At 56.6% G+C, this 138,370-nt stretch overlaps 3 protein-coding genes across 7 annotated transcripts; all 3 read right to left on the bottom strand.

Moving 5' to 3' along the window:
• Positions 1-22,491: 22,491 nt before the first annotated feature.
• On the bottom strand, positions 22,492-23,661 carry Utf1 (undifferentiated embryonic cell transcription factor 1). The gene is made up of 2 exons (XM_046448733.2): positions 23,109-23,661; positions 22,492-23,026 (listed from the first exon to the last, which is right to left on the bottom strand). The coding sequence occupies exons 1-2, from the start codon at positions 23,659-23,661 to the stop codon at positions 22,542-22,544; spliced, it is 1,038 nt and encodes a 345-aa protein (XP_046304689.1). The 3' UTR covers positions 22,492-22,541.
• A 3,991-nt stretch (positions 23,662-27,652) lies between these two features.
• Kndc1 (kinase non-catalytic C-lobe domain containing 1) lies at positions 27,653-75,964 on the bottom strand. 5 transcript variants are annotated; one of them, XM_058580771.1, is made up of 31 exons: positions 75,772-75,867; positions 72,320-72,515; positions 68,881-69,079; positions 68,135-68,193; positions 61,631-61,777; positions 61,104-61,221; positions 59,354-60,084; positions 56,690-56,966; positions 55,786-55,857; positions 55,653-55,714; positions 52,427-52,585; positions 51,840-51,917; positions 51,424-51,541; positions 50,791-50,950; positions 50,052-50,716; positions 49,633-49,777; positions 49,219-49,304; positions 47,975-48,384; positions 43,595-43,688; positions 43,426-43,523; positions 43,101-43,321; positions 41,049-41,162; positions 40,456-40,603; positions 40,187-40,366; positions 39,403-39,609; positions 38,667-38,749; positions 38,352-38,502; positions 31,833-31,955; positions 31,694-31,753; positions 30,887-31,044; positions 27,653-29,249 (listed from the first exon to the last, which is right to left on the bottom strand). In XM_058580771.1, exons 3-31 carry the CDS (start codon positions 68,984-68,986, stop codon positions 29,018-29,020), a joined length of 5,262 nt encoding a protein of 1,753 aa, XP_058436754.1. In that variant the 5' UTR covers positions 68,987-69,079; positions 72,320-72,515; positions 75,772-75,867; the 3' UTR covers positions 27,653-29,017. The 5 variants fall into 5 exon arrangements, with proteins under 5 accessions (XP_058436754.1, XP_046304833.1, XP_046304832.1 ...); XM_046448877.2 differs by lacking the exon at positions 72,320-72,515 and having other exon boundaries at positions 50,791-50,905; positions 75,772-75,964; XM_046448876.2 differs by lacking the exon at positions 72,320-72,515 and having other exon boundaries at positions 75,772-75,963.
• Positions 75,965-85,299: 9,335 nt separating this feature from the next.
• On the bottom strand, positions 85,300-135,286 carry Adgra1 (adhesion G protein-coupled receptor A1). Its single transcript, XM_046448857.2, has 7 exons — positions 134,863-135,286; positions 133,905-134,114; positions 126,655-126,782; positions 124,875-124,998; positions 121,276-121,421; positions 89,148-89,246; positions 85,300-88,391 (listed from the first exon to the last, which is right to left on the bottom strand). The coding sequence occupies exons 2-7, from the start codon at positions 133,905-133,907 to the stop codon at positions 87,191-87,193; spliced, it is 1,701 nt and encodes a 566-aa protein (XP_046304813.1). The 5' UTR covers positions 133,908-134,114; positions 134,863-135,286; the 3' UTR covers positions 85,300-87,190.
• Positions 135,287-138,370: the final 3,084 nt, after the last annotated feature.

Genomic DNA, 138,370 nt, shown 5'->3' with positions numbered 1-138,370 from the left:
CAGTAGCGGGTCACTCACACAGACTCAGACACAGTTGGGCTTGAGGTGAGAGCATGGACTGCCTGTGGACATTTGTCATGTGAACCCAACTGTCCCCTAGCTCTGGCCAGCACTGACCAAGCACCTAATTCCTCACCTGCAGGAGCTGAGCTACTCGGCCTGGGCAGGGGTGCTGTGTGTCTACGTGTACCTCTTTGTCTGTGTCACACACACTCTGGCTCTACAGGTCAGGCTGAGAGGGTCTGGGATCAGAGGCCCACACAGACAGGCCCAGGAACCCACTGAGGAGCCTGGGCCTTGTTCCCCAGCTGCCTCTCCCTGCCCCAGGTCCTGGGAAGACGACACTGGACGGCTCACATGCCCCCCAAGGGCAGGGACTTTCTGGGGTTCTCCTTGTGCAGAGGGGAGCTTGCCCTGCCTGAGGGCCCTTTGTCTGGGGAGCAGCACCTGTCTGTGAGGGTCCTGCTGGGCAGCCTGGGGTCTTTTGTCCACTGTCTCTGTGGTGCCTTCCCCATGCTGGCCCTGTGTTCTTGCCCCCAACGCTGCAGAGCCCTGTCTTGCAACCCCCAGGAGCTCTGGGGGGAGAGCCTGTGGCCCCAGGAAGGCTCTTTGTGCCTCACACTTGGGACAGAGGTCTGTGCCTCACTTGACCCTGAGAACAGAGGCCACCAGAGGCCCAGATGGGGTGGCCTTCCCAGGGGCAGAGGTCTGGGGCTCAGTGCCCGGAAGAGTGAAGGCAGCCATGGCATGCTGGTTGAGTCTGAGGTCCTCACAGCCCAGTGTCCAGCAGAGCCGGCTGAGGTGCTGCTGTCCCCGAGCTGGGCAGCCCTCGAGGGGGAGATACCCCCCTTCCTGGATGAGCGATTCTCCCCCGTGTGCATGTTCTGGGCCCCTGACGCAAGCAGAAGCAACATCGTGAGATAAGTGTTGAGGGGCAGCCTGCCAGGGCTGGCCTCATCCCAGATCCTGAGCCAGCAGCCCCAGCTCCGGGGCCTAGCAGCCCACCCGCCCACCCGCCTGCTCAGAGCAGGTCTTTGTGCCCCAGCCTTGCAGGTGCGGGGGTGGGACGGGGTCCTTGGCACAGAGCAGCTCTCTGACCACATGGGACAGCTGCTGGCCAAGGTCTTCGCTGCGCATAAATGGGGCTCTGGGACCGTGCAGCAGCAGGGCGCCACCGCACAGCAGAGGAGTCCTCCGCCCTTCTCCCTGGCCACCAAGGATCCAGCAACCGGGAGTCTGGACCAGGTAAGGCTCGGGCTGCCTCTGAGGACGCAGCCGGCGGACGGGGCACTCCTCACAGCACAGGGTGGCAGGCCTTGGTCAGCAGCTCCTCGCTGCTGGCTTCGCAGGAACCCTCCCGGTGGACGGCCCTCCCAGGGTGAAGAGCCACCTTGGCAGAAGCCGGAAGCTCTCGCCGTTCCTTTTTCCTATGCATATACTTCTTTGAGGATCTGGCCTAAAGAGGTATAGGGCATGGGAAAATGGGGCGGCGAGTCCTCACCAGCTGGCACCGGACACCTGCATCCTGCCAGCCCCGACCTCCTTTCTACCGGGTCCAGCCGACTTTGCTGCCCTCCTCCTGGGGACAGGCGGGCGGCCTGCCAGGGCAAGGGCAGCAACGGTGGGCTTTGCTGTGTGCCCTGCACCCTGCTGGCCTGGGTTCCCGGCTGCCTGGTGGGGCAAGGCCATCTGGCTCGGGACCTAGGGCGGGGTGGGCACCCAGGACTCATTCTCTGGTAACTTCTCTACAGGTGGGAAAGCACAAGGAGTGACCTTTCTTTGCACACAGGTGGATGACTGTGGGTCTGACACTGGAGGAGACGAAGTGCCAGCCAGGGGTGTGTCGTGGTGCTGGGTGCAGATTTTGCTGCTTCCCGACACCTTTATGATATTTTGAAAGAACGGGCATGCCTTGATTTTTCTCATCAGATGTCAGTAAGACTGGGGCTGGGGGTGTGGCTTGGCAGGGGAGCTCTTGATCGGCATGAGTGGGCCCTGGGTTCCATCCCCAGCATCCAAACACAAAGCACGCAAGCGGAAACGTCAGTAAAGCGGATTTCACTGGAACTCATCAGTGTGGCCAACTAACAAAAAAATAAAAGTCCAGAGAGAGCAGTTGTGTTGTGCTGTTTTCCTCCATCCTCACCAGTTCTCGCCCATGCACTGTCCCCAGGGACCCTGACTAAGAACAAAATGGTTCTCAGGGGACTGGCAGGGCTTTGAGGCCAGATGTGGGCCTGGTGCCCTCTCTGAAGCCCAGAGCCTGGGATGCTGTGGTGGGCGGGAGAGGCCAGGGCAGAGTCTCCTGAGCCTGGCCTTAACTCCCCTGGATCCGGGGTGAACAGTGACGTCCACTGCTGCTCTCAAGGGATCTCTCCCTCCAGCCAGGCCCAGAGTCTGGGCTCCTGTCTTGGACGGCTGCTGGGTCTTCATAAGCCCAACAAAAGGCAATTAGCCTGGGGGTGGAGCCCTCATCAGCGGCAGCCTGCCCTGGGCTGGGCCGCACCTTGTCCTTAATCTCACCTGACGTCATAGCTGGTCCCTCCGTCCTCGGGTGCAGATGGTGTGGGGAGGGGAAAGATCAGCCCATAGGCAGACGGGGTTTCTGGGTAGAAGGTGCTGGGCCATGCTGACAGCCCCCAAGAGGCTCTCCCTGCACAAGTGGTCACCAGTCATCATATTGCCCCCAGAAGGGGCTCTGCTGATGAGCCTCAGACCCCCTCAGCCCTACAGTTGTCTCCACAGGACCCTTGCAAGTGAATTGTCCCCAGGGGCCCAGTGGATGCTTGAGGAGTATGGGAAGCAGCACCCCCTCCCATGGTGGGGAACAGGGTATGGGGAGCCGGGAGCTGCTGCGGCTTCCTGTGGAGGGGGCAGGGCCTGCAGCTGGGGGGAGGGCCCCAGGAGCCTGGCTTCCCCGGCCCAGTTCCACTCTGTGTCAAGGCTGGAGATGCCCCTCGCCATGATGGTACCTCCCCTCCCTGCCAGAGCTCAGGCTTAGGCACCCCAGGGCTCAGGATGGCCTTGGCCGTGGAAGAAGCTGGTCCAAGCAGTCCTTCCCAGCACCTTCCTCAGATACTTTGAGGAGAAAATTTGGAAGAACAGGGACAATACCACCCAGAATGTCACCACCCCGATCCAGCAGTGAACACCCTGCAGGGTCTGCTTTATCCCACTCCATTTTGAATGCTTTGAATGTCAGCTTGGGATCACGCAGGCTCTGAGACAGCTGTGTTCCCGACCTGGGGGTGGGGTGGGCGCCCACCCAGTACTGAAGAGAGCCACTTTATCCTCCGGCCCTCACTGGCCCTGCTGCCCCTTCCTGCTCTGCCCTGCTCTGCTGCCCTCAATCCTTCAGGCATTGTCTGCCATCTGCAGGCCCTGTACCCATGTCCCTTGTTTCTGTTCCCCAGAGACTGGCCTGTGGGGTGGGAGGCGAGGTCCCGATGCCAGGACAAGGGTATGAGGACATCAGTTGGCTGGGCGGAGCCAGGAAGGGGAGTGTCGCTAGGGGGCAGAATTGCGACGTATGCAGTCGAGGGGAGAAATAAAGAATGTCCATGCACTTCTGCCCCTTTTAATGCTTTATTCACTCAAATTACTCAATACAATTTCACTCTATGGGTTCTTAATCAAGAAAACGACAATCCTTAATGGTAGGCACTGCAATAGACATTATTAATTCACAGCAAACAATTCTGGATTAATTTTAAGCACTGCAAAACACACTTAATCATGACAGGCTAATGACAGACATTTCCTCTGTATGCTAAATTCAAAAGTCTTAAGCCTTAGGCTTTATATCCAGCAGATGCACACTCACTTAGACTGTGGTGGCCAGAGCTGGAACCAAGGCAGGCCTTTCCTGGCTTGGAGTGGATGACCGGTTGAGGAAAGGTCATAGGGAGAAGTTGCGGCTCTCACCAAGGTCCAGAGGAGGAGGTAGAGTTTGAGAGTGGTGAGGATCACGCAGAGGCTCAGGAACAATGACAAGTGATGGGAAGTCAGGTCCTCATCAGGCTCTCCAGCTCGAGTGCACCCTTGTTGTGGCTGGCTGAATCCCTGTTCATCAGCTCTATTATTTATACTAAGTTTGGAGGCTTTTGACTCTGCTGCAATCCTTATCAGCTACCACCAGATTTCTCAGTGACATCATTTACCCTGGGGTCAGAAACATCTAGTCTGGTGGTTTCCACCTTGATCTTCTCTTCCTTTCACCCTTTCCCTCTTAGCAGGTGAGGCCAGCCTGCCAGGGGCTTCACTCTGTTTATCAGGGTGAGGGGAAGTAACTTGTCTGAGGTCATGCTGGAGGGCTGTGTGGGTGTGCCTGGTGAGACTGCAGGTTTCAAGCTGGAATTTTTAAAATGGAGTTGCTTAGCCTCAGGCCTAAGGCCATCCTTACAGTTCAACCCCTTGATTCACAGTGTCCATCCTCAGGGGGTGCCTGAGCTGGGCGCTGCAATCAATGTGTTTTGCAGTGCTTAGAATTAATATAGAATCAATACAGAGGCATCACCCATTCTGCCGGCCAAAGACAGGACTCCACATATGTTCAAAAGTCACTTCTCATTGTGGTTTGTTGTATTGTTCCATAACCACCAATAGTGACCATAGTCCAATTACATCTGGTTGAGACCAAAGTGGTTGCAATGTACCCAGAGATTTAATTATAATATAATTAAAATCAGGTGGTATGATAGGATTGAGACATTTATAAGTTTGTCTTGTATGTAAGTCCCAATGGACTAATTCTGTTACATTGTCCCAGTTGATTCTAATAGTCACTATAAGATTGTCAAATGCTCTGAATCTAAATATTGACTAAAATTCAAGAATGAAGGTGTTCCTCTGGTCGTACATACATAGGCATTGCAATCCCAACTTCCATCTCTCTGTATTCATAATAATACAAGCTTCCGTCTTGGAAAACAGAGCCTGGCTTTTCCTGAATCCACCCTGGTTCTACCCATTCCTTTAGATCAAAATCCTTATGGAGCTCTCTGAGATCTGGGTCAATGTATTGCCCTAAGTTTGCACATGAACATATTGTACAGAAGGGAAAGAATCCTTAAAGGATTGGATTCTAATATCATTTTTTCTGGTTCGTTCTCATATTATGTCCTTTTTAAACGTGTCTGTAAGATGTGGAAATCGACCTGGTGTGGTGATATTGCAGCCTGTATAGGTATTATGCCCTGTATCATTTCTTCTGGATAATATGCTTTATTCATAAAAAGTACATATCTGAAAGAGTTGCAATTTGGGATCTTGTATCTAATGAGAAGGGACGAGTCTTGTTATCAGTTGGATCAGGGAGCAGCAGGACAGCTAAATTGTGGGTAAGATCATAAAAGGAATAAAGCTCAAGTTTAAGCTTTTGTGGAGCAACGTCAGCACTGGCAAATCTATCACGTGCTAATATCACTATATCATCTATCTTTTCTATATTCTGGCAAGATTCTATATTAAAGTGGGAGTCATGAAAATTAAAAATGAATAGATCGGTTATTTGACTTTTAAAAGCATCCCAAACAGTGGTAGTTTATATGGATATATCCACCCCATTGCTCTGGAGCACACACCAAAAACTACAGTGTTGTATATGAGATACAATGACACGACCTTTCTTTACATTTTTCATTACAACATCTGTCAAATCCTGATAAATGGTCTCGCTTCTCTTAAATCCTAAATATCTTAATTTTCTAGTGACTCTGTTATGAATTATCTGCCACAGCAACTCAACTGAGGTGTGTCTATATAGTACTTCAAATCTGTAGCACACAGCAAAGTCTTAAACCAAAATTTAAGATTACTTACAACAATTTTGCAAGAATCATAAGGTTTGTCACAATCGATTTAAGTCAAAATGTCAACATCAAGCAGAAGGCGGAAGCGATTTTCAATCAATGTCACAAAATGATATTCTGAGCTCCACAATCTGTTTCTCAGGAAGTCCAGGTAGGTGTTAACACAGATAAGTGAGTCCAGTGGTATCCAAGTGAGCTGTAAAGTGCAGATAATGATCATATATGTTTTGTCCACTTCTCCATAATCAGAGTTGATTGTAGAGTGGTCACACAGCCATCTAATATTACCTACATGTGTTTTAAGTTCTTCTTGTCTGGTTTTAATTTCTTTATTCCATTTAGCACGCATCCTGAAATTTTTAAGGCTATCATGAATATGAGTATCAGCAGTGTATAATGGACAATTTCTTTTCTGTCCTGGAACCAATTTGGGATGTGCCAGCATTCGGTGTCAAACTTGAGGAGCCTATAGAATGAATCTGCCCAAGAACATCGTCTATTGACTACATTATGTTTGTATGCTAAAGAATCTGTTTCCATCACATGTACCATCTGTGAGACAATGTGTTGTTAAGATGTGCTATATCCAGTGTTACTTGGGCATCCTGTTTTTGTAGCTGTTCCATATTATGTTCAATCTGGTTTGGAAGTTGCTTCATACGTTCCAATTGTATGTCTGTTTTATCCTCATCTTCATCAAATACCACATTAGTCTGTAATGTGTGTTTCACCTGTATCTGTTGATTTGGGAATGCTGTTGTAGTTTTACCTGATTTAGTGTGTAATGTCAACTTCCATGTGTTGGATACCATATGGCATCCTGCTTCATGGGTTGTTTTACATTCATCAAAACATATATTGGTGTCAGGATGTTCAGAGTAATAATAGTAATAATCCTCACTATGGGAGGTGCTGTCAGATGTGTCTTGTGTAGTTGGCATTGTTTGTGTTGTAGGGCATATGTGTTTACATGGATAAGTTGTACTAAAGGTGTTAGGTGAACAGACTGCAAAAAGATTATTTCCTTATGGTATCACTTCTTCCTGTGGGTCAGTTATAGTGACCTTAGAATTATGTAACTCATGATGGTTTATATGTCCTAAGTATAGGTAAGTCAGTGTGCCAATTGGTATCACTGACTCTTCTGATAAGATTGTTTCATTTAGGATAATGCCTGATCTTACTGGTTTTATGAAAGTGTTTCCTATTTTCTTGCATAGTGTGCATCCATGATATGCTGTGTATGTGTCTGTGAACAGAATTTTTAGTAAAGATAATTGACAAAGTGTTTCAGTGCGGTATGTGTCTCTACTGGGATCTAGTATAATTTTTTGTGAGTTTGTTTGTTCACCTTGTCCTGTATTCAGCAAATGTTGTAAGTCTGCTCTGGCCTGGTTTTGTAACAGTTCCAAGTATGTACATTCATATTTGGATGCTATTATATTCATTTTCTTATCCATTTTATGTATAAAAGCATCATAATATTCCTTTTGGGCTGTTAGTGTCTGAATTATAGTGTGCCTCTGTAGTTCAGCTTGATGTATGATTTCTGTGATTGTATATAAAGATTTAGAAATCATTTTGAGTCCATGAATTTCTTTGTCTCTAGTGTGTTCCAGGGCTGTAATTCTAACATCCAAGTCCTCTATATGTTTTGCATTAACAATTTCTCCTAATGCTAGTCCAGGTATAGCTATCCATTCTAAAATCTCCCTTGCTCTCCTAATGTGTTGTCTCTGTATTGTGGTAATGTGCCATGTTGTTTTCTGAGGGCATCTCCTATATAGCTCCTTAGCATATATTGCTGTGTCAATAGTTAATGTGTCCTCTGACTTATGGGATTTACAATTAGTTATAGAGGAATTTTTATATTTGGTATTACATAAGATGCTCTGGTGATTGTGGTTAGTCTTGGACTTTCTCTATATAATTTTACTCCTGATGGGTAATGTGCTGTAAATAGTTTATGTGTGGAATTAATACTTCCTCTATCAATTATACATGGTTGGAGGTAGTCCTTAATGTAACATCTTTCAAAGGACATAGGTAATACAAATACATGTTTCTGTTCTTGCCATGATCTTTTGGTAATTAAAGATCTGTTAAGTAGAGGTGTATGAGCCACAAAATCATATTGAATTAATTCCCATGGCTTGTTCCTGTGGTAGTAGCATATAGAAATGGTATGGCATATAAGTATAATCTACTCTATATTGTGCTACCCTATCAAAATTCATGCCTTCTGATTTCCACCATGATAAAGGCCTTTTATCTGCTGCTTTTATCTTATACCTGGGTAGAAGTAGGTATATTCATTTTTGCATTTACCCCACTGTAGCGATCCCATTAGTATGTCTGGTGTTACATAATCATCTATCCACACAGCTCCACTTATGTTAAGTTTATGGTCTGATCCTTTGTCTAGGTATGGTATTATGCGTGGTTGGTTGTCTGTTTTTATGTCTAAGGGAATTTCAAAGTCTAATGTGTTGTCCATGTGTATTGCAGCTATTTGGTCACACATAAAGAATACAGATAATCTAGATGTGCATTTATTGACATCTATACTATGGGATGTATTCATAAGTCTTTTTACTTTCATTAGTTCTTGTAGAGATATGACCAACATTTTGCTATATGTCTGGGTTTCTGTTTTGTGGGGGGCTATATGGTGTTATGAATGATACATTAGAAAGTGCTGTATAGTCAAAGAATGCTACTAGACTCTTTTCTAGAAGCATGGAATGTGGCTTAGGTGAGTCCCAATGTGTACCATTGTGTGTCCATGTGTCTGTCCAATTCCATGAAACATGATAAGTGTTCTCCTGTTGTATAGTTTATTAAGTTGAATTTTATACATGCTGATTCTAATGTATAGTTTTCCTTCTTATCTTTGCAAAGATATGATTTATTAGCATAATGTGTGAAATTATTGAAATGTGTAAATGTGGTATCTTGTGCTATTTTTCTTAAGAAATTATATTTTGGGGGCTGGGGATGTGGCTCAAGCCGTAGTGCGCTCGTCTGGCATGCGTGCGGCCCAGGTTCGATCCTCAGCACCACATACAAACAAAGATGTTGTGTCCACCAAAAACTAAAAAATAAATATTAAAAATTCTCTCTTTCTTTAAAAAAAAAGATTTTAAAAAAAGAAAGAAATTATATTTGGTGTCTAAAGCTTGAAGTACATCTCCAAAGTTGTTTGTTTTTATGTTCCTATACATAGTTAAATTCTTATGATTGTAGTTAAACCAAGAATATTCTAAGAATGCTTGTGAGGTTTCTCTTGTGTAAGGCTGTACATCAGGGGTGTCTGAGAGTAGAAACTGTGCAGTGTACCCATCAATGAAAATTGTTTTTAAGCAAAGGTAATCCCAATGTAGGCATTCCTGTTTTGGAGGTGGCCAAGTTTGTTTCACCAGTTTGTAAGGCTGAGGTATGGGATCTGTAATAATTATAGGAAATTTATATGTTTGTGTACCTAATGCTAATATGTCTAACCATGTCTCAGCTGTTGGAAATGAGTCATTATCTATCATAAAATCTGATGTCCCATGTACTAAGTCAAATCCACCATAGTATGGGAGATCAGGGAAATCCATTACACACCATACTGTGGTGTCTTCATTACAATTCCCTGTAATGAAGTTCCTACATCCTCAGGACATGTGAACATAGATGCTGATTGATGGTAAGGATGGAATTTTGCCTCAGGATAATATGGTTGATTATGAATTGGTTTGTGTAGGAGGTTCTTGGGGATTGTCCCCATTGAGGTATGTGTATGTTAAGATGCATTGCTCATTAGTGATCTCTAGGCATGAGGTTTGTGGGGACATAGGTGAAAAGAAGAGTGATAGGAATTTAAATTCTGTAGCCCTTTTGCATGGAAATATAGGTTCTTGTGTATTCATATATGTATGCTGCCTGTGTTCCATTAGGTCTGAATCCTGTGAGTGATTTTTCTGTGGATTTAAGTGAAGTGAAGTAGAAGAGGTTAATGGCCTCCAGGGAAGTCAGGTTTCTATTATATTCAATGTACGCACATCTTAAAGGGTTTTGTCCCAAATATTAGTATTATCTAAGTCAGTTAAATCTCTGTGGCCAATGGTGGTAATGCTTTGGTGGCCTTATAGTATTCATCACAACTAAGTTATTGATATGTATCTGTTCTACAATGAGCATGTTTTGAGAAAAAGGCTTTAGTTATGAGTGTCAGATTGTGTCTTTCCCTGTCTACTATTCTGTTAGCCTCAATGTATTTGTTTTCTATAAGCCATATGTCATCAATATCAACACTCTGTATTGGCAATGTAGGGTTAGGCTGTGATGTCTGTGCTGTCAAAAATGTTATTGATAGAAGCAATATTTGATGCATCAGTACATACATTGTCACTGTCTGAGTGTCACATCCGTCCGCCTGTCCAGGTGTTACCTGGACAGAGTGGAAGGAGGTTATTAGTATATGTCTTTTATTTGGGTGAGTTTTAACTCTCCTTTCCCTGATGTTGGCCACACAGTATTTTCTGTGCCTCATGCTGTGATTTCTCCTGGTGTAGTGCTAGCATCTTTCCTATCTGTCCTGATTATTTTATATGGTAATAATATGGGGTTATCTTGTGTGTTGAAAGTGAGGGGAATATCTTGTCTAGCTATAACTTCCTCAACTGGGGAAAGTCTGTTTCTCCTAGGTCTATTGTTTAAATTCATTGTAGCCTCTTGTAGGGCTTTCTTTTTTTTTTTTTAATTTTTAATATTTATTTTTCAGTTTTTGGTGGACACAACATCTTTGTTTGTATGTGGTGCTGAGGATCGAACCTGGGCCGCACGCATGCCAGGCGAGCGCGCTACCGCTTGAGCCACATCCCCAGCCCTTGTAGGGCTTTCTGTAAGGGTTCACCTTTGTGAGAAAGCAGTTCATTTTTAAGTGATCCATTCCATCTCTCTAGATTCCCTGCTGCTTTGGATTGTTGGCCAGATGAAAATTTCATTGCATATCAAGAGTTGTTATTAGATGTTTGAGCAATTTTCCTGTGAAGGGGTGCCCTGATCAGGTTCTATGATAGTGGGTTTGCCATAAGCTGCTATCCAACCTAGGAGACGTACTATAGTGAGGTGTTGTGCTAGTTTGTTAGCTGCAAGGTCATCCCAATACCTGTACATGTGTCCACCAATGTGGCAACATTCTTATTGTGGAAATCCTTAAGAGGTCCTATGAAGTCAATTTGTATTCTGTAGTTAAAGACTTTATATTCTAAATTTGGTTGGGGAATTTTATGTAGATTAAATCTCAATTTCTTTTTTTTTAATTTAATTTTTTTTATTGTTTTAGTTTTCGGCGGACACAACATCTTTGTTTTTTTTTTTTTTATAGATAACTCAATTTACCAGAATTTATTTATTTTTTTAATCTTTTTTTTTTTTTAAAGAGAGAGGGAGAGAGAGAGAGAATTTTAATATTTATTTTTTAGTATTTGGCGGACACAACATCTTTGTTTGTATGTGGTGCTGAGGATCGAACCTGGGCCGCACGCATGCCAGGCGAGCGCGCTACCGCTTGAGCCACATCCCCAGCCCTAAATCTCAATTTCATCTTTGGGCATGTGGTGCACCTGAGTAAAGCAGTGCTGATGGCATTCCATGCCACATCTAAGTACTCCTATGTGACCTAATTGCTCATGTAACTTTATGATATCATGTTCAGTAATGTTTATTATTGTGTTATCAAGTTTGATGTTTTTCCTTGTTCCTTTAAATTTAAGTTTAAAAAGATCTTTGGTGGGTTGCAATTCCCAATTCCTTTGTAGCTTGATTGTGACTATTTTTGATAATTTATCTACTGTGTTATTAAGTGTACTGGTGCCTGTGTCCCTGTTTGTAGTGCATCTACATGTGTAACTTTTATGTTAAGTTTTGTACTGGCTTCATAGAGTTCTTTCCATGTACCTCTTGACCAAAAGGTTTCCCATTGACATGAAGTCTGAAGAAGCCCGTTTCCCTGACCAGAGCGCTCTGCCATTTGCAACATACCATGGATCTGTATAAATACACAGTTCTTTACATTTTGTTAACAAGGCCTCTCTAATGACTAATGCAACTGCTATAAGTTCTGCATGTTGTGCTGATTTGTATTCTCCTTGCTCTGTTAAGATCTTGCCTGTCTTACGGTTATATGCTGCTGCTTTCCACTCAGTAACTCCTTTCACTACTGGGCATGATCCATCTGTAAACCATGCATTTTGTATATTTCCATTGTATTCAGGTCCCCATGTGCCTACATTTTTCAGTGTGGGTTGTATTGGGATACCAGGCACTGGTACAAATGGTAGCTTTGCTACTTCTTCTGTGATTTTATATGTGCCTACTTTTTGATCCTCCTCTTGTAGAAATTGCTGTAGGTACCATTGCCATATCAGGACTTTCTCTTCCCATCCAAAATTTTGTGTCTCTTTAGGGGTGAGTTTACACCAGTCTTTAAGCGAAATAGGAGTTCTTAATATAATGTGATCATTGGTCATGGTTTTAGCTTGTTTAAGTGCCTCAAAGGCAACCCATGCCAATTTTTCAAATAATGAATATCTATTGGATGCATATGTGGCTCAGTGGCCAAGTGCCTGAGTTCAATCCCTGGTACCCAAAATAAATAAATAAAAAATTTAAAAAGGTTGGCATATAGCTCAGTGATAGAGTACTACTGGGTTCAATCTCCAGTACTTCAAACAAACAAACAAACAAAAAAAGACTGCAGTTTAGCATGGGTACATTTTACCAAGGCCCTATCTCAAAATAGAAAAAAATTTAAAAAGAACTGGAGGCGTGGTTCAATGTGGATGCTTGCCTAGCACGTGTTTCAACCCCAGCACTGCAAGAACATACACACACACACACACACCAGGAGCCCGGGAATGAATGGGTTGAGGTTGAACCTGGAACTCAGCCTGGATGGGAGAGGTGGGGTGGGGACACAGTGATGGTGGGGCCAGGAGGAAGGAAAATCTCTTGCATGGATGTTGGTGTGCAGGCCTTCCTTGCCCCTGACCCTTTTCAGCCCTTTCTGGGAAGGCCTCCTGAAGGGCTTACCAGCAACTGGTTCTGGCAGAGACTGGTCTGAGGAATGATCTTCCTGGATGCCAGACACCTGGCCTGGGCCAGGAAGTCTGGCCCAGGAGACTTCAGCGGGCCTGGAGGTGACACTGGGCATGGAGCAACTGCTCTGGGAGAGTCAGTCCACTGAAGCAAAGCTAGGGGAGAGCTTGCAACTCCCAGGCAGAGTGGAGGAAGGCACTGTCAAGGGTAGGAGCCACCCACAGGGTTCCAGAGAGAGTAGTACAGCCCTGATGGCCAAATGGAGGAATGACTCTGATTTGGCAGGGGTTGAATTTATAAGCTCAGGGAGAGGAGGTGGGATAGGGGGCTGCAAATCCACAAATAAGTTGCACCTAATTGCCTTCAATTCCCAGCACAAAGGAGGCGGTTCATACCCCCAGACTCCAGGATGTCTTGGAGCAGGGGTGGAAGTGTGGCATGGGGCCCAGTCACATGCTTTCATCTCCCCTGCACAACCCTGGCCCAGGCTGCTGGAACCTGAGGACTGTCCCCTCCCACCCCAGTGGTGCAACCTCCTGAGGTTAATTCTGGAGCAAGCCCCCTCCCCACTCCATGCCAGTGCCTGGCCTAGAGGTGATAGGTGTGAACACCTGGAAAGTTGTTTGGCAAGAGGGGTGCACTGGCTGTGGAGCATATCCAGGCTGTCCAGCAGGGCAGATATTTAACGGAAGGCCACTAGACAAGATACACCGCGGGGTCCAGGGAACTCTTTAACGTTGGCCCCTCTGTGCACTTTGTCGCCCTTTGGGCAGCTTCTGTCCTGCCTGGCTGCCGGCTCAAGGCGTGAACAGCCCTACCTCATCTTCCAAGCAGAAAAGAAAAGGGACCACCAACCTGTGTCGCTGAAATTGTGGCTGGAGCCCGAGCTCCAGCTTATCCTGCGCTGGCCTTCGGTACTGTCACCCTGAACCCAAGCCTATGCACTGTGAGTCTGCGTCTAGGGCTCTGCGCTGGTCTGCCGTGATGGCGGAAGTGCTGGCGGGACCAAGTTCGCAGGCCAGCGAGCGCTGGGCGGTTACAGGTCCACAACCAAGGCAGGGCGGAGTCGCAGAGACCTCGGCCTCGAAGACCAGGTCCAATCCGAAACTCTGACTCCGGGGTGCCGGCGCCAGCCGCACCTGACCTGGCCTAGGATTAACGCTCTGACCCGCCCCCGGGCCTCTGCGGAGAAGCGGAAGGGCACCCGGAGGGGCGAGCCCACTGGACCCGCAGCCCAGCGGGGGACTGACCTGCAGCAGGCCAAGGGTCGGCGCTGGGACTGCACCACCGCTGACCTGCCTTCCTCAACCGGAGACCAGACCTTAGCGGTCCCGTTCCTGCCGCGTGAGGCTGGCGAGGGGCGCTCGCTGAGGATCTTTGGCCGTGGCCTCTGGGAGAAGGACCGCCAGCCATCCCGCTTCATCTCTAGAGGCTGTGCCACTTCCTAGAGCTCTCGGTTCTCCTGGAAAGGGGATTCGAGTCACTACTGTATGACCCCGAGACGCTTCCAGGATGCAGGTTGTCCTGGGCAGAGGGCGCACGGAGAGTCCCTCAGAAGTGTACGGTATCTGCTCCAAGGATGCTCCATGTGTGGAATTCCTACCCACCGCGACACTAGGGAATGTCCTGTTCCCTGGAAAGAGGCCCCGAGGGCGAAGCTGTCCCAGGGGGTGGTTGTTCACTAGGGCAAATGTAAGCCCCCCCCACCCCTCCACACACACAGCTGCTCAGCCGGGAAAAGGTCAAAGGCCCTTAAGTAAATTAAGATACTTGTGGAAATTATTGCGTTTTGCGCTCCAGAGCCTTAATTATGAATTGTAAATCACTAACTCCCTCACTTTGAAACATAAATGTATTTTTTTTTTTTCTCTTTCTTGCGGGGGTGACTGAACCTAGGGGCTCTTTACCACTGGGCTACATCCCCAGCCCTTTATTTTGAAACAGGGTCTAAATTCCCCAGGCTGACCTAGAATTTGGGATCCTCAGATTCAGCCTCCGGAGTAGCCGGGATTACAGGCACGCACCATCGCGCGACTCATTTCTTTTTCTAATCTCTTGGTGGGCTCTTTGCCCTGCATGCTGCCCCTCCCCCCCACCCCCCGCCCAGTCCCAGCTCTGCGACTCCATCTGCATCCGGCGCTCACCCTAGCCTCCACTCAGCAGGGGCACAAGTCCCGCCCCCCAATTCCTTGTGGCTGCCAGGGGTGGTCCCCTCGCTTCCCCTAGCGGTCAGCTACTTCCAGCTGAGACAGCTCTTGAGAACAGGCCCTCTGCACCCCGGGGGCTGCTGAAGCCCATGACTGTAGTCCCGGACACCCCGCCTCAGCTTCTTACTTGGCTGCTAGGAGTACCTTTCCGGTTCTGGGATCCGTGCCCACCTCCGCCCCTACCACCTGCGGCTAGGCGCGGATCTCCAGGCCCAGATGGCAGCCCGGCCCCTCTGGGAATGGCTCCCCGCACACCCACCTGCCCGGGGCTGGGCGCTGTAGAAGCCAGCAGCGAAAGGCATTAGCCCATGTTCCCAAATCCACTGCAGGACTTGGGGGGCCCGGCAGCACCTGTTCTCCCCATGAGCCAAAGCCAAACTCCCCAGAAACAGGGCAGACCGGGTTCTGAGCTTGCGCTCTCAGACCAGCATCTCCTGTCAGCACCTCCAAGACCTGTCCAAGGAACTCTGTTCTCGCCTGCAAACTCCTAGGAGAAAAGGACAGTTTCGGGGGGGCTGGGGTTGTGGCTCAGTGCTAGAGCGCTTGCCTGGCATGTGTGAGGCACTGGGTTCAATTCTCAGCACCGCAAATAAAATAAAGGTCCATTGACAACTAAAAAAAAAAAAATTAAAAAGAAAAGAAAAGGACAGTTTCGTGGCTCTGCCTCCTTCAATCGTTGTGACTGGATCTGCTCACCGATTGCCGGCTCCTCTGCCGTCGAAGCCCCTCCCTTCTCTCTGGCTGCTAGTACAGACCAGTATGGGAAGAGACTCCTGTGGGTGGGATTCCGTGGGGGCAGAGCCCCTAGTGCTCATGTGGGGAGGGGCTGCCTTATGTCTCCTCATTTCTTGGGGCCTGCTGCACCCCTTCTGGGAGGTTCAGGGACTGTTCTGCCTCCACCCTGCCTACTGCCCAGCAGGGGTTCTGGTGGGACTGTGTAATGAATTCCATCTGGACTCTCACTGGGATCCTTGAGAGTTGTGGTAGGCAAGAGGGAGGCAGAAGCCAGGTAGGCAGTCAGCTGGCCACCTCTGGCCACACTCTCTGCATGGACTAGGAATAAAACCCAGGTCTGGTAGGGTGTTGGCCCAGAGAAGTCAAGCCTGATGGGTTCCTACTGAGGATACCATGATAGTCTACAGGGTCTTCCCAGGACACATGGACACCTGCTTGGAAGTGCCCAGGGAGCTTTGGCTGGGATTCCCAGGCCTGGAGGGGTCCCAGGCATGTTGCCCACCCCCATTCCACTGAAGGCCAGTGCTACAGAGTCCAGGCACTGGGGTGAGTGGAGCCACCCTCCCCTCACAGTACACATCACCTTCCCTTTGCTTTAATCAGCCCTGTAGTGCTTCTGACATCCAATTCCAGGCCTCATGGGTGGCAGCATGAGACTTTTTGTCCTACAGTTGGGTGGGCCTTATACAGGTGCAGTCCACAGTGAGATGAGGGTCTATGGCTAGCCCTTCCCCAGAGAGGGGTGGCAAGAGCAGGTGCTGAAGGGAGTCTGGTTAGAGTGGGCTTGGGAGCTGATGCTCTGCTCGAGACTGGGGAGTGAAGGAGACCCAGCCTGGGACCTGTGGTGAGAGGAATGGGCTTTTTCAAGTGAACACATTTAGGCTTAGGTGACAGATAACACCAGAGTAACAGAACTAAACATGCAGGCTGCAGATTCAGGCAGAGGTGGTGTTTTTAATTAAACAAAATCAAGGACAGAATTCAGTCCCATGGTTGCACTGGACTTGTTGTCCTACTGGCCAGTGGAGTTCTAGAACATTCCATGTTTCCAGAGTGTACTGCTCAGCACTATGCAGATGGCAAAGGATATGCTAGCTGCTGTGGAAACCCCACAGCACATCCAGACATTGGGGAATGTAGGAAAGACTGCCACTCTGTAAGGAGCGGGCCAGGCTCTACCTGAGGATGGTGGCAGAGGTGACAGCAGGAGCCAGCACAGGCAGCCATGCACAGGAGGGGTCTACTGAGAGGGCACAGGAGGCCCTGAAGCTCTGGAGCACATTCTGGATGGGTTATGGGGTGGGGCGTGGCATTGGAGGTGACTCTGCAATCAGGAATCCAACTTTAGGTGCACCAGGCCTCTGGTAGGGACAGGAATGCGGGGGGATTGATTCTGCCCCGCAACCTCTCTGGACAGGACAGATGAGAACAGAGGCCTCAGAAAACTCGGGGAGGAGCAGGTGCTAGTGGCTCATTCTAGGTAGGCAGGAAACTGACAGGCCCCATGGCACCAGTGGAAAATCTACCAGAAGGAATAGCATGTGGCAGACCTGCTGCAGACAGGTCCAACCTGGCAATCTCCAGCTGCCCACAGTGGGGGAAGGAGGGCTGCTTCTGAGGCCTGGGAGGGATTAGAGTAAGTGCAAGAGCCTGGCAGGTGAGGGAAAGTGATGCCCTGCCTTGGTGGTGCCATTTTCTGTTAAAAACTGAAAGAGCAGCGAGCGAGGACCTCTCTAGAGATCAGGTGGAATGGGTACTGGAAAGACCAGCTGGTGATGAGATGGGAGCCCCCAGTGGGCATTGTGGCCAGTGATGTCAGACTGGCTGAATGGCCACAGAATGCTGAAGTGAGCAGTGAAGACTCCCAAGTCACAGAAAGGGTGAGCACAGGTTTTCCAGAACCTCAAGGATAAGTTCTTCACAGACACCATTATTAAGAGTGAGAAAAGTGAGGTTAAGCAGGGCATGATGGTGCATACTTGTAATCCCAGTGGCTCTGGAGGCTGAGGCAGGAGTTCAAAGCCAGCCTCAGCAAGTCAAGGTGCTAAGCAACTCAGTGAGAGCCTGTCTCTCAACAAAATACAAAAATAGGGCTGGGGATGTGGCTCAGTGGTAAAGCACCCTCGGGTTCAATTCCTGGTGCCAAAAAAAAAAAAAAAAGTTAGTTTAGGGAAGTTTGCAGATGGGGGGGGGCGCGTCCAAAGAACAGACAGCATCATGTTTGGTGATGGGATGCTGTACGAAGGATGTCCCTGGGGGAACTGTTGCCAAAAACTCAGTCCTTGTCCCAGATGCCAACCCATTAACAAGGACATGGTTTTGAGAAAAAGGAAAAAGTCTTATTGCTTTGCTAGCAAAGGAGAAACACAGGGGACTCCTGTCCCAGAGGTTGTGATTCTGCCCAACAGCAGGAGCAGGGGGCTTTTAAAGAAGTGGCTCAAAGGCTACATTCCATATGTTCTCTGTTGGAGTTGTAATTAACTTGTTAATTTGGGAGATGGTAATTTCTGAGATCTTCTGATACCATCCCCAAAGACTGGATGACCTTGTTTCTGTGGTGGGTGTGTGCTCAGGGTAATCCTACTTCCCTTGAGATTGGGGAGGAGAAGAGATTAGGGAGGAGCAGGGAGAGAGGAAGAGAAAGAAACCTGTCCATTTTAAAAATCAGTTGCAGTGGCAGAGCAGTAAGGGTTATATTCAAAGCATAAAGTGGACACTGTTATGCAGCGAGCATAGAGCAGACAATGACTTGGACAGATCAAGATCAGGAAGATAGGCAACTGTGAACCTGAAGTTGTAAAGCAAGTTCACTTGTTTTATTGAGATGCTGGGGATGGAACCCAGGCACTCATGCATGTTGTGCAAGTGCTCTACCACTGAGCTACACCCCAGCCCTGTTAACTAGTTTTGCTGGTTAGAAGCTTAACAAGTAAGGGATATGGTTCAATGGTAGAGCACTTGTTTAGCATGCACAGGTCCTGGCTCCATCCCCAATGCCTCAAAAGAAAAAGAGTATAGGCTTCTTCTGATAAATTCAGTTAACTATTTACAGCCAATATTTTGAATTGCTAGGAAGAGCTGAACTCACAGGAGCTCAGGTGGCACAAACCATGAATATTTGCACCCCCACCCCCACCCCGGGGCAGCATTAAGGGATTCTGAGTAGGAAATCAAGGCCAAGACCAGGGCCCCAGGAGAGGCGGGGGCTAGATGCAAGCTCACTCCTGCTCTGAGCAGAGGCTGTGGCTGGACAGCACGTTAGGGCCCTAACAGTCCTGGAGCTGCTGGGTGACAGTGACAGGGGCCAGGCACTGTGGCTAAGGTTCCAGGGAAGAGGGCGGGCCACAGAGGATGCCTCACCGGCCACAGCTGACCTGGAGGGGGTTATTGAGCTCAGCAGGGAGTTTAACGGGTTCCCCAGAACTTCTCTCAGGAACATCTCTCAGGAGGAGCCTGTCCCCATACAGGTGATAGTCTGGCTGCCAGTTAACCTGAAAATGAAAAGATTTACTTGGTTGGTAGGTGGGAAGCACGGAAGAGGAGGTCATCCTGGGTGGGAGCAGGGCTCAGCACCAGGTCAGGGTGGAATATGAATGAAGGCCATGACTGACAGCTGGGTGGTAGGCACCACTGTTGGGAAAGGTTTTCTCTCCATTCCGTGTGCTGTGAAAGGCATGAACGGGATGCAGTTCAGAGGTAGACTGGGCTCAATCTCAGTCCTGCAAAATTAAAATAATTTTTTAAAAAGAGGCTGGGCATGATTCACAATAGCCCAGTTGTAGAGCTGGTCCAGTTGCCTGTCAATAGTTGAATAGAATAAGACGATGTGGAATATTTACACAGTGGAGTTTTACTCAGCCATAATGAAGGAGTTATGGCATTTGCCAGTAAATGGATGGAACTGGAGAACACCATGCGAAGTGAAGTGAGCCAGACTCAGAAAGTCAAGGCTGTGTTTTCGTCATATGTGGAAGCTAGCACAAAGAAAGGTAAGAAAGGAGGGATGGTAAGATACCACAAAGACAGGGAAGATCAGTGGAGTAGAAGACTGGAGGGCAGGGAAGGGATGGGAAAGGGGAGGAAATGCGGATACATTTAGCAAAATCATGTCATGTGCACACAGAAATATACCATGGGGAATTTCACCTTTATATATGTGTGGAAAGCACCCATCAAAATAAATGAACAAATGAGGAAAAGGAAGATCAGCAGCATAGAGGAAGGAGACTAGGGGGAGGGAGGAGACAGGGAAGGGGGCAGCAGGGACTGAAATCAAATACCACGCATGTATGATTTCATCAAAATGAACCCAATGTATACCTATAATGCTCTAATTAAATTTTTAAAATGGGGGGCTGGCGGTGCCTCAGTACCCCAAGCCCTGAATACTACTGTGCAATGGGGGTGGGTGCAGTTCATAAATCACAGATCTGTGCCACCTGGGTCCTTCGTGACACAAAATTCATAAATAAGATGAAAGGGCAAACCTCATGTCCACTGGGAGCATAATAATAATAGTAGTGGTAATAATAATAAAACACCCAGCAAGTAAGAGTGTTGTGGATGAAGAAAACCAGGAGCCCTCGAGCACAGCTGGTATGAACCTAAAAAGAAGCAGCTCCTGTGGAGTATGTCCTCCCAAACAGAGGATTCCTGTATGAGCCAGTAATGCCACCTCCCAGCACCCTGGGAAGAACTAAAATCCGGGTCTCTAGGAGACGTGTGCACCCGTGTTCATTTCTCACAGCGGCGAGGTGGAAGGAAGGGACTCCCAGTGCACACCACCGAATGGGTAGGCCTGCAGGAAAAGAGCCAGCACAGAAGAAATGTGGTGGGTGGGGAATACTTGGTCAGGAAGATGTTCTGATACGGTACTGCTGCACGAGGTGGCTGTGTACCTGGCTGAACCACACCTCGACAAGGTCAGGAGGTGATTCAGAGGTCACATATTATTAAAACAGGTTTGGATCTGCTGGCCAAAGGGGCACTGGCAAGCCACAAGGGCACCAACCTGAGGAGTGGCCCTTGGGGACCCTTTTAGAGCCAGTTGTGGGCTGAGGCTGGGGATGCCCCACCACTCACCAGGGCAGATCAGGATGCCTGGCACAAGATGAGTTTGAGATGGTCCTCTCCAGTAGGCAGGGTGAAGACGCAGCAGCTTTGGGCAACATAGGCAGGTTTAAAGTCTAAGGAAACTAGCCAAGGAACTTAGGGGAGCCACAAGCTTGGCCCTTTCAACTCCCTCTGCCTCTAGAGCACACAGCCAAAACACGCTCCTCCCCAGATGAGAAGAGGGCCAGTGCAGGAGTGTCCATTTACTATAAGCAGCAGGGAGGCAGGGGGCATCTCTCTGGTCCTCAAGGACCTCAGCTCAGAGAAACTGATCTCTTACAGGCTGAGGGTGGCAGAGGATCCATCCTTAGAATGTGGGTGTATTTGCTGGGAAATACAGAAATCTTTTTCTTTTTCTACCCTTGGATACTGGGGATTGAGCCCAGGGCACTCCACCAGAGCTGTATCCCATGCTTTGTTAAAAAGTTATTTTCTATCCCAGTCTTGTCTTAACTTTTGAGACAGGATTCTGCCAAGTCTGAGGCCCCCAGGCAGGGGGCCTGTAGTGTCTCCAGTGGTGTCTCTGACTTCCCAGGGGGTATGCACTTGTACGGGTTGTTTGCAAGCTTGGCTCATCCAAAAGGCTTTGGGGGCTTGCAACTCTCAAAACAGAATGGGGGCACATGGCACATGTCTTAGATGAGGTGACATCCAAGTCAGCTCCGGACTGGTTCTCAGAGTTCCAGGACCTATTTGGTGTCTCCCCAGAGGATGTGGGGGAGGGGCTGTGGCCCTGCTACCCACTGGGCAAACCCCTCAGCTGTGTGGCCCGGATGGGCTCCCATACTTGTAAAATGGGGCCATTGTCTCGCTTAAGCACACATTGTCATGCTAGTGAAGGGCCTCAGGCTACATCCTTGCCTCTGGCCACCCGCCCTCCCCCACCCTGACTCTCCAGTGCAAGGAGGGCTCAGGAACTGCAGTTGCGAAAAAACTTCTGGGTAGTTTTGCTTCGAACCTCTGCTACCCAAGAGTTTAGACCCCAGCCCAGCCACCTCCCCAGGGACAAGATAAGGGCCTTCACAGGAGCTGCGCTCTAAGATCGTCTTTATGAGGAGCGTCCGACTGAGCGCAGCCCAGAGGCTCCAGACTGGCCCAGGCTAAGGCAGGACTTCGGGACGCTCCACCCACTCAGCGCTCGGCGGACCCGGCGCGGTCACCTTCTTACCCCTCCCCCTCCGGCCTTTCAGCCCTTCCGCAGAGGGCCGATTCTCGTCGCTGGTCCCTGCCACCGGAGATTCTGGTGGGCAAGGTCCGGTGTGGACTTGAGAGCGCTGGGTGGTAACCGGGACCCGTAACAAGATACCCGGTGTCCTCCCCGAGGAGACTGCGGTCCCACAAGTGCTCAAGGTCCCAGCACTCCCCAGAGTGTCAGCAAAACATCAGGAGCAAGCTGGAGCCCCTCCCTGGATCCCAAGGCATTTTAACGTTGCCCTGACCTTTGCAGCCCCTAACCACTCATTCACAGGATCAGGTCAAAAACAATCTTTTTATTGAACGCACCTAGGTTTGGGTGGGGGTAAGGGCTGTAGGAAGGGGTCTAGGCAGACGGGGGCTCTGCCCTGAAGAGGGAGGCTGGCCCGGCCGGGCCTCACTCTCGCGGGTCCCTCAGGACGCCCCGCTCTGCGGCTGCACTGCCCAAGATGAAACCCACGGCCAGGGACACCGTCTGGTCGAAGGAGCCACGCAGCTGCTCCACGTGCTGGTTCAGGGTCAGCAGCTGGTCGCGCAACGGTCCCAGGACAGCCACGATGTCGCCCAGGTGCGTCAGGGTCTGCAGCAGCGCGGCGTTCAGCGACGGGGGCGCAGCCTGTGGGGGCGCAACTTGTGGGGGCGCGCGGTCCTCGGGGCTGCCAGGCGGCTCGTCCGGGTCCTCGGGGGCGGGATCCGGCGGCGGTGGGGAGCCCCGAGCGTGGCCGCGTTCGGGGGAGACTGTGCGGAGAGCCGTCTGGGCGGGGGCCGGTGGGGAGCCCGGTGCGCGGCAGGCGTCCGCAGACTTCGGCACGGACGGGCTGAACCTGAGCGCGCAGACGGCGTCCACGTCTGGATCCCGGGCGGCCGGCTGCGGCGAGGCGCCTGAGGAGCGGAGCGCGTGGTGGGTCAGGGACACCGGCGCGTCGCTTCCTCCCCCTCCCCCAGCCTTTCCTCCCGCACATACCTGGGTCGTCTGGGGCGGGCGCAGCGGCGGCCGGGCGGCGGCCGCGCTGGGGGCGTCCGGGTCCAGAGGGGCGGCGGCGGACCCGCCTGCGCCCGTTGTCGCCCAGCAGCCCCATGAGCTCGCGGATCTGTGCGTCGAAGGGCCCGGGCGGCTGGCCCTGTGCGTCGCGGAGCTTGTCCTTGAGGAACTTGTACCGCCGGCGGCACTGCGCTGGCGTGCGCCGCACCTGCTGGCGGGCCAGCGCGGCGGACACGCGGCGATAGGTGGGCAGCGCCTGGCGGCGGTCCAGCAGCAGCGAGCGCCACACGGCCGGCTGCAGCAGCGTGCCCAGCAGCAGCTCAGTCTCCCGGGCGCTCCAGGGCGTGCGCTGTGCCGATCCCGGGGACACGGGCGACTGGGGCGACTCGGGCTCCGCCAGCGCGCCTAGCGTGGTGGGACCCACAGGTGGGGTCCCGGGGCCGTCCCCGGTCGGCCGCAGGTCAGCGTCGGGACTGTCTGGCGACGGCGGCCCCGGAGGCGCGAGCGGTGGCGGCCGCCGGGGACGGAGCAGCATCCCGGAGCCGGGCCGGGGCGCGCGGTTCCGGGGTCGGGGCCTTACCGTAGAGGCGCCCGAGCCGCCCACACGCGCTCTGAGGACCCTGCGCCGCCCTCCGCGTTGGTGCCGGGTCTACGCGACCCTCCCACCGCTGGGCGCCCCGCCCCCGGCTGCCCCGCCCATCAGGCCCGCCGAGTTCTGCTTGGCTTGTCCGTGCGTCTTGGTTTACTTGACTTTACTTATGGACGCCTAGGCCGACAAGTTCACAGAGCAGAGCTCAGCCTCTGTCCGACGTGTAAGAAATTGCAAAAACAATAGGGATCTTAGTGATCTTGTTTTTAAATCCATGTATTGAGGTACAGTATAATACAGAAATACATGTAAGGTCTCAGGGGTCATTTTATTTTTACGCATGTGCCATGCCCTTTAATCACCGCCCATATCCAGCGGTGGAACACTTCCAGCCACAAAAATGGTCGCGCCTGCTTTTCCGACCTCAGTGTTTTTTCCAAATAGTGCTTATCCTGACTCTACTACTCCCACCCCTCTCCCCAGTGTAGTTGTGTGTTTTGGCAAATGCACATCAGGCCTGTTCATTGTACTAATCCAGGCATCAATGGGGTGTTCACCTTGAAGCCAGGCTGCTTCCCTAAGGTAGATAGAGCTTGATCTGATAGAGCATCAGCCCGCTCTTGGGCCTAAAGTCATTCACACACGCTACAGAAAGGGACCATCTTTGGCCTGGTAAAGTGTATTTGTAGCTGTCAATATAGGTAACATAAAGTACTGGGCATTTCCTCTTTGAGACTAGAACCAAGACAAGAATGCCCAACATCACTTTCATCCAACCTTATTCTAGAAGTTCTAGCCAGTGCAGTAAGACAAGAAAAAGAAATAAGATTTATAAAACTGGAAAACAAGCAATAAGATACTCATTCTTTGCAGATGGGAAGACTGTGTACATTGGAACTAAAAAATAATCTCCAGGTCCCCAATGGCAAATGGTGAGAAGATACCATCATTTGTCATTAGAGACCTAGCAAACCGACCCCCCCCCCCCCACCCAAGCCAGACACTGATCACACCCAGTGATGGTGAGGAAGAATGGGTGCTCTCACCAGAGTTGGTGGGGATGCAGAACCGCAGCTACCATTTTTTTTTTTTGATATGAGAGACTGTACCACTTAGTTAGGTCCTTAGCCCTTTTTGTTTTTTTATTTTGAGATAGGGTTTGTGTTGGGAGGCTGCAGAATTGCAGCATATGCAGTCGAGGGGAGAAATAAAGAATGTCCACGCACTTCTGCCCCTTTCAATGGTTTATTCACTCAAATCACTCACTACAGTTTCACTCTATAGGTTCTTAATCAAGAAAACGACAATCCTTAATGCTAGGTACTGCAATAGACATAATCAATTCACAGCAAACAATTCTAGATTAACTCTAAGCACTGCAAAACCTACTTAATCATGATAAGCTAACAACAGACATTTCCTCTGCATGCTAAGTTCAAAAGTCTTAAGCCTTAGGCTTTAAGTCCAGCAGATGCACACTCACTCAGACCACGGTGATCAGGGGTGATCAGGTCCGGAACCAAGGCAGGCCTTTCCTGGCGTGGAGTGGATGACCGGTTGAGGAGGGGGTCATAGGGAGAAGTTGCAGCTCTCACCAAGGTCCAGAGGAGGCGGTAGAGTTTGAGAGCAGTGATCATCACGCAGAGGATCAGGAAAGATGACAATTGATGGGGTGTCAGGTGCTCATCAGGGTCTCCAGCTCGAGTGCATCCTTGTTTTGGCTGGCTGAATTCCTGTCTTTTATACTAAATTTGGGGGCTTTTGACCCCCCTTTCAATCCTTATCAGCTACCACTGGATTTCTGAGTGACATCATTTACCCTGGGGTAGAAACATCTGGTCTGGTGGTCTCCACCCAGATTTTCTCCCCTTCCCTCTTATTAGGCGAGGACAGCCTCCCAGGGGTGAGGGGAAGTAACTTGTTTGAGGTCATGCTGGAGGAATCTGTGGGTGTGCCTAATGAGACTGCAGGTTAAACTGGAGTTTTTAAAATGGAGTAGCTTAGGCTCAGGCTATGGTCATCCAAACAGTTTGCTAAGTTTCTGAGGATCCTCCTGCCTCAGCCTGGTTTACATACAATAGCTACTTTTGGGACAGTCTGGTGGATTCTTGTAAAACTAAAGTATTCTCTCCCGAGGATCCATCAGGCGCGCCCATGGTATTTATCTAGAGAAGCCGAAACCAGACGTCTCCCTAGAACCTGCACAAGGACGTTTATGGACCACAAGGCAGCCCATATCTTGTCCTGTGGGGGAGTAGGATTGGGGATCAGTGGGGTGGATGCTCACTTCCCTAAACATTCCTTTGGAAAGCTGCTGTGTGGGAGCATGATCTGTCCTAAGCTGGGGACCCCAAGTGTGCTTCTCTGTGAGGCAGTCGGGGTCTAGGGAGGTGGGGGCACTGAGCGAGGTGAGGAGTGGCAGGCAGAGGGTGGCTCAAGCCCAGTACCTCCATGAGAGTCATGCTGCCTCTGCAGCCATGAGGTGCTTCCCTGGTGTCCCTGGACTGTGAGAACCCTCAGACAGGAGACCAAGTCTCTAAGAAGGGAGCTGACTAGCTCTACGTCCTGCATGACATTTGGTCATCTGTGGTGTGATGTAATGAGCCACCTTTTCATTAGCTGGTGACTCTGGTCCGGGGCTTGGGTGAGGACCAGGGACTGCTTGCCTGTATCTCTTATGCCTGAGGCAGGTGAGGGCAGCCTCTGGCTGGCCACATGAACCTGGTTTGTCCGGGGCAGTACTACTTTTTCTTTCTTTGATAATTTCTTATTGTTTGTTTGTAGTGCTGGGAATTGAACCCAGGGCTTTATGTGTGCTAGGCAAGCATTCTACCAACTGAGCTATATCTCCCACCCGGGGACAGTATTTCTGGGCTACAGCTTGCTATTTTTGAGGTTCTCAGGCCTTCTCCAGGTGCCCTGTGCTGGTGCCTGGTGGCTCCTAGACGGGGCCCCTGGGGCATGTCTGTCTGTGTAGGCCACCATGTGGCTTCTTGGGCTTGCCACTGGCATGGTGGCCTCAGGGTCCTTGAACCTCCTGTGTGTTGGTGGTGTCCTCTGCTGCCGTGTGCAGGGCAGGCTCCAGTCGGCTAGGAGAGGCACACTCCTGCAGGCTGTACTGGCCCTGGGTTCTCCAGGGTCTAAGTTCACAGACTTGCTGCTCTGATGGGAGACCTTCCTGAGCAGTGTCTTCCAGCCTTGCAGGAGGGGAAGGGGTGGCACACAGGGCTAGGGCTTCAGTGACGTAGGGTGGGTGAGGCCTGGACCACTCACCTGGAATAGCTGCCACATTACTGTCCCATTGTCTTTTTGGCAGATAGCCAGGCAGATAGCAGCATTGTTCATTACAGGAACTTCCTCAGAGCCTCAGTACTTCCATAAAAACACCCAGAGTTCACACTCGAAACTCAGAAGAGCCTTAAGCTCCTCCTTTGGGGTGTCACCAGTCCTAACCGATCACGTGGGCATGAGAGCCCCCACAACAGTGCCCTACCTCACCCCATTCTGAGCCAGGGCCGAAGTCCTGGTGAGGCCTTGCTGGGTGAGCAAGGGATCCACTGTCTCACCTGTGGGCTGTGGGCCACGTTTGGGCTGCCGGGGGAACTGGCTGGGGTGAGCAGGGCACATGGCAGAACGGCCCGAGATGTGGACCTGTTTCCCAGGGTCCACAGTCCTCACTCAGCTTCGCTCCTGCAGCAGGAGGTAGGTTTGCTTTCACATTCCTGGGAATTTAAGGCACTTGGCTTCTGGTAGCACCTAAGTTAGGGTAAGTCTGCCGACCCGGGCCCTCTGGGTGTCACTGAGTGTGCAAGTGTGACCATGTGACGGTGCTGTGGCCTGGCAGTTTGGTTCCAGGCCTGGGCCAGGCACATCTGCTACTGCACATACCTCGCCTTACCCTCGGTGGGGTATGGCTTTGGAATGAGCCACACAGCAATGGCTTGGTAGAAATGACTTTATTCAGAAATCTGTACCGCGTGACATCAGGGTGCCATGCAAACAGTGCTGAAGCCGGAAGCCCGCTGCTTCCCCAGAGACAGTTGGGCTGCTGCTGCGCTGGGCACAGACAAAATCTGAAGACGGCGCTCATCAGCAGGACACCAGGGTCCTCACAGTGAGTCCCTCACACACGCGGAAGCAGGGCTTGGTCCCAGTGGGTTCATGTGGGGAAAACCTCAGCATTGACAGTACAGCACGCAGCTGCCCCTGAAACGTCACTAGTGGCTCACTGGGGCCACCTCCTCTAACACACAGTCTTGGGTCTCACAGCAGGAGGCTCCTGGGATGGCCCATGTGTCTAGCAGGTGAGTCTCCCTGACCCACTGCACTCCACAGGTTCCCAGGCCCCCCGGCTAGAGGGGCTCTCCACTCGCTGAGCCAGTGCTCAATACAGACTGTCTAGACCACAAATTCAGGGAAGGGCTTGGTACCACTGGGCAGCAAGCCTCATGTCCGTGTCTGACAAAGCGCTAGTGCTGGTGCCAAGCAGAGGGACGCGGTGGTCAGGAGTGCACATGCTTGGCAGCTGAAGGCATGGGTAGCCCTGCCGCACTGGCTGTGAGGTGTGCATAGGCGCCTTCAGCTCAGGTGGCCTCCCTGCTCTGGAGCTGCTGTTAGTGCCTCACACCCTGTTCCAGGGCTGAAGCCTTCGCCTGGGCATGTCCCTTAGGGTAGCTGTTCCCAGCTGGGGCACCAGGCATGGGGAGGAGCAGCGGCCACAGCAGGATGGCTGGCTGGGATAGAACTCCTTCCCCCACATGCTGGCACAGTGGGGTGCCCGTGGAAGGCCAGGTGGGTGGGTGGTGGGAGCATGATCCCAGCAGGGCCCAGTCAGAAGCCTGGGAGCTGCTGGTGCAGGGATCAGTTTTGGTCCTTTGCTTCTGGACAGGTGTGGCAACACTGTTCAGTGAGCAGCTGGGTCTGGAATCTGTGGGGTCAGGGATGGATGGGTTTTGGGTTGTTTTGGGCAGGAGTCACCAAAGAATAGAGAGACATTTGTTTATGGAGATATTGTAAATACGAAACTGAAGGAAGTCTACTTATTCTAGTTTCATTTCAAGTTGCAGCAGAAATGGGCTAATAAATGCTATGCCCACCCTGTGCAGTGTCCTGGAGCTGCCGCCTCTGCTGCTGGGTCAGGCTGGAGCAGCTCTGTGCGCCCTGTGGCAGGGCCTTGGGCAAGCTCCTCTGAGCTCCACCTTCAGATCCGGACCTGGTGGAAGTCCAGGTTCTGCGGGGTTCTGGGAATGCAGCTGCCTCCCCCAGCTGGTCCCGCTTGGACCCCCACCGACCAGGTCCTGAGCTACTGGAACGTGGCCTTCATTCTCCGCAGCTTGTCCTGGATCTTCCGAGAGTGCTTCTCGCTCGGGACCTGGTGCAGCTTGGCCCTGTTGTCTGCTGCCAGGATGGCAATGTCGGCCCCGCTGAAGCGGGCGATCCTCTGCTTGAGGTGAGACTGCAGCTTGGGGTCGGGGCTGAACGTGTAGGGGTTCTCCTGGAATGCGTGGACCTGGCTCACCACCTTGGCTATGTTCCTGTGGTGGGGAAGGAAAAGCCACAGTCAGTCTGCACAAGCCACAGGGAGTCGCGTCCCTGTGAATCCTGGTGTGTTCTTAGGAAAGGCTCGAACCCAGCGCTCTCAAAGCATAGACACCAAAGGGCAGGTTTCCTGCCTCTGTTCACAAGGCCTTGGCTCAGGTCCCACGTGGCCTCGCCCACTCTTGGTTCCACAGCGTTTACTGACCCTCTATCAGGCTGCAGAACTGAATGTCCCAGCACGAATGAAACCCAGTGCCAGTGGTCACGGCTCACCGGGGGACGATGCGTACAGATGTGTCCTTGTGTGGTGCCTCTACTCTGTGCTGCAGTGACGCCAGTGGCCAGCATGCCACTGGTTATCAGCTGAGGACTCAGGCCCTTTCGCCTGTCTGGGGGGTCGCAGGCCCCGCAGACAGGCACTCCGCCTGAGTCTGGATGGAGAATCAGTGTGTCCAGCAGGAGTTATGTGGCTTTTGTCCATCAGAGGCCCATGTGTCTACACACATCCACACAGAATCAAGAGAGGTCACCAAGCCTCGGCCCGAGTCCCTTCTAAATGGTGGCACTGCCTTGTGTCATTAGTTCTGTGTACGGAGGCAGGCTTTCTGGTCTCTTATGATAAACTTACATTTGGGATGCATTTTACATTTTTTTTTTTAAGTTGGTGACTGTCTGAATAGGGAGCCACTGTGCACTGGGTCCTCTGGGCCTTGTCTGTCCAGCCAGGCTGCAGCCTGACCAGGTACTCTGACTGCCACGTGGCTGACGCAGAGCACGGGTGAAGATGCGAGCTGAGAAGGTGAGGCTGAGACTGGGGCCTGGGTGTGTCTGCAAGCTATGGCACCTGGAGGGGTACCTGGGACAGGTCCTGGGTCTCTGAGGAGAGGCCACCTGGCCAGCACCTCCTGAGGCAGAATGAGAGCCAGGCTCCTATGAGGCCTGGGTGTGTGGGCTGCTGGAGGGTCATAGCAGTGGGCTTTGTAGCTACTCTCTGGTCCATGCCTCCCAGGCAGCATGTGGATGGCAGTGTGGCAAGGATGCTGGTCAGGGAAACAGCGGGCCCGGGAATGGCTGGAGAACTGACTGGTTCCAACTGATGTCTCGGTGAGGTGCCTCCGGGAGGCCTAGAGAAGGGACACCCAGGCTGGGGCATTCACGTACTGGGAGCCTCTGTGCTGCAGAAGCCAGGGAGGTGATGGTAGGGTGCCTGGGTTCCATCAGGAGGTCACTCGAGAATGTGGGGCATTTAGGGACCGTGGATACCGGCAGTACCGGAATCACACTGTTTTTTGAGAAGTGCTGAGGCCCTGGGGCAGGGCAAGGGCTGAGACAGGGTAAATGCCCTGGCCTCTGAGCTCCATCTGTAAGCCTGGACTCTTATGCTCTGGGCACAGAATGCCGACAGCCAGAGAGCAGGAGGAACTGGAGGAGGGGTGCACCTGAGACTGTTCACCTGTGGGCTCCATTGGTCATGGTGAAGCCTTCACCTGTGCCTGCTCACCTGTGGGCTCCATTGGTCATGGTGAAGCCCCCAACTGAGCCTGCTCACCTGTGGGCACTGTTGGTCATGGTGAAACTCTCCCACCTAGTCAGCTCACCTGTGGGCTCTGTTGGTCATGCTGAGCCCCCTTACCTGAGCTTGCTCCACCTGTGGGCTCCATTGGTCATGGTGAAGCCCCCTGTCTCCAGCTGCTGAATGTGCATGGCCAGGAGGCGGGCTGAGGGCAGGGTGGGCTGGGCTCGAAAGCGCCGACCTTCCATCAGACACAGGCTGTCGCTCTTCAGGAACACCTGGTGGCCCAGCCAGGGGTGTCAGCAGGAAGTCAGGGCAGCCTGTGTACTGGCTGTGTGTGGGGGGGTGCTGCACAGCACTCTGACTGCACATTTAGTTCAACATGAACCTGGGGTTCCTGGACTGAGGGTTGTAAGCCTGGACTCTTATGCACTGGGCACAGAATGCCGACAGCCAGAGAGCTCTGAGCTGCTCTAACGGCAAATTCCTTATTCTCTGCTGGGCTCCTAAAGAGCCAGGAGCCCGACCTTCCCAAATGAGACCCATGCTGGCAGGTAGTGCAGCCCCGTGATTGTGTTTGCAGTGAGGACACACCAGCCCGCCCACGTGGATGCTGACAGTTGAGGCTCTGGCTGCCCCACTTTGGAAAAGTCCAGGTCACTTCTACAGTGTTTTCTGCTGATTATCCTCCGGGGCCCCCTGGGTGCCTAGAGCAGGTCTCTCAGTCAGCCGTGCTCAGGTCCCACTTCCAACCTGGGTTGGTGCCCTGTGCCAGGAAGGCAGCCCAGCCAGGCCATGTGACCTGGCAGGTGGGGCCCCTTTGCCTAGGTGACCAGGCTGTGTCTGGGGTCCTGACATGGGCTGTGTGGGTGGGTGCCCTGCAGGGTGTGCAGTAAGGCCTGAGGTTGGAAGCTCTGTGGTCAGTACCTCCACGGCTTTCAGCTCCTCCAGGACCTCTGCGATCTTGGCAGGCAGCATTCTCCAGGCCTGCAATGGAAGCGCAGGTGAGACCCCTGCTGGCCGTGTGCCTTCCACCCACCCATGGCCATGGCCCAGGTGCACGCACAGGAGACTGCCTCACAGCCAGGTTCTCTAGCCCACCCAGGATCTGCATAGCTGTGGCGAAGTTCCTCTGCTCATAGCAAGACTTGGCCACCAGTAGAAACTTGGACAGCACGTTCACCTGCAGCTGAAACAAGGAAGCAACAAGTTCAGTGTCTGGGAGCAGCGGCGGGGGGGTGGGCAGCTCAGTGGAGAGGCTTGCCCAACACGCACGGGCGCTGGACTCCACCCCCAGCACTGCAGAACCAGGCCCAACAGAGAGAAGCAGATGTTGTGAGCAGGTTAACCAAGGTTCAAGGCACAGAGTGGTATGGCTGGGTCATTTGTACAAAAAGAAGGTGGGTGGGGTTCACAGGTCTATAGTGGTGGTGGCTGTGGGGGCTCCGCTGGCAGTGGGGTGGGCTTCGCTTGACCAGCCAGCTCCCACCAGGGTTCTCTGCAGTCTGGTGTGGTCCCTCCATCCCCTGCCTCCATTCCCTCCCTCCGCCCCCTCCTTCTATCCCCTCCCTCTGTCCCCTGCCTCTTTTAGTCCTGTCTCCTGCCCATCTCTTGCCTCCAGCAATGGGTGGCTTCTCACACCTTCTCACCACACACCACGTGGCTGCATTCATGGACCCACTTCCAGCCACTTGAAGACCTGGAGAATCTGGCTCGTCCTTGGTTTCTGAGCTGCCCTGCCCTTGTGGCCAAGATGGGCACCCTTCAGGTGGGAACAGGACGTGTGCTGGACACCTTGCACCAGGTGTGACCAGGTCTGCTTTGGTCCTGCCTGGCGAGGGTCAGCCCTACTTCAGGAAGTCCTTGGTGACCAGTTCTGCCGTGGTCCTGTGGGGTAAGGGTTAGCCTTGCCCCAGAGGTCCTTGGTGACTAGCCTCTGGCTATCAGCTTGAGCCTCTTAAAGAGTCTTCAAAGATTCTCACTTGCTCATAATTTGTAAGTTAACATCTCAATTTTATTCTTCATAGATACAAGGTATATCATTTTCAGTGTTTTCAGATAAAAATCATTCTATCACTTTTTTTTTGTTTTTAATTCTTTTCCCCTCAGTGCTGAGGATCAAACCCCAAAACCCCAGGGCCTCACACCTGCAGGCCATCACTCTACCACTGAGCCACATCCCCGGTCTGGTTTTTAATTGTAAAAACGCATAGTTATGGCTGTGGTGGTACAGTCTGTAATCCTAGGGACTCAGGAGACTGAAGCCGGAGGATCGGCAGTTTGAGGCCAGTATGGGCAATTTAGTGAGACCTTGTTTCAAAATAAAAAAGGGCTGGGGATGTAGCTCAGTAGTGAAGTCTCCCTGGGTTCAACCTTCAGCACAGGAAAACCACAATAGAACACAGAGAGTTGTAATGTTCCCTGGGCTGTCCTCAGCGGTCCTCCCCCAGCATCCCACCCAGCCAGATGCTCTGTTAAAGAAGCCTCTTCCTCCCCGGCCCCTGGCGGCCCTGGCCAGCCTTGTGTCTGGGGCTTGGGCCCTCAGGTGCTGCCCATGCTCATGATGGAGCCTGCAGGCACTTCCTTTCTGTCTGGCTCTGTCTCTTGTGTGCGGTCCTCAGCTCTGCCACCTTGGGGTGTGCCAGAACTCCCTCCTTCTCAAGGTTAGATGGTGTTTCTGGATGTGTGTCCTCATCTGGCCCCCATCTGTGGACATTCAGCCCTGGGCTAGTGGGACCAGGGTCGCGGGCCTGCCAGGCAGGGATTCTCCACTGAGCTACATCCTCAGCCCACTCCACTAAAATAAAAATCCTGTTTTGCTTTCAAACCTACCACTATTCATCTAAGAAAAAGACAGAGTTCATTAAGGTGAGAAATTTCACACCGTCTCTTCTCTTGTCTTTCCACCCCTACCCCAAGCATTAGGTAGAGTGCCGCTGGTGGCCAGCAGCCTCTCTGGCTGGGAGGGGCTCAGAGGGGACTGTATATCAACCAGAGCTAACGTTGACTCCATTATGCTTTCTGTCAATTTCTGTATTTTAACAATGTTCTGGGAACATGAGTTTGCAAATGTAAAACTCAGCTTTGTTCTGAGTTACACCACTGGCACCACAATAAGTGGAATGCAGAGATGTGAAAACCATGTAGACTTCAGATTGTGCTGAGCACACTGGACAGAGAGACCCTGGCAATTTTGCGGGGAACACTTCCCTGGGGAGACTGTGTCTGTGTCCTGTCTCAGAGAATTGTTCCTTTCAGGGGGTTCTGCTCCTCCTGGTGGTTCTCCTCTTCCTGGTGGTTCTCCTCCTCCTGGTGGTTCTGCTCCTTCCTGGTGGTTCTGCTCCTCCTGGTGGTTCTGCTCCTCCTGGTGGTTCTGCTCCTCCTGGTGGTTCTCCTCCTCCTGGTGGTTCTGCTCCTCCTGGTGGTTCTCCTCCTCCTGGTGGTTCTGCTCCTCCTGGTGGTTCTGCTCCTTCCTGGTGGTTCTCCTCCTCCTGGTGGTTCTCCTCCTCCTGGTGGTTCTGCTCCTCCTGGTGGTTCTCCTCCTCCTGGTGGTTCTGCTCCTCCTGGTGGTTCTCCTCCTCCTGGTGGTTCTGCTCCTCCTGGTGGTTCTCCTCCTCCTGGTGGTTCTCCTCCTCCTGGTGGTTCTGCTCCTCCTGGTGGTTCTCCTCCTCCTGGTGGTTCTCCTCCTCCTGGTGGTTCTCCTCCTCCTGGTGGTTCTGCTCCTCCTGGTGGTTCTCCTCCTCCTGGTGGTTCTCCTCCTCCTGGTGGTTCTCCTCCTCCTGGTGGTTCTCCTCCTCCTGGTGGTTCTGCTCCTCCTGGTGGTTCTCCTCCTCCTGGTGGTTCTGCTCCTTCCTGGTGGTTCTCCTCCTCCTGGTGGTTCTCCTCCTCCTGGTGGTTCTCCTCCTCCTGGTGGTTCTCCTCCTCCTGGTGGTTCTGCTCCTCCTGGTGGTTCTCCTCCTCCTGGTGGTTCTCCTCCTCCTGGTGGTTCTCCTCCTCCTGGTGGTTCTGCTCCTCCTGGTGGTTCTCCTCCTCCTGGTGGTTCTGCTCATCCTGGTGGTTCTCCTCCTCCTGGTGGTTCTCCTCTTCCTGGTGGTTCTGCTCCTCCTGGTGGTTCTCCTCTTCCTGGTGGTTCTCCTCCTCCTGGTGGTTCTGCTCCTCCTGGTGGTTCTCCTCCTTCCTGGTGGTTCTGCTCCTCCTGGTGGTTCTGCTCCTCCTGGTGGTTCTCCTCCTCCTGGTGGTTCTGCTCCTCCTGGTGGTTCTCCTCCTCCTGGTGGTTCTCCTCCTCCTGGTGGTTCTCCTCCTCCTGGTGGTTCTGCTCCTCCTGGTGGTTCTGCTCCTCCTGGTGGTTCTCCTCCTCCTGGTGGTTCTGCTCCTCCTGGTGGTTCTCCTCCTCCTGGTGGTTCTGCTCCTTCCTGGTGGTTCTCCTCTTCCTGGTGGTTCTCCTCCTCCTGGTGGTTCTCCTCCTCCTGGTGGTTCTCCTCCTCCTCGTGGTTCTCCTCCTTCCTGGTGGTTCTGCTCCTCCTGGTGGTTCTGCTCCTCCTGGTGGTTCTGCTCCTTCCTGGTGGTTCTGCTCCTCCTGGTGGTTCTGCTCCTTCCTGGTGGTTCTGCTCCTCCTGGTGGTTCTGCTCCTCCTGGTGGTTCTGCTCCTCCTGGTGGTTCTCCTCCTCCTGGTGGTTCTGCTCCTTCCTGGTGGTTCTGCTCCTCCTGGTGGTTCTCCTCCTCCTGGTGGTTCTGCTCCTCCTGGTGGTTCTGCTCCTCCTGGTGGTTCTGCTCCTTCCTGGTGGTTCTGCTCCTTCCTGGTGGTTCTGCTCCTCCTGGTGGTTCTGCTCCTCCTGGTGGTTCTGCTCCTCCTGGTGGTTCTGCTCCTTCCCTGGTGGTTCTCCTCTTCCTGGTGGTTCTGCTCCTTCCTGGTGGTTCTCCTCCTCCTGGTGGTTCTGCTCCTTCCTGCAGCTCTGTGGTTCTGGTTCTGGTTCTGGGGTGGAGGATGATGCTCAAGAGTTTTGCTGATGTGGCGTCATGGGTGGCTTTTGCCCTCCCATGCTGGGAGTCACTGTCCTGTTGCCTGCAGATTTCCCTCTGCCCACCCGTGTCTTGCGAGCTGGGCGTTGTTTACCCAGATGGACAGCTCTTCCTGCCACCTTGGGCTGAGTGCAGCAGGTGACAAGCCGCCTCTCTGGCTAGCAGGGGGCCATCCTCCACCTTCCCGGCAGCTCGGCTTGAGAGGGGCCTGAATGCTGAGGTCTGCAAGGTGATTGTCACCATTGTTTCTCTGGTCCTATGAATCCCAGCCACATAGGCCCCATTGGAAGAGCCTGACAACCAGTGTCATGTGATGTTTGTGACGTTGTGGATCAGAGGACACTGATCAGCCAGGCCCTGTTCCTTGTGCTGGTGAAGACAGTGGGTTGTGTGGCTGATGAGTGTGCGGCGGCGGGGACAGCCTGTGAAGCCCAGGCCTGGGAACTCTGTTCCTGTGGGCTGCTGGGGTTGGGTGGTTTGCCTCAGGGAACCTGAGTTGGAGGCTTGATCCCCAGGGTGGCCCTTCAGGAGGTTGGGGTTGAGGGACCCGTCGCAGAAGGTTCAAGGCACTCTCGGGGGGGGGCCCCTCTGGCTGCCTTGAGTGGCAGTGGCAAAGCCCCAGCCTGGGCCCTCTGCTCCCTGGATCCTGTCTGGCCATTTCTCGTTCACCCCACCAGCACCCCTCCACCTCTGCCACTGTGATGTCAAGGCCACAAGAGTCCAGCTGATGCAGGTGCCAGGCATTTGAACCTCTTCATAAACAGCCTCCCTCTACTGACTGACACGTGAGCCTCAGTTGCTCCACAGGGACCGTGGCTCTGAGAGACTGCGGAGAGGAAGAGCCCACAGTGGAGGCTGCTTTGGAGTCCAGCAGGGCCTGGACCTCTGGGCTCCAGGGCAGCCCTGGTCGACACCATCCCAACTCTGAATTTCCTGTGGTGCACCCAGCCCACGCCAGAGCCATGCTGGCGAGCATGCCGGGGGCCTGTGTCTGGGTCCAGGTCTGCTTCAAGGGAGCTGCGGCCCTGGTGGTGCGTGCTCACTGTGACCTGAAGTCACTGTCCTCTTGCTGTAGGAGACAGGGCCACATTGCACAGGAGCCCTCGTACCCTGATGCCTGTCCTCTGCCTGCCGGTGTGGCCACCTCACAGGAGAAGAACCTAGCTAACCCCAGCTCACAGAAAGCCAGGTCCTGTGGACCTCCATCCAGGGAACTGGAGGCCCTTGCAGTGGGGAGCTTGCTGCATGAAGGTGCAGACCCCTCAGGCCCGAGGCTGGACACTGGGCTCTTCCTGGGTGGAGGGTGGTCCCTGCTGGGCTGCCAGGAGCCCCCTGAGAGCAGGTGGTCAGGTTGGGCTGAGAAGCTGTTGGGCAGACCCAAGGCCTGTGGGACTTTGGAACCTTGGATTTGGCCACAGCAGCTGGAGCTGGACCCTGTCCTGGCCAGAACACTGAGCTAAGAACATTCCAAAAGGGCTGAGGTCTGCAGCAGGAGCATGGGCTGCAGGCAAGGAGTTTATGGCTGCCTTAGAGGAGCTCTGGGCAGGGCGGGGTAGTCACAACCCTGCCCCGGGGCAGGACAGGCACAGGTGTGAGGGCCGCCTGGCCAAGGGCTTGCTCTAACGGAGCCCTGTGGGAGGGTGTGTGCAGGACTGGGGACTGTGTGTGTGAGAGGGCCCTGTTGGAGGGTGTGTGTGTGTGTGTGTGTGTGAAGGATAGTGTGTAAGTCAGGCCGTGTGAGCGTTTGAGTGTGTAGGAAGGAATGTGTGTGGGTGTGTAACAGGGAATGTGTGTAAGAGGGCCCTGTCACAGGGGCTGTGAGTGTGAGAGTGGGAATGTGAGAGGGCCTTGCCGGAGGGGCTGTGTATGTATGTGAGAGGGAAAGTGTAAGAGTGCCCTATCAGGCCGTGTGAGTGTTTAAGTGTGTGAGAGGGAATGTGTGTGAGTGTGAGAGGGAATGTGTGTAAGACGGCCCTGTCACAGGGACCATGTGAGTGTGTAAGAGGGCCCTGTTGGAGGGGCCATGTATGAGTGTGTGAGAGGGAATGTGTTTAAGAGGGGCCTGTTGGAGGGGCCATGTGTGAGTGTGAGTGTGACTGTGTAAGAGGGTCCTGTCACAGGGGCCGTGTGTGTGAGTGTGTGAGAGAGAATGTGTGTAAGAGGGTCCTGTTGGTGGGGCCGTGTGTGTGTCAGAAGGTCCCTGTTGGAGGGGCTGTGTGAGTGTGTGTAAGAGGGCCCTGTCGCAGGGGCTGTATGTGTCTGCGGGTCTGTGTGTAAAGGACCATGTGTGAGAGGGATGTGAGTGTGAGCACTAGCGTGGCCGGTGTTTCTGGGCAGGGTCCACATGTCCTGGTGTCCTGTAGCCCACAGCGCTGGAGCTTCTGCAGAGGAGGAAGGGTCGGCCTGGTAATGTGACGGCCATGCCCGTCTGGCCCCTTTGACTTGGGTTGAGTGTTGCTGTGAGGGACAGGAAGTGTGGGCTCCCTGCCCCTGGAGAAGGGGCCGGCTATGGGCCCGATGCCCGTGGGTCCACGCCTCTCTCTGACCTCAGCCAGGAGGTGCCTACCTTGGAGGTGTGGCTGGTCACGATCTCGGCAGCCACCCAGGTGCTGACGTCGTCTGCGTTTCTTAAAAGCTGTAGCAGGTACTTGTCCTGGATGTAACTGGGCAGAAACAGGCTGCAGGTTTGGGCAGACAGAGACTCGGAAGAGCTGGCTCTGGGGAGAACACGGAGCACTTCACCTGGGGATGGGGCTGGTGGCCCCTCCCGGCCCCGGGGCGTGCGGAGCCTCTCTGCAGCCAGGAGCAGCCAGGAGGCACTTGGGGGAGGCCCCCGAACCCTCCACCAGACCTCTGGGCCTGGGACTCCATGACCACTCACTTGGGGATGGTTCCACTTGTGTCCATGACACCCAGGGCCCGTGAGTTCAGGAAGTGGACGGGGTGGCACTTTTGAAACAGTTCCTGCCGGGACATAGAAGCAGATGGTCAGGCCACTGTCCCCAAGGGCCTGTAAACCACGGCAGTGTCCCAAGGAGGGCTGGATATTTCGTGTCGTCTCTTGGAGTATAGGGTGACCTATGCAATGGGCCAGTGTGCCATGAACTTGACCAACAAGCTCCCGTGCTCAGTCCTTGGGGCCGGTGACATGGCCAACCCTGATAATGGTAGGATTTCTTGGCATTTCTGTCACCTGCCTTATGGTATCCTAGGACAGCAGGGGGTCATGGAGGGGCTCCTGGGCTCTGGACCCAGGCCAGGAGCAGAGAGAGGAATTGGGCAAGGGCATGAGGAGCTGTGCTGACCCAGGTCCAGAGTGTGGTGGCCAGTATGTGGTGACCTGTGTGCCATCTGTGTGCCCTGAGCAGCTGGAGAGGAGGGTCCAGCTTGGCTGGAGACCAGTTCTGACCCTGACTCCAGCCTCCCCACTCTTGGAAGCTGCTCCTTGGGACCTGCGTTCCTGGCAGCCAGGTCCCTCTTTGACTGTCCCATCTATTGCTCAGGAAGTGTCTGCTGAGGCCCATGATGCCAGATTGTCCCTGGTTTGCCCCTTGCTGCCTGTGGCCAGCCCAGTATGGGTCCTCTGCCCCCTCCTGGTGCCCGCAGCCCCCACGCACCTGTTGCAGCAGCGTCAGCTGAGTGAAGAGCTGGTGCGTGCTGTACTCTGTCAGGAAGTAGGACCCCTTCCCGCTAGCTTTGGTGTAGGGGCCGTAGAAGTCCTCGAAGAAGCAGGGCTTGGGCAAGGCAGACGCAATGGTGTACTGGCGCTCCCTGTGGTGTGGCAGGGTCAGCCCGTTGCCCCGGGGCAGTCTCCAGGAGAAGCTCTGCGGGCAAGCCAGGTCCCCTCTAGGTCAGGCAGGCCAGGTGGGGGGGGGGCGCTGGGTGAGGACAGGCAGGGTCCTGCCCAGGGCTCTTCAGACTGGCTCAGCCAGAGTCAGAGAGCAAATCCCTCCCATTCACTCTTAGAACAAAGACCACTGTCCTGGGTTCTTCCACCCAGGCCTCCCACCCAAAGGTCAGAGAGGCGTTGGCTAGGCACAGTAGGACCCACCTCATGGGAGTGCGTGGTGGGCCCCTCCACTGCCCTTGCCCAGGGCAAGGGACCAGCCCCAAAGAGGAATGTGCATAGAGAGCATGTGTGTGCACATGTGTACACACACGTGAGTGCAGGTCCATGCGCACAGTGCGCACATATACACACATGCATGCACGTGCAGATCTGTGTATGCAAGTGTGTTCCTGTATGTGCACACTGTCTTCCAGATCGTGTGTGCACATGCATGCATTCTCTGGATGTCTATGCATGTGCATGTGAGCACTTGCACACCATGTCCTCCAGGTGGGTCTCAGGGAACATCATCTGCCCATACAGTGAAGCCCTTCCCTGGGAAATGCCCCCACCTTCCTGGAGATGCCATCCTCTGAGAACCTCTTGCAGAGGGCATTGAAGGGTCTGGTGTCCTCCTCAGCCTCCTTGGGATCCTCTAGGTCTGTGCTGCGAGGGGAACCGTCAGCCCGCCGGTCAGTGCCCACTTCTAGGAGGCCCAGCAGGTGCTCAGCAGAACCGTCCAGGGGCAGGATCTAAGCAGAAGCATGGCAGGGGTGGGGTCAGGGCAGCGCCTCCCTCTGTGCAGCCTGGGGTGCTGGCTGGCCAGAGGTGCAGTGGCCACCTTAGAGGAGATGAAGTCCTCCAGCCGCCCCAGCAGCCCTGCATTCCTGGTGAAGTCCACGGTGTAGCAGTCCTCCACCCAGGCCTGCAGCACGCAGAGGCTCCGCCTGTAGATCTTGGTGAAGGTCGAGGTGGGGTCCTCGTGGGCCCTGGAGGGAGACAGGATGCCTGTGGTGGGGCACCCAGCTTGTGTGGGTGAGGGGCATGCGGGGTGTAGGGGTGATGACCGGCCAGGCCAGAGACGAGGCCAGAGCTTTCCCCATAGCCCTCTGCCCCTCTCCAGCCCCTGTCACTGGCCCTGCTGCCCTGGAGAGGGAGGCTGAGGCAAGCAGGCCTCTACCCCCGCTTGGCTGTCCTCTGCTGGGGGTGGGCTTGGCTCTCCCCTGGGCCAGCAGGAAGGGGCCAGCCCTCGCCAACCGGGCTGCCTCCCAGGGCACCCAGATGTGCTGGCCACTGCCCTGCACCCTGCTGCTCTGCGTCCCAGCCTTGGCCTTCCCTGGTGAGGCTCTCCTGTGCCCAGTCCCTCTTGGGGTCACCTGGGGCCACCTTGCCCTTTACAGGGCCCTCTCCACAGCCTGTCCCAATTGGTGGTACCTGGACAGGGTGCTGCTGATGCGGTCCAGGAGGAAGTGCAGGAAGTCCTGTGGTGTGCAGAAGTACCGGAAGGTGTACAGGAACTGCTGGACGTAGCCCTCCAGGAAGGCATCGCTGGGGAGAGAGCCACAGCCTGGAGCCTGGGCCTCAGGGGTCTCTCCCTGATCTGGATTCACCTGTGCTGACGATGGGGGGGGGTCCTGGGGCGAGCGTGAGTGTGTGAGGGAGTGTGGCTGTGTGGCTGTGGGCTCTGAGAAGGAGAACCTCTGTGTGAGCTGTGTGCTCCTGGGTGTGGATGGGGGAGCTCTAGGCAGCTCAGATGCCCCTGGGGTCCTGCATCCCTGAAGTCCCCAGCCTTCCTGATGTACAGCACCAGGCCCCCGTCCCAACTCCGCAGGCCGCCTCTGAGGGCTGCACTCGGGTGCTCAGGGAGCCGCACCTGGACGGAGCACCATGCTCACAGTGTCCTCACTGGGTGTCCCAGCTGGGGACACTGACTGGAGCCCCACAGGTGGGCAGGGGGCGGGGGAGGGCTGACAGGGTGCTGCCCAGGTCCAGGGAGGAGTCCAGGGCTGAGACATTGTGTCCACCATAGGGGACCCCCTAGGGGACGAGGACCCTCATGGCCACAGCCCAGGGGGGGACTAGACAGCCGCTGGCTCAGCTGGCCCTGCAAAGGTGATGCTTCTCAGAGCTGGGCAGAGGCCCTCGTGCCTCGTGAGCATTCACCAGGGCCCCGCCCACTACAGTGCTGAGCTCCCACACGCACCACACCCTTGCGTGTACACCAAGCATGCATGCCACACATCACGACTACACCACACAGCACCCCAGTGTGCACTGTGTGTGTGCAAGCTTGCACATAACTCATGCACAATCACACAGTACCCATGTTACCCAACACATCATCCACATGCACACATGTACCACAATACCACATAAGGCCCCACATACCACACGACACAGTACACATCACACATCACATGCACCACACCATACATCACAGACACAGCACATGCCCATGAACGCACATCGCTCTATACACACTTGGAGCACAGCACACCCCTGAAGCTGGCAGCAGGCCCCATGGTGGGCATGACTGCACCCTCCTGCAGGCAAGGGGAGGCTGAGTTGAGGGTCAGCCTGGAGTCCCAGCAGGCAGGAGGCCCCAGCATGACTGGGTGAGTGCTCCTGGGAGACAGGGCTGGTGGGAAGGAGGCAGCTGTGCCAGGAGGCCTGGGTCTCTAGAGGGAATCCTGTTCCTTGACTGTCCTCTCTGGGCCCTGCTGATACACAATGATCAGGTCTGGGGTTGCCACAGCCCCTGACCCAGAGGATGCAATGGTGTAGAGCCTGGGAGGAGCCCTGTCATCTGGGAAAGCCCAGGTGATCCATCTGCCCCCATGTCTAGTGTGGGTCGTGCCATCGGGGGAAGAGAGCCTGTGGGAGGCCTGGTGCCTGGGAACCTGGTGACCCTGCCAGGCCAGAGGGCATGGGGCTGGTGTGTGGGAGAGGTGGGCACGTAGCCACAGATGGCTCTGCAGCCCTGGCAGAGGGAGTGGGTTCCAGGGCTCTTCCCTTGCTTCCTGGTGGTCACTCAGGGCATCTGACAGCAAAACAGAGCTCACACCAGAGGCTGGGGTGCAGCAATGCACACTCAGTGCTGAGCCCAACCCAGGCCTTGCTCCAGGGGTTATGGCAGAGGGCGTGTCCACCCCTCTGGGCCGTACCAGGCTCCCGTGAGCATTCGTGTTGGAAGCCCAACGGCGTGCTCATCATGCAGCCTGTTCTCCACTCTCCCAGGACAACCTTCTGGGTACACCCTGAGACCCGAGGCCGGGGCATCTGCAGAAACGGCTGAGGCTACTTGGCACAGTGAACACAGGTCAAATGAGCAAACATTTTCCTGAATGAAAGAACAACCCAGCTTAGATGGGGCTTTCCCTGCCTCTTCTGGGGCCTGTTTCCTTTTCCTGAATGAGCTCTTCCCGCCCCTGCTCTCAACCTCGTGCCCAAGGATCGGCAGGCACCTCCCCGGGCACCTGTGCGCACCTGGAGTAGAGGTAGGCCATGAGCCCCAGTGGCGTGCCAGCCTGCAGGATGCGGGCCTTCTGCTGCCGGCCCCCACGCGGGGGCTTGTTGACGTTGTAGAAGATGAGGGAGGAGGACGCGTCCAGGGGGCTGAAGTCCAGTGTGTCGCAGGGGGCTGCCGCGATGTTCACGATCACTGGCAGGGCGCAGGGCTCCAGGCCCCAGCGCTCTGCGTACATGACCTGGAGGAGGGCCGAGTCACCGTCACGGCTGGCCGCGCTCACCCTGCCTCTGTGCCCCGGGAGGGAACCTGGGTGCCATGTGCCGCGCAGGGGAAGGGCCTTGCCTGCAGGTACTTCTTGACCAGGCTGAGGAACTGCACCTTGGCCTTCATCTCCTCCAGCTGCCCTCGCAGCTTGGACAGCATGGTTTTCACCTCGGAGCCTGTGGGGCAGAGCGGTTGGCACTGGTGGCCCCCAGGCCCCGGGCTGGCCTGGCTGTCGGCTTGGGCTTACCTTTGTTGCGCTTTTCCTTCTGCAAGAGCTTCTGGTAGAACTTCCAGGTCTTCCGGTAGTTTCTCTTCTCTATCAGGAGATGCTGCTCCAGCTCCTAAGAGGAAGCACACAGTGTCAGCCCAACTGCCAGCCCGGGGCAACGGTAGCCGGAGCCACCCTGGCCGTCACATGAGGCCAAGGCCAGGGGGACATGCCTGGAGGGCTGATAAAGCTGTCCTGTCAACTGAGGAGAAAGGGATGGGAGGAGGTGCCTCCACGGAGCACTGAAACAGGGCAGCCAGTGGTGTGTCACCTTACAGTGACCATCACCCCAAGGGGCACCTCATCCACGAGCTCTGGTCTGCCCCTCCCCCCACCAGGGGCCCTGTTTGGGACATGTCCACTCCTCCTGAGATCTTGCTCCCCTCTTCCTCCAGGCCAGGGCAGCAGGGCTTGCCCCTGCCCTTAGTGGCCTCTCCAGATGAACATGTGTGCCTATGAGTGTTTCTCCTGAACCTGTCTGGAATCCAGGTTCCTGCCCCAGAAGACAGCAGGGCTCACCTGAGTCAGGGTGATCAGTCCTTGCAGGCATCAGTCCACCTCCATGAGGGCAGCAGGACTGGGGCCAGACCCCCCTGCCCTGGGCTTTGCTCGAGGCACCCTATACCAGGTGGGTCTGAGCTATTCCTGGGATGAGGTGGGGTTTTTTTTGTACCAGGGATTGAACCCAGGGGCACTTAACCACTGAGCCACATCCACGGCCATTTTAATTTTTGTTTTGAGACAGGGTCTCACTAAGTTGCTTAGGGCCTTGCTAAGTTGCTAGGGCTGACTTTGAACTAGTGATCCTCCTGCCTCAGCCTCCTGAGCTGCTGGGATTACAGGAGTGTGCCATTGTGCCTGGCTGGATAAGATGTTTCGAGGGTTCATTTGACATTCAGGAGGAGGATGCCTTACTCTCCCAGGACACCTCTGTAGCCTGGCAGGCAGCTCCCCTCCAGGTACTATGTCCCCTCTGTCCCATGGCCTGAGACATGGCCTCCCTAATTGCACCCAGGGGCCTTGGGCCCAGCTGGATGGGCTGGGCTGGGGTGAGTTTGGGCCCTCAGCTGGGACTGAGCCTGGGCTGTCCCCATAGGGAATGGGGTGTGGGCCAGTGGGCAGCTCCACGATGGTCAATGTGGACAGGCCCAGGCAGCTGTAGAGGGTCCAGACCCAGCAGAACCTGAGTCTTGCTGTCAAGCCAGGTGGTGCCAAGACCTCCGGCCCTGCCACAGCTTGGCCGAGGCACACTCCGGGCAGGGTCTGTCTCCATGGAAATGTACTGGAGAACACTGGTGTGGACCACGTGAGGACCCCATGCAAGGGCCTTTGCTGGCACTGCCCCAGAGCTGCTGAGCATCACCTTCCCAGGGGTGGAGGAGAGCCTGGGTCTGACATCCCACAGCCAGGCTTCCAGTCCGCCTCCCCTCAATGGCAGTCTGAACCAGCTCTCTTTTGTGGTGGGGAGTAGGACGGGTCCCAGCCTGTGCCATGGCTGCGTGCCCAAAGCCTGGGCCTCCCACTTGGAGCCACATGAGGCTATCTAGATTATTAACATGAAATAAAACTGAAGTGCCAGTTCCTTAGCCACACGAGTAGCACTCAAGTGCTTAGAAACTGCATGTGGTGGCTCCCTGTACACAGTGCAGACCCAGAACATCTTGTCCTGGGGAAGACCAGGGCACCTCATAGGTCGAGGCTGGTAACTGCAGCCTCCCGAGCTGTGTGCACAGGCTGTATCCAGCTGTCTGCTGGCTGGAGCCAGGCCAGAGGTCTTCACAGCTGTGATCCTGGCCTCTGAGGAGGGGGGCCATGGCCCCAGGGCTGTGCGGCTCCTGTCTGTCCCTGGAGGTCACCCTGTACCGGGTTCTGTCTGCCCTGCCGTCTCTTGTCTGCAGTGGAGGTGCTGATGTTGACAAATCCTTGGGGAGGGTTTGTGGGTGCCAAGGACTTGGGGACCTGGAGGTGGTTCCCTGTGAGGCAGCACGTGCCTGCCGCCTGCTAGAACACAGACTGTGCAGACGTGCTGCCATCGAGGCCGCTCCCAACGTGAGCAGCACTTGGCACCGCGCGGCCCTGCAGACAGGTGCAGATTTTAGATAGATCCTACATGACGTAATCTTCACACAACCTGGAGAGGACGTCACAAGAGCTGGCTTCCCTATGAGGTCCACACCGTGGCTGATGCACAGAACAGCGTGGCCCGAGGCCCAGGTGGTTGGTCAGGCCCAGTTGGAGGGACGGTGAGGCAGGCTTTGCCCCTGTCCTGACCAAGAGCTCTTAGGAAATCAGAAGAGCACTGGTTTATTACAGAAGCAAGTGTGTGTGATCTCAGGTGCAGCTTAGGCACAATGGCTACTGGATTTAATTGGCCAAATGGCTAATGGACCCCAGGGAAGACAAAGAAAGCAACAATCAGAGGTTAGAAAACCCGGAAATTACAAAAAATGGAAGAAAACAGGGATGAACTGAAGCCACTGCCAATCGCAAAACACAGAAAGCAAAGTCCATTTCCACAGCAGAAGCAAAACCCGGTGCCCAGGCTAGGACACGGGGTGTTGGGTGCGCAACCGCAGCTGCAGACACTGCAGCACGCATTCCCGCCTGTGGCCGGCGGGTGCTCAGGGGCTGTTTGTTCATGCTGTGGGTGGTCAATGCCACCCTCCCCTCCCCAGTGAAGGGACTGCCTGTGCAGGCCCTTGCTCTTTGGGTCGCAATGTGAAGTCTGCCCACAAACTGTGATGCTCTCCTTGCTTGAGGCAGACAGTGGTTTCTCACAGGCACAACCGCTGTGATGTCTCACCTAAGCCACCCACCACGCAGACCAGGGCACAGGAAACTCATCCGACATTCCCCCAGGGGAGGAGGCCACTCCTTGTCCCTTGTGCCCCAAGGGCAGCCACCCTCCTCAGAGGAACCCCTGTATAGCCATCCTGAGCAGGAGCCACAGCAGTGACATCAAGCCTGGCCACATGTGCCCTCAACTGGCTGAGGACGGGTCAGTGCTTAAGGAACCTGGACCCAGCTGTGGGATCACAGCCAAGTCAGCAGGAGCTGGCCTTCGCGTGTTTTCAAGGTCTTTTCTGGGGGTAGAGCCCATGGCTCCTTCTGGAACAGCCTCGCAATATACACCCCTGTACCTGGGCTCTTTCATGGTCTGAGCGTTGGAGCAGCCCAGTCAGGGCTCCCAGCACACAGCTGCAGGGCAGTGCTACTCAGGTCGCCACTGGTGGGGGCCTGACCTCTGGTCTGGTGCATGTCCTGAGGGTGCTGAGCCTGGTCTCTTGCCACCTGTGCTAGTGCCTTACCCCTCCTGGTCTGTTTCTTGTGCTGATGGATGACAGGCACTTTCTGCTGCCTGGACAGTGGGGCTGGGGGGCAGTGCTCCAGGAGGGGCAGGAAGACGGGAAGCAGGAGGAGGCCCCACAGAGTTGAAGGAGTAAGGCTCAGGGACATTCTGGGGCCCGGGAGGTGCCAGGCACCTTGGTCCTGTTCAGGGCTGAGCCTCGTGACGCTGAGTCCCTGGTATGAGAGGTGAGGGGTGCTATGGGCTCCCCTGCAAGGCCCGGTATCTGGGCCCTGCTAGTCCGTGGATGTCTGTGCAGAGCGCCCCTGCTGTGGGGTCCCAAGGCACACGTGCAGGGCTGAGAGATACTGCTCTGTGCCATGGGCTGGGCCAGAGGTGTGAACGAAGTGGGCAGGGGGTGCCAGGAGCCCATCTGCTGAGGGGTTTCCTCTTGTCAGACCCCATGGGCCTGGACCTGTGCGGCTGTGGCCCTGCAGGGGGCTCCTGGTCACTGTTGGGCCCCAAGAGCAGGGACAGCAGCCCCCCATCCAGAGCTCTCCTGAACATGGTGCTGGCCAGGCCCAGCTGCTCAAGCCACAGCCTGCTTGTGCCCTGTGACCCGGAACAAAGAGCCTGGGGTGCCCCTGACCTGGATGGTGCTGCCCACAGATAAGCCCATGCCAGACCACACTGACCCCGGGTCCAGCCAGGACTTGCTGCGGACAAGACGCTCTGGTGCTTGCTGTCATCTCCGAATGGTGCTGCTCAAGGCAAGGGACCAGATAAGGAGGAAGAGGCTGCACCGCCCACCCAGTGGGAGGTGACCCAAGCCTTACCCTGGTGGCCAGGATGGGTGAACCAGTTCCACACGCTCCGTAACAGGAGAGGAAAGCTATTGCCTGCCTCCAGAATGTGCACAGCGTGTGCCAACGAGCAGAGCACCGTCCCCACAGGACCCCGGGGTACAGGATGTATGTCATCATCAACCCTCAGGGTGACCTAAAGCTCTGCCTGAGCAAGGCCCTCTGCCTACAGTGATCCCACCCCCCAGTGGGCAGATGCCCTGGACTCACAGGGCTCTCGGCTTCAGGCTCTGGGTGCCCGCTGGCCTTCCGCATGCCCAGACCCTTCACGTAGTTGTGGACATCGGCCCCGAAGCAGTCGGCCTCGTAGAAGGCGCTGGACCAGCCAGGGCTGCAGCTACGGAACTCTGCTGGGCCCAGAGACCCAGCAGGGCCACGCTCCTTGGGCCTGGCCAGCCGGGCCACCGTGTCCATGTCTGAGGCCCTGCTGGCAGGCTCCGGGCCAGGGACTTGCTGCCCGTTCACCTCAGGCTGCCCTTCTCGAGCAGCTTTTATCGACTTCTGAGGCCGGAATCCCACCTCAAAGTTTCCTTGTGAGAGTATGTCCGAGTCTCTGTCCGATTGCGTGGTGGGCGAGCAGGGGCCCCCGCTGCCCCGGGCTGCCACCACCTTCTCTTTGCCTTGAGAGAAAGAGATGAGGGTCAGGAAGGAGGTTCAGGTCATGTGTCCCAATGAAAGGGGACTTGCCACCCAGGGAGTGTGGGGAACATTGCTCATGCCGTGTGGGGGCGGCTGGATGCCCTTGGGGGAGGTCCCAGCCATGCAATCCTGGGACAGGGCTGGAGGCTGAGGAAGCCAGACTTCCGGTGAAGTTCCAGGTGAGGGGCCCTCCCACAGGCCTCCTGTAGGCATCTGCATTGTTTCCAGACTTCTTGTGGGACCAGGCCCCTCTGTCCCTGCAGCCCATCCTCTCTGGAACATTCAGACTCAAACCCCACTCTGTCCCTTCCCTACAACCCTCAGGCCCTTGGTTCTGTCGACTCTAAAGCTTCTGTCTGTGCTGGTGGCTTCCTGGGACCCTGGCCATCAAGAGCAGGTGGACCTCATGCCTGGCCTGTCATCTGCTCCCTGGTTTGCTTAAATAGGGATGAGGCCACCACGGAGGCCCTATTGCAGCCAGGTGTGGTCAGCACGCCCCCCCCCCCCCCCCCCCCCCGCCGCCCCGTCTGCTCCCTCAGTAGGTTAGGAACGTTAGGTTTCAGCTGACCTGGAGCCTGGGCTGATGATCTGGGAAACCAGCTCAGAGTGTTTAAATGGCTAGTGTTTCTAGGGGGATGCAAAGGCCCCAGTGGGTGCTGGTGGCTGGCAAAGGGAGGAGGAAGGCCCCTAACTGACAGCCCTCAGCCCCAGGATCCTGGGTGTCCTGGGCACCCAAAGCCCTTCCTGCTCCCGAAGGGCCAGGACTGGCTGGCAGAGTGCGCACCTGTTCCCCACGCTGCAGGGGTATCTCTTACCCAGTCCGTGGAGCGAGGGCCTTTTGCCGAAGGTTGAACAGCTGCCTGACGAGCCCTCAGGCTGAGACCCCGGTTCCTGGGAAGTGCTGATAATCAGAACAACTGGTCAAGACCCCTGCCCTCTGGGATGGTCTTGGGCCGATGCAGCTGGCCCCCAGCGGGGAGCCTCACCTGCACACACTGGGGGAGGGTGGGACCTCTCACCTCTAGCCTGCACCTCCTGGGGCGTTGGCCCCACAAAGCTTGCTGGACAGGACTCAGGGACAGGTCAGAACACCTTCTAGAACCACGAGCTAGGGTGGGCCTGCCCCCCAGGTAGCAGAGTTCCCAGGCAAGCACCCCGTGGCCAGTGGCCATGTGTGCAGTCACCCTGGGGGGCGGGGCCTGGAAGGTGGTCTTGGCCTGCACACCCACCTTTCGGAGGGTGAGGCTGGCTGGTTGACCACCTTGAAGAGATTCTTCAGCAGCCGCTCATCCCAGTAGAGGTCACAGAACTTCTCAGATATGGCTCCACAGAAGGTGGCGAAGGTGAGGTCTTTCAAGGCGTGAATATATTCCCCTGGTTGTGTGGACAACAGGGTACCTTGGGCATTTCTTGTTCTCTTGCTCCAGTCACCTGGAGGAGGTGGTCTCGAGGTGCAGAGGGCTGGGTGTAGGTGGGCAGACACAGGGTGGGCTCCCCAGACCTGCCTCCCACCCGAGGCTGCCAGGTGCTGTCCCTGGCCCCTGGTGGCCCTTGGTAGGGCTGATGAGTGGGGCTCCAGACTGCCCTTCAAGCCTCCCCCTGGGGCAGTGTCTGCCTCCTCTGGCTGCTCTTGGCCTGTGGCCCCTACCCATGATCAGAGCCTCCAGCCCGTTGTCCAGGTAGCCATCAAAGGCAAACTCCTCGCGGATAAGACGCATAGCTTCCTGCAGTGAGGGGCAGGCCGTCCTCTTGGAGGGGGATGACGCATCCACACTGGACGGAGAGATCTTGCGGTCTGCTGTCCGGGGCCTCTCGGGGTGTCTGTCTGGGCCCCTGGGGCTGTCTGGACTCAGTGCAGCCAGGGCGGGGCTCTGAGTCGACGGCTGGGGACCCTCTGGCTCTGTGGCCTTGCTCCTGGGTGGCTTGCATGGATGACATGGGCTGTGGTTGGCTGAGGAGGGCCCTGGGGGCCAAATGACTCCAGCCAGGGCCTGCCCATCAGGCCCTTGGTTGGGGGGCAGTGCCAGCGCCTTCTGGGGCAGGGCAGGGCCCGGAGACCCAGGCACTGCTGATGGGGCCTCCTCTGGCTGGTTGGTTGGGTCAGGGCCTGACTGGCAGGAGCTCTCCTGGTCCCCAACAGGCTCTGGGGCTGCTCCCTGTGGCCCTGGACCACACTCTGAGTGGCAAGGTGTTTCCAGGCTGGTGGCCCCCGAGAAATTCTGGGCTACCTGCTTCCCCTTGCCCTCTGTGTCCAGCTGGATGCTCCTCTCCTCAGCCTGGTTGGCTGGCCCTGAGGACACAGCAAGCTGGTCCCTGTGGGGAGAGGAAGAGTGCTCAGGAGGGCCACCCACGTGCTGTGTACCACCAGCCAGGGTGGGCATGCTCACCTGGCCACACCTGAGTCTTGCATGAGGACGATGGGTTTAAAGTGTGTGGCTTCAGAGCTGAAGGCCTCAGGCAGCTCTCTGGCTCCTTCGCTGGAGGGCGGGTGAGGCACAGGCCCTGGCACAGCCACCAGCCTGGTGTCGCTGCTGATTGGCAGAAAGCCTGGGGCCATGGGTGGTTGAGGTAGCCGGTGGGGAGAAGGGTGGTTAGGGGGCTGGCAGATGCTCTAGAGTGACTCTGCACCTAGGGGCCCCCAGCTCACTGTGCCCCAAGACTGGGTACTGTGCCCTTTGTATGCCTCCCCAGAGCCACCTCTGTCAGGCTTGGCCAGAGGGCCTGGAAGGTGGAGTGTCCATGCCTGGGGAGGACTGAGGCCAGGCGACAGACTGGAGGGCTGGCCGCAGCCAGGGGTGGAGGAGCTGCTGGGAGGGAGCCGGCAGCACCGAGCTGGGCCGGGTGAGGACTGGGCTGGGAGCGTGCATGGGAGGGGTGGGCTGCCCAGTTCTGGGCAGCAGAGGGAGTCTGGAGTGGAGAGTGGGCAGGAAGGCCTGGTAGGCTGCCCTCTGTGCTCGCCGTCCCGGTCTGGGAGCCAGGTACCCCCCGGGGCTGGACTTCCAGGGGGCTGGCAGACCCACCTGGGCTGGGCTGAGGAGCAGGTGCTGCTCGGGGCTGAGGAGCAGGTGCTGCTCGGGGCTTCAGTTCAACCACAGAGAAGGCGTCTTGGAGGCTGATGGTCTCTTCCTCCTGGTGGACCTGCGCAGGGGGCCGTAGAAAACTCATCAGGGATCACTGGGGGTGCAGTGTGGACACTTGCCCATGCTTCCAGTTCGAGGAACTTTCTGAGGGATGGAGAAGCCCAGCACGGAGGGCCTCTGCTCCTGAGACTCAGAGCAGGGGCCCGCACGGAGGCCTCCCTTGTGCTCCCATCAGTGAGACTGGAAGCATTATGGGATGGGAGACACTGGCCAAGCCAAACTCGCTGCCTACTGGGGAGTCCAGTGCCCCTGGGGTGCCCGCTGTGAGGTCACCTGAGCATGGAGTGCTGTCTCACCTTGCAGGTGGACACCCGCAGGTGGGCGAGGATCTTGCTGCTGTCCATGCCTCGCTGGAGGAGGTAGCTGCCACACACCTGAGGGCAGGGAGAAGGTTGGGCAGGCCAGTGGGTGGCTCGGGCCTCAGCCCTACCACACCAGCCGTGTGCCCTGATGCTGCAGGGGGGTGGGCGAGAGCCAGGAAGACCTCAGTGAGACTCCACCTCTGGGGTCTGCCCTCCCCGTGTGCAGCTGTGAATAGAAACCGAACAGGAGCTCCATGTCTCCCTGCTGACACTCGGGGCAGGTGCCAGGGGCTGCCCTGGCTCTGCTACCTCTGTGGGCCGGAGACGAGAGGCACCAGACTAGGAGAGGGTCTCACTACAGAGCCTTGTGGGTCTGGCCAGGACCAGTCCCTGCACATACAGGACAACCGCAGCTGGTAGCCTGCATAGCAGGAGGGACAGTAGGTAGAGGTCCAGGGCTGTGGGGCAGCCCCACTCTGACTGCCCACATGGATTTGGCCAAGGAATGAGACTCACTCCCTTCCCTGCCCAGTGGCCTGAAGGCCCTGGGACTGTGAGCAGGGCATGACCCCTGTGGTTACCTTAATGGCCTCAGCCACAGATGGCCGCTCAGGGGCGTGGCGCCTTGCCATGTCCAGTAGGAGGGTCTTGAGTCTGCGTGGCAAGGCCAGCTTCTGCTCACGGGGCATGCTGAACTTGGCTGCGGTCCATAGAACGGCGGCCACGCAGTACACAGAAGCCTGCAGGGCGGAAAGAAGAGGATGGTGGCAGCTGGGCCATTGGGCCCCGCCAGGCCTGGCAGACCTGGTGTCCTAAGGGGCACTAAGGCATAGTCCTTTGGAGCCAGGACCAGCCTGGAGCCTGGGGGTCCACCCTAGCCAGCCCCCAGGGGAGCCCCGGGGCATGGCCTGGGGGCTGCATGGCTAACACCCCCTTTCGGGTCTGGGCTTTGAACATGGGAATGTGAAGAGCTCCACTGGGACGCCCCCTCTGTCTTCACAGGTAGCTGGTGGGCAGTGCGAGGAGGCAGCTGCCCACATGGTACTCTGGACACCTGCCCAGCTGTGCAGGCCTGCAGTTAGCAGCAGGCCCTTCGACAGGTGCCTGCTCCCTGTGCACAGGAGCCGCTTGGTCTGATGAGGAGCCCGCAGCCCACATCTGAGATGCTTTCCCGAGAGCTCAGGGTGGTGCCTTGTTCTCATCTAGGGGAAAACGTCCAGTCTTTGGCTACCGAGTACTATGACACTAGCTGCGGATTGCTTATTGCATTTATTTATTTATTTTCTTGGTAGATGCTTTTTATCAAGTTGAAGATGTTTCTTCCATTTCTATGTTTTCTAGAGTTTTTTCTTCTTTTTTGTAAGCTTATGAATGGGCGTTAGACCCTGTCTGATGCTTTTTCTGCATCAATCATCACGATTGTGGGTTTTTGTTCTGTAGTGTTAATAAGCTTGTCTGCACTGATTTTCAAGTATTGAAGCAGTCTTGGATCCTTGGAATAGAACCCCTCTGCCGAGGCGTATGACTGCTGTTTATATTGCTGCATTACATTTGCATGTGCCTTCATTCTCGTGAGAGATACTGATTTTTTTTGGGGGGGTACTCTTGTCTAATTTGGGATCGGGGTGATACTAACTCCATAAAATGAATTGGGAAACATTTTTCTCTTCTGCTTTCTTGAAAAAAATTGTGTAGAACTGGTGTTAATTATTCTTTAAACACTTGGCATCATTTTCTAGTGAAACCATCTGGCCTAGAGATATGTTCTGGTGAATTTTAAAATTATAAACTCGATGTCCTCGATACTTAATGGGCTGTTCGGGTGACCTGCTTCATCCTGGGTGGTGGCGGTTTGCTGTTGCAGAACTGGGCATTTTATCTGCGCCTCCGGAGTGGGTGAGGGCTGTGGGTAGCCCTCCCAGGCTGTGCTTTCCACGTCTGCAGGCCTTCGAGATGCCCCTCTGTTCTCTCTGGTGCTGGTAACTCCTGTCTTCTCTCTTCTCTTCCATCAAATTCCATTTTATCTATGGTATTTCTTGTCTTTTTGAGTTACTGGAGATTGAATCCAGGCTGCTTTACCATGAGCCACATTCCCCAACCTTTTTTTAAAAAGTTGCCAGGCTGCCCTTGAACTGGCAACGCTGCTGCCTCAGTCCCCTGCTGGCTGGGGTGACTGGGGTGGCCACATGTGTTCTTCTTAGCATCTCCTGCCTTCCTCCTCCTCCTTCCATTTTCCTCTCTGCTTAAAGATTTCCATTAGCCATTCTTGCAGAGTGGATCTGCTGGCCACGAGTCCTCAGCTGCCGTTCACCGGAGGCTGTCTTGCCCTGTCCTCCATTTCTGAAGAGCCTGTGCTGGCCACGGGGCCCCCTGCACTCAGGCCTGGAGCCTGTGGGCATGTGGCAGGTGCCCTCGAGTTGGCTGCCCTGCACGGCAGTTGTGGTTCCCTCTCTTTTCTCTTTTGGTCTGCAGCATGCAGGGGTCGACTGTGCTGTTGTGCTGTGGATGCCTTGGAATCTATTCTGTTTGGGTCTCATTAGCTTCTTGAATCTGTAGGTCTATGCATTCCGCCATAGCTGGCAAGTTTCCATCCATGATTTCTTTGAGTACCTTTTCTGCCCCACCTGCTATTCTCCTCCAGGATTTTGATGACATGGTGCTACGTCTTTTGTCGTGTTCCCACAAAATCCTCAGGCTCTGTGCAGCTCTCAGTCTCTCTCCTCTTTCTTATTCACACCGTGTCACGTCTGTGGTCCTGTCTTTGGTTGCACCAGTCCTTTCCCGTGTCCTTTCCGTCCCAAGCCCATCTGCTGATCCATCTCGAGTGCGCGTGCTGCTGGGACCAAGTGCAGGCCTCAAGCATGCTGGCAGGTGCTCTACCACTGAGCCAGCCCGCCAGCCCACGCAGTCGGTTTTTTTTTTTTTTTTTTACTTAGTTCTAAAAACGTGCACTTTGTTTTCTCTTTCTTTGTGGTCACTTCCTGTTTCCGTTTTGTCCTTTTTTCCAGCCTGTTGGTAACTGCTCACTGAAGCCCTGTTAGGATGGCTGCTCCCACGTCCCTTAGTTACCCCTGGCGTCTGTCACCCAGCCCACACCATCTCATTCCAGTGGGGACCTCCGGCGCTTTCTTTGGGGGGATCTCCACTGGAAACCTGTGTTCCTGTTGGGACCCCGATCTTGTTGGAGCCTGACCTCTGGCCTTGCCTGGCTGTGGTCCCCACTGACTGTGAGGGTGACGGCCTGCTCCTGTCTCTGCTGGCCAGTGTGGTGGCACGCGCTCTGTGGTGTGGGCTGCAGAGGGGGCTCACGTCTAGACCGCCCGCTGCTGCCTCTGGCGGGGGACCAGCTCCGTCTGCCCACTGGGCTTGCCCAGCTCGGCCTCTTTGGCTCCAAGTCTCCACATGAGGCCCTGCCTTGCCCCTTAGGGAGCTCCTCAGGGGAGCCCTCCAGCTGCCTGTCCTCTCCCTGCAGACTCGGGTGTGAGGAGTGTCCAGCTCCGGGAGCCTCTGGAGCGCCCTCCACCTCCCCGAGTGGAGGACCCGGTACTGAATGCTGTACTTACTGTACTTCAAGTGTTAAGTACTCCTGACGTTGCCCTCGGCCCTCCAGAGCCAGGGGCAGCCCGGCACACACACTCGCCTCGCCCAGGACCCCACCCTGGCTCTGCCTGTGCCCTGGAGGAGGCCTGTGCTGGGCACTGCCCAGCTGCCTGCCAGGCAAGCCAAGGCACCGAAGGGGGCACCGCACAGGAGAGGGGTGTGGGCTCTGTCGAGGTGCGGAAGGTGGCCTGAGGAGCTGGGCATTACCTTCTCTGTCACCAGCCTTTCCTCTGCCACCTCGGGAGCCAGGAAGAGCGAGTTGTAAGAGCCTAGGAGAGAACACAGCTTAGGGTGTGCCCACGGGGGCTCGGCCCCAGGGGCCCCCGGCCCGTGTGCCTACCATTGTCAGGGGGTGGCCCAAAGAGCACAGCCCCGTCCTCGGCCACCAACACGTTGTCCAGGCACAGGCAGGCTGCAACAGAATGCGGGTCAGGAGAGGCCTCCTGTGGGCCTGGTCACCCAGGGCACGCCAGGAGTCTACCTGAGCCTCTTCCTGCCACAGAGGTCCTGGGCCACCTCTTCCACCCCCAGGCAGAAGGGCCTCAGGCAGACACTGCTGTAGTGCCCTCATCAAGCTGGGGATGAAAAGGGCAGGACCAAGAGGACTGGGCTGTGGTCCACGCTGTGCACTGACCGGGGAGGCTGACCTGGGAGGCTGGATCTCAAGGCCCCAGACACACCGAGCAAGTGGTCTGCCCCAGGGCTGCACCCAGCCCTTCTCTTCTTACTCTACACCGACAGGGTCTGGCTAAGCTGCCCAGGCTGGCCTGGAACTTGGGGTCCTCCTGCCTCTGCCTCCCGAGTCACTGGGATGACAAGAGAGGCCACCGTGCCCAACCCTCCATCTCTTCTAGACACCCTTCTTGTCACGGCCTCAAGAGCTTTGAGAACACAGATGACCACCCATCTGTCCTATGGTCCAACAGGGTCCAGCTTGGGAGGCCACACGCAGTGCAAAACACTGCCCCACCCTAGCTCACCTGTGGACAGTGCCCCCTTCCCTAGCTCACAGCATGGACACTGCTCCCAGTCCTGGTCACAGCATGGACACTGTCCTCTGTCCTTGCTAACAGTATGGATACTGCTGCCCCCAGCTCACAGAGTGGACACTTCTACTGCCCCGTTCTGGTCACTGTTTGGACACTATTCCCCCAGCTCAGAGTGTGGACACTGCTCCGCATCCTGGTCACAGTGTGGACACTCCCGCCCCAGCCTTTCTTCAGCTGCCCCGGGCCCCAGGTCACCTGGGTGCTGGCTGTGGCTCTGCAGGGCTCGGAGGCAGGCGAGGCACAGGGCCCAAAGCTCATACTCCCGGAAGGGCCGGCCCAGCTGGCACAGGAGGTCTTGCAGGGACAGGCTCTGTGGGGGGCAGAGTTGTCCTGTGAGGCCGCCTTGGGGAAGCACTTCCACGAGACGACAGGTGAGAGCCACCTCCACTCCACGCACAGCGCCCGCGAGAGAGCCAGAGTGGCGAGGGCACGGCCGGGCGATCCCGATGCTGCTTCTGGGCACACCTGGACACTGGGTGGGGCAGGGTGCAGTGTGCACGTCCATGTGACAGTCCCTGCACTGTCCATGGGCGGGGGTGAGGACGTGGCTCTCTGGGGGCAAGAAGACACGGTGACATGTGGACCTGGAGGATGGACCCCATGCCTCCTGCACAGACACTGGCTGGGGCCCTTCTCAGAGCCCAGATGGACTGGCGGGCAGGTGGCTGGTGGGGGGTGATGAGGGGTGGGGGCCGGGCGCGGGGCGGGTGGCAGGTGGCTGTGCAGTGGTCTGGGCTGTTGGCTGGCCCAGGCAGGTCTTAAGGTCTGTGTGTTTCACACAGAAACTCCTGGATTCCGGTGCTTCCTCCACGTATGAGCTGGGGCCAGCACTGCCAGCCTGGGTGTCGGAAGTTTGGGGACCCTGTGTGCAGCCCCTGGTACCCCTGAAGGCTGAGCCACATGTGGCCTCAGTGCCTCAGCTCCTCCTTGCTCATGGCCGTGTGGGCCTCTCTTGACCCGTGGCCTGCCTGCTGGGGCTGGAACTGGGGTGGGCGTGACTGACAGGCCGCCCCCCACACCGGGGGCCAGGGGGCCTGACCCCAGCTCTGTCTGATGGCTCAGCAGGAGCAGCACTCGCTGGTCAGTGCTACCCTGTGCCCGGCCGGAGACCTTGGCCCAGCCACTCCGCATGCTGCCCTCTGACGGGCCACTCTGCCACCGGCCGTGACGCGCAGTCTGGAAGGTGGGCATGACGAGGCCCTGTATGTAGGGTGTCCCACCCCGGGAGGTGCTGGGGCCACGTGTGCCGCGGTGGGAGCTGGCTGAGCATGGGTTGCGCCAGGCCCAAGCAGGCAGGCTCGGTGCCATGGCTGCGTGCTTCCCTGGGGTGTCCTTCCCCGCCGTGGGAACAGGAAGGACAATGTGACCAGTTGCCCACCCCTTCTCCCTTGGGCCACAGAGCCTGGTGGAAAGGGGCTGTTGCTGTCACCTTGTCCTCCAGCCTGGGTGCTGCCCAGTGGACAGGCCTGTTTGTGCCACTGGCTCAGTGTCCTTGCCCTGAGGGGCACCAGGCCTGGGGACATGGACCTCAGGAGGCTGAGCAGCCAGCGGGAGCTCTGTGCTGTGCTGTGGGTCTGAGGCCCCACAGCGGCAGGCATTTTGTCCCCACTGCCAGGTGTGAGAGGATGGGATGGAGTCCGGCCCTGTGTTTGGCAGAGGGCTGGGGAGGTGCAGAGTCACTGTCATGGGGGGAGCCCACAAACCCTGTGGCTTCAGAGGGGAAGAGAGACCGGAGACACACACTCCCTGCCTCTCCACATGATGCCCCGTGAGCAAGAAGCCTCCATCAGATGCGGCCCTCAACCTGAGCCTCCAGAGCAGTGAGCTAAATAAGCCCCTTTTCTTCTTCTTCTTCCTTTTTTGTACTGGGGATTGAATACAGGGCCCCCAGCATGCTAGGCAGGCTTTGGGCTACATCCCCAGTGCCCCTCCCTCATCCCTGCTTTATTTCAATCTTATTTTGAGACAGGGTCTTTCTTAGTTTCTCAGGTCAGCCTTGAATTTGTGATCCTCCTGTTTCAGCCTCCTGAGTTGCTGGAATTACAGGTGTATGCCAAGTTAAACCTTTTTTTTTAAAAATCAAGTGGCCTGTTTCAGGTATTTTGTTATAGTAACAAGAAACTGACAAATATGAAAAATTAATGATATACTTGCTAGTTCCAACTAGCTCAGGTGTCCCTGACTGAATAGAAGGGCTAAAAACGTAAGCTATTCTGATGGTCTATGGCAATGCTGAAAACTACACAAATCTCCCAAATGGTTGGTTCCAAGCAGAACCCTCTGTCCCTCACAAGGAGGGTTCCATGCCAGGGGACCTGTCTTGTCTGAGGACCCTGTCCTGCTTGGGGGAACCCCTCTGGCTGGGGTACACTGTCCTGTCTGAAGCCCCAGCCTTGCAGGCCCCATCTTGGTGTGATGCAGAATCCTGGAATTGACCAGAATGCTGATCAGGCTCAGCTACTGCCAGCACCTTCCGGCGCCAGGATGGACAGTGAGCTGTCTCAGCCCAGTTGTGGTTTCTAACCTTTAAAGCAATCATAAGAGCAGGACAGGGAAGGCCCTGGGATGAGAACTGGGGAAACAGCCCCCAAGCCCCAGCTGCCAGCCTCAGTCTGTTGCAAAAATCCAGCCCCAGGATGTGCTGATCGGTGGGTACATTGGTCTGGCAGGGCTGGAGGCTGCTTCCTGGCCACTCAGAGATGAACACCCACCTCCAAAGACCCTGGGGGGGGCTCTGGCTTGAGGCGGCACCTGGGGTGATAGTGCCCGCAGCCCCCACCCCAGCACATTCCAGCTTCCTTCAAAAACAGGCAGCTCCAGGCCCCAGCCTTCCCCACCCACCCCACCTCGCCCACCCACCTGCTCTGTGGCTGCCTTTTCCGGCTGCCTGGCTCCTCTGGGAATCCCCTCGACGTCCCCTGGAGTCTGGGCTTCACGGCCTGCATCTCCGGGTTCTGTGGGACAGGGTCGGGGGCTTTCCTCCGCAGGTTCCTGGCCAGGGAGTGGGGTCTCTTGTTGTCCTGAGGCCCTCAGCCCCCGGTCCGCTCTGAGGCCTGCACCCGGTGCGCCTTCCAGCTGGAGCCTGGGCTCCTGCTCTGACCACAGTCTGCTTTGGGGCTGTGCCTTGAAGCTAGGGAGGCCATTTTTCCCTTCCAGAAAGACCTTGGGGTCCGGGGGGAAGAGTTCAGAGACGCTCAGATGGTTCCTGGGGCTGCTCAGTGAGAAGCAGAGGGCACTGGCCTCGGGGCCCTTCGGCAGCAGCCTTGGGAATGTCTGCACTTTCCTCAGGCTCCGCCTGAGGAAATCTTTGTCCAGCTCGTGGAGGGGACATTTGCTGTCCAGGACGAGGCTGGCCAGTCCTTCCCGGCCAGGGTTCTCTCCATTTTTCATGGGGGCTGATAGCAGTGGCCTGGTGGGCGGGGGTCTGGGGCCCCGGATGGCCTCCTGCTCTGGGTCTTCATGTGTGGTGGGCTGGGGAAGGCTCTCCGGCGTGGGCAGGGCCTCTGGGCCAGTGCTGGAGTCCCCGGGAGGCCTCCTGGGGCCCGAGCTTCTCGAGGCAGGTCTTCCCTTCCAAGTGTTCTCCCCGACGTCTGGCAGGAGGTGGTTACCACTGAGCGGCTGTGACTGCTGGGTGGCCACCATGGCGACCGAGCCCCCAGCACAGGTCTCACAGGTGGGGGACTCCCGTCCTGTGCTCCAGACCCCACCCCTCCCTCAGGGCAGAGCCCAGAGACCTCCTGGGCTCACCCAAGGGCCTCCCTTGCCCTGCCAAGCAGAGCTTCCCTGGCTGGCCCGAGCCTGTCCAAGCCTCCCGTCCCCAGCTCCTCCTGGTTCCATGACGAGTGCACAGGTCACGCTGACCAGGACAGGACATAATCCCGGGGCAGTCCTCCATGCATCTGGCCCTATGGGACTCTGCGGCCTACTTCAGTAGCACCCCTCCCAGGGCGGTTCTGCACCTCAGAACCAACCCTCCCTGCTGTGGGAGCAATGCAGGTGGCCACTCTCAGCAGGGAGGACCCCCAGCCACCGGGCCCTGCACACCCCTTTCTCAAGTCCCTGAGGCTCCCCAGACTCTACCAGAGTCCCACACGTGCAAAGAAGCCCCAGACACAGCAGCAGGTGTCTGCAGACCCCTGTGGTGTGGGCGTGGGGCGTGTGGGACGCAGGGCTTTCCTTCTGCAGGGCAGTTTGGGGCAGGCAGAGGTTGACAGTACCAGCTTCGGTGGCTTCTGAGTGTGAGCCCAGTGCTCAGCTCTCCCTGCACGTCTTGCTCAGGTCACTGGATGAGTGTGCACATGCCAGTGTGGCATCCGTGGCACATGATGCAGACATGCAGATGCATTTGCACACTTGTGTAGAGTGTGAATAGACTTGTGGATCTGCACGCATGTGAGCGTAGCTGTGTTTGTGGGGTGCACACAGCTCTCCTTGAGCACACATGCATGTGACTATGTGATGTGGTGGGTGTTTGTAGGGGTGTTGGTATGAGCAAGTGTGAGTGTGCCTGCATCTTAATGTGTGTGCACATTCGATGCACATTGCGTGCCTACAAGTGCATGTGTGTGCATGTGTGCAGGCAGGTACGTGTGTGGATGCATGTGCTTACCCTGGAACGCTCCAAAGGACTCAATGGAGAGCACCCTCCTCCCGACAGCTGAGAGGCTCCGGCATAGGCGGCAGGAGGACCCGGGTTGCACCTTCTCCTCGCACAGTGCTATGATGCTCTGTGGACATGCGCATGCCGCTCAGTGAGGCTGGTCTCTCAGCAGAGAGGCTGCCCTCCTGAGACAAAGCTCCAAGGTGGCCCGTCCCCAGCTGCCCACTTGCCCACCACATGCACCTTTTGTGTAAAAAGGCAAGGTGTCCTGGGTGGCAGAGAACGGGATTCTGTTTTCCCACGCCAACTGTAAGGCAAACCCTTTACTGCAAACATGCACACTAAGAGTCGTGCCCTTCTGTTAGTACAATGCAGTGCCACCTAATTCTGGTTGAGGGACCCCGAAGAGGCTTCTGGGGTCTGTGTGTGTGTGTGTGTGAGTGTGTGCATGTGTGCCTGGGTGTGCAGCATTAGACGTGTGGCGGGCTGGGCAGGGATCAGCTGTGGGCATCGGCAGGCAGACACTGCGGACTTACCTCCAGGTCAGGCCGGTCCCTGGGGTCCTCTGCCTGCATCTGGCTCAGTAGCGCCTCCAGGTCTGGGCTCAGCTTGGGTTCCAGCTCGGACTCCGCCACGTACTCCAGGGCAGCCTTCAGTGTGGCCCCCAGAGAGTAGATGTGAGCCTGTGGCAGCAAGGAGCCATTATTTCGGGCTCTGCCCAAGGGCACCCTCTGCTGTGCTCAGGACCCAGGGCACCTGTCAGTCTGGCAGGGCACTGCCCACTGAGGCTACTGTTCCTGGAGGAAGCAGCAGCAGCCATGCCGCTCCAGGGTCCCAGAGGCCCCACCAGCACCCTCTGCACCCCTGTCCAGTCCAGCCACAGTGGCCCTGTGGTGCAGACTCAGGCCCCCGACGCTGCCCCACCTAGGCACTCTTCAACAACAGCAGGGAAAATGCGGGTTTGCTTTTTGTTTGAAAGTGGGGGCTTTCCGAGCGTACTACAGGGATACTGCCACATCGATGTTCATAGCAGCACAATTCACAATAGCTAGACTGTGGAACCAACCCAGATGCCCTTCAATAGATGAATGGATAAAAAAAATGTGGCATTTATACACAATGGAGTATTATGCAGCACTAAAAAAATGACAAAATCATGGAATTTGCAGGGAAATGGATGGTACTAGAGCAGATTATGCTAAGTGAAGCTAGCCAATCCCTAAAAAACAAATGCCAACTGTCTTCTTTGATATAATGAGAGCAACTAAGAACAGAGCAGGGAGGAAGAGCAGGAGGAAAAGATGAACATTAAACAGAGACATGAGGTGGGAGGGAAAGGTAGAGAAAAGGGAAATTGCATGGTAATGGAGGGAGACCCTCATTGTTATACAAAATTACATATAAGAGGTTGTGAGGGGAATGGGAAAATAAACAAGGAGAGAAATGAATTACAGTGGATGGGGTAGAGAGAGAAGATGGGAGGGGAGGGAGGGGGGATAGTAGAGGATAGGAAAGGCAGCAGAATACGACAGTCACTAATATGGCAATATGTAAAAATGTGGATGTGTAACCGACGTGATTCTGCAATCTGTCTACGGGGTAAAAACGGGAGTTCATAACCCACTTGAATCTAATGTATGAAATATGATATGTCCAGAGTTTTGTAATGTTTTGAACAACCAATAAAAAAAAAAGAAAAAAGAAAGTGGGGGCTTTCCTAACTGTGCGCCTGAGAGTGGGCCCTCCTTGTGGTCCACACCAGGACACCAACCATGCCGAAGGCCGGCCCCAGGTCCTGGTGGGGCCGACAGCGGCCTGCTGTCCCCTGTGCCACGCGATGCCATTGGACCTTGGGCACTTGAAGAACAAACCAGAATGGCTGGGATTGTGCTGTGACTGCAGTGGCTTCTTATATTAATTTGGGGGAGATCAATTTTTTTGCAGAATAATTTCTCTATTGCCGAGCCATGGCCTATCTTTTTTGTTAGTTTTCTCTTTAACCAACAGGTGACTGGACACTCCATTTTCCCACTGCTGGGAGGGACCCAGGGCCTCCACGTGATACTCCATGCCCGAGTGTGGGCTCTCTGCCTCTGGCTTGCTTTCTTGCATCATAGTCCTTCCTGCTTGTTGGCACCCTGGTTTCTGTGGGCTTTGTGGCTATTATTATGGGACATATAAGCTTCATTTCTAGCTGGTAATTGCCAAAGAGGGTGCCATTTGCTTGGGGACGTGTCTTGCTTCGGCTGGCCTCTGACATTCTCTGTTCTTCTGGGGTCTAGGTCCACAGACGTATTGACAGACAAGGTAATTCTGCCTCGTCCAAGATGCACCCTGCACAGGGTCCGTGTCACTGCAGCGTCCTGAGTCTGTCCTGTCTCCTCGTGCTCACACCAGGACCGTAAGCCACCCCACTCCTGGCAGAGGGATAATGGCCTGGTCTCTGCTCACATGCTGTGAGGCCTTGGCCAAACCACAGACCCTCTCTGAACCTCAGGGGATCCTGAGTGTCGTCCTTCACAAAGACAGGGGCAGTGGTGAGCACAGGGTCTGAGAATGGCTAGAGAGGACATAGGCAAGAGAGGGAGGCCATAGCCCTGCCCTCTACCACCTTCCACCTTGTCTGTCTCACAAGCCCCTAGGCCTCTGGCCAGTGTCCACTCAGATCCACACAGCTTCTCTGTGCCCCGCACTTGCTGAGCACAGGCCCTGGGTGGGTGACACACCAGCCACACAGCCCGTCTCCTGGCTGGACCCCTGGACCCACAGTGCTCAGGGTCATGGGCTGGAGGAGGCCCACAGGGCCAGCGCCCAGCAAGCTCAACTTGTGGGGTCTCCTGAGCAAGGACTAAGGTGTTCGGTGTGTCCGGGGATTCAAAGAGCCCAGGGGTCAGTCTCAGAGGTGGAGCGGAGATGGCCCCAGGAGGGGCAGCTGCATGGTGCCTGGAGTATAGGATGGGTTGGGGGAGGACGCCTGGGGGAGGTAAGGGTTGGGGGAGGTTGTTCTTGAGGCTGGAGCGACAGGGAGGCGTGCGTGTGTGTGTGTGTGTGTGTGTGTGTGTGTGTTGGGGGCAGGCCAGCAGGGAAGGAGCAGGGCCCAGCTGCATTGATCAGCACCATCACGCTATGACTGGACAATGGGGTCTGGGGTACCAGGAGGGGCACAGGTGAGGGATGGGGTGGCTCAGCCTGGGTGCAGCCAGCAGCCTCGGCCCAAAGGGCTAGTACCTCAGTCCAGAGACCCAGGAGGCCGGGCAGGGTGCCTCTCCGTGGTGTCCACCTGGCCTTGCCACACGCTCCTGAGAGCAGCATGGCACCTGGAGGGTGAGCTGGCCATGGGCACCTGCTTCTGGCTTGGTGTGCACCTGAACGGGGCGAGGGCTGTCCAGGTGGAGGTGCATCTGAGCCCTGCGCTCCTGAGGCCACGTGCAGCACTTAGGTCATACAGGGGTCCTGCAGCTCCTGGCTGAGGGCTCCAGAGCCAAGTTCATCTGGGACAGATCAGAGATCTCCGGGCACCTCAGGCTGGCTGGGATGATGGGCCCCCTGTCCACGTGGGAACAGGCCTTGGTGCACCTGAAGGGCCTTTCCACAGGGCAAGGTAGGAAGGACCCACCTGCTCTGGGGGTAGAAGAATGGAACCATGATTGTTATCTGGGAACTTAGAAGTTCCTTGTCATTCGACAATTCTGAGGTGAGGACCTGGGGCCCTTCCTCTGTTCCCCACCCACCAGCTCCCTGGGTGCTCCCTGGTTAAAAATACATTGAGCCCTGCTGCCCCCCACTGTCCTCCTGGAGAGCTTCCTGTGAGCTGGGTGGCTCTGGCCGGGGGGGCCTCAGTGCCTCTGCAGACACGGGAGCTCAGCACCCTTTATGGAGAGAGCCATGTCTGCCCGCCAGCAGAGCCTGGATCTCAATGCACTCACCTCGATAGCCAGTAGGGTGAGTGGGCAATAAGTTAAAACAGACCAGTGCGACAGAAGACCCAGACACAGCCAGACGCATGGGCTGGGGTCACATCACAGGAAGCTGCGTCCTGCCCAGGGAGCACGAACCTCTCAACAAAGAGAACCCCAGCAAACCACAGACAACTACAGCACACAGACAGCCCTCTGCAGCCACAGTGCGACCGAGTTAGGAGTTAGGAGTAGAAAGAAAGGCGTAGTGAGTTCAGGGGGAAGAGAGGGCTGCTGGGCCTGAATGCCCACCAGTGACCCCATGCTCATGACGGGAGTCACCTGGCCAGCCCTGCTGAGTCCACCCTGGGAAGCAGGACAGCACAGAGAAGCTGCTCTTAGCTCTGTGTGCCCTTGAGCCCCTGAGGGATGGTGGAAACACCCGCTCTGGCTGTGTGGATGCTGCTTACAGGGATATGCAGTTGAGAGAACCCATGGGGCTGTGTGCTCAGGTATCATTTTTCTGTATACATATCTCAATGAAAAGTAAGAAAAGCTCAACCCCTTCACAAGACTGACTGACTCATGGGCTAAAGAAGGAATCTTGGTGGAAATCAAGTTCTTAGAAGCAAACGCTATGTGGCAAAGCTCACAGGATGTGGCAAAACTCACTCGTTGAGGGAAATTCATAGCCTTGTGTTGTCAACACGGATGTTGGGGAGAGGAACTGAAAATGGGTGAGCAGGGTCCAACTCAGGTTAGAAAAGGAACAGACCCCAAACTCAAAACAAGTAAAGGGAGACAGAGTGATCAACATAAAAGAGTGTGCAGCCAAGAGAGAGCACAGACCCTGAACAGACCAGAAAGCAATGCTGTGCGGCCGATAGGAGGGGGAAGTGCAGGTGCAGACTGGCGTTCTGGGTGCAGGTGGCAGCCTGAGGACCCCTGGCTACAGGAGGGCATCACTTGCAGCCAACCCTTCTACCTGAGCCCACTGTCATCTGCTGAAATTGACCAGAAAGCCCACTCGGAAGAGCACAAACCAGGTTAGTCCTGTGACTATTAATAATCGGCTGTGACAATGAACGTTTCTGCCGGGAAACAGCGAGCTTTGCTGGACTGTCAAGGACAGATCATCCCCTTCTTAGACATGCAGGGAAAACAGGCTGTACAGACAGGCCTCGGACCACCCCGGTGCCCAGAGAGGGAAGACCACCAGCACCCACGGAGCGTGCAGGGGGTTCACAGAGCACACTCCTGAGTCCAGCTCCACTGCATGTAGGAGAGAGGACACCTGGCCAGTTTCCTCGGTGGGAAAGGGCAATTTAATACCAGGAAGTAAATAGGTAAAGTCATTCTTTTTTTTTTTTTTTTTTGTACTGAGGATTGAACTCAGGGGCACTCGACCACCGAGCCACATCCCCAGCCCTATTTTGTATTTTATTTAGAGACAGGGTCTCACTGAGTTGCTTAGGGCAATGCTGAATTAATTGCTGAGGTTGGCTTTGAACTTGCAATCCTCCTGCCTCAGCTGCCCGGGCTCTGGGATGACAGGAGTGCACCACGGCGCCTGGCTGGTAAAGTCAATCTGGATGACAGCAAAGGAACGCCTCACAGACGCGGGCAACGGCACTGGTGATCAACGTGATCAGTGCAGCAGGGCCAGTGTCTTGCGGGGAGGGTGGGGCGCACTGTTGGACGGGGCAATCCTTCCCCAGACAGGAGGAACCTGCACTGTGCCTCGACCCTGGCCCAGCACCGTTCCTCACAGCACAGAGTACCCAAGGAAGGCAGCCCCAGGGAGTAACCCTGCTGGTTAGGTTGGAGATGAAGAGCTGAGGGAATCTGTCCACTACTAGAAACAACACGGGAGTTTGCAGATGGGTGGGTTTAAAGTTAGGGTGGTAAAGCGACCTGTCCTTCTGTAGACTAGCAACAAGCAGGAGAAAGTGCTACTAAAACACAACGTCCATTTCAGAAGAGAAGCAGAATGTAACGAATTTCTGAGAATAAATGTAATAAAAATCTCACACCCATGACAGGTAAAAGCTTTAGCTGTTGCTAAGATGTTAAAAAGACCACAGCAGGTAAAAAGCTGTCAGATGCTCACAGAGGAGACCCGGAATCTAACTTAAAGCCACACGCCAGCAGAGCTTCCTGGGACTTGCAGAGCGGAGTCCAGAATCCACCTGGGATCAAGTGCCGGAGCAGCACCACTCTGCAGGCACAGCCCTCGTGGCACAGGGCTTGCTGAGCACTGGGGGATCTAGAGGCCAGTTCTAGTGCAGGGATGGACCTGGGGCGCCACAGGACAGAGTCTGCTCCCATGGCAGGGAGCCGGTCCACTAACTGCACTGGCAAGTTGCCTGGGATGCGGAAGGAGGAGAGGGGTCCCTGTGTCACACTGGGAAAGAGTGGACAGACTGCTTAGTCTGACTTAGTCACTCAGTGGTGTGCACTTTGGGCAGTGCGTGGCCTGGTACACCGTGAAATGCCCAGATTTTGTTTATTAATTGTAGTTGAATAAAAAACAACAGCAGCCTCAGTGTGAAGAGGGGCTGGGGTTGTGGCTCAGCGGTACAGTGCTTGCCTAGCATGTGGGAGGCACTGGGTTCGAGTCTCAGCACCATATATAAATAAATGAATAAAATAAAAGTCCATTGACATCTAAAAAATATTGAAAAAAAAGATTACGTGTGAAGAACAAAGCTCTGAAGCTCTTGGTGGGAAACATCAGCGAATACCTGCTGGGCCATGGGGTAGAAGCCCTCGGAGGACACACGCTGCAGCAGCGAGGGAGGACACTTTGCCTGCTGCCCACAGAAGGACCCAGGCACTCGGCCACTTCCCTGCCAGCCCCCCTCTCCCCTTCCCTATCTGCAGCCTGCAGGGACGTCCTCAGAGGCCACTTGATATGCTCTCAGCAGGAAAGGAAATCACAGTAAGGACAAATGGCCCAAGGCCACCCCTCCAAACACACACTGTCCTCAAGGTTGAAGATGGGGCCCAAAGGCAGCTCCCCTGGGGTCAGCAGGAGCACTCAGGGGCCAGTCTGGAGCCCGCCGTAGTGGCCAGGGTGGCCAGGTCACCCCCAAAGGTAGCAGGAGCTCGGGGCTCAGTGGCTTGCCCTCCTGAAGCGCGTACCTCAAAGGTGTTCCCAGTCAGGTCGAACTCTGGGGGGACAAAGGCACCCTCGGGGTCATCTGGAGAGGAAAAGAAAAGGCGTTGTTCTAATCACCTGTGAAGGAGCAGGCGGACAGACCCACTGACCAGACCCAGCCAGGAACCTCCGAGCAGTCAGGAAGGCCACTGGTGCCCGGGTCATGTCCACCTCTCCATCCCGCCCCACTGGAGGATGGTCCAGGCATTGGGAGAAGCAGTGGTTAAAAAGAGGACCCTTAACCATGCTACAGGGGAAGGGGACAAGGGTTCTGTCCCTCTTCCTGAAGGAGCACCTGGGAAGTGGCCCAGCAGCTCTGCTCTCCCTGGGAACAGTGCAGGGCGCCCGTCCACCTGAGACAGGTAGCCTCATGGTCAGGTCCCCTGTGTCCTGTGGCCACTCCCCACAGACCAGTAGGGAGAGGAGGCTCTGGGGTCTCCCATTGGAGCAGGGCCCCTTGGGGGCTATGGTGGGTGGCTCAGGCTGGCACAGCCCCTACTGGGCTCTCTGAGGGCATGTGTGACAGCCTGGGGCAGCGGGAGCCCGCCAGCCACCCAAGTCCAGTGGGCAACCGCCTTTCACCCTCTGTGGTACCTCGGGCCGAGGATCCCATCGGGCTGCAAAGGACCCTGGTCTCTGGGTCTGCGCTCCATCCACATGGCTGTTGGCTCACCCCAGGAGGGTGCCTCTGCCCCGCCGGGCCCACCCAGCAGCCTGCCCTTGGCCTCACCGCTGAGCTGCTCCATGAAGCACACGTTCCCACTGGTATTGAAGGCCAGCGTGTCGGGCGTGATGCACAGCGTCTGGAAGATGGCCGCGTGGGCGACGCTCCGCATGGACAGGCTGCACTCCAGGCACACAGCCCAGGCCTCCTGCTCGCTGAGGCCGCTGTCCCGCAGGGAGAGGATGTCAGCCAGAGACACGTTCTCCTGCCAAGACAGGCCTCCGTGAGCCCACAGAGGGGCTGCCCCAGGCAGGCCACACGCCCAACATGGAGCAGGGCTCTCAGGAAGCAGGTGGCTCGCAGCAGTCTTTCATGGGTCGGAAAGGAGTTTCAGGCAGGACTTTTCCATTTATGATCTTTACTTATGGGATGGAGTCTCAGGATTTCTCAGGCTGGTCTTGCGCTCCTGGGTGCAGCTGCTCCTGAGTGCTGAGCCTGTAGCAGGGCCCCCACATCCCACTCTAGCCTCTTTTTTTTTTAACCTTTATTTTATTTATGTATTTATATGTGGTGCTGAGAATTGAACCCAGTGCCTCACACGTGCCAGGTAAGTGCACTACCGCTGAGCCCCAGCCCCAGCCCCCAACCCCGCTCTAGCCTCTTAAAATTTACCTGTTTATTTGTGGGGCTGGAACCTAGGGGCTTGTGCTTCCTTGTCCCACCCAAGCCCTCACCACTGAACCACACTCCCCTCTTGGCCTGGTCTTTTTTTTTAAAAAGACTCATCCCACTGTTCTCTGGCAGTCGAAACTGTGATCATTTGGCGAACCCCAGCATGTGGCCTGAAGCAGGTGTCTGCTTATGCAGCGCTGGAACGAGGCTGTGCTCCCGGGAGGCTGGTTAGAGCCTGTGAGCTTGTGCCCAGCCGGCCACCTGCTCAGGGACAGCCTGGCTTGGCAGGCTCACAGCTTGGCCAGCACACCGAACTGTGCACAGGCTGAGCCACGGGACCGTGGAGGCATTGGATGCCTACAGGCCATGTTCCAGTGCCCAGGGAGCCGCCCAGTGGACGAGGTAGCCAGCCTGCGATATGGTCACGTGACATTCAGCCACACCTGCATGACGGGAACATGTGTCCAGACACTAGCTGTGGGCAGTTCACACAGAGGACGCAGCACAGAGGACCCTGCTCAGCCTCCCCACGCTGAGCCACTGCAGATCCTGCGTAGGCTCCCTGGGACACAATGGCCAGTACCAACACCACATTCACACAGGCACACAGCTGCCACACGCACTCTTGCACACATGAGCCCACATGTCCCCACCTACCACCTAGACACATGCATGCACACACATGCACAGAAACACACTCATCCACTCATGCAGTAATATATGCCCACATACGTCCACACACATCACACATGCTTACATATACACAGCTACACATACACGTCCCCACCCTCAGTCATACAGTCACACAATAAATACTATGCCAGCCACACCACACACACTGACTCACACCCACCCACCAGACACCTGGACTCCAAGGCTCTGTCCTGGTCAGTGCTCCTCACCGGCCACCCCCTGTGTTCGTGTTGGTGCACTGCCCCACCTACAGGAGGTGGTGGGAGGTTCTGAGGGAGCTGGGCTGCGGCGCTGGTCCAGCAAAGGTGTGGGCACTCTCGGAGAGACGCAGATGGGGGAGGAGGCAGAGCTTCAGCCTTGGCCGCAGCTCCACCAGGACATAGGCTGTTCTTCGATTGTGGCCAGGAGCTCAGGTCCTAAAAGGTGTGCCTGTGTCCAGGTGGCCGGCACAGGATCCCCATAACCAGGGGTGAGGGGACCAAGGGCTCCACAGTGGGGCCTGGGTCTGCCCTGCCGTGCGTCTCTGCATGTCTGCCCGTCCATTTCCCTCTGGAGTCCAGGGAGGGGCTTGTAGTGGCCCTTCCCCAGACCTTCCAACTCATTCTGTGTGGAGATGCTGACTGCTTGCTCCTGGCTGTTCTGGTTTGAATCTAGAATGTCCCCAAAGGCCCCTGTGTGGAAGGCTTAGTCCCCATGCCACAGAGTTCAGAGGTGGTGACCCTTGAAGGCCCTGACTTCATCAGTGGGTGAACCCCTTGGTGGATTCGTAATCTGAATGGACTATTGGGAGGTGCTGGAAACCTTAGCAGGCAGGGTTGGCTGGAGGAAGTGGGTCACTGGGGCATGGCCTTGGACGATGTCAGGTCCTTCCTGACTGCCATGAGCTGAGCAGCCTTCCTCCTCCATGCCCTTCCACCACGATGCTCTGCCTCACCTCAGGCCCAGAGGCATGGAGCCCGTCAGCCATGGGCTGAACCTCTGGACCCATGGATCCCAAAAGACCTTTCCTCCTCCGAGTTGTTTTTAGCAAGTGTTTCATCACAGTGACAGGAAGATGACCAACACACTGGCTGATCCAGGTCCGATGTGGGTCTCCCAGAGCCACCCAGGGCTCCTCAGGACCCAGCCCTGCCATGGGACCTACACCCACATACCTCACAGTGCGCCTCACACAAGTGCACAGTGCAGTGCACACACACAAGCACACATGTGCACACATGACACACACAAGCACAATGCACCTCACACAAGTATACAGTGCAGTGCACACACACAAGCACACACACAGCACACATGTACACACATATGCACACACACATCACAAACACAAGCACACAAATGCACAGGCACAAGCACACACGTGCACACAAGCACACACGTATACATACACACACAAGCACACACTAAGTGAGGCGCTGCCCATGCAGGCCCCGTGGTTCTGTGCCACTTTGAGGAACAAAGCCCGCCCACGACATGAGTCTGCGCCAGGCCCAGTCCCACGGCAAGGCTGCCGACACCCTGCTGCCTCCTGCTCACACTGGCCAGCAAGCCCGCCAGCTCACAGACTGTGCCGCCAAGAGAAGAGAGCCTCTTCAGGCAGGGCTGTCTTGTGGCCCGCAATACCACCTCCTTCTCAGGCCCCGGGGAAAGATGCTCCTGAGAGTCAGGAGCCTTGCCAGTGCTGGGTAGCTGCATCTCCCAGAACCTGTCCATGCTGCGAGGGTCCAAGTGTGGGAAAGCAGAAGCCCTGGGGGTTCTCTGCATGACTTCAGTGAATCCATGGGGTGCAGAGCCACTGCTTCCAGTGGGGCTCAGGCCTCTTCCAGGACAAGGTCATCTCCGCCCTGGAGCTCTCATGGTACCCCAGGCCCTGTGGGCTCCCCTTATCCTGCGCAGAGGGACCCCAGGCCTGGATGCTGGGCCCTGGAGCCACCCGCCCTCTGAGGCCTGCAGTGGCTGAACCAGGGGAGGATGTAGGAACTTAAGATGAGTCTTGGCTAAGGGGCCAGGGGACAGGATGAGAGACCGGGAGGGAGATGGGCAGCGCTCACTGCCACTCAGCCTTCATCCATAGCACCCCAGACTTCAGCAGAGGCCCACGGCCACTCATGAACAGAGCCAGCCACATGCCTGCACTCACCTCTAGAAGGGGCAGCTCTCAGCCTGGTTGCCAGGCAGGTCTAGGCTCCAAGTGAAATATGCTTAGCCCAGCTGCAGGGCCCTAGAGTGGGTTCCATGAGGCTCAGTGGGCCACAGTAGACACTTCCAAGGAGGGGGACATGCTCGGATGCGTCCAGTTGGCCTGGGCTCCTGAAGAGGTCACCTGTATAGACCCCCTGTCCAGCACACACACAAGGGTGCACACAGCTGGGGGCATCATGGTGCCTACTGCAGCCCCTCTGGCTCCTGCCATCTAACCTAGCACTTCATCTGCTGGGTGCAGGCCCAGCTCCTTGGGTGGTGAGAGGGTCCTGCTCACCCTTCCTCAATAAGGAGCTGCCCAGGGGGTTGTGGGTAGGTTGAGGGAGGTCACCCAGATTTTGTTCCCTGCTAGGCAGGAAAGAACAGTCATCATCCTGCAGTTTTGTGGGTCCAAACCCAACCTCCATGCCTGGGGGGAGGGTGACTGGAGGACAGCTGGATGGGACCTCCCACCCCCACCCCCAGGGGCTGTTCTCCAGGGCAGAGGTGGTACTTCAGCTCATCTCCAGTCCAGAGGGTGGGGCACTTCTCTGGTAGTGCAGAGGGTCCAGCTCAGGGCTTCTGCGCATAGAGGGGACCTCCCCCCACTGCTCAGACTTTGAGCCTGGATTGCAGGGGACCCAGAAGTCACTGTGCCTGTTTCAAATACACTTCTGATGACCAATTGACTTTTGAGGTGTGGTACGTTCCAGTGGGACTTCTAACTCCGAACCAAATTCACTGCTGAGAGCATGGGGCACGTGGCAGGCTCCTGGGCGGCCTGACCCCCACCGGATCCGCAGCCCTGGCCTGCCCTCCCAGGAGTCCTTCCTCCCCTGTCCAAGGCTGTCCCTCCAGGCAGCTCTCCCTGGGTCTCAGGCTGCCTCCTGCTCTGGGTCCATGGGTTTGGGTGCAGGTCATATGGAGTCCAGGAAGGCACACTGGGAGATGCTCCTGGCTGTGGCCCCAGCCACCTTGGGTCCTGAGCCTAGCCCCACCCCAGGAAGTTCTAGAAGATACTTTCTGGGTTTGACAAGGGTGAGACACTCTCTCCCGTCAGGGGAGGCATGGGATAGGAAACGCCCTGCCTGGCACCTAAAGGTGCCATCATCATCTCCTAGCCCGCCCTGGTCTGCACCCTGACCTGGGCCTAAGCCACCTGGCATGTGTCTGCTTGTCCTGCAGCCACAGTCCTGCCCAGATCTGATGCTGCTGTTGTGCCTCTGAGCCCACATCCCCTGTCCAGAGCAGCTGGAATCCATGGGTGTCCAGGAGGGATGGCTCCTCCCAGAGGCTGGCTTTGTGCAGTGCTTGGGCAGAAGGTCTGCGCTGTGGGTGGAAGGTCCTCTGCAGTATGCCTGCAGGTGTCCTGGGATCCAGGGTGGCAACAACTTCCAGAACCTAGCCAGGCCTGGCTGTCCACTCACTGAGCGCTGTGGGGTGCTGGTCTCGCTGTTTTCCAACAGGCTGCTCCTGCTCCCACATCAGTAAGGGGGCATAGCCAGCAAGTAGGTCCTGCCCACACACACCATTGTCCACCTTGGTCATCGCCATCTGGTGGCTATGGAAAAGTATTCAGGATGGGCACATTCTGCATCCCGCTGACTGTAATGAACTTTCTCTCGAGTTTGCCAGCCATTTGGACTTTCTCTGGGTCATGATGGGGAAGGGCCATCCTGGGCCTGCTGTCTATAAGGTTCACTTCTTGACCTCATTGGTCCCATGTGGTCTGTTGTGTCCTCATTGGCACTGCCCTGGGAGCTGTGCTCTTTGGAGGCTCCTGCAGCAATGCCCTCCAGGTGACATGGCAGCTGCCCTCTTCCTCACCCTGTAGGACAGGTGCAGAAGGCTGACAGGTGCAAAGCACATTTCTTCCACGTGAACCAAGCCAGGCAGTGCAGGAGGCATGACATCTGGACCCCATGCCTGCTCTCAGACACGGGACATCCGTCGATTCAAGACTGGGCCCTGGGCACCCCACTCCTACTAATAGGAGAGAAGGCAGCACCCTCCCCTGCTGAGAGACCCACCTGAACTTCCCACTGGACACCACTGAAATGGCAGTGTCACAGAGGAGACCCTCCCACGCACTGTGCACATGGAAGCTGATGCAGTCTAGGGGGTGCTGGTACACTCCTGTGACAGAAGGCAGCAGGACACAGTGGGAGGGGAGGGCAGACCACGCTTGAGGTGCAAGGCTTGAGTTCAGACCTGGCATTGCCCTGTTTGGTGCCTGCTGCTGCCTGGAGTGCCGGGCACAGAGCAGACCTCCAAGCTCAGCAGCTGGTGCACAAAGGTGCTGTGTGCAGAACCACATTCTCAGATCTGCTTCCAATGGCGACCAGAGGGCGAATCTTCTGAGGGGTACACTGAAGCGTGTCCTCTGGGGGAGTTTCTGAAGGCTGTGGCTGAGGACACCCTTTCTTTTCCATCAAAGACAGGGAGATATATAAAGGTTTATTTATTTCCTGGCTTCTCCTCTCTGCGGCCTTTAATTGCACCAAATCCAGGCCACATCGAGGGTGGGGGCAGTGCCAACCCCCTGCACTGTCCAAGTGGCCTCTGGGTGGCCAGGCAGCAGCAATGGATTCCTTCTTCCTCTGGAGCTCACTCCCTGGGGAAGTGTGGGGCTGGCAGAGGGGACAGGCTCTGGGGACTGCAGCCGTGGGGCCTCTGCTCCGGGAAGGTTCTGACCAAGTTCCACTCATCAGTGGGCCAGTTTGCCCACAAGGGCTGGAGCAGGTCTTCAGCATCTCACTGTCCCCAGTGGCTGCAGAATGCTGTATTCCTCAACACAGAGCCAGTAGTCCAGGTTGGAAGCTCTCCCAAAGACCCCATGTTCTGCAAGGAGAGGGCGTCCCCGGGGGGTGGCTGCACCCTCTGGGGGCTGCTTTCATACTTGTTCAAAACATGGAGTTTGTGCATGGGACTCCAACATAGCCTGTGGGGCCAGGTGGGCCCACCTCTCTGTCCCTTAGGGGTGGAGACCACAGGCAGAGTGCCCGGTGGGAGGGTGGGCCTGCCTCAGGTTCCCAAGTCCAGGGCAGGAAGCACAGCTCAGTCCTAGGCACGGACGCTCTCACCCTGCAATAACCCTCCACCACAGCTCGTGAAGCTGGCCGACTGCAAAGGTAAACAGTGCCCTATACTGACCGGTGCTGACGGTGCCCCACTGTCTACCCAACAGTTATAAGAAGCCCACCCCAAGCTGGGCACCAACTTCTGCAGTGACAGCTTCCACTGCTGTCCCATGAGGCATGCCAGCAGCGCTGGGAGATATGAGAACAGGGACTCCCAGCGGCCACCACCTGCCCCACGGGGTCTGCGGGGGCGGACGCCGCCCGGCCCTCCCCGTTCCTCCACTGACCTCTGCGCCAGGGCAGGTGGGGTCCCCCAGTGTCCAGGGCTCACCTCGTCCTCCGGCAGAGTGGGGAGCGGCTCAAAGTCGTAGAAGTCCAGGTCCTTGCCTTCCTCCTCATAGAAGCTCGCGGCGGGGTCCATGGCCTGCATCCTACGTGCTCGGCCCGGCCTGCGCGGCGGGCTGGTGCTTCGGCCACGTCGGCGCCCCTCGCTGGCCCTTGCGTCCCCGCGGGTCCCTGCCCCGCAGCTGGCTCCCCTGGGGTCCCCTCCCGGGAGGTCCCCTCTGAGGCTGGCCGCCGCCTCTGCGCCCGCTGGGCCGCGCTGGGCACCACCGGCTACGCGCGCCTGGCCGCCATGGCAACGCGCCCGCCGCCTGCCGCAGTGTCGCCCGGCGGCGGCGGCGCGGGGGACGCCTGGGGCGGGGCCGGGGCGGTGCCGAGGGCCGTGTCACTTCGCCGGCCCGGGGGCTCCGCGGGGCCCAGGCGTCCTCCGAAGAGACGTCGGAGTCCAGGGTGAACGGCGCGCCGCCCGCGCCCGCCGCAGTGACTGTTTGGGGCGGAGCCACTTTGGATCCGCAGCGGCCGGCCGGGTCTGTGCCCACCCCTGCATGCCGAGGGTGTAGGGGCCTAGCCCACCAGGAGAACACCACAGACGGTGACCTTTGCCTGATTCCTGTGCAGTCTCCCCTAGGGACCAGCTAGGTTGCAGCAGTCTCCTCAGTGGCCGCGCAGGTGGCTGGAGGACAGGGCGCTGGGCTTTCCTGAGCACCAGGATGAGTCTTGCTGTGGTGGTGCCGACAGCCAGGATGCTTGCCCCTCAGCATAGCAGAGACCCAGTTCCCCGCCTGCCCCTCTCCCCACTCCCCAAGCTTTACCCAGGGCTAGGACTCCTGCCTCCCACCTTTCCACAAAAGGGTGCACAGTACTCTGGTCATCTTGGTGGGGTCTCCCCATGCCTTAGAGAGCAGGACTGTGGGTCAGGTCTCTCAGGAGAGAGGACACTGGCTGGGCTCCCCCTGCAGCTGGCCCTAACTCCAGAGCTTGGCTAGGAGGTTCTTAATAGTACTCCTTGTGACAGGTCCTGTAGAGCCTAAGAGTGCAGTGTGGACAGGGACACATTCTGTCCTTGGGGCAGGTTCCCACAGGCTCCTCCCTGCTGGCAGGTGTAAGGGTCACCCAGGACCCTGGAAAAATGGCTGGAAGTAGTTGGGTGCAGCCCCACTGTTCAAAACCTGATTCTAAGCATGGCATGCTGGGGTGCACCTGTACTTACAGCTACTCTGGAGGTGGAGACAGGAGGATCACTTAAATCCAAGAATTGGAGGTCAGTTTGGGCCACATAGTGAGACCTCATTTCAAAAAACAAAACAAGACCTGGCTCCAGGGCCAACCAAGTCAGCTGAATCAAACTTTGTCACTGCCCCCCCTGGGTTGTTTAGGAGTTAGGATCAGTAGTCAGGGTGGGTTGGGGAGCACAGGAAACCACAGTTGGAGAAAAGACATCTCATAGTTGAGTGGCCTTGGCCAGCTGGCCCTGCTCTTTCTCTGGGCACCGCATAGGGTCTGCAACAGCCCTAGCCCTAGCCCTAGCCTCAGGAGGAGGGGAGACACAGCCAGCAGACCTGTTCCAGCCCCAGGCTGGGGTGGCATCTGTCTTTGGAACCTGGGTTTGGAGGTGCATGCTCATTTGTCAAGGCCTGGGTGTGGGTGGGGCGCCTCTATCTCCCCTGCCCCCCTGTGTCCCTCAGGGAGATCTGGGGGTGCATGGCCACAAGGAGAAGACCACAGCCTGGTGCTGGTGGAGGTGGGTTTTGTCAGGACTTCAGGTGTCCCTGAATCAAACTTTGTCACTGCCCCCCTGGGGTGTTTAGGAGTTAGGATCAGTAGTCCTCAGGCTGCGTCTGCCCTCAGGCTGTCTTGCCTTCACTCTCGTGCAGCCGGTGTCCTGTTGGCTCACTGAGCACGTGCCATGCGTTCACAGCAACGCTGGCCCCAACACGTACCGCCCTGTGTTCTGGTACCTCACGCGTCAGAGTACTCGCTTCATGTTGGGTGCTTAGACCAGAGCAGGTCTGGGTTGGGCCACATCTTCCCAGAGCTGATGAGTCAGCCCTGTGGCTGCTCTAACCACCAAGTGGCCTCTGATGGGTCCTCCATGAACAGATTGTGGGAGTGGCCTTCCTGCGTGTGTGCCTACCACATGCCTAGAGGGCACACCTTCCTCTGGCGGTCTCTCCAGGGACGTCGGACTTCTTCAGAGCAGGCCAGGCTGCACCATCTGGCCCTGGCTTTGGTGGCACTCCTGTCTTCCAACAGCTAGCTTCTCAATTTTTACTCTTCTGCATTGACATTTGCCTGTTGGGTCCCTGCCCACCCTGCCCAGGGCCTGCCTGCCCTGAACTCCCTCCTCCTCAAGGCACTCAGGGACCCAGCCTTGGACACTTGTTCTGAAATCTGGCTCCATGTTGCACCAGGCCCTTGTCACATTCAGCTGCTGTTGGGATTTGTCCTGTTCTTCTGCCCATCTCTCCACCAGATGATGGCTCACTCCTGTGCTGCGGCATGCAGTTGGCTCAGCTTGACAAAGCAGGTAGGCGGGGACTTTGAAGTCTTGGCTCTAGCTCTCCCAGGAGGGGCTTGACAAGCTGTCAAATCACTTGTATATTTTGAAGTCAACATCTAAATTTTTTAAAAAATAAAAAATATAAATAATTGCAAAGAAGGTAATTTCTTGTGGGGTATAAATATTGATGCTCTAAAATAAAACTGTTAGTCACTTCTGTCAACGTACCCAAGAAGCTAAATACCAAAGTGGTTTTTTACCCACCATCAATCAGCCACAAAATCCATAAACACTTTTTTTCTAGGTTAGAAATCTTCTCTGAACATCTCTCCCTTAGCTCATCCTAGGCATCTCGTTTTGCCCAGAACCATGTCCTCCAGTGACATGTTTTTATTACTTAAAAGTTTCTATTGACCCTTTATCAGAAGGTGTGACAAATAAATACATGTAAGTTTTAGTAAGCTAAATATTTAAAAAACAGGGGCTGGGATTGTGGCTCAGTGGTAGAGCGCTCACCTAGCATGGGTAGGACGGTGGTTCAATCCTCAGCACGACATAAAAATAAAATGCATTGTGTTGTGTCCATCTACACCAAAAAATAAATATTAAAAAAATATTTAAAAAACGAACCATTTTTAACCTTTTTTTTTTTTTGCTTGCAGTGACCTAAAGCTCATGCATGCTCCCTTTACAGGGTGGAGGTAAGTGATAAGGCCATTTGTGTGTGGAGGGAGCAGACCCGCAAGGAGGCCTCGGTGTGTGGCTGCTGAACTCTGGGCACGTGAGCTGTCTCGTCCTGGCCCTCCTTGCAGGAGTGCTGGGGCAGCTGGAGCACAGGTGGAGCCCACCCTCCCAGGTGACAGGCGCTTCCTGCAGTTGCTGTTGAGGGGAAGCTGGCTGTTGCTTTGCCAGCCCCTGACGCCTGAGCACCAGCTTCTGGCAGCAGCTGCTGCAGTCCCTCCACTTGGGGGGGGTCCCATCCACCTGACAGAAGTCACACAACTGTGAGGGCGCCCGTGAAGTTCATATTACCAGCACACGCCCCGTGTGCCACCTTGCTGAGCTCCTGGCCCATGTCCCTGCTGCCTTCCCCACAGGAGGTCTGTGTGTGCCCGGGTGTGGAGGTGAGATCAGCACAGAGGGGACAGGCATCACCAGCTCAACTGCCCCTTGCAACATGTGGGGCAGGGAAACTGCCCAAGGGAGCTTCTGACCCCTGTGACTTCTGACACTGGGCTCCCCACCCGGCACCCTTGGTGAGAAACAGCTCTGGGAAACTGGATAGAGCCCAGTGGAGAAGGGACAGTCCACCTCCAGCTGACTGGCCAGGAGGCCACACCCCCAGCACACAGGCTACACCAGCACCACCTTCTTGAGGGCTGCAGAGCTCTCCACATGCACGCTGGCCCCAATGCCCTGCATTCCCTTCGGCAGTGTCTTGGTTACTCTTGGTCCTTTAGGTCACGACACATTCTAAACCAGTTTGCTGTGCACTTAGGAATCTGATTGGATGACAACAGCTCTGCTCTTCCACAGGTCTTTGTAAGGCTCTGATCATGACCACGAGCCTCCCTCTATCCCCTGGATAATGCCTTGCAGTTGTCTGTGAAGGGACCTTGTGCATTTTCTATTATAGTTGTCATGGATATCTGAATTTGTGGTATTATTGTAATGACATCTTTGTACATAGTTTGTTTTCTGCTCAGTGCTGGCCTGTGGAAGTGACATGGGCTTTTGTATGATGACCTTATATCCAGTGACGTGCTAAGCATGCCTGTCAGTTCCAGCCTCTGGATCGTGCTCATTTCCTATGTAAGGAGGTTCGACTTCTTGGAGGCTGGTCCTTGTCACGTTCCTTCCTCTTCCTTGGTACTCCTGCCGGGACCTCATATACTATAACTGAATGGCAGTGGTCTGGTTCCTGATGTTCTAGTTCACACTAAATGTAATTTTGCTGAGTTTTTTTTTTTAATCTCCCTTTAGCAGAGTAAGCTTCCTTCCACTGCTCTTTGCCAAGGGTTCTTTTTAAAACCACAAACAGTCGTTGGATTTTGTCAAATGTGCTTTCTGCACCCATTAAGATGATTGTGACATCTCCCTTTGTTCTGCTGACATGCTGGAGCCCCAGATAGATGTTTGATGCTCCTGGAATAGATGCACACAATTGTGACCCTTCATCTTTCCTAACACTGCTGGGCTGGGTGGAGGGTTCTAGGGCAGGGTCTTGGCTTTGCTTTCATTGCCCTGTAATTGTCTTTCTCTCACCATCCTCATTGACTGTAAGTACAGGTGGTGCTTGCTTGTGGGTAAGGGACCGTGTGTCTTTTCCTGTTCTCTGGAACAGTTCCTGGAAAACTCCCTTGATTCTTCCTGCATGTTTGGTAGAATTCTCTGATGAAGCCATCAGCCATTTGCGCAGAGATGCCTTTTATTATGGGACAGTTTCAAATTATGTTTCAGTTCCCAGTTATGTAACCATGAAGTTGTTCAGCTCCTTCTTCCCTAGGAGTTCTTGGTCCCGTCTCTCAGGACTGCCTCTGGGCACTCCCAGCCTGCCCTCTTGGCCCTCTTGAGCTGCGGGCCACTAGAGCCCCTCCAGCTCCTGCATGTGGCCACGTGCCTTTCTTCTTTGATCAGATTTTTTTAGGGCTGTTGACTTCATTCATCTTTTTATAGAACATGTCATTTTAGTTTATTAATTTCTGCTCTTCTCTGTATTATTTCCTTCTTTTGAATTTCTGCCAAGGGGGGGTTCTGTTCTGTTCTCCAGGTGGGTGTTGATCTGACCATTGATCCTCTCTCCCGACCTCTTCTCTCTAGGCACAATTTTAGCATGACAGGGGTTGACATCACCATGTTCTGGTCACTCAGGTCAAATGTTTTCTTGAATTCCAATTGTGGGGTGTTTCCTGGTCACCTGGATGGGCTCCCTGGTACACGTTCCCCATGCCCCATATTCTCCCAACCCTGAGTTCACAGGGCTCCTGTCTTCACTGCCCCATACCCTTCTCCTTTAGTCTGTTTGTTCTTCTAGCCCTGGAAAGGTACGTGATAACCATTTTCTGTGATGAGAACTGGCTTCTGCTAAGTCAGCCTGTTCTGATGTATTTGTTGTTACACATGCAAAGCACAAGGTGTTTTAAATTTTCCTATTGAAATTATCGTTATGAAATGCACTTTTTGTGAATCTGGGCAAATACTTCTTGCCCTAAAAAGTATTTGGGAAAATATTCAAGGGCCAAAATCAGCAGTGTTTGATTAGGCAAGACTTTTGTTTATTCTTTTATTCTTACCTTCCTATATCCTGATATTTAAGTTGTAGATTTTGTTAACAGTAATCAGAGACATAAAGATGTAAATGAGATCCAGCGTGACCATTTTTGTGTTTGAACTGGGACATTTACTGTGTTTATATTTAATCTAACTACTGATATATTTGCATTAAATCTGTCACTTAATTTCTTTTTCCCCTTGTTCTATGTTCCTTTTTCTTTCTTCTGTCTTAAGTTGCATTGTTATTGTATCTGTTTTTCATCTTTGTTCATTTGCAAGTTTGTAGAACTTCTGGAATCCCTGGCTTGTGTTCTTAGTCAATTTTGGAAAGTTTTGTCTTTAGATATTGTTTCAACCACTTTTTCTTATACTCTATTCACCCCCTTTCTCTTAGTGCACCCATAAGGCCTTAATATTTGTATTCCAACTACATTTGTGATAGATCTGCTCATACTATTCTCCACATCTTTTCCTCTCTTTTCTGAATTTTCTTTTTGCACTTTATTTTGTATATTTTCATATGGTCTATCTTCTAATTCACAAACTCTCTCTTTAATTTTGTCTAATCTACAATTCAATCTATTCATTGAATTCTTTTAGTTTTTTTTTTTTTTGTGTGTGTGTGTGTGGTGGGGGGGAGTATAGAACTCAATCATATTAGATCATTAAAGGTTTTGGATTCTTTGCCAAAATTCTCAGCCTAATCTTTTATATCCTTGAGTATGGTGAGCAAGTTAAGCATGTGTCTGAAAACTCCAATAGTGGGAGCCCTTGTGGGTATTTTCCTTAGCTCTGTTGTTTCTGCTGCTTTTTATTTATGTGGTTTTTTTTTTTTTTAAATCATGTGCTTGTTGTTGTGTTTGCAAAAGTACTCTTGGAAATCATTTGAGAACTAAGATATTTGGTCTTCCCCAAGAGGGGGCCTGAGTTCGTTATTTGCCACAGCTTATGCTAATGTATTTTAAAGTAGATTCTATAACAGGGGCTCCTTGAGAATTGGAGTTTCAAAGCAGGTTCTGGTCATTGTCCTGGTGAGCTCTGTTTTGTTTCCAGTCTCTTCTCCCTCCCGCCACCTCCCTTTCCCCCTCTCCCCTCTCCCCCTCTCCCTCCCTGTCTCCATCTCTCCCCCTCTCCCTCCTTCTCTCCCCCTTTCCTTCTCCCTCCTTCTCTCCATTTCTTTCTCCCTCCCTCTCTCCCTGTCTGCCTCTCCCCTGTCCCCTCTGTCCCTCATTCCCTCTCCATGTCCCTCTCTCCCTCTCCCTCTCTCTCTCCCCCCTCCCTCTCCCCCCTCTCTCCCTCTCTCTCCCTCTCTCCATTTCTCCTCCTCTCCCTCCTTCTCTCCCCCTTTCCATCTCCCCCCTCTCTCCCTGTCTTCCTCTCTCCCTCTCCCCCATCCCCTCTCTCCCTCTCTCTCCCTTGTCCCCTCTCCATCTCTCTCTCTCTCTCCCCCTCTCCCCCTCTCCCCTCTGTCCCTCATTCCCTCTCCATGTCCCTCTCTCCCCCTCTCTCCTCTCTCTCCCTCTCCCCCTCTCCCCTCTCTCTCCCTCCCTCCCTTTCTCTCCCTCTCCCTCCCTCTCTCCTCTCTCTCCCTCTCCCCCTCTCCCCTCTCTCCCTCCCTCCCTTTCTCTCCCTCTCCCTCCCTCTCTCCATCTCTCCCCTTCTCCCTCCTTCCCTCCCCCTTTCCATCTCCCCCTTTCTTCGGTCTTCCTCTCTCCCTCTCCCCATCCCCTCTCTCCCTTTCTCTCCCTTGTCCCCTCTCTTTGTCTGTCTCTCTCTCTCTCTCCCCTTTGCTCTCGCTCTCTCTGAGCCATTTCTCCTCCCCAGCTGATCTCCAGTTTCGGGAGCAGCAAGTTCTGCATGTGGATCATCTTGTGACAGAAGCCAAAGTTGCCCCTCAAACAATGATGACCTCCCGGTGCCATCAGGACCATTCAGTTAGCAGTCAGCCGGACTCAGTTTAACCAAGACTGAGTGACCACGCACACTTCTGGCCCTCCCTAGTTCTTCCTCCATACAGTGTCCTGAAGAAGGCTTAGGACACCAGCCCTCGTTCCTTCCCAGTGTGGCCACACTGAGCAGACTCCTTCACTGTCTCTCCACCACTGTCCCTGTGCTGACTGGGCAGTCATGGTGAGTGTCCAGACCTGGCCTGTTGGACCGGAGCCCAGCCCTCTGGCCGAGGATTCCATAAACAACTCCAGACATAACTGCAAAGAATAAATCAGACCTTATATTAGGACTTGACAGGTGTTTTGAAGGGAAAAAAGCACTTTAGAGAATAGGGATGCTGGAGGTCAGGTGTATGTGAGGTCACATTTGGCCTGTTTCTAGAAGCAGGGAGGGACGGAACCATGCAGAGTTGGGGAGGAGCACTCCTGGCAGAGGGACAGCCAGGGCAAAGGCCCTGAAGCAGACATAGAGAGCAAAGAGGCCTGGGGTGGAAACGGGTAGTGGACTGTCACTGAGCAGCGGTGGGAGGCTCATCGTAGGGCCTCGCCTGCAGAGGGGTGGGTGTCTGCGTTCATGTTCCAAGGCTGCTATGGTGAAGGGCTTCATCCAGCATTGGTCTCCGGCAATCCTAGGGCCGGAGTCTAGAAAGTCCAGCTGTTGGCCAGGCCACAAGGTGGGCCTCTCCCAGGCTCCTGCTGGCTGCCACAGCCCCCAGCGTTCCTTGGCTGTGGCATGACACTGCAGTCCCTGCTCTGCCCTCACGTGGCGACTCCCATGTGCCCATGTGTGTCTGTGACCAAACTTCCCTCTTCCATGAGGACACATCGACACCAGCACCACTCATCTGAACTAGGTGAAGTCTGCAAGGACTGTATTTCACAGAGGCCTGGGTAAGGGAGACCCTTATTGGGTTTATAGGTTTATTCTAAAGGATATTATGGAAGCTACAGCTGAACAGCCAATGAGGTGAGGTGCGCTCTCTTCTGCACAGGGCTGAGGATCATGTAAGGGGCTCCTGAGTCCTGCACAAGAGTTTCCACCAGCGGGGTCACCAACTCCTCCCCACAGGGTTCCAACCCCATCTCTGGTATCTCTGGTGATAGGCCCTATCCTGAGGTTCCCTGGGGGCCCTACATCACCTCATTAGCATAAACTCCAAGTCTTCAAAGGGCTCCTTGGGCTCCTGCCACTCAGAGAGTCTCAGAGTCTTGCCTCTGCAGGTGGGATTGACCCTACCAGTTCTTCCCTGGCCAACTCATTTGTAGGACCCTCATAAGACTTCCTGGGGGAGGCAGGGGCCCAGGGGGCTCTTGTTCTCACTAACCAGCTCTGGCGTCCCAGGCTGGACTGGGGCCTTGCTTCAGGGAGCTGCAGAGCCACAGGGTCCTGGTGCAGGGCTCTCTACTCTGCCACTTTAGATGGATACCCCTGTGTGGTGGGTTACACACCAGGGTAGAGAGGGCGCCCAATGCTCTGTCTCTGAAGGTATCCGTGTGCTTATGTGCACACATGCACACACACACACGCACATGAAGGTCAGCTCCCAATTGGGTACTCTCGTGTGCTCACACTCGTGCACATACCCTCCCCCCCCCCAGACAGCACGCCTCACACACCCAAACACACACACAAGAGGGAAGAGACACATGGAGGCTGCAGACAGGGGCAGTGGGCAGCCCTCCTGTTCCAAGGCGTTCCTGGTGCAGCTACACGTGAGCCTACACACTGAAAACAACGCACAGGTGGAGTGTGTCACACACTGGTCCCACGCGGACCCACGAGGCTGAATCAACATTGAAAAGCAACACAGTTAGTGTTTAATGCTGAATTCTTTGGTCGAATGATGAGGTGCTCTCTCTTCTGCCAGGGGCATTGAGGGCAGAAAGGACATGAGGGGCCCAGGGAAGCATACTGAATGAGGCTCAAATCCCCTGGACCCTCCTTCTCGTCAGGGGCGAGAGACACACACAGGATGCTATTGACCAGTCTCACCCAGGACAGACAATGGCAAACACTGTATTTTCAGGAAGGTATGCTTTGGTGCAGACCGTCAGGGTCCACGTGTCGCTATGGAAGCAGGCGGGAAGGTGCACGGTGACAGGGACTGACCCTGCCTGGTGGCCCTCGCTGCCCGGTGCTGACTGTCTGCATGGAGGAGTCCATGTTGGGTGCAGGTGCTGTGGGAGTCACAGCATCTCTTTTGGGTTTCCAAGTGTTGGGTCCCAGGTTCTTGCTCAGATACCAAGTGCCGGCCTCTGGATGGCTGCCCACCACAATGCTGCAGAGCACCTGCTTGAAGGCACTCCACATATCCATGCCCTCTCCTCTGAGATGCACGTTAGAAAGCTCTGATCCCCTGAAGCCACCTGCCCAGCTGGCAGAGCAGAGCACATGGGTGAAGCACACAGACAGCAGATTCTGCTGCTGACACCCACAGCTGCAGTGAAAACCCATGCTTGGGGCAGCTGGAAAACACCTAATTCTCTGTGTGCACATGTGCATGGCATGTGCATGGCATGTGCATGTACCTGCACGCACACACATCACATTGTGTACAGTACAGGCACTCTCATGCATGTGTGTGATGTGCACACTGAATGTGTGTCTGCACTTGGTCATGTATGCACATGTTCTGGTGTGTGTGTGTGTGTGTGCACATGTGCCACAGACTGGGAGGGGAGAAGGAATGGAAGGGCTGTGTGATCTCATAGGCACGCCCCCCGGACCCATGGGCTCCTGCCTTGGGAGGACACTGCCCAGGGATGGGTCACTTGCTTCCATAACAGACTCCTCGTCATCAACGTCTGTCCTTTGATTTGGGGCTTTGTTCCTAGATATTCATGGAAATGCAAAAGAGAAAAAGAAATTTTGTCTGGTGACCTCACCCCCAATTAGCCCCTCTTCCTTGTGCAAGGGAACTTGCTAGTATGTGCCCACACTGGAGCAGAACCCAGGCCTGACAGTGGCTGGTGGAGGAAGCTGAATCTCCATCGAGAAGGATCTGGGCATCTTGCAGAGGCACGGCCTTGAGACCCACCCATGAAGGCCGGCAGCCATGAGCTGCTCTTCCCCACAGCTCCAGAGTGGGGCTCATCTTCTAGCACCCAAGGTGTTCTCGGGCTACAGGGTGGGCTACCTCCAGGGCAGGGCTGGCTTGGAGGCAGGGAGTGGGCAGGGGCTCCTGTGGGTGCCCACATGTAGCTGACAGACATAAGGATGGCAGAGGGGTCTGCAGACAGTGCTCAGCATAAGCGTGCTCTGGAGAAGCAGCAGCCCCGCTCTGGAATGAACTCAGAACACCCTCACTGAACACCTGGGAATGTCCACAGGGGCCCTGCTGAGGGCTCCTGGTCACCGCCCTGCATTTTCGGGCCTGGGGTCTGGGGGGCTCCTTTGATAGAATCCCATGCTGTGTTTCTGGGCTGCCCTGGGGACTGGACTCTACAAACGGAGAGTGGGTGACAGTACGTGGACAGCCAGGCCCACCTGGGCTGGTGCAGCTGTGGCCCAGAGTGTTTCTCCCTGGGGTCTTCACAAAGAGGGTCTTGGTGATGGCGTCTGAGCCACATCTGAAAGGCCCAGTCACTGGTGACCCCCAGTCCCTGTTAGATGGCAGATGGCCCCTGAAGCTGAAGCTCCTTGGGGACATGGTGGCTCTGGGGAGGCCCATGTGCTCCCACTCCAGTTACACTGTAGTTTCATTTTTCCAGGGCCCCGTCCGGATGTTGCCTGTCCCATCAGTGCTGAACGGCAGGCCTTCTCGGATGTCACCCTTGAGCAGCCCGTTCTGGCCAGGGCTTCCGAAGGGCAGGGACTGTGTCCTGCGGAGCATCTCCAAGTGGGCTGGGCCTGGAGGCAGCCGTGGTGGGCAGCCATAGAGGGCAGAGCTGGCGTCGCTGCCCTCAGGCTGGCTGACCATGGGGAAGGGGTCGCCTGGGGTGCAGCAAGCCAGAGTGTGCACCCCCATCGGGCCCTCAAGGGAGCTGGGGGGACTGTCTGTGCGGGAGCTGTGGGGGCTGCCGTCCAGGCTGGATGGGATGTGGTAGGCGTATTCCCGTGGGGCCGAGGCAGCAGGGTGGAAGTAGTGGGGCTTAGTTCTGCCCTCGAGGCACCTGTGCAGGTGGGGCTCATGTAGGAAGGCCTCTCCCTCAGGCATGTGACTGTGGGCCTCGTCCTCCATCAGCTGCTCACAGTGCATCTTGGCACAGCAGGGGGTGGCTGGCGACAGGCAGCTGGCGTGGCCCTGGGCGGCCTGCAGGTTGGTCATCTTGCAGTGGCCTGGTGCTGGGTGGCTGAAGCCCCTTGCCTGGCCAGGGCACGGTGAGTCCTGCAGGCAGGCCATGTGCCCCAGCACGTCCCCGTTGGCATCGAGCGTGGGGTGTGTGCTGGGCTGTTGGGGGACGTCCCCACGGGAGGGGCAGCAGGACCACCAGCACTGCCACACATCCTCCCGCTTGGCACAGTGGTGGATGAGCACGAAGAGCCCCAGTGTCACGCAGAAGGCGCCGTACAGACAGCTGAAGACCATGTCCAGGAAGTGGCCCTGAGACACAGCCAGCGCCCCGAAGGCCCAGGTGGCCATGAAGAGGAACAGTGTGAAGGCCGCAGCCCGCAGCTGGGCCTTGAAGGAGTGCTCATTCTGCAGCTGCGAGGCGGCCAGTGGGTCACAGGCAGGCGTTGTGCAGGGCTGCGCCCCGTGGCGGTGGCCCCCCTCAGGCACCGCCAGCCGCTGTTGCTCCTCCGAGCGCTCTCTGAGCTCGTACCTGCGCTCCGGGTGGCGTCTCAGCTGGATGTAGGTGCCAAGGAAGTACACACAGGTGACCAGGACGATGAAGGCAGCGGGGCCGTAGAATGCGCCCAGGCTAGGCTCCCAGGCCATCCAGCAGCTGCAGGGAGACGTGGGTGAGTGCAGCCCCGGGGCACCTGCTCCCGAGCTCCTGGGGCCAGGGACCTCAGCTCGCTGCTTTACTTTTGTGGTAAGGAAACAGAAAAGGGAAGGTGCAGGGCACTGAGGCCCGTGAGTGCTGAGATGCAGGCCCTGGCTGACCGCCACCCCATCTTGGTGACACTGAGACAGTTTGGATGGGCATCTGTGATCCGACTGGTCAACTGGTAGTCCTGCATGCATGGGAGGCTAGCGGGACTGTGGGACTGTGTTCTGGGAGGGGAGGTGGCAGAGGCAGAGCTGGGGTAGGTGGGGTTTGGGGACAAGGGGCCTGAGAACAGGGCTTCATGGGCAGGCTGGATGTCCTATGCCCAGGGAGAAGCTCAGGGTGGGTGCTGAGAGGGTCAGAGGCTGGGGAAGGTGACATTGGTGGTGTGGCCAAATTCTTATCTGTCCCCCAGACTTTTCCTATGTAGAGAAAACCAGGCCTTGGGTGGCCAAGGAAAGAATTCCGTGGGAAGCTGAGTCTTCAAGGAAGAGAGGGCTCTGCACACCCAGGGGAGGGGCGTGGGGCACAGCTCTGAGTGGCCTCGGGGCTCAGGGACCAGGACTTGCAGCTCCTCTCCAGGGGTCCTCACCACAGGCACCTTGGGGATGGTCACTGACAGCTGGATACCACTGTGGGCACCTGCCTGGGGGGAGCCAGGAAAGTGGCTGCAAGTGCCCACCCTCCACTCTCCTGGCTGCCAGCACTCACTAGGCTGTGTCTTCATCTTCGGTCCCATAATTCCTGATGTTTGTGGCAGCAGTGACCCCACAGATGACGAAGGGGACGCCTCCACTGATGAGGTAGAACCTGCCAGAGAGCAGAGGGCGCTGATGGCCAGCAGAGGGCGCTGACAGCCGGCCGTGGGCACAGGCTGCACCTCCAAGAGGGGCAGCTTGGTTTTCAAGCCATCTTTGGGGCAGTGAGAGGAGGCCCAGGGGACCCATGGAGCAGCACCCCCCATGGACAGTGAGCATGGCCACAGGAGCCCGGCCGCTCCCCTTGGGAGCTGCTAGTGGGCCTGTGGCTGCTTTGGTCTGCTGCAGACCACTGGCCCCAGGGAACCCAGGGTGGAGGGGGTCTGGGTAGGTTCACTCCTGGCAGTGAGGACAGGCTATCGGCGACACCACTTGGACTGTCCCTAGAGTCCCTGGGCCGGGCGCTGGTGGCTCAAGTCTCCTCTGGACTTGCCCAGCAGGGCCTGGGTGGTGCCCCTCCTGTCTGTCCTTGTCCGGTGACTGTGCAATCCTGGCCACAGGGTGAGGGCTTCTGCCCCTCCAGCCCTCTGGCTGTTGGGAGAGCTGTCACTTGGAGCCAGGGTCCTCCCGGACAGCAGTTCATCCTGGTGGGCTGACATTCCCCTCAAAGAGCCCTTGGCTAACAGCTCCCCCAGAGCAGAGAGGGGTCTGACCTGCAGGCCGGCACACCACCCTGGGCCAGCAAGGGGCCCCACAGAGCTGCCATCTGCTGAGAAGATGGGCAGCTGCCCGTCTGGGTACTTCAGACCCTCTGACTGGCAGTGTGTCCCACAAGCACCACCCAAGGGCTGGGACTGGGAGGCCCCATGGGGAATCCAGGCCACCCAGAAGCTCCCTGGACCTAAGAAAACAGTCTTCGAGAATGAAAGAGAAATCAGATTCTCTGAGAAGATTGGGGAACTTGGGAGGCCTGGCGGCCGTCACTCCCTCAGGGAGGGCCTCAACACTGCTTGGGAATCGGGGTCCCCTGGGACTGGCACAGGGGCCCGTGGGCCTGGGGTGCCAGGCGCTCTGGGTGCTTCACGTGAGTGGTACGACTTTACACAGGTGTGAAGGAGTGGATGGCAACCCCGAGAAGGTGATAGGAAAACAGCCACTGAATTAATTAACACAACATTGTAAAAAGTGCTACAGCAGCACTGACGAGGAAAGTTGGAATGAGAAACAACAAAGAGAACCACGCACACTGTCCAGAGGCACAGCGGAGGCTGCTCCAGGATTTCTGCCAAGGCACTGAGCAGCACCTGATAGAGGGACACCCTCCCAGGCTCCCCTGGACATGCTCACGGTGTGCTCTGACACACACGTTCCCAGCACCCAATCTTCCTGGGATCTCCCTGGGTTATCTGGGTTGATGTGGTCACTTGGTGTGTGTCATACTGTGCACAGTCATGTGAGAGGGCGAGCCCCATGTGACTTCCTGTAAGTGAAACTAACACACCAGGAACCAGAGACAACATTCACCCGCACCTACTGACCAGCTTGCAGGGCATTTACTGACCAAAATGCACAAAAATAAGACAGACGATGTGGAATGCATAAACAGGTGGAGGGTGAAGGACAGGTGGAGTGTCAAGGACAGTGGAGGGTGAAGGACAGGTGGAGGGTGATGGGCAGTGGAGGGTGAAGGACAGGTGGAGGGTGAAGGACAGTGGAGGGTGATGAACAGTGGAGGGTGATGGACAGTGGAGGGTGAAGGACAGGTGGAGTGTGAAGGACAGAGGAGGGTGAAGGACAGGTGGAGGGTGAAGGACAGTGGAGGGTGATGGACAGTGGAGGGTGATGGACAGATGGAGGGTGATGGGTAGTGGAGGGTGAAGGACAGGTGGAGTGTGAAGGACAGTGGAGTGTGATGGGCAATGGAGGGTGAAGAACAGTGGAGGGTGAAGTACAGGTGGAGGGTAATGGACAGGGGGAGGGTGATGGACAGGTTGATGGTGAAGGAACGTGGATGGTGATGGGCAGTGAAGGGTGATGGACAGTGGAGGGTGAAGGACAGGTGGAGGGTGAAGGACAGTGGAGGGTGAAGGACAGTGGAGGGTCAAGGACATGTGGAGGGTGAAGGACAGTGGAGGGTGATGTGCAGTGGAGTGTGATGGACAGGTTGAGGGTGAAGGACACGTCGAGGGTGAAGGGCAGTGGAGGGTGAAGGACAGGTGGAGGGTGAAGGACAGTGGAGTGTGATGTGCAGTGGAGGGTGAAGGACAGGTGGAGCTGAAGGACAGGTGTAGGGTGAAGGACAGTGGAGGGTGGAGGACAGGTGGAGGGTGAAGGACAGTGGAGGGTGAAGGACAGTGGAGTGTGAAGGACAGTGGATGGTGAAGGACAGTGGAGGATGAAGGACAGTGGAGGGTGAAGGACAGGTGGAGGGTGAAGGACATTGGAGGGTGATGTGCACTGGAGGGTGTAGGACAGGTGGAGGGTGATGGACAGTTAGAGTGTGAAGGACAGGTTGAGGGTGAAGGACCGTGGAGGGTGAAGGACAGGTGGAGGGTGAAGGACAGTGGAGGGTGAAGGACAGTGGAGGGTCAAGGACATGTGGAGGGTGAAGGACAGTGGAGGGTGATGTGCAGTGGAGTGTGATGGACAGGTTGAGGGTGAAGGACACGTCGAGGGTGAAGGGCAGTGGAGGGTGAAGGACAGGTGGAGGGTGAAGGACAGTGGAGTGTGATGTGCAGTGGAGGGTGAAGGACAGGTGGAGCTGAAGGACAGGTGTAGGGTGAAGGACAGTGGAGGGTGGAGGACAGGTGTAGGGTGAAGGACAGTGGAGGGTGAAGGACAGTGGAGTGTGAAGGACAGTGGATGGTGAAGGACAGTGGAGGATGAAGGACAGTGGAGGGTGAAGGACAGGTGGAGGGTGAAGGACAGTGGAGGGTGAAGGACAGTGGATGGTGAATTACAGGTGGAGGGTGAAGGACATTGGAGGGTGATGTGCACTGGAGGGTGTAGGACAGGTGGAGGGTGATGGACAGTTAGAGTGTGAAGGACAGGTTGAGGGTGAAGGACCGTGGAGGGTGAAGGACAGGTGGAGGGTGAAGGAAAGTGGAGGGTGATGTGCAGTGTACAGTGAAGGACAGGTGGATGGTGAAGGACAGGTGGAGGGTGAAGGACAGTGGAGGGTTAAAGACAGGTGGAGGGTGAAGGACAGGTGGAGGGTGAAGGACAGTGGAGGGTAAAGTACAGGTGGACGGTGAAGGACAGTGGAGGGTGAAGGACAGGTGGACGGTGAAGGACAGTTAGAGGGTGAAGGACAGGTGGAGGGTGAAGGACAGGTGGAGGATGAAGGACAGTGGAGGGTGAAGGACAGTGGAGGGTGAAGGACAGGTGGAGGGTGATGTACAGGTGGAGTGCGAAGGACAGTGGAGGGTGATGATCAGGTGGAGGGTGAAGGAGAATGGAGGGTGATGTGCAGTGGAGGGTGTAGGACTGTTGGAAGGTGAAGGACAGGTGTAGGGTGAACGACAGTGGAGGGTGGAGGACAGGTGGACGGTGAAGGACAGTGGATGTTGTAGGACAGTGGAGGGTGAAGGACAGGTGGAGGGTGAAGGACAGGGGAGGGTGATGGACAGTGGAGGGTGATGGACAGGTGGAGGGTGATGGGCAGTGGAGGGTGAAGGACAGGTGGAGTGTGAAGGACAGTGGATGGTCATGGGCAATGGAGTGTGAAAGACAGTGGAGGGTGAAGGACAGTGGAGGGTGAAGGACAGGTGGAGGGTGAAGGACAGGTGGAGGGTGAAGGACAGGGGAGGGTGATGGACAGTGGAGGGTGATGGACAGGTGGAGGGTGATGGGCAGTGGAGGGTGAAGGACAGGTGGAGTGTGAAGGACAGTGGATGGTCATGGGCAATGGAGTGTAAAAGACAGTGGAGGGTGAAGGACAGTGGAGGGTGAAGGACAGGTGGAGGGTGAAGGACAGGTGGAGGGTGAATGATAGTGGAGGTTTAAGGACAGTGGAGGGTGAAGGACAGGTGGAGGGTGAAGGACAGTGGAGTGTGAAGGATACTTAGAGGGTGAAGGATAGTGGAGGGTGAAGGACAGGTGGAGAGTGAAGGAGAGTCAGAGGGTGAAGGACAGGTGGAAGGTGAAGGACACGTTGAAGTTGAAGGACAGTGGAGGGTGAAGGAGAGTGGAGAGTGAAGGACAGTTCGAGGGTGAAGAACAGTTGGATGGTGAAGTACAGTTAGAGGGTGAAGACAGGTGGAGGGTGAAGGACGGATGGAAGGTGAAGGACAGTGTAGGGTGATGGAGAGGTGGTGGGTGAAGGATAGTGGACCGTGAAAGACAGTGGAGGGTGATGGGCATTGGAGGGTGAAGGACAATGGAGGGTGAAGTACAGGTGGAGGGTGATGGACAGGGGGAGGGTGATGGACAGGTTGATGGTGAAGGACCGTGGATGGTGATGGGCTGTGAAGGGTGAAGGACAGTGGAGGGTGAAGGACAGTGGAGGGTGAAGGACAGGTGGAGGGTGAAGGACCGTGGAGGGTGATGTGCAGTGGAGTGTGATGGACAGGTTGAGGGTGAAGGACACGTGGAGGGTGAAGGGCAGTGGAGGGTGAAGGACAGGTGGAGGGTGAAGGACAGTGGAGGGTGATGTGCAGTGGAGGGTGAAGGACAGGTGGAGCTGAAGCACAGGTGTAGGGTGAAGGATAGTGGAGGGTGGAGGACAGGTGGAGGGTGAAGGACAGTGGAGGGTGGAGGACAGTGGAGTGTGAAGGACAGTGGTGGGTGAAGGACAGTGGAGGGTGAAGGACAGTGGAGGATGAAGGACAGGTGGAGTGTGAAGGACAGTGGAGGGTGAAGGACACTGGAGTGTGAAGTACAGGTGGAGGGTGAAGGACACTGGAGGGTGATGTGCAGTGGAGGGTGTAGGACAGGTGGAGGGTGATGGACAGTTAGAGTGTGAAGGACAGGTGGAGGATGAAGGACCGTGGAGGGTGAAGGACAGGTGGAGGGTGGAGGACAGGTGGAGGGTGAAGGACCGTGGAGGGTGAAGGACAGGTGGAGGGTGAAGGAAAGTGGAGGGTGATGTGCAGTGTTCAGTAAAGGACAGGTGGAGGGTGAAGGACAGGTGGAGGGTGAAGGACAGTGGAGGGCGAAGGACAGTGGAGGGTGAAGGATGGTGGAGGTTTAAGGACAGGTGGAGGGTGAAGGACAGGTGGATGGTGAAGGACAGTGGAGGGTGAAGGACAGTCAAGGGTGAAGGACAGGTGGAGGGTGATGTACAGGTGGAGTGCGAAGGACAGTGGAGGGAGATGGGCAGTGAAGGGTGAAGGACTGGTGGAGGGTGAAGGACAGTGGATGTTGTAAGACAGTGGAGGGTGAAGGACAGGTGGAGGGTGAAGGACATTGGAGGGTGAAGGACAGGTGGAGGGTGAAGGACAGGTGGAGGGTGAAGGACAGTGGAGGGCGAAGGACAGTGGAATTTGAAGCACAGTGTAGGTTTAAGCACAGGTGGAAGGTGAAGGGCAGTTATAGGGTGAAGGACAGTGGAGGGTGAAGGACACGTAGAGGGTGAAGGATAGTGGAGGGTGAAGGACAGGTGGAGAGTGAAGGAGAGTCAGAGGGTGAAGGACAGGTGGAGGGTGAAGGACAGGTTGACGTTGAAGGACAGTGGAGGGTGAAGCAGAGTGGAGAGTGAAGGACAGGTCGAGGGTGAAGGACAGGTGGAGGGTGAAGGACTGATGGAGGGTGAAGGACAGATGGAGGGTGATGGACAGGTGGAGGGTGAAGGACCCTGGAGGTGAAGGACAGTGGAGGGTGAAGGACAGGCGGAGGTTGAACTACAGGTGAAGGGTGAAGGACAGTGGAGGGTGAAGGACAGATGGAGGGTGATGGACAGTGGGAGGGTGAAGGACTGGTGGAGGGTGAAGGACAGGTGGAGGGTGAAGGACAGCGGAGGGTGAAGGACAGTGGAGGGTGAAGGACAGGTGGAGGGTGAAGCACAGTGGAGGGTTATGTGCAGTGGAGGGTGATGGACAGGTTGAGGGTGAAGGACTGGTGGAGTGTGAAGGGCAGTGGAGGGTGAAGGACTGGTGGAGGGTGAAGGACAGTGGAGGGTGATGTGCAGTGGAGGGTGAAGGACAGGTGGAGGGTGAAGGAGAGGTGGAGGGTGAAGGACAGGTGGAGGGTGAAGTACAGGTGCAGTGTGAAGGACTGTGGAGGGTGGAGTACAGTGGAGGGTGAAGGACAGTGGAAGGCGAAGGACAGTGGAGGGTGAAGGACAGTGGAGGGTGATGGACAGGTGGAGGGTGAAGAACAGTTAGAGGGTGAAGGACAGGTGGAGGGTGAAGGACAGTTGGAGGGTGAAGGACAGGTGGAGTGTGAAGGACAGTGGAGGGTGAAGGACAGGTGGAGTGTGAAGGAGAGTGGAGGGTGAAGGACAGTTGGAGTGTGAAGGACAGTGGAGGGTGAAGGACAGGTGGAGGGTGAAGGACAGGAGGAGGGTGATGAACAGGTGGAGGGTGAAGAACAGTTAGAGGGTGAAGGACAGGTGGAGGGTGAAGGAGAGGTGGAAGGTGAAGGACAGGTGGAGGGTTAAGGACAGTGGAGGGTGAAGGACAGGTGGAGGGTGAAGGACAGTGGAGGGTGATGTGCAGTGGAGGGTGTAGGACTGTTGGAAGGTGAAGGACAGGTGCAGGGTGAACGACAGTGGAGGGTGGAAGACAGGTGGAGGGTGAAGGACAGTGGAGGGCGAAGGACAGTGGAGGGTGACGGACAGTGAAGTGTGAAGGACAGGTGGAGTGTGAAGGACAGGTGGAGGGTGAAGTACAGTGGATGGTAAAGGACAGGTGGACGGTGAAGGACATTGGAGGGTGAAGGACAGGTGCAGGGTGAAGGACAGGTGGAGGTTGAAGGACAGTGGAGGGTGAAGGACAGGTGGAGTGTGAAGGACAGGTGGAGGGTGAAGGACAGTGGATGGTAAAGGACAGGTGGACGGTGAAGGACAGTTAGAGGGTGAAGGACAGGTGCAGGGTGAAGGACAGGTGGAGGTTGAAGGACAGTGGAGGGTGAAGGACAGGTGGTGGGTAATGGACAGGTGGAGGGTGAAGGATAGTGGAGGGTGATGGGCAGTGAAGGGTGAAGGACAGGTGGAGGGTGAAGGACATTGGAGGGTGAAGGACAGGTGGAGGGTGAAGGACAGTTACAGGGTGAAGGACAAGTGGAGGGTGATGGACAGTGGAGGGTGATGGGCAATGGAGGGTGAAGGACAGTGGAGGGTGAAGGACAGTGTTGGGTGAAGGACAGTTAAAGGGTGAAGGATAGTGTAGTTTTAAGGAAAGTGGAAGGTGAAGGACAGGTGGAGGGTGAAGGACAGTGGAGTGTGAAGGACACTTAGAGGGTGAAGGATAGTGGAGGGTGAAGGACAGGTGGAGAGTGAAGGAGAGTCAGAGGGTGAAGGACAGGTGGAGGGTGAAGGATAGGTTGAAGTTGAAGGACAGTGGAGGGTGAAGGAGAGTGGAGAGTGAAGGACAGGTCGAGGGTGAAGGACAGTTGGAGTGTGAAGGACAGTTAGAGGGTGAAGGATAGGTGGAGGGTGAAGGACGGATGGAGGGTGAAGGACAGATGGAGGGTGAAGGACAGGTGGAGGGTGAAGGACCCTGAAGGTGAAGGACAGTGGAGGGTGATGGAGAGGTGGAGGGTGAAGGATAGTGGAGGGTGAAAGACAGTGGAGGGTGATGGGCAGTGGAGGGTGAAAGACAGTGGAGGGTGAAGTACAGGTGGAGGTTGAAGTACAGGTGGAGGGTGAAGGACAGTGGAGGTTGAAGGACAGGTGGAGGGTGATGGACAGGTGGAAGGTGAGGGAAAGTTGGAGGGTGAAGGACAGTTGGAGGGTGATGGACAGGTGGAGGGTGATGGACAGGTGGAGGGTGAAGGACAGGCGGAGGGTGAAGGACAGGTGGAGCGTGATGGACAGGTGGAGGGTGAAGGACAGGTGGAGGGCGATGGGCAGTGGAGGGTGAATGACAGTGGAGGGTGAAGGACAGGTGAAGGGTGAAGGACAGTGGAGGGTGAAGGACATGTGGAGGGTGAAGGACAGGTGCAGGGTGAAGGACAGTGGAGGGTGAAGGACAGTGGATGGTGATGTGCAGTGGAGGGTGAAGGACAGGTGGATGGTGAAGGACAGGTGCAGGGTGAAGGACAGTGGAGGGTGGAGGACAGGTGGAGGGTGAAGGAGAGTGGAGGGCGAAGGACAGTGGAGGGCGAAGGACAGTGGAGGGTGAAGGACAGTTAGAGGGTGAAGTACCGGTGGAGGGTGAAGTACAGGTGGAGGGTGAAGGACAGTGGTGGTTGAAGAACAGTTAGAGGGTGAAGGACAGTTGAAGGGTGAAGGACAGCTGGAGGGTGAAGGACAGTGGAGGGTGAAGAACAGGTGGTGGGTGATGGACAGGTGGAGGGTGAAGGACAATGGAGGGTGATTGGCAGTGAAGGGTGAAGGACAGGTGGAGGGTGAAGGACAGTGGAGTGTGAAGTACAGGTGGAGGTTTAAGTACAGGTGGAGGGTGAAGGACAGGTGGAGTGTGAAGGACAGTGGATAGTGAAGGACAGTTAGAGGGTGAAGGACAGCTGGAGGGTGAAGGAAAGGTGGAGGGTGAAGGACAGGCGGAGGGTGAAGGACAGGTGGAGGGTGAAGGACACTGGAGGGTGAACAACAGGTGGTGGGTGATGGACAGGTGGAGGGTGAAGGACAATGGAGGGTGATTGGCAGTGAAGGGTGAAGGACAGGTGGAGGGTGCAGGACAGTGGAGGGTGAAGGACAGTGGAGGGTGAAGGACATGTGGAGGGTGAAGGACAGTGGAGGGTGAAGGGCAGGTGGAGGGTGATGGACAGGTGGAGGGTGAGGGAATGTTGGAGGGTGAAGGACAGTTGGAGGGTGATGGACAGGTGGAGGGTGAAGGACAGGTGGAGGGTGAAGGACAGGTGGAGGGTGAAGGACAGGTGGAGCGTGATGGACAGGTGGAGGGTGAAGGACAGCTGGAGGGTGATGGGCAGTGGAGGGTGAAGGACAGTGGAGGGTGAAAGACAGGTGGAGGGTGAAGGACAGTGGAGGGTGAAGGACAGGTGGAGGGTGAAGGACAGGTGGAGGGTGAAGGACAGGTGCAGGGTGAAGGAGAGTGGATGGTGGAGGACAGGTGGAGGGTGAAGGACAGTGGAGGGCGAAGGACAATGGACGGCGAAGGACAGTGGAGGGTGAAGGACAGTTAGAGTGTGAAGTACCAGTGGAGGGTGAAGGACAGTTAGAGGGTGAAGGACAGGTGGAGGGTGAAGGACAGGTGGAGGGTGAAGGACAGGTGGAGGGTGAAGGAGAGTGGAGGGTGAAGCACAGTTAGAGGGTGAAGGACAGTGGAGGGTGAAGGACAGTGGAGGGTGAAGGACAGTGGAGTTTGAAGGACAGTGGAGGTTTAAGGACAGGTGGAAAGTGAAGTGCAGTTACAGGGTGAAGGACAGTGGAGGGTGAAGGACACTTAAAGGGTGAAGGATAGTGGAGGGTGAAGGACAGGTGGAGAGTGAAGGAGAGTCAGAGAGTGAAGGATAGGTGGAGGGTGAAGGACAGGTTGACGTTGAAGGACAGTGGAGGGTGAAGGAGAGTGGAGAATGAAGGACAGGTCGAGGGTGAAGGACAGGTGGAGGGTGAAGGACGGATGGAGGGTGAAGGACAGTTGGAGGGTGAAGGACAGGTGGAGGGTGAAGGACAGGTGGAGGGTGAAGGGCAGTGGAAGATGAAGGACAGGTGGAGGGTGATGGACAGTGGAGGGTGATGTGCTGTGGAGGTTGAAGGACAGGTAGAGCGTGAAGGACAGTGGAGGGTGAAGGACTGGTGGAGGGTGAAGGACAGTGGAGGGTGAAGGACAGTGGTGGGTAAAGGACAGGTGGATGGTGAAGGACAGTTAGAGGGTGAAGGACAGGTGGAGGTTGAAGGACAGTGGAGGGTGAAGCACAGTGGAGCGTGAAGGACAGGTTGTGGGTGATGGGCAGGTGGAGGGTGAAGGACAGTGGAGGGTGATGGGCAGTGAAGGGTGAAGGACAGGTGGAGGGTGAAGGACAGTGGATGTTGTAGGACAGTGGAGGGTGAAGGACAGGTGGAGGGTGAAGGACATTGGAGGGTGAAGGACAGGTGGAGGGTGAAGGACAGTGGAGGGTGATGGACAGTGGAGGGTGATGGACAGGTGGAGGGTGATGGGCAGTGGAGGGTGAAGGACAGGTGGAGTGTGAAGGACAGTGGAGGGTGATGGGCAATGGAGGGTGAAAGACAGTGGAGGGTGAATGAAAGTGGAGGGTGAAGGACAGGTGGAGGGTGAAGGACATTGGATGGTGAAGGACAGGAGCAGGGTGAAGGACAGTGGAGGGTGAAGGACCGGTGGACGGTGAAGGACAGTGGAGTGTGAAGGACACTTAGAGGGTGAAGGATAGTGGAGGGTGAAGGACAGGTGGAGAGTGAAGGAGAGTCAGAGGGTGAAGGACAGGTGGAGGGTGAAGGAGAGTGGAGAGTGAAGGACAGGTCGAGGGTGAAGGACAGTTGGAGGGTTAAGGACAGTTATAGGGTGAAGACAGGTGGAGGGTGAAGGACGGATGGAGGGTGAAGGACGGATGGAGGGTGAAGGACAGTGTAGGGTGACGGAGAGGTGGAGGGTGAAGGATAGTGGAGGGTGAAAGACAGTGGAGGGTGATGGGCAGTGGAGGGTGAAGGACAGTGGAGGGTGAAGGACAGGTGGAGGGTGATGGACAGGGGGAGGGTGATGGACAGGTTGAGGGTGAAGGACCGAGGATGGTGATGGGCAGTGAAAGGTGAAGGACAGTGGAGTGTGAAGGACAGGTGGAGGGTGAAAGACAGTGGAGGGTGAAGGACAGTGGATGGTGAAGGACAGGTGGAGGGTGAAGGACCGTGGATGGTGATGGGCAGTGAAGGGTGAAGGACAGTGGAGGGTGAAGGACAGGTGGAGGGTGAAAGACAGTGGAGGGTGAAGGACAGTGGAGGGTGAAGGACAGGTGGAGGGTGAAGGACAGTGGAGGGTGAAGGACAGTGGAGGGTGAAGGACAGGTGGAGGGTGAAGGACAGTGGAGGGTGAAGGCCAGGTGGAGGGTGAAGGACAGTGGAGGGTGAAGGACACTGGAGTGTGAAGTACAGGTGGAGGGTGAAGGACATTGGAGGGTGATGTGCAGTGGAGGGTGTAGGACAGGTGGAGGGTGATGGACAGTTAGAGTGTGAAGGACAGGTGGAGGGTGAAGGACCGTGGAGTGTGAAGGACAGGTGGAGGGTGGAGGACAGGTGAAGGGTGAAGGACCGTGGAGGGTGAAGGACAGGTGGAGGGTGAAAGAAAGTTGAGGGTGATGTGCAGTGTACGGTAAAGGACAGGTGGAGGGTGAAGGACAGGTGGAGGGCGAAGGACAGTGGAGGGTGAAGGACAGTGGAGGGTTAAGGACAGTGGAGGGTGAAGGACAGGTGGAGGGTGAAGGACAGTGGAGGGTAAAGTACAGGTGGACGGTGAAGGACAGTGGAGGGTGAAGGACAGGTGAACGTTGAAGGACAGTTAGAGGGTGAAGGAGAGGTGGAGGGTGAAGGACAGGTGGAGGATGAAGGACAGGTGGAGGGTGATGTACAGGTGGAGTGCGAAGGACAGTGGATGGTGATGGGCAGTGAAGGGTGAAGGACTGGTGGAGGGTGAAGGACAGTGGATGTTGTAGGACAGTGGAGGGTGAAGGACAGGTGGAGGGTGAAGGACATTGGAGGGTGAAGGACAGGTGGAGGGTGAAGGACAGTTAGAGGGTGAAGGACAGGTGGAGGGTGAAGGACAGGTGGAGGGTGAAGGACAGTGTAAGGTGAAGGAGAGTTAGAGGGTGAAGGACAGGTGGAGGGTGAAGGACAGGTGGAGGGTGAAGGACAGTGGAGGGTGAATGACAGGTGGAGGGTGAAGGACAGTGGAGGGTGAAGGACAGTGGAGTTTGAAGGACAGTGGAGGTTTAATTACAGGTGGAAGGTGAAGGGCAGTTACAGGGTGAAGGAAAGTGGAGGGTGAAGGACACTTAGAGGGTGAAGGATAGTGGAGGGTGAAGGACAGGTGGAGAGTGAAGGAGAGTCAGAGGGTGAAGGACAGGTGGAGGGTGAAGGACCCTGGAGGTGAAGGACAGTGGAGGGTGATGGAGAGGTGGAGGGTGAAGGATAGTGGAGGGTGAAAGACAGTGGAGGGTGATGGGCAGTGGGAGGGTGAAGGACAGGTCGAGGGTGAAGGACAGGTGGAGGGTGAAGGACAGTGGAGGGTGAAGGACAGTGGAGGGTGAAGGACAGGTGGAGGGTGAAGCACAGTGGAGGGTGATGTGCAGTGGAGGGTGATGGACAGGTTGAGGGTGAAGGACTCGTGGAGTGTGAAGGGCAGTGGAGGGTGAAGGACTGGTGGAGGGTGAAGGACATTGGAGGGTGATGTGCAGTGGAGGGTGAAGGACAGGTGGAGGGTGAAGGACAGGTGGAGGGTGAAGGACAGGTGGAGGGTGAAGTACAGGTGCAGGGTGAAGGACTGTGGAGGGTGGAGGACAGTGGAGGGTGAAGGACAGTGGAAGGCGAAGGACAGTGGAGGGTGAAGGACAGTGGAGTGTGATGGACAGGTGGAGGGTGAAGAACAGTTAGAGGGTGAAGGACAGGTGGAGGGTGATGGACAGGTGGAGGGTGAAGGACAGGTGGAGTGTGAAGGACAGTGGAGGGTGAAGGACAGGTGGAGTGTGAAGGAGAGTGGAGGGTGAAGGACAGTTGGTGTGTGAAGGACAGTGGAGGGTGAAGGACAGGAGGAGGGTGATGAACAGGTGGAGTGTGAAGAACAGTTAGAGGGTGAAGCACAGGTGAAGGGTGAAGGACAGGTGGAGGGTGAAGGACAGGTGGAGGGTGAAGGACAGTGGAGGGTGAAGGACAGGTGGAGTGTGAAGGAGAGTGGAGGGTGAAGGACAGTTGGAGTGTGAAGGACAGGAGGAGGGTGATGAACAGGTGGAGTGTGAAGAACAGTTAGAGGGTGAAGGACAGGTGAAGGGTGAAGGACAGGTGGAGGGTGAAGGACAGGTGGAGGGTGAAGGACAGTGGAGGGTGAAGGACAGGTGGAGGGTGAAGGACAGTGGAGGGTGATGTGCAGTGGAGGGTGTAGGACTGTTGGACGGTGAAGGACAGGTGCAGGGTGAACGACAGTGGAGGGTGGAGGACAGGTGGAAGGTGAAGGACAGTGGAGGGCGAAGGACAGTGGAGGGTGTCGGAAAGTGAAGTGTGAAGGACAGGTGGAGCGTGAAGGACAGGTGGAGGGTGAAGTACAGTGGATGGTAAAGGACAGGTGGACGGTGAAGGACAGTTAGAGGGTGAAGGACAGGTGCAGGGTGAAGGACAGGTGGAGGGTGAAGGACAGGTGGAGAGTGAAGGAGAGTCAGAGGGTGAAGGACAGGTGGAGGGTGAAGTATAGGTTGACGTTGAAGGACAGTGGAGGGTGAAGGAGAGTGGAGAGTGAAGGACCGGTCGAGGGTGAAGGACAGTTGGAGGGTGAAGGACAGTTAGAGGGTGAAGGACAGGTGGAGGGTGAAGGACGGATGGAGGGTGAAGGACAGATGGAGGGTGAAGGACAGGTGGAGGGTGAAGGACCCTGGAGGTGAAGGACAGTGGAGGGTGATGGAGAGGTGGAGAGTGAAGGATAGTGGAGGGTGAAAGACAGTGGAGGGTGATGGGCAGTGGAGGGTGAAGGACAGTGGAGGGTGAAGTACAGGTGGAGGTTGAAGTACAGGTGGAGGGTGATGGACAGGTTGAGGGTGAAGGACCGTGGAGGGTGATGTGCAGTGGAGGGTGAAGGACAGGTGTAGGGTGAAGGACAGTGGAGGTTGAAGGACAGGTGGAGGGTGATGGACAGGTGGAAGGTGAGGGAAAGTTGGAGGGTGAAGGACAGTTGGAGGGTGATGGACAGGTGGAGGGTGATGGACAGGTGGAGGGTTAAGGACAGGTGGAGGGTGAAGGACAGGTGGAGCGTGATGGACAGGTGGAGGGTGAAGGACAGGTGGAGGGTGATGGGCAGTGGAGGGTGAAGGACAGTGGGGGGTGCAGGACAGGTGGAGGGTGAAGCACAGTGGCGGGTGATGGACAGGTGGAGGGTGAAGGACAGGTGGAGGGTGAAGGACAGGTGCAGGGTGAAGGACAGTGGAGGGTGGAGGACAGTTAGAGGGTGAAGGACAGGTGGAAGGTGAAGGACAGGTGGAGGGTGAAGGACAGTGGAGGGTGAAGAACAGGTGGTGGGTGATGGACAGGTTGAGGGTGAAGGACAGCTGGAGGGTGAAGGACAGTGAAGGGTGAAGGACAGGTGGAGGGTGAAGGACAGCTGGAGGGTGAAGGACAGTGAAGGGTGAAGGACAGGTGGAGGGTGAAGGACAGTGAAGGGTGAAGGACAGCTGGAGGGTGAAGGACAGGTGGAAGGTGAAGGACAGGTGGAGGGTGAAGGACAGTGGAGGGTGAAGGACAGTTAGAGGGTGAAGTACCGGTGGAGGGTGAAGTACAGGTGGAGGGTGAAGGACAGTGGAGGGTGAAGGACAGTTAGAGGGTGAAGGACAGGTGGAAGGTGAAGGACAGGTGGAGGGTGAAGGACAGTGGAGGGTGAAGAACAGGTGGTGGGTGATGGACAGGTTGAGGGTGAAGGACAGCTGGAGGGTGAAGGACAGTGAAGGGTGAAGGACAGGTGGAGGGTGAAGGACAGCTGGAGGGTGAAGGACAGTGAAGGGTGAAGGACAGGTGGAGGGTGAAGGACAGTGGAGGGTGAAGGACAGCTGGAGGGTGAAGGACAGGTGGAAGGTGAAGGACAGGTGGAGGGTGAAGGACAGTGGAGGGTGAAGAACAGGTGGTGGGTGATGGACAGGTTGAGGGTGAAGGACAGCTGGAGGGTGATTGGCAGTGAAGGGTGAAGGACAGGTGGAGGGTGAAGGACAGTGGAGGGTGAAGTACAGGTGGAGGTTGAAGTACAGGTGGAGGGTGAAGGACAGTTGGATGGTGAAGGACAGTGGATAGTGAAGGACAGTTAGATGGTGAAGGACAGCTGGTGGGTGAAGGACAGGTGGAGGGTGATGGACAGGTGGAGGGTGAAGGACAATGGAGGGTGATTGGCAGTGAAGGGTGAAAGACAGGTGGAGGGTGAAGGACTGTGGAGGGTGAAGGACTGTGGAGGGTGAAGGACAGTGGAGGGTGAAGAACAGGTGGAGGTTGAAGGACAGTGGAGGGTGAAGGGCAGGTGGAGGGTGATGGACAGGTGGAGGGTGAGGGAAAGTTGGAGGGTGAAGGACAGTTGGAGGGTGATGGACAGGTGGAGGGTGAAGGACAGGTGGAGGGTGAAGGACAGGTGGAGCGTGATGGACAGGTGGAGGGTGAAGGACAGGTGTAGGGTGATGGGCAGTGGAGGGTGAAGGACAGGTGGAGTGTGAAGGACAGGAGGAGGGTGATGAACAGGTGGAGTGTGAAGAACAGTTAGAGGGTGAAGGACAGGTGAAGGGTGAAGGACAGGTGGAGGGTGAAGGACAGTGGAGGGTGAAGGACACTTAGAGGTTGAAGGATAGTGGAGGGTGAAGGACAGGTGGAGAGTGAAGGAGAGTCAGAGGGTGAAGGACAGGTGGAGGGTGAAGGACCCTGGAGGTGAAGGACAGTGGAGGGTGATGGAGCGGTGGAGGGTGAAGGATAGTGGAGGGTGAAAGACAGTGGAGGGTGATGGGCAGTGGGAGGGTGAAGGACAGGTCGAGGGTGAAGGACAGGTGGAGGGTGAAGGACAGTGGAGGGTGAAGGACAGGTGGAGGGTGAAGGACAGGTGGAGGGTGAAGCACAGTGGAGGGTGATGTGCAGTGGAGGGTGATGGACAGGTTGAGGGTGAAGGACTCGTGGAGTGTGAAGGGCAGTGGAGGGTGAAGGACTGGTGGAGGGTGAAGGACAGGTGGAGGGTGAAGTACAGGTGCAGGGTGAAGGACTGTGGAGGGTGGAGGACAGTGGAGGGTGAAGGACAGGTGGAGGGTGAAGTACAGGTGCAGGGTGAAGGACTGTGGAGGGTGGAGGACAGTGGAGGGTGAAGGACAGGTGGAGGGTGAAGTACAGGTGCAGGGTGAAGGACTGTGGAGGGTGGAGGACAGTGGAGGGTGAAGGACAGTGGAAGGCAAAGGACAGTGGAGGGTGAAGGACAGTGGAGGGTGAAGGACAGGTGGAGGGTGATGGACAGGTGGAGGGTGAAGGACAGGTGGAGTGTGAAGGACAGTGGAGGGTGAAGGACAGGTGGAGTGTGAAGGAGAGTGGAGGGTGAAGGACAGTTGGTGTGTGAAGGACAGTGGAGGGTGAAGGACAGGTGGAGGGTGAAGGACAGTTAGAGGGTGAAGGACAGGTGAAGGGTGAAGGACAGGTGGAGGGTGAAGGACAGGTGGAGGGTGAAGGACAGTGGAGGGTGAAGGACAGGTGGAGTGTGAAGGACAGGAGGAGGGTGATGAACAGGTGGAGTGTGAAGAACAGTTAGAGGGTGAAGGACAGGTGAAGGGTGAAGGACAGGTGGAGGGTGAAGGACAGTGGAGGGTGAAGGACAGGTGGAGGGTGAAGGACAGTGGAGGGTGATGTGCAGTGGAGGGTGTAGGACTGTTGGACGGTGAAGGACAGGTGCAGGGTGAACGACAGTGGAGGGTGGAGGACAGGTGGAAGGTGAAGGACAGTGGAGGGCGAAGGACAGTGGAGGGTGAAGTACAGTGGATGGTAAAGGACAGGTGGACGGTGAAGGACAGTTAGAGGGTGAAGGACAGGTGCAGGGTGAAGGACAGGTGGAGGGTGAAGGACAGGTGGAGAGTGAAGGAGAGTCAGAGGATGAAGGACAGGTGGAGGGTGAAGTATAGGTTGACGTTGAAGGACAGTGGAGGGTGAAGTATAGGTTGACGTTGAAGGACAGTGGAGGGTGAAGGAGAGTGGAGAGTGAAGGACCGGTCGAGGGTGAAGGACAGTTGGAGGGTGAAGGACAGTTAGAGGGTGAAGGACAGGTGGAGGGTGAAGGACAGTGGAGGGTGAAGGACAGGTGGAGGGTGAAGGACAGTGGAGGGTGATGTGCAGTGGAGGGTGTAGGACTGTTGGACGGTGAAGGACAGGTGCAGGGTGAACGACAGTGGAGGGTGGAGGACAGGTGGAAGGTGAAGGACAGTGGAGGGCGAAGGACAGTGGAGGGTGTCGGAAAGTGAAGTGTGAAGGACAGGTGGAGCGTGAAGGAGAGTGGAGTGTGAAGGACCGGTCGAGGGTGAAGGACAGTTGGAGGGTGAAGGACAGTTAGAGGGTGAAGGACAGGTGGAGGGTGAAGGACGGATGGAGGGTGAAGGACAGATGGAGGGTGAAGGACAGATGGAGGGTGAAGGACAGGTGGAGGGTGAAGGACCCTGGAGGTGAAGGACAGTGGAGGGTGATGGAGAGGTGGAGAGTGAAGGATAGTGGAGGGTGAAAGACAGTGGAGGGTGATGGGCAGTGGAGGGTGAAGGACAGTGGAGGGTGAAGTACAGGTGGAGGTTGAAGTACAGGTGGAGGGTGATGGACAGGTTGAGGGTGAAGGACCGTGGAGGGTGATGTGCAGTGGAGGGTGAAGGACAGGTGTAGGGTGAAGGACAGTGGAGGTTGAAGGACAGTTGGAGGGTGATGGACAGGTGGAGGGTGATGGACAGGTGGAGGGTGAAGGACAGGTGGAGGGTGAAGGACAGGTGGAGCGTGATGGACAGGTGGAGGGTGAAGGACAGTGGAGGGTGATGTGCAGTGGAGGGTGAAGGACAGGTGGAGGGTGAAGGACAGGTGCAGGGTGAAGGACAGTGGAGGGTGGAGGACAGGTGGAGGGTGAAGGACAGTTAGAGGGTGAAGTACCGGTGGAGGGTGAAGTACAGGTGGAGGGTGAAGGACAGTGGAGGGTGAAGGACAGCTGGAGGGTGAAGAACAGGTGGAGGGTGAAGGACAGTGGAGGGTGAAGGACAGTGAAGGGTGAAGAACAGGTGGTGGGTGATGGACAGGTTGAGGGTGAAGGACAGCTGGAGGGTGAAGGACAGTGAAGGGTGAAGGACAGGTGGAGGGTGAAGGACAGCTGGAGGGTGAAGGACAGTGAAGGGTGAAGGACAGGTGGAGGGTGAAGGACAGTGGAGGGTGAAGGACAGCTGGAGGGTGAAGGATAGGTGGAAGGTGAAGGACAGGTGGAGGGTGAAGGACAGTGGAGGGTGAAGAACAGGTGGTGGGTGATGGACAGGTTGAGGGTGAAGGACAGCTGGAGGGTGAAGGACAGTGAAGGGTGAAGGACAGGTGGAGGGTGAAGGACAGCTGGAGGGTGAAGGACAGTGAAGGGTGAAGGACAGGTGGAGGGTGAAGGACAGTGGAGGGTGAAGTACAGGTGGAGGTTGAAGTACAGGTGGAGGGTGAAGGACAGTTAGTGGGTGAAGGACAGCTGGTGGGTGAAGGACAGGTGGAGGGTGAAGGACAGGTGGAGGGTGAAGGACAGGTGGAGGGTGAAGGACAGTGGAGGGTGAAGAACAAGTGGTGGGTGATGGACAGGTGGAGGGTGAAGGACAATGGAGGGTGATTGGCAGTGAAGGGTGAAGGACAGGTGGAGGGTGAAGGACTGTGGAGGGTGAAGGACAGTGGAGGGTGAAGAACAGGTGGAGGTTGAAAGACAGTGGAGGGTGAAGGGCAGGTGGAGGGTGATGGACAGGTGGAGGGTGAGGGAAAGTTGGAGGGTGAAGGACAGTTGGAGGGTGATGGACAGGTGGAGGGTGAAGGACAGGTGGAGGGTGAAGGACAGGTGGAGGGTGAAGGACAGGTGGAGCGTGATGGACAGGTGGAGGGTGAAGGACAGGTGTAGGGTGATGGGCAGTGGAGGGTCAAGGACAGTGGAGGGTGAAGGACAGGTGGAGGGTGAAGGACAGTGGAGGGTGAAGGACATGTGGAGGGTGAAGGACAGGTGCAGGGTGAAGGACAGTGGAGGGTGGAGGACAGGTGGAGGGTGAAGGACAGTGGAGGGCGAAGGACATTTGAGGGCGAAGGACAGTGGAGGGTGAAGGACAGTTAGAGTGTGAAGTACCGGTTGGGGGGTGAAGGACAGTGGAGGGTGAAGGACAGTGGTGGGTGAAGGACAGGTGGTGGGTGATGGACAGGTGGAGGGTGAAGGACAATGTAGGGTGATTGGCAGTGAAGGGTGAAGGACAGGTGGAGGGTGAAGGACAGTGTAGGGTGAAGGACAGTGGAGGGTGAAGGACAGGTGGAGGGTGAAGGACAGGTGCAGGGTGAAGGATAGTGGAGGGTGAAGGACAGTGGAGTGTGATTGGCAGGTGGAGGGGCGTATGGATGAGTGGAAGGTGATGTATTGATGAAAGATGATGGATGGATGGAAGGTGATGGATGGGGTTTGGGTAGATGGGCAGATGGATAAGTAAAGAAGTGGGTGAATGGTGATGGACAGGTGGTGGGTGATTGGCAGGTACAGGTGTGCATGTACAGATTTGGGGTGAGTAAGTATGATGGACTGGCGGCAGGACAAGGTCAGGGGAGGACTGGGCTGGTGGTATCTGGCTTCACCTTTGCACATACAGTCAGATGTTGGGGAAGTGGTGGGGCAGGGCTACCTGCCGCAGCATGAAATGTCTTATCAGTGGGATTTCAGGCCTAAAGCCCATCTAGACAGCAGGCGCTCCCTTTGCACAGGGTCCACCTGAGGGGTGGCTGCCACCGACAGGAACTTCAGGACACAGAGCTATGTGGGCCTGGAAGGTGGCTGTGGGATCTGGCCTGGTGCTGGATTTCACTAGCCCCTTGGTGTGGTCCTCCACAGACCAGAGTAAGTTGATGAGAGCTTGGTCCTGGTGCCCTCTCTGAAGCCCAACAAAGTCCCTCCTGGCTTGGGTAAATGAAGAGTAGACCCCGGAGGACTCCTGTGGCTCTGAGCAGTCAGCCTGTCCCTCCCAAGATGCACAGGCTCAGACAGGTGGGCGTGCGCTCAAGGGCCAAGGCAGGGAAGGGCCCTGAGAGGGGCCACGAGGCTGGAGTCCAAGACCGTGGAACTGGAACAGTAACTCAGAGGATTTGGTGCTTCCAGAGCCCCTGCTGGCCTCGGGGGGCATGGAGCTGGACCAACCCTGGCTCTCATCATCCCCACTGTCCCTGGTCTCTGCCCTGGCCACCTGCCCTCAGCACCTCTGAACTGCAGGCTGATTTTAGCTTCACGCTGGGCTCCTTGGGGAGGTGAGGCCAGCGCAGCATGGGGCCTCGTCCTCCCACACCTCTGCCCTTGCCTGTCCGGGCCACTCTCTCAGGACAGAGCAGCTGAGTATATCCCCTTCTCCCAGGGACCCCACTCTTCCTGGACAGAAGCAGGAGTCCCCCACTGGACTAGACACTGTCAGGGCTCTTTGGGAAAGAGGCGGCATTTCAGCCTAATGACAATGGCCACAGAAATCACTGATGGGGCACCTCTGGGTCCTGCACCACCTGCAGCCTCCAGGCTGGGCCCCAGACCCCTCCTTGCATAGTCAGCACCTGCCTGCTCCCTTCCTGTCCCTGTCCCAGTAGCCTTGCCCCTCCTGCATTCTCCCTGGATGGCTCTTGAGAGCTGTGGGCTATATGCCGTGCATGCACATGGGACACCCACTGCTCCTTCACTGATCCGTTTCTGATGTGGGAGGGTAGCTGGCTGAGCCTGTGCAGCTTGAAGGCTGCGGCAGGCTGTAGGTGCCTCCCATTGGGTGAGCAATGAACCTGTGCTGGGGTCTTCACAGTTTCCTGGTGAAATCCGGTGTGAGGAGGAAGCCCGGGACCCATCGCAGAGATGCTGTGTGTCCAGGAGTCTCCCAGGGCTTTCTCTGTGTCAAGTATGAGCACACATCCACAGCCAGCCAGAGTGAGCAGGAGGGAAGAGGAGTTGCCACGACACAGCCCAATGTGTACAATGCTGCCACAGAGTGTGCCTGGCCACCAAGCCAGGAGGGGCGTTCCAGGGCCCACACAGGGCGGTGTTCCTGCTGAGAGCACAGGATGAGCACAGATGCTTTCAGACTGCTCTCTGGGTGGAAAGCAGGGGGACCCAGCCGGGTGGGATCCCCATGCAGTGTGTAGGAGTCTCAAGCAGCACCTGCCAGCAGGCCAGCAGGACAAGATGGCCAGAGAGCACCGACTCTCCATGATGACCGTGGGGTGATTCTGGGACAGCTGAGCTCCGTCTGCCAACACAGTCCTGGGCAGAGCCTCTTCTAGCTGCTGGCCTGAGCTCTGCCATCCACATACAGCTGACCTGACTTCACGTGTGGGCCTCTGCCCTGCTCCCATGGTTGGGGTTCTGCTGCTGCCATCATGGGAACCCCAGGACTCTGCTCTGACCTGCAGAGGGCCACGCACCTCATATCATCCCTCCACCCTCTAAGGTTCTGAACACGGTGCAGAAAGGCTCAGGGCTTGCTGTTCAAGAGGGCAGACCTGCGATCTCTTGTACCCTGGGTCCTGGGAGCCCACAGGATGCCAGTCCCTGAGGTGCCAGGCTGGAGGGAGGATGTCCATCATCACTTGGAGGACAGCTTGTCCCTGACACCCTGCATGGGGCCCACCTGGCCACCCAGCACTGTGCACGCTGTCCTTCCCCGTGGCTGCAGACCCCATCCTGGGGAGCCTTGGGCCTGGCAGGCACAGGTGGGGAACCCTACCCTGCATCTACTCAGCGGGGAGATGCCGTCCACAGCTGTGGCCAGAGAGGCCACCCGCCCCTGCGCAGCTCCATCTGCAGCCATCAGGCCCGTAGGCAGGACTCCTCTGCAGGTGCCCTCCTGGAGGCAGGGCCAGGCTCAGCAGAGGGTGCTGGAGGCCACTACAAGTGCCTCCCATCTGGCCATCACCTTTCTTGCTGCTGCCAACAGGATATCAGTAGTGCGGATGACAAGCATGGGTCCCCAGAGAAGCAGCTTCTGCTCTAACCCAGCCTGGCCGGGCCTCGGCAGCTCACCTCACTGTTCTCTCAGAGCCTCTTGTCTACCTCCTCCTTGGGGTCCATGACCTTGCCTCACACATTCACCTCTGCTAACTGGAACCGGTGGTCTTGATGGGAAGAATTCTCCCGGGACAGAGTAACTGTGGAAAGGGCTCAGACCCAGAGCACTGCCACGACATGGCTTCTGTGTTCACAAACAAGCCCACGGTTTGCACGGGTGGCTGAGGAGATGCCTGGGGAGTCATGATGGAGCTGGGTGGCCCTCACTCAGCACCTTCCTGCCCAGCTGTCCACAGGCTGGGGACAGGCTCCGTATCCACAGGCTCCCCTCCAGGAGCAGGGGCCCTGGTACCCTGCAGCACCCACAGGCTCCCCTCCAGGAGCAGGGGCCCTGGTACCTGCAGCACTGCGCCTGCCTCCACTCGGTGCCACTCTTTGACCTGTAGCGTGCACACTCATGCTCGCACACCATGTGCACTCACATCACACACAGCATGTACATGCACTTGCTCACATGTCTACCCACATATGTGCATAAGCACTTGTACAGTGCACAAATGCACACTTACATACACACCTGCATGCACACATGGTATGCAAATGCACACTTGCAAACATCTACATGCACATTAACACACTCACATACACTTATGCTCACACATGAACACATTTGCACTTACACATACCACTGTGCACACTGTCCTTCCCCTTGTATACACATACATGTGCACAAATCACACACAATCATGCACATACAGTATACAATGCATGCTCACACACTTCCATTCACACAGATGTTCACAGTACACACATGTAGACTTGTGTGCACTCATAGTACTCACATATACTTGCACACATGCCACACACAGGCACACACTTGCACACACTCTTACATGCACACACACTGTACTCTTACATACATAATGTACTCACACGGGTAGTGCACCCACAATCTGAACACACACATACTCATGCACTTACACTCTCACACATTCTTGCTTGCACGCTGCAGGAAGCAGCACGCTGGTTGCCAGCTAACACTCTGGCGAGAGGGACGTAAGCAGGGTGAGGCCTGACCTAGGACGTGGCTCTGTGATGTGAGCCCCCGTGGGATACGGCGGCCACCGTGTGAGATACAGCTAGACCCAGGAGTGTGGGGGCCTAGGCAGGAAGGGACTTAGGCCTTGTTCCTGGAGGTGGTGGGACCAGGAAATCCCCTGAAAGCTCCTGTGGAGGTCAGGGCATTTGGCCTGGGACGCCCTTGACACTTCCTGGGATTCACCTTGGCCTGCTTGTGGTTGCCGGCCTCCCTAGTGTCACACACAGCTTTGTCTGTAGATAGACAGGACCCACTGCCCTCCTGGATGGGGACCAGAAAGTGAGCAGAGGGGCAGGTCGGAGAGCAGTGACCATTGCCGGCCAGGGACGACGTCCTGGGGCCGAGGCCTTTGCCAGCAGGGGGCGGTTCAGGCCAGCCCTCGTGGGAGCCCATGTCCCTAGTGGCCATAGCCATGATGCCCTGGGGCACCTCTCTGCTGGCCCTGTAGCTGGCCCAGACCAGAATCCAAGCCCCTCCAGCACTGTGGTCAGTCTCCACCAGGTGACCATCACAAAGAGGTCCCCATAGGCACATAACCCTTGAGGGATCTAAGGAAGAGCAGACCTAGAGCTCCTGGGCACTTGGAGGACAGTGGGAGGGTGGGGGCAGGGAGTGGCTGGGGGCTGGCTCTTTCCTGGGAAGGGTCTCTGGTAGGCAGGAAGGGATCTGGGGCTGCACGGGCTGCCCATGTCTGGCAATGACCTGGGAGGCTGGGCAGGAAGACTCCTGAGCACCTTGAAAACTGCTTCTGATAAGGGGCCCAGGGTGCAGATGGCCATGGGGGCCAGGACAGGGCCAGTGGCCTGTAAACTGCTGCCTGGTCTGTGCTGAGTCAGTGCTGTGTGTCTGGGTGTGGGCCTCAGTTGTAGACAGGGTCGGCATCCTTGTCCTTGAGCAATCCCATCACTGTCTGGCCTCGCTCTAGGGACCTGTTCCTTGTACTTTTCTTAATTTTCTTCAATTGCTCCTAATTACAGTCTTCTCTGCACCTCAGTGAGTCTCCCTGGGGGAAGCTGCCAGCCTCGGTACCTCTGCAATGGACCGCAGCTGTGCTTCCTGGGTTCCCAGTGAGCTCCTTGGGACTTGGGCGTCTAGGGGGTGGACAGCTGACCTTTGACAGGAAAGTTCAGGGTCTGGCCTAGGCAGACCCAGAGCTTGGCTGTTTCCTGTGCTGTGGAGTCTCCTCCCAGGCCCCTGCCGCCTGCTGACCACACTGTCCAACCCAGATGTACTCCTCTCCTGCCAGGAGGACTCACCCAGCCCAGGGTGAGGAGAGGCTCCTGGCCAGGTGGTGGACTGGGATGGGAATCCACAGCCTCAGACAGGCTGCAGCTGAGGCCCCGCAGCGCTGCTTCTCAGGATGGCCGGAGGCGGTGCCTGCCCTGAGAAGCCTGCACCCTCTCTGCTCCAGACGTCTCTGCCCACGTTTGCCTCGGGGGCTGCTGCTGTGCGTGGGCACCAGACCCAGTGCCACCTGCCTGCCCACTGAGGCTCCAGCTTCCGAGCCCTGCAGAGGGAGCTGGCCAGAGGGCACTGGGCTTGTGCTGCCTCCCTGGTGGCAGTAAAGGGCTTGTGGAGAAGCCTCAGGTGCCCTGCTGCCCCTCCTCCTGGTCCTTCTGGTGGTCAGCAGACTACAGGAACAAGACCCTACTATGGCCCTCTGTTTGTCTAGGTGGGGAATATGTCCCCATGGGGGCCCTCCATCTTCTGGGTGAAGAGACTACGGCTGGCCAGGGGTCAGGGTGTCCACTATTTCTGCAGTCACAGTGCTGGATCCTGACTGCTCAGCTGTACCTTGGGGCCACCTTTTGCATCACTCTGAGGTCAGCTTCCCATCTGCAAAGCTCAGGGATGGTCCAGGAGACTAACCCTAAGGCCCCTTCTGGCCTGATGCCAGAGGATTCATGAGAGGTGGGAATAGGATAGGGGCTGCTTCATTGGGAACTGGGAGCTCCTGCACTCCCTGGGGGCCTTTCCTCTCTGTGAGTGCCCTCCTCCACCCCCCACCCCCAGGCCCTCTCCATCCCTTCACCTCCCCTAGGGACTCCACAGTGTCCTGCACCTGGAGGAGGGTACCAGCTCTGCCCCACCTCCTGCACAGCCTTTGTCCACCTGCCTGTGACCCAGCTTGTAGAAGCGCTTGCCCAAGGATTGCTCTGCAGAAGTAGTTCCAGCTGGAGCAGAAGCGAATGGACTGGTCCTGGTGGCTGACCTGAGGGCTGGTGTGTCCCCCAGGTCCTGGCTCTGCATGGGTCAAGTCTGGTTGGTGTTTGGCTGTGAGCACATCCAAGCCCAGGGTAGTCCAGGATTACCACTGCCGCCTGAGAAGCTGCTCCTGGTGGTGGGGCCCCAGGGAACTGCATTCCTGCCTTTGAAAGGACAGGTCAGGGCCTGGCGCCTACAGAGTTGGCCCTGCATGTGGGAGGATGGACCTGTGTCCTTGATGTGCAGCATCTGATGATGTTATCCTTCCCAACAGAAAAGCCATCAGCAGACCTTCAATCGTGGAAACCACCTAGGCGCGTGGTATTGGAAGCGGCAGGACAGGTGTACAATTAGGCTGTGATCACATGTAGCTAGATTGGGAATTAGCCCCTGAGCATCTACCACATTGTAGCAGGAGTGTCTGAATGGCTCCCCTTGGCTGGTGGGAGTGGAGGACATGGGCAGATGGTGTGCCCAGAACCCTCCCTGATGAGGAGGCAGCTGTCATGATGGCCCACCTACCCGAAACCTGTGGGGATCAGCCACATCCCAACAGGTGGAGGGAGCTGTGCCGACAGTCCACTGTGCGCCTGTGGTAATGATGCAGACTGAAATCGGAGACACTGGCTGGGAAGTACTCTGACGGAGGTGAGGAAAATTTCAGGAAATAGCCTGGTCTATGAAATTTTGGCATGAAGCCCAGATCCTGTCAATCCTTCAGAGAAGGGCTGCATGTCACCTGGCCTGATTTAACAGAGGGGGTCAGCTCAGGGGACATGGTGTCTGTCCTTGTTCTTTCTCAATGCTGGAATGGCACCTCAAGCAGGCCAGGCAATCCCCTAACACTGGTGACACCCCCAGCCACTTTCTTTCAGTATTTCCTACCTGATCTTTCTCTAAGCCTCCCTCTCTCTTCTCACCCATGCAGTCGGGAGTGGACCATCTAGAGAAGGCGAGCCTTGCGCAGGAGGCTGCCCTTGTAGGCGGATGCTTCTCTGGGTGGGGCCAGCTCCAGGGAGATGAGGCCAGTGTCTGGGACTTCTGTTTTGGGCACATTCTCCATGCTGCCAACAGGCAGGGCCGTGAGCGTGGCACTGGGCCTGCCGACCAGCCCTGGACTGCATATGCGAGTCTGGGCATTTGAGGTTGCAGCCAGTTGGCAGCAGACAGCACCTGTGGCTAGTTCCAGCAAGATCCCAAGGTGTCCCAAGCCAGCCTTCCTGGGTGGAAAGGGCACACGTCTCTGTGGACTCCCCTCTCAAAGGGACAGCTTTCTTCACTAGACCTTGCCTGATGAGGCTTCTGCCCTCGCAGGCCCTGCGGAGTGTCCTGCTGCAAGAGGGGCTGTATCTAGGAAGGAAACAGCCTGAGTGCCAAGGAACCTGGCACCAGATGGTGGGAGGCACTGGGACGCAGACGACACACAAGAGCAGGAAACAGCTGGTCACTCTGACTGCCAAAGGAAGAATTTAGAGGTGTATTTCTCTCAGCACCATCCAGCGCAGACTAGGCGGAGGTGATCCACCCAAGGCCAAGCAAGAACTGTGTGCTGGACTCAGACGACTGACCTACTTGCAGTATCAGCATTTAATGAGTAGAGTTGGAAGCCAAGCTGTAATCAGGAGCTCCACGTGAACAGTGGAGGGTGGTCCTGGGTCTGGGTGGACAATGTAAGGAGGTCCTGATTCCCTTGGAGAGTGGTGGGAGGTCCTGGTTCCCTATGGAGAGTGGTGGGAGGTCCTGGTTCCCTGTGGACAGTGGTGGGAGGTCCTGGTTCCCTTGGAGAGTGGTGGGAGGTCCTGGTTCCCTGTGGAGAGTGGTGGGAGGTCCTGGTTCCCTGTGGAGAGTGGAGTGAGGTCCTGGTTCCCTGTGGAGAGTGGAGTGAGGTCCTGGTTCCCTGTGGAGAGTGGAGTGAGGTCCTGGTTCCCTGTGGAGAGTGGAGTGAGGTCCTGGTTCCCTTGGAGAGTGGTGGGAGGTCCTGGTTCCCTGTGGAGAGTGGTGGGAGGTCCTGGTTCCCTATGGAGAGTGGAGTGAGGTCCTGGTTCCCTGTGGACAGTGGTGGTAGGTCCTGGTTCCCTGTGGACAGTGGTGTGAGGTCCTGGTTCCCTGTGGACAGTGGTGTGAGGTCCTGGTTCCCTGTGGACAGTGGAGTGAGGTCCTGTTTCCCTGTGGACAGTGGATGGGAGGTCCTGGTTCCCTATGGAGAGTGGAGTGAGGTCCTGGTTCCCTGTGGACAGTGGAGGGAGTTCCTGGTTCCCTGTGGACATTGGAGGTAGTTCCTGGTTCCCTGTGGACGGTGGAGGGAGGTCCTGGTTCCATGTGGACAGTGGAGAGAGGTCCTGGTTCCTTGTGGACAGTGGATGGTATATCCTGGTTCCCTGTGGACGGTGGAGGGAGTTCCTGGTTCTCTGTGGACAGTGGAGGGAGTTCCGGGTTCCATGTGGACAGTGGTGGGAGGTCCTGTTTCCCTGTGGACATTGGAGGGAGTTCCTGGTTCCCTGTGGACGGTGGAGGGAGTTCCTGGTTCTCTGTGGACAGTGGAGGGAGGTCCGGGTTCCATGTGGACAGTGGATGGGAGGTCCTGGTTCCCCGTGGACAGTGGATGGGAGGTCCTGGTTCCCCGTGGACAGTGGATGGGAGGTCTTGATTCCTTGTGGAGAGTGTAGGGAGGTTCTTGTTCCCTGTGGATAGTGGGAGGGCAGTCATAATTCCTTTCGTTCACACTTGAGGCAGTTGATTTCCTCTGTAGGTGGTGGAACCATGTGTCTGACCATTTGGACCATGTGAAGTCTGTCTAGCAAGGAGACAAAGATCCATGGGCAGGAGTTCAGGGTGTCAGATGTGACAATGGTGGGGCTAGTAACATATGTCACAGTCAGAAGAGGCCCTGTGGGTCTGGGTTGTCTGTGCAGTGTCTCCCAGGAGCTGGATGGACCATGTTCAGTGCAGTCCTGTCCCTTTCACCTGGGCCACTGCCCTCTTGGGGTCTCTTCTCTTGCCTCCTGGTGTCCCTCCCATCCTCTTCTTCCCCAGCACCATCTTTCTTCACTTTGTGCTCTGCTCTGGTGTCTGCTGGCTCTTCCCAAGGTCACCCTCACTCCTTTGGGAAATCCAGACCAGTCCTCATGCTGAGGACAGGGCTCCAGGCCCTGAGGATGTCCCTCCTAAACCCCTTCTGTAAGGATAAGGGCGGCACTTGTGTTGGCTGAGGCTGATACTCAGTTCTTGTATCTCACCTGCAGAACCAAAGTGCCAGGCCTGACTCACACTCAATTTACAGCTATGCCTGGGCCAGAGACTCCAGGCCCTTGGTTCTGCCCAGTGATGTCTGGGTGAAGCCTGCTCAGGGGCCTAACCCTGGCCCTCTCTAGAGGTGGCAGCTCTCCTGGACACATGGCCAACAGCCCTAGATCTCCTGAAATCCCAAGAAAGCAGGTATTGGCCAGCCTGGCTGCAGTTGGCCACACAGCAGAATGCACAGATTAACCCCCTCCTGGCCCTTCTGTGGCCCTGCTGCAGTGCAGAGCCACATGGCAGATGCGGATTTTCCAAACATGGGGAAGGAACAGACATGTCTCATCACTGCAGAGATCTCTCCACAGAGACTGGCCAGCCACAACCATTCGATCAGATGGGAATCTCCATGATCCACCACCCAAAGTCCCACACATTTCTAGGGAGGTGTTTCCCCTTAAATGTCTAATGATCTGTGAGAATGTAACTATACACTCTTAAGTAATCAGTGGCCAAGGAAGAAACCCCAAGGGAAGGTTGAAGATGCTCTGAGCTCGACCAAAAGCCCCACAACACACCTTGGGACACAGCGGTGCAGTTGGAGGGAAATGTCCACCTTACAGGAGAAAGGTTTCAAAACAGTGATGGAGTTTATGCTGTAGAACCAGAAGGAAGAGAAAACCAGCCAAAGGCCGGGGAGAAAAGGCATCAGGACCAGAGCAGAAATCATAGAGAAATAGGGAGACAGATAAAACAAGAGCTAGATTTTAGGAAGAAAAACAGTGATGACCTCTGCTGGACTTGAGGCATGGCTCAGAGCAGTCAGGCAGAAAGAGGAGCCGAGGGCATGGGCTGGTGTGAAGGGGCAGCACCGTCCCCTGGAGGGCATGGGCTGGTGTGAAGGGGCAGCACCGTCCCCAGGCACAGTTGACATGAGGAATTAGCAAAGCTGTGGGTAGGAATTGTATTTCTACACAATGAAAGGTGGGATGCAGATGGGAAAACCCTGTGTACACTGACAGTGAGAAGAAAGAAGACCCAGGAGAGGCCCGACCCAGGAGAGGCAGGACTTGTGCACTGCAGACGATGGAGTGTTGCTGGGAGGAACCAGGAGCTGCAGGTACAGGACTCAGTCCCGTGAAAGTGCAGCCCCTCCTCTGCTATGAACTGCGTGTCTGAGTGACCCAGTGGAGCTGGGCTATGAGCTGTGGTAGCCCATGGCCTGCCTTCACCTGAGGGCCTTTGGCCTCTGATGGCTTGTCCCCATGCCCATGTCTGGGCACTCACCTGGCCCCACACAGGACTGGGCCTGGGGACTGCTGTAGTGGCCACGGCCCCCTCCTTGGTGCTCCAGTTTGGCTCATGTCCCAAAGACGCATGCTGGTGTGGGCTCTGTCATCAGGGAGACCGGGGTGGGTCACTGCTTTGCAGCTTCTGCACACGCCCAGCAGGCTGTTCTCTGAGGGCCTGGACACCCATGTGATTGATGCTTCCAAACAGGGTGCTCGGGAGCCTTGCCTCAGTACAGACCATGTGCACCAGGGGCATGTCCAAGAGTAAGGGGAGGCGAGACCAGGCAAATTACCATCTAAAGTTGCCAAATGTCTGCTGAGCCTAGGCGCATGCTGTTCGGGAAACCACAGACCTCCATAACCATTGGGAGCAGGTAGACATGACTTTGACCTTGGCACTGAATCCACTTAGCAGAAAGTCTCCAGCTGCAAGAGGCCTCCACTGAACCTTCTTCTTCCAGGCCTCCACTGAACCTTCCTGCTCTGCCACCCAGCTGACCCAAGGGCAGGCTCCTGATCCATATGTTGGGGCAGAAAGGTCAGCACCCTCTGTTCACCAGGTGGTCTCACGGAGAGAGGAGTCACCCAAGTTGACCCAGCCACGGGGTGCGCAGGCTCATGCAGAAAGAGGAGGCAGGCTTATCCTGGGTTCATCCACTTGAGTCCTGCAACATCTCCCACGGCTGTACTTTCCTGTGCTCTCCTGGAATGCGCTTGGTTTCCCCATGTCCAGTGAGGGGTGTGGAGTGCCACAGAACCCCGTGTGGCCTCAGGAAGAGGCTTCTCAGGATGCAGGGAGCCCCAGAGCACCACTGAGCATCCGTCAGAGCATTTGGGACGTTATTTTCTTTTTATCCCATTGGAGAACTTCAGGTTGGGCCAGGACACTCAGGACTCCTTCAAGCTCAGATAGAAGTACAGCCTGCTGCCCATAGGAACTGGCTGCCCAGCTGCCGTGGCCAAGGGTCCAACAAGAAGGGGGCAATGTTCTGTCCAGGCTGTTGAGCAGGATGTGCACCTGTTAAGGTGCTCCCAGGCTCCTGCCTCCTGGGGCCGAACAGCTCCTGGGGCTCAGACCTGCTTTCTGTGATTGAAAGGCCTGGACTGCATGTGAGTTCTGGGCCTGGGGCCAGCAGTGCAGACCCAGGATGCCCATTGCCTAGCCACCCATTGAAGAGCCACTTCTGAGTGCAATGCTGGGTCAAAGAGGACGTGGCCAAGGCTGTTGTCAAGTGTGCTCAGGGCCCTTGGGGTCTCTGAGAGGAAAGACTCCAGCTTATAGACTCTTGGGGAGGGGCAGGTGCCGCACATTCCCACCAGCACAGGCCAGGCCACAGAGCTGCAGAGGGGCTGCGGGTTGCCCTGGGTAGCCTGCCCCCAGATGCTCTTCCAATGGTGCTAGACCCTGGTGGAGTTTGGAGTAGCCCTTCGAGGTCAGGGCCAGAGGGAGCTGTATGAGGGCCTGGGCTTCCACAGCCCCTGAATCGCTCCTCATAGCAGCAGGTGGCTCTCACAGGAACCACATGTAGGTCATTCCAGGAAAATTCAGTAAGAGGCTCAAGGTGGAGACCCAGTGACCTTCTAGACAGGAGAGACGAGGCCTGCTTAGAGCTGGAAGGTGGAGGCTGCAGAGTTTGAGGCTCAGTGTCCACTTAGAAGAGTGGATGGCAGAGCTCCAGTTGCTCTCCTGTTATGGTTGCTGGTGTGAGGAGCTGGGGACCTCTGTCCTGTGGGACTTCCCTGCTCTGCCCCACGAGAGGGAGGCCACTACCTTGCCCTTGTCCTCAGGCTGTCCCCAGGGCCCCAGCACACAGTGGTTCCTGCCACATCTACCGTGAGTCCCCTGAGAAAGGAGCACTGCCCCTTTACCAATCCTCCCAGTCCCACATGCCAGGCCACAGTCACCTTAGAATTACTGCCCGAGTGAGTGATGGCTTTCCAGCTAAAGAGCCGCTGAGACCAGGGCGTGAGCCACACCCGTCCAGCCTCCACTCACGGCCCCCAGGCCCAGAGGGCCTCACTCTAGCACCCAGCACAGGGGCACCTGGTCCCCAGTCACAGGTGTGGTGGCCTGCTGCTCCCATGCTACTCCAGCCCACCCAGCAATTGTCCCCAGCCCCACCTCAGGACGCCCTCCCCATGCTGCCCAGTCCCCAGTGCCATCGGGCCCCAAGTGACCCAGGAAGATCTGATAATTCTCAGGCTTGGAGTTGCCGAGAGAGGAGTTTCCCCAGACCTGTGGAAGGCACATTCTGGGGCAGGGTCTCAGGTGGTGGGGGGGCTGTGCCAGTGAGTGGGCTTGTGTACCTGAGCAGGGGCTGCTTGGGGTATGGCGGTTGGTCTGCACCCGGGCATGGCAGGGCCTTCTTGGTCACCTGCTTGTAGATGTTCCTCGCAGTCACTCCGACCCACAGCATGGTGGACAGTGTGGAGTAGTGCAGCAGGATGCCCACCTGGAGGGGGAGAGGTGTCAGCTGCAGCCCCCGCCCCCGCCCCCGCCACGGGCGGCCAGCCTCCCAGGAGCACCAGGTGGGCTGGGACCACACCCCTGTACCAGCAGCTCCTACAGCCCGTTAGCCACAAGAAACAAGGCTCAGGGTGTTGGGGCACCAGCAAGGGTGGCAGAGACCCTTGACTGTGCCACTTTGATCTCTTGCAGAGAGGCTGGCGGGCGCCCAAGGCAGCCCATGGCCTAAGTACCCTTCCTGGGCAGCATCCACGCCAGCCCCACGCATCTCCTCTGCAGTCCCATGACAAGGGGTGCCCAGTGGAAGGGGAGGCAGCTGCACTGTGGGGCTCTGTGTGTGCTGCCGTCTGTGGCATTACGTAAGAAAAGCACTGCCGGAGAGGTTTGGACAGCCACCCGCGTCAGAGTGACTCATTACCATGGAAACGGCCGCGGGAGCTGCATCCCATCCCCGGCCCTTGTGCGCTAGCTAATTACACATTCTGCACTACTTCGTTTCCATCTCATTTCATGAAACGAGGTTACCTTCAAGGTAATAACCTGACATTTCAAAATGACAAGTAAAATATTGCTATAATTGGGAAGGACATAAACGTTTAAGGAATACAGAGATTCCCCGAAAAAGCTAATGTTGCACCATTAAAATGATTTATCAAATCCGGAGTTCAATTTTTACTTATGAGCAAACTCTGTAATGATTGATGTGGATTTTGTGGGGGTGGAAAGGTCAAAGCACTCTGTTTATGGTTTTGCAGGAGCTCCCTCTGCGTGGCTCCGAGTTCTTCTGTGCCTTCCGGACCCCTGGCTGGGGTGGGGGCTGGTGTGCACATCTGAAGGACTAAGGGGGCCCCCAGCCCGGACAAGAGTGTGAGGCGCTGGAGCTCTCTGCACCCAAGAGTGTGGGCATCAGTGGCCACCTGGGCCTGGCCCTGGCTTGAAGGAGGGTCTTGCTTCTCAGGAATCCCCGTTTGGCCGTCATTGTCATGTGCACACAGAAACTCAGAGACATCCTCAGAAGAAGCCCAACTGTCAGCCCAGGGCGCCGAGGAAGGTGACAGAGCTCAGGGAGGGAGGTGAGCTCAGGGCTGGCCTGGCCAGGCAGTATGTGAATGGAAGGACTCTGTCTCCTGAATGCCAGCTGTATGCTGGACACGTGGGGAGGCCAAAGCGCAGCCGGCTACTGCGGGAAAGGAAGCAGCACGCAGCAGCGCTCACGCCCTCGCTTCTGGGCTCAGGGCCAGCACTGATGCACGCGGTGGCCCGTTTCACTTATGATGTCACTTAATACTTCAAAGAGGCTCAGGGTCATCTCTGTCGCCATAGCAACCGTCTCTTCTCTCCAGCCACACAGAGGGCTGGACCACTTCTCCAGGCATTCTGCTGTGTTGCTCGGGAGTGGGCCAGGAGCCCTTGCTCCCATGTCAGGCTGTGGTCACAGGTGAATGGCGAGCTGGAGGCATTGGCCCCTGGGTTCTCCCCTGCAGCTGGTGTGGGAGCTGCCATGCTGTGTGAATGCCCAGGCTGGCCCCCCTTCCTCCTGCTTGACTGCAGATCAGAACCCCTAGCTCCCTCTCGAGGGCCCTGCAATGTGCAGCCATGTGGGTCCACAGGCTGTGGTCTTACACCTTGCGGCCTGCACGGGGGTGTCCTGAGCTGCAGTGCCAGGCTCTGCTCCTCCGGCCAGTAGCTTAGCCACTCCCAGGGTGCTACTAGCTTGTGGCTGGGCTTGTCTTGCCTGCTGCTGCCCAGAGTCAAGTTCTACCACTTGAGTGAGGCAGGAGTGTTTCCGGCTGCTTCCACATCCATGGTATGACCTGGCACCTGGCAGGCATGTTGGCCAAGTGAATGGGTGAGTAGTGACAAGGCCTGCCCCTTCTGGAACCATAGCAAGACGTGGGGACGGCATCTGCAGGGGTCATGATCTTTCCTCTGTCAGCCTGCAGAGGGCCATTCCCTCCAGAGGTTCCTGCGGCTGTCACGATGGCGGGAGCATGGACCATACGTCATGACCTCTATAGACCATGACTGAGATTTCCAGACCTGATCCACCCCACGGGCCAAGACATCACTGGGGTGGGGCTGGTTTCAAGCTCCAGGGGCTGGTCCAGACTGGCTTGAACTTGGGGACTGGTACAGGTTTCTGGGAGGCCTGGCAGGGTCCCCGAGTCCCCAAGGTGATTCCCACGGGCTCTGTGGCTGGCAGGTCCCAGCTGGGGAGCAATCAGAGGCCACGTGTGGACATAGAGATAATGACCCACTTGACCACTTCTCGGATGGCCCCAGGTGCATTTACAGCAGCACACAATCGGGACTTCCCAGGCGCTTGCTATGGCTCCAGCTCATTGAGAGGCAGTGCTGGAGCCTGTCCACCTGGGGGCCTCCTCAGGCACACATCTCCAACTCTCCTGCCTGGGCCTGGGCATCGGGCCGGCCTCCTGGGTCTGACATGACACATTTAGAATATCTGGTGGGAGGGCTCTGGGGCACCAGCACTGTCTCCCAGGTGTCTCCCACTGTCTCCCTGCCCATGGAACTCTCTAGGACTCAACCCACGTCAGTTCTGGGAAAGAAGGCAGCCCCGAGGGTGCTGGGATGTGGCCAGTGGGTGCCTCAGCGGAGGAGAGCTTCACTCACAGCCTGGGTGGCTCCTGAGGCACACAGAGGCCTGGGGCGAGTCTCACCTGCAGCTGGACAGGTCAGGGGATGCCAACAGCCACTGAGGGCCGTGTGGGTCACAGGGGCCTGAGGAATGGGGCCGAGGCTCCGCCCCTGCCCATCAATAGGTGTTTGCTATATTTGCAGTAAAAAAGGCACCAAGGGACCAGCCTGAGGCCCCAGGGGCCCAGACAGACGCTGGCCCAAGAAGTGACAGACCGCATGGTCCTTGGCATGTTGCTCTGGGTCCTGGAACAGCCCCACCCATGGAGCCTGGGTTCAGAGCAGGTTGGGGGTTTGTGTGTGCACACAGAGGCCACCCTGGAACTGTAGCGGGGCTCCTTGGCCAGAGCCACAGCCCAACGTGAACAGGACTAGGCCTGGTTCTTAAGGAACGTCCTCTGCCATGGGCTTTACCTTCCCTGAGAGAATAGGACCACACGTGGCCTGCATGTGGCAAAGCTCCTCCTGACTCCAGGCTGGTGGCATCTGGGAGTCTGACTGGTCCCTCCCCTGAGCCCCACCCGACTGTCTCTTCAGGAGGGGCAGCCTAGCCCGATTCCTGGGAAGGAGGCCTCAGAGCAGGCCAGCCAGTGGAAAATATGTTGTTCCGCATGATTGAAAGCTGAGCAAATTGCAGGCTTCAGGTGGAACACAGCTGTCACGTGGACTGCCAGACCGATGCCTGACTCCCTTTCCAGCCACAGGAGGCAGGGCCCCACTCCCACCCCAGGGACATCGAGGATACTGGCATCTGCAGCAGGATGAAGACAGTGACACTCACCCCCTGGCACAGGATTGGGTGCTTGGTGCGGTTGATGCCACCAGCGAACACGGTGAAGGTCAGGGCTGCGTGGAAGCAGAAGTTGAGGAGTGTGTGCCGGCCTTTCCGGCTGATCCTGATGGCACTGCGGGAGACGGGGATCTCAGGTTAGGAACTGGCGCTTCATGTTAAAGCACGTAAGAGCACTCTTCCCGGATCACCCTCGGGGGAGCTGAACACAATCGGTGGGGCCACGGCCACGCCGACTTGCTCTAGCAGGTCCCATGCCGTCCCCATCTCTTGCTGCTGTACCAGCAACTCTGTGCAAGATCACTTGGATAGTGAACCCGGAAGGGCTCTGCAGAGTTCACCAATCTGACCATGTGATGCACAAAGGGACATCATCCCCTGGTTCCCAAGATGGGTTTCTCCCTCTCCAGCAGGTGTCTGACCCTGGGGAGGATGTGGTCATGTAACGGTCGGTGAGTGCCTGCAACCTGGATGGGACATCCTCTGGGCTGGGACCGTCTTATGACAATGGTGGGTCGAGGCTCTGCCTAACCAGCTGGGGCCAGGGCTTGGTGCTCAGTCATGCCTTGGAATTTGCCACGGCCCTGAACACATCTAGTTCTCTTCCCATGATCCCAGGGCTGAGGTCTGCATGTGTGTGCCCCTGTTCCTACGCTGAGCCCTAACTACCAAGGGATGGTACCGGGAAGTGGGTGTTCTGGCAGAGACCTAATGAAGGGCATCCGTGTCCCTGCAAAGGCCAGCTCTGGGAGCTGCCTGCCTCTTCAACCACAAGAAGCCTCAGCGAGCAGGCGCCCCTGTGGGCCAGGGAATGGGCCTCATCAGGCACCAAATCTGCCAGGGCACCGATTTGGAACTTCCCAGCCTCCAGAATTGTGAGAAATCAACTTCTATTGTAAATTATTGTTGACAAACCACCCAATCTCTGGTCATTTGTTATAGCAGCCCAGACTGACGAAGACAAGAACTTCAGACTGCCCCAGCCCCTTCCCGTGGATATGGCCTCTCTTCCGGCCCCAGCCTCTCCCGTGGCCATGGCCCCTGTTCCTGCCCCAGCCTGTCCCGTGGCCATGGCCCCTGTTCCTGCCCCAGCCTCTCCTGTGGCCATGGCCTCTGTTCCTGCCCCAGCCCCTCCCATGACGTGGCCTCTGCTCCTGCCCCAGCCTCTCCCGTGGCCATGGCCCCTGTTCCTGCCCCAGCCTGTCCTGTGGCCATGGCCTCTCTTCCTCTCCATGACCATGACCTTGGCTCCCCAGACCTCCTTCTTTGGCTGTGGCTGCCGATGCCTGAGCTGATTGCTATAGCCTTGAATGTGTCCCATCTGCTCCTGGGCTGTGACCATTGTCAAGGCCCAGCTTGACCTGCGCCTTGGTTGTGGGTAGGCCTGACTACGTCAGCGCCCTGCTCACACTTCAGTGCCGCTGCAGGTGACACAGACTCCAAGACATCCCCCATTCCCAGACAAGGTGGCCAAAACCCAGCTCCGAAGTAGAAATCTGACCAGACTGCTCTTCCCAGATAAAAAGGCTCAGCACCAATAGGCATGGTGCTGCTGGCCTCTAGGCATGGGCTCTGGGGTGCTGGCCCACAGGCACTCAGGAAGGCCTGCCTTCTCGAGATCTGGCAGGAGCCCAGAAGGCTGGGCTCTCCCTGAGCCACTGTGATGGTCCTGGGTGCTGGAGGGTGTCCTGCCACGGGAAGGGTGGTGAGCCCAGCCCAGGGCTTGCATCTGAGGGTGGGCATGGAGGGGCAGGTGGCCTGCCAGCCTTACCTCCGGTGCACGACGTAGGTGACTGCAGAGGCGAGAAGGCAGAGCAGCATGACGGCAGTGCAGGCATACACCACGGGGTGCAGGAACTCCCCTGGGAACCGGGGCAGGGACAGGACAGTCTTCAAATCCTGGAGAGGAAGCAGAGGAGACCCATGGGACCCGAGGCCAGGCGTCTGAGAGTGGCTGGTCACGAGTCGGCCTCCCATGCCTATGGCTCAGGCATCTGACTGACCCCCAGTACGTCTGCTAAGGGGTCGATGGTAGCTGAGAAGACCCTGCCCAGAGGCTCACGAAAGAGTTCTATAGCCGCCTGCTGCCCACGGGCTAGATCTTTGTCTCCCCAGCTCTGCTGGGCTGAGGCATCCTATGTCTTTGACAGTGGCTCCCAGAGGGTGGCATTTCTCCAGAGCCAATGCCTGCATCCCGTTCTGTCCAAGGTGACTGGCAAAGGCAAAGTGTGACAGTCCAGACATGGGGTGTCCCCCAGAAGCTCAGGTGTGAGACAGTGCAAGAATGTTCAGAGAGGTCTGACCTCATCCACTGACACAGACTAGCTGGGTGGTGACCACAGCAGGTGGGTTGTGTCTGGAGGAAGTGGGCCCCTGGGGCGCGTGTTTGGGGTTTATATTTTGTCTCTGCTTCCTGCTGCCATGCCCTGAGCTGCTCTCCTTGGCCTCGCCCTTCTAATACGATGTTCTGCCTCACTGGGGCCCAGAGCCATGGAGTTGGCCAACCAGGGACAGAACCTCTGAAACCCTGAGCCCAAATAAATGCTTCCTCCTCTGCATTGTTCTCTTTTGGTCATAGCGATGCAGAACTGAGTGACGCAGGCATGGTGCTGGCCTCCACAGCATGCGTCTCCTTGCAGACGCCCACTGTGTCTCAGTGGACCTTACAGAGAGGCTACCCCAACCCAGCCCTGGACTCACACCCACCAACGCTCTGTTCTTAACCATCCCTCAGGAGTTGGGTGCACGTGTCCATAGGTCTGTGTAGTGTCCACCCCAAGTACGTGGAGGAAGAAATGTTCCTGTGGACAAATACACAGGGGACCGAGGCCCTGGCTCATCTGGTGTCCCTGACTCTACTGTGCATGGCCACAGAGCCAAGGGCTCACGGTGCAGTTCCCAGGTGAGCGTGACGTGCCTGTGCTGGAGTAGAACTGACCATCCTGGTAGAAATATTTGGAGCTGATGGAGGTTTCCTTCTCCTTGGCCCCCATGTGGCATCCTGTTCTGGGCAAGTCTCAAGGCATCTCTAGGGGGCTACACGCTGGCCAGGTGGCAGCTGCCTCTGGTGCTCACTGTCCTGCCCCCTGCCTCCCAGACGGCTGGCATGGGCAGTGCAGGGCGTGTGTCGAGGCACAGGTGTAGATGGGGCAGAACATCCATGACTCTGGGGGCTCAGGGCTGTAGAACTCTTGGCTCCAGGCAGCAGTCGTCCTGCCAGATGGCAAGCTCATGAGATTACCTGGACACTCCAGCCTCAGCACAGGGTCACTGTGGCCTGCACCATCTCCACTGGAGACCTCAAGGCTCCCCTGCTCCTGACTGACCAAGAAAGGGGGGTAAGCCCCACCCTGGCCTTCATGTACCCTCACCCCAGAAGGCTGTTCCAGGACCTGGACACACTCTGCCTGAGTGGGTCTGGCACTTGCTGGGTGTGGGTGTTGGAGGAGGTAAGTGGTTGGAGGACCAGTGGGACCGGCTATTTCCCCATGCAGAGTCTGTAACTGGTCCTCTCTTCCTGGACGCTGATCAGGCTCAGCTCTGAGACTGGTCTGGATACTTGGCCCTGAGGGTTGAAAAGGGAAGGCTGGCTGGAGACTCCTGGCCTCCCCGTCCCCTCTGAGGAAAGCAGAGGTGGAAGGGCCATCTGGGTCTTCTGAGTTCCCTGGGCCCAAGTGTCAGGAACCTCCTGTAGCTCAGAGGGCTGAGGGCCGGGTCAGGATCCATCAGGGTGGAGAGCGGCCTCCTCTGGGACACCCGGCCTGCTGGGACGCTCACACATCTCTTGGTGCCCAGCCTCTGAGTTGGCTGTGGGTGATGGGGACCCTCCTACCATCTTGGGAAGGCCAAGGCTGTTCTCCTGTGCCTGTCACAGTTCAGCTACTTCCTGTGAAGTGGAGACAGCCCCATCCTGGAGACATCCTGTTAAGTTGTCTGATGAGTTCTCTGCTGAGAGGGGGCTGCCCCTGAGGGCTTGGGAACAAGAGGTCCGCTTGGGCACAGGGGCGGCTGGCTCTTCGCTCCCATGACAGGGCCCCTTGGCCGCTGTTGCTGGCTTCACACCCATGCCTGGGGGCTCTTGAGTCCTCCACGGCCTTCCTCAGGGGCCACTGTCACTGCAGTGGGACATGTGGTGGGCCAGCCTGCCTGCTGGTCTCAGACCCCTGCTCGGCTGTGTTGGGGGAGGGGCACATCACAGCATGCAGAGGGCTCATTTTGGCATCTGAAGCAGCGTGCCTCCTGTCCCTTTCCTGTCCCATCACATCTGTCCCCAGGGCCCATGAGACACTTGCATTTGAACACACCTTATCTGTGGTTTCAGGTCACATGGCTATGGCAGGCCACATTAGAAATTGGACAGGCTGACCTCTCAGTGAGCCAGCTCAGGACATGGAGGTGTTTGTAGGAACATCAACTAGGCTGGGGCATGTAGCTTGGAGGCCACCAGGCTGGGGTGGGGGCCGGCCTCTCACCTGGGGACCCAGGGGGTGAGGCATAGAACAGGAGCAGGCCCCAGGACCCCAGGTGTCACCTTGGGCTTCCACTACAGGCAGCTCACTGGGGTCAACAGTGAATTTCCTAAGGAACTAGGATTTGATTTGGTTTCCTGTGTTTTTCTTTCTACATGTTCAGAGTTGGCATTTAAAATTCAAAGTAGCTAATGCAAAATAGAGTAACATTTTATATTTCAAAGTTCACACATGGGCAAGTTCCTCTTGGAAGAGTTCACTGTGCAAACGTTCTTTGGGCACAACCATGACGCCTATCCCACGTGCGTTGGAATCTGCACGGCTTAGGTGCATAAGTCCTCTGATGCCAGGGGGCTGGAGCCCTCTTGGTGCAGTGACAGTGAGCCAGCTCAGCTCTCAGGTCAGAGACTGGGGGACAGCAGGAGAGCCTCTGGGCCGGGAGGGGAGGGACCAAGGCCCCCAGCCTTCTCGGCCCTGACGAGAAGCCTGGAAGTCTGCTGGTCTCTGTGCCTGAAGGAGGGCAGGCTGCTTCAGAGGCCACCGAGGAGGTGCCTCTGTTCCTGGGGAAACACGGAGTCCCCTGGCCCAGTGGGCTGCATGCCTGACAGTCTCAGGGACGTGCCCGCCCTGTCGTGAGCAGACTGTACCCCTTTCCCAACCTCTTCCAGCTCCCCTTACGTAGGTGGACACAGCCTTTTTGGTGTGTTCTGTGTTGGACGGTGCAGGGTGTGGAGGAAGGCAGGAAGAAGGGCGAGGACAGGAGGAAGACCTCAGTCAGGCACATGCCCATCCTCTGCTCCAACTGCACCCTCCTGGTGACCGGTGGGGAAGTGAGCAGCACACCTGGGGACAAGGCCCCTCTCCAGCACCCTTCCTGTGCGGCGAGCGCCCGAGGCCAGGCCTTGTGTCAGCTTCCCTGTCCTTCTTCACCCTTTCCTCTTCTTCTTCCTAGCTTTTCCTGGGTCTGTGCAGACTCAGACCATGGCCATCAGGACCTGACAACTGCATCTTATTGAGCCATCACGTTCTCATGAAAAGGTTTTGGTGACAGCTGGAAGATGAGTAATTTGTTTGTTCTTAACACAGATCACCCTGCCTGGATGTCATACAGGCATCGTTTGTCATCGTTTCATGTTGGAGGGGTACAAGGGACCCTGAGATCACACACAAAAAAAGGTCGACCACACCGTGGAGACTTCCCTCCTGGACTGGTGGATACTCGCTGAAAGTCCAGGATTTAAGGGGCAGTGTGAGGTGGGATGACACTCTCACCTGAGATCAAGGTACATTTTGAAGTTTTTAGACTGGAGAGAACAAAAAGCAGCAAGCCAAAAAGAACCTGCCAGAGTTCTGGAATGTTGGTGGGGTGTGGCCGGAGCGGGGAGGCTTTCCTTGCACCCCAGGCTGGGCTCAGTCTGCTGCTGCTGGGTCAGAAGGTTTGTAATGCTGACAGAGGGTCTTTTATGTGCCTGTCCAGGCTCCTTCCCATCCCCTCAGCGCCAGAGGGGGACATACCATCACAGGTGTAGCTCACACCTTCTAGGAGCTTAGAGCTTAGAGCTTAGAGCTACCACCTACTGTGGCCCCGGTCCTAATTCTCGATTTCTCCCAGAGCTGACTTCATGCAGAGAAGGCCTCAGGCAGCTTCAGAGTTCCCCATCCACCTGGGGCACAGCAGGGAAAGAGGCATTACCCTGGGCTTCACCGCAGGGCTGAGTTGAAGGCCTCTGTGCTCCATCCCTGCCTTTGGGATCTTGACCCCATCAGGTCTGTTTTAGACTGGGCACTTCTGCATGGAGGGGAAGAAGGACTCCAAGAGGTGCTTCAAAAGCACCATGTGCTGGACCCTCCACTCCAAGCAGGGGCTAGGCAGGTCTGGCCTCCAGCTCCATCATGGTTCTAGGGGCCCTGCTGAATGTGGCAGAGGACCCTTCCAATGACAGCCCCGAATCCCGAGCAAGTGGGGGTAGAGTGAGTCCTCAGTGAGTCCTGCTGCTGCTTCAATTCGTGGCGCCAAAACCAAAGCAAAGCCACTGACACCAGATGCTGTGCCACCGTTAGCAGACGAAAATCGGATGAGAGCCCAAGCCAGTCCAAAGGCCCCACCTGACCGTGCCAGTAAATCCTGTGGCTGCGCCTCACCAGCCCACACCAGCAAAGCCTCCTCATATTCCCCACCAGTATGTGCAGTGCTGTCGCATGTACACCACGCTGAGTGCACGCAGCCCATGGCCCATCCCCTAACCCCACAGCCCACCCCCTAACCCCCACAGCCCGCCCCCAGCCCCGAGGGCCCACAGACACCGTCCTATGCAGGTCGCAGGGCCCTACGTGCCACGCCCTCCCACCCTCAGGGTCCTCCACACAGCTCCACCCCACACCACCCCACATACCATCCTATTGCATCCCTGGACACACAGTATTCATCAGGCAATGCCAGCGCACCCCACCAAGCCACCCTGCCCAACTCCTGGCTCCTCGAGCAGCGTGGGTAGAAGGCCAGAGTCGTGCACCTGAGGAGCACCCTCTCGACCTCAGCCCAGACACTCACGAGGAGGCGGAGGGAGCACCCAGGTCTGCGCAGTTTTTACTGCAACTCTCAGGTGTCACTCATTCCCTTAGGAACAGGCCTTCTTGGAGTCAAGGGTGAGGGCCACAGGTGACCGAGCAGTCACATGCTTCTTAGTGTCTGCTGGCTTCTAAGATCATGGCACCTGTTGGAGAAGCAGCTGGGCCTCGTCCACTGTGCTTGTTACAGTCAGGGATACAGAGCTGCCATGGGGAGTGGAGGTGGCCTCAGCTTCCTAGTGGACCTAGGTCCTGCAGGACGTGTCCCCTCTGGCAGGGAGCAACTTGTCTTGTCAGAGCTCAGGTCAGCTCTGTCCAGGGAGGGAGCCTGGCCAGGGGTGGTACAGCCTGCTGGCACAAGGCTGTATCCAGTGCTGCTTCAGGGTTGTGGTTTGGAAGACCAGATGCTGCTTATACTGGGAGCAGAGGAGGCTGCTCGCTCCTGGGCAGCTGCTGGGGAAGCTCCAGAGGGCACTGTGCAGGCGCCATGGTGCTTCGGAGGCCCCTGTCTGGGCTCCCAAGTGGACCTGTGCACGCACCTGCACCACAGCCTCTAGACACACAGAAGATGTGGGACCCGGCAAGGCAGTCTGCAGGGCGGCCACACAAGGTGCCTTTTGGAATCCCCAGGTGTGGATGTCATTTGTTAAGAACAACCCTGCAGACTGCTGAGAGACCGCTCAGGCAGAGTGCCCCGGCAGTCTGCAGTGTGGGGAGCAGGAGGGTCCCTCCACAGCAGCATGGAGCAGCAGGGAGCACACAAAGAACTCCACTGGGAGCAGAGGCAGGTTCCACGTGGGGACTGAGAAGCTGGGAGCCCTGCATTCATGCCAGGAGGGGCTGAGGGTGCACTGGGAGGGGGTAGGTGGGGCTGAGCAGTGGCCAGACCCTGCCCAGTGGGTCTACAGGGCGAGTGCCTTGGCCACCCCTGCCTCTGGAAGCACCTGTTAGCTCTCTTGGCATCTGCCAAGGGCAAGCTTCCATTTTGCAAACATTCTAAATCTGAGGACAGAAAACCATGAATAATGCCAAATGTAGGTGACAGCCATGCTGGGCGTGGCACTTGGGGAGCAGCTGGTGGATGGAAAGGAAGCCAGGGCCCAGTGCCCACCTGCCATCCTCTGAGAGCCACCCAAGCCTTGGACACAGCCTTGCCGGGGGTCCCAGAGGGCATGTGGCCCGGGACCTTCAGCCTTGGGGCCTGTGCAGGTTGAGGAGATGCTGGATTTGGCAGAAAGTGTCTTTCTTATTTGGACCTTTTGAGTCAAACAAGAAAACAAGGTGGTGACTCAGAAAGAATGCCACTCACGAGGCAGATGCTGGGTCTGCACAGGGCGCCCCTGTCGGCTCTGGGCCATGGAGCCCTGTCCTGATGCCATCAGCATTCCCTGCACATGCCCGGCCGCGGCTGCCCGTCTCTGTCCCTCAAGAGCACACACAAAGCCTTATGCACTCTGCTGTCAGCCTTCCTGAGGCCGTGGCAATCTCAGCGAGCCTGGAGAGGCTCCCAGGAGGGCCCCCCGTGGGTCCCGGTACCTGCTCCAGCCAGCTGGGTACACGGTGCTCCTTTCTGGCAAAAGAAATGCCCCAGACAGCAGGGGTGGGGGTAGGGCCTGTGGCTGGGCTGAGGCCCTGATGGGGAGGGACCCCAGGGGGCCTCCCTGGGGCCTGGGCTTTATCCCCACAGGACCTCCGTCACTGGATTAAATGATCTGACATTTCCACACGCCTGCAGCTAATCAGTATGAACAGCACTGAGCCGGCCAGCCAGCAGAAGGACCTGGGCAGGCAGCGAGACCCAGGCAGCCAGAGGCCGTGGGCCTCTGCCCACAGAGCTTCCCCATGCCAGGACAGAGCACGTGGAGGGCTGCCCCTAACTGGTTGGCACTCCTCAACCAACTTTCCTGACCAGGCCTCCTTCTTGAATGGGGATCGGCCATGCTTGGCTGCACCCAGTCCATGGCCTGGGGGGTCCAGTACTCACCATGAGCCCTGCAGAGTTACCCAGGCAGGAGCACCGGAGGGGGCCGAGATGTGGCGGAGAAGGTTATGTCGCGCCCTTCTCCCTGCCAGCCTCCATGGCTGTCCAGAAGGTCAAAATCCCACAGCCACGGGTGGAGCTTCCAGAGAAGTATGCCTCAGGGTGCCAAGGTGGCTGTGACAGGGTGGGCGGGGGTCTGCAGGCTGCACCCATCTGTGAAGACAGCATATGGTCAGTGGCCCTAGAGGAGGGTCCTCCCTGGTCTGCGGCTGGCAGACCCCTGGTTGGTGCCCAGGCTCTGGCAGGGAGCAGTGGCTCTTCTGGAAGTTTGCCCCCTCTGGACTCCTCTCAACAGCCAGCCTGTTGGAGTTGCTGGCTCAGGCTCTGTCTGGGGCATGAAGGGATCTGGGTGACAACGTGGTTCATGAGCCTTGGAGACCTCAAGGGGAAGAAGGGAAGTGCCTTCAGCCCGCTATTGCCCTCCTGGGCAGCATTCCCGTCCTTATTTAAAAATCAATCTTTGCTCACCATCCAATACAAGAACCAAACTCAATCGTTTCAGGCTGCACAAAGCCAAATAAACATGTCTGTCAGTTTAAATCAAGAGAATCAAATAAACCTGAATGAATCTCCCGGCACACAGCCAGACCCAGCAGGCGGAAGCTTGGGCTGCCTGGTGTGGCTGGACAGGGCTGGCGCCCTCCCACAGCCACTCTCTCTGCAAAGAGGCCGGGGGCTTCATCGGGCTCCATGCCTCCGCTCACCCAAAGTTATCCAGAACCTGCTTCTCCAGTGGCGGGAGTCACTTCTCCCCCAGTTGGCATGTTTGCCCAAGAAATGGTCCTGATGAGTGGACCCTGCTGCCAGCAGCTCATCCATTGCCTTTGCCGCGTGTCCCCTGCCTCCCTGCAGGAGGCCCCCACCCACCACTCAGACCCCAGGAGCAGCACTAACTTCTCACCTATTTTGGCAGAGACAGCTGGAGGGGTGCTGGTCTCCTGCTCCCCTGTGCAGGTGCGGACTGGCGGGTTCTCAGCACCGGGGAACAGATTTCCATCACCAGTGGCCTGGAGCTCGCAAGTGCAGTTATCAACAGATTGCAGGGCTGCAGTCCGCCCGGAGCTGTGGCCAGGCACAGCGGTGACGGCGCTCTGCACCGGGAGAGAGGATGAGTCAGAGCCAGGAAGAGCAGGCGTTCACCGCGTCTCAGCGGGCGGCTTCCAGGGCTCAGGTGGGGGGCGCCAGCCGCCTGTGCCTGCCTGTCTTCCTGGCGGCGGGCAGGGACCAGGGACCGGCTGGGAAGCAGGAGCCGTAACCATGGGGACTGGGGGAGGCGCGGATGGCGGCGCGGTGGCCGGCTCCTGCCGCAGGGTGGAATGGTTCTTCCCAGCTAGGCGGCCACACTGCAGAGCCGATTTAAAGAGACAACCGCCCAGGGTTTGCTGCTCCCTCCAGCAGGTTCAGACAGCCCATGCCAGAGCCCATCCTGGAAGGAGGACCAGACAGTGGCACTCCGTTTATAAGGGAAATACCTGTCATTCAGGACTCCAAGATCAGAAACGTGAACCAGGAAACTGACTTTGGAGGAATTTTCGTGGTCTTTGTATTAAAATATCCTTAAATCCAGATATGCTAAGACTGAGGTGAAGGCGAGCCATCCAGCGTGAGTCAGCAGGCTGCTCCTCCTGTGGACGGGCCTGGTCGGGCAGAAAGTGCCCCCCTCGCCCCGGGGTGCCTCCCTCTCCTGCAGTCTGGGTGGCGGAGCTGGGCCTGTGGAGGAAGGTGCCTGGGGAGCATGATGGGCCCCACTGCCACCCCTCGGCAGGCCACCGCTGCCTGAGCTGCCTGGAGGGTCTCTACCTCTTTACAGGGTTACAAGTTAGGTCCCCTGGGGGGCACCTGGGGGCAAAGCCCAGCAAATGTGACTGAGCCACGCCCACTGGGGCCCCCATCTCCTCAGCTTACTTCCCTGTACTCAGGCCCTGGAGCCTGCGCCAGAGCATCTCCTGGCTCCTGCTGCCCTGGATTTTGAGGGTCCCCAAACTGGGACTCCTGGTGGAGGTTGTCCTAAAGATGCAGGAGCGCAGACTTGGACACAGGGCACCCAGGCTCCTGCCTTGTGGGTCCGGCTGGGAGCATCTTGTGGGTGTGCTGCTGGCTGTCCTCTGTCCTGCTAACCGCAGCCCCTGGATGCGGCAACGTGCCCTGAAACTCAGCTGAGGGGTGCGAGGCCCTGGTGGGCTTCATCTGCCTACAGCCCCCCAGGAGTCCTGGAGACCCCCAGATATCCTGACTTCTCAGGTGGCTCCCCCAGGGCTGGGTGATCTGGACAAATGGGCAGAGAGGGCCCCTGGGCCATGAGGGTGCTTGACACCCGTGCCCCACAGACTCCAGAGACAGACCTACTGTGCAGTGCCAGGTGAGCACACAGGGCATGTCTCCCCTGGAGGGCCCTCAGCCTGGGGGAGGGGTCCCAGGGCCCTAGTGGGGGCAGAGGATGCCCTGGCTGCGAGTGTTTGGCCTTGAGCATGGTTGAGACTGTCCCCCCCACCCCCGCCTCCTCCCAGAGGAGTTACAGCCGGGAGCTGCCCCGACCTGGAGAGGAGGCCTCAGAGCTGCTGTAGACCTGGCCTGTGTCCTGCATGGTGCCTGTGCTCTGCTCTCCCACAGGGCAGGACATCATGGCCTGGGAAGCTGAGACCCGGAGCAGTCAGCTGCGCATGGCCCGGCCTGCTGTTGGGCTCCCCCCCGTCTGCTGGGCAGGCGAAATCCATGCCCTGGGTGCAGCTGTTCTGTGGCTGCCCTGTGCAGGCCTCGCGCCTCGGGCCTCTTTTCCTCCTCTCTAGGACTGCTGGAGTGGCCAGGGGCAGGCTGGAGAAGCTGGCCCTCAGGGGGCACCTGGCCCCGAGCGCAGCAGGCCAGGGTTCCTCCACCCCCAGGTGACATGTGCAGGGCCAGCCCTGCACTCTTTCCATGCTGCCCATCTCAAGGCTCTGCTTGGTGGACTCAGGCTGAGCACAGACACGGTCCCACCACAGTGCCCACTATTCCAAGGTCTGCCACAAGGAAATTCCTCCACTAGGTGTCACAGAGGCACATGCCCCTCTCTTCACTGGCCAGATGAGGAAGGTGAAAGGACCGGACCAGGCCAGGAAAACGGCAGACCAAGGCACAGCCGAAAGCGTTTGACACACTCGTCAACCAAGAGTGGGAGGGGAGCCCTGGGTGCAAGGCAGCCACTTTGCCCGTGGTGGGGTCCCCACTCAACGTGGGCTCATGCACACATTTTCTGAGGTGCTTCCTGGGCCCGCACCTGACACGGCAGAGCAGCAGAGCAGGGGTGAATTGCTGCCCACGCTGGGCACAGCCACTGGCTGGAGAGGCTCAGTGCGGGGAGACGGAGGGGAGGCCATCGGCAGGAAATCTTGGGCACGAGGTGAGCTGCTGTCCACTGTGGGACTCCTTCTTCCTCAGCCAGCAGCTCTAGTCTTCAGGCCGGTGCATTGACCATTGCAGGGTAACCCACCTGGTCATCCAGGACAGTCCCTTCACCCATAGGATATGGTCAGTGGATTATCTGTAGAATCCCTTCTCAGCAACACCTCCATCTGTGTTTGAAGAAAAAATGGGGGACATAGCCACAGACCACCTCTCTGTAAGGGCCAGACCACAGCTCCTCGGGCTTCTCTGGCAGGGTGCCCCCTCATGGTACTTAATCCTGTCCAGCAGACGAGCTGCCCACAAGTGGACGTGGGGGTGCTGGGAAGCTGATCGTGGGCACCAACTCTGAGTGCCACATGATTTTCACGTGTCTTGAAACATTTTTCTTCTGATTGTTTCAACCACTCAGGAGGATCGTTCTGCTCACTCTGCACACTGTCTGCCCCACCACGGCAGGAGTGGGAGCCGCCTGGCCTGCAGAGCTTCCTTGGACCTTCTACCCAGAGCTGGTGGGACAGGGCCGCCACGGACACATGCAGACCCTAGTCCTTCTGGGGGGTGTTTGCAGTTGATGTACTGCTGGGGACAGACTTCACCCATTCAAAGCTTTCTCCAGGAGGCAGACAGGGCTGTCTCTGCCTGCCTCCTGGAAAGGTCAGTGTACTGGACATCTCGTGAGATTGACCAGCAGGTCTCACTAGCAGGACACTGGCCTCGACAGAGCTGGCCTCCTCAGCAATTCCGAGTGTCTGACTGGCTGATGGGAAGGTCATTGGCACAGTCATAGAGTGGGCTGCTGGAAGTTGGCTGCCCCTGCCCAGGGTGCTGGTGGGTCCAGCATGCTTGCTGCTGGGGGTCCTGTCTTGTTAGGGATGGGAACCCAGCTGGGGCCAAGCCACCCCCTGCTGAGCAAGAGCAGGCCGGGCTACCCTGCCACAGCTGAGGGGCCAGGTCCAGGGCCCACGGAGACCATGCTTCCTTCTGCACCTTGTGGCCTCCAAATCTGCAGGCCATTTGTGGACTTCAGG

The sequence above is a fragment of the Marmota monax genome, unplaced genomic scaffold, assembly GCF_021218885.2.
Source record: "Marmota monax isolate L192 unplaced genomic scaffold, Marmota_monax_Labrador192_F-V1.1 WCK01_AAM20220418_F8-fsc00076, whole genome shotgun sequence".
NCBI lineage: Eukaryota > Metazoa > Chordata > Mammalia > Rodentia > Sciuridae > Marmota > Marmota monax.
The sequence above is the reverse complement of the archived record's forward strand: the minus strand, read 5'-3'. Positions and strand labels throughout refer to the sequence as shown.

What these genes read in the sequence shown, in the direction of transcription:
- Utf1 (XM_046448733.2), bottom strand. Translation starts at nt 23,661, where the DNA reads ATGCTGCTCCGTCCCCGGCGGCCGCCACCGCTCGCGCCTCCGGGGCCG. An exon ending in GCCCGCCCCAGACGACCCAG is followed by an intron (nt 23,027 to 23,108) that starts GTATGTGCGGGA and finishes TCCGCTCCTCAG; the next exon opens with GCGCCTCGCCGCAGCCGGCC.
- Kndc1 (XM_046448876.2), bottom strand. Translation starts at nt 75,870, where the DNA reads ATGCAGGCCATGGACCCCGCCGCGAGCTTCTATGAGGAGGAAGGCAAG. An exon ending in CAAGACTCAGGTGTGGCCAG is followed by an intron (nt 50,717 to 50,790) that starts GTGAGCATGCCC and finishes CTCTCCCCACAG; the next exon opens with GGACCAGCTTGCTGTGTCCT. An exon ending in TGGTCAAGAAGTACCTGCAG is followed by an intron (nt 43,322 to 43,425) that starts GCAAGGCCCTTC and finishes GCCCTCCTCCAG; the next exon opens with GTCATGTACGCAGAGCGCTG.
- Adgra1 (XM_046448857.2), bottom strand. An exon ending in CCCAAGCAGCCCCTGCTCAG is followed by an intron (nt 89,247 to 121,275) that starts GTACACAAGCCC and finishes GCTCTCTGGCAG; the next exon opens with GTTCTACCTCATCAGTGGAG. An exon ending in GAAGATGAAGACACAGCCTA is followed by an intron (nt 88,392 to 89,147) that starts GTGAGTGCTGGC and finishes GTCTCCCTGCAG; the next exon opens with CTGCTGGATGGCCTGGGAGC.